The 144,179-nt window shown below is 35.7% G+C and overlaps 1 protein-coding gene across 1 annotated transcript; it reads left to right on the plus strand.

The window, feature by feature from the left end:
• Nucleotides 1–8,464: 8,464 nt before the first annotated feature.
• On the plus strand, nucleotides 8,465–79,116 carry LOC149560968 (NADH dehydrogenase [ubiquinone] 1 alpha subcomplex subunit 8-A-like). Its single transcript, XM_089824908.1, has 2 exons — nucleotides 8,465–8,969; nucleotides 78,598–79,116. The coding sequence occupies exons 1-2, from the start codon at nucleotides 8,779–8,781 to the stop codon at nucleotides 78,731–78,733; spliced, it is 327 nt and encodes a 108-aa protein (XP_089681034.1). The 5' UTR covers nucleotides 8,465–8,778; the 3' UTR covers nucleotides 78,734–79,116.
• Nucleotides 79,117–144,179: the final 65,063 nt, after the last annotated feature.

Consider the following 144,179-nt stretch of genomic DNA (forward strand, 5'->3'; position numbering starts at 1 on the left):
CCTCAAAATGCACTTGTTTCCATTCCAAAAAAATCTGTTCTTGGTTCTTAATCTGACTTTCTCAGATTCTATTAACCGTTTGTTTGCTGGAATTAACCTGGAATAAGGAAACGGGAATAGGAAAATTGGAATAAATCTATTCCAATTTTGGCCCAAAATGAGAATAAATCGAATTCGAGGGTTTTTTAGGAATTAGATTTATTCTTGCATTGGACCAAAATTGGAATAGATTTATTCCAATTTTTCTATACCCGTTTCTATATTCCAGATTAATTCCAGCAAACAAACGGGCTTATATTTTCGGGTCCGTGGTTGTGCGGGAAGATGCATGGATAAGCTGCTGTATATAAGTGAAGGCAACATATGACAGTGTAGTCATGTTGCCCTGATCATTTGCAATGATCTCAACATGATCATGTCGCCATGCTGCAACGCAATTGTATGTTGTCCCTGGTTCGATTCCCATAGTCTTTCCTCTGCCCTTTGCCATATTACACGGCTTCTCTCAAAATCTTGGATTAAAATGATAAATATCACTTCTCCGATCTCGACTGGGAATACCCACAAACCATGGCGGACATGGAAAATTGTGGGAAATATGGCGAACTGGGAATCACCAGCCCAAATCAGATTAACAAAACAGGGGAACATGCTATTTTGTACGATCCCAACTCGAAATTTAGCACCAGTTATGGCACTGAATCTTGGTTGAATGTGGGCCTTTCCAGGCAGAAAATTGTTGCGGGGATGGCCATTTATGGATATTCGTGCACTCAATAGTGCGGATAATGTGGGAACTGGAGCCGAGGCTTATGATAGTGCTACGCTGTTGGCTTATTGCTATTCTGGGCTTGTATGGATTGGATATGATAACGAACCGTCTGTTGCAGTTAAGGTGGATTATGTGAAGCATAATGTATTGTTGGGGTATTTCATCTGGAACGTTGTCTTTGGATAAATGGAGTTGTTGTTAATTGGCTTTCCTTAATGTAGTTGTTTTGATTGTGGGAGTTGTTGTGTCCATGCAACATCGAATGAAATGGATCACTGGTCGGTTTTTCAATTAATTGGACAGGGCAATTATGCTGCGACGTTACAATATTTACCATATTGGGCAGCAGTCATCCCTCTGCCCTTTGCCACATTTACGGTGGTATTTAATAATGGATTCAAATTTTCTTACAACGAACTAGAAATATGAAGCAATATTCAAAGTAACGTGAAAAATATTTCTTTGTAGGGGTCCCAAAATAATTTCCTTTCATATTTTTTATATTTCAAGTAGTTCATCATAATATATAAACTTAACTTTATTCTAATTTTAGTTTTGTATAACCAAATAAAGGATTAACATATTCATATTCAAATTTTAGGTGAACCGAACGAGACTAGAATTGTCATTTTACATTGTCATTCCCCATTTCCATTCTCACTCCTATTTTCAATTTCTATGTTTGCAACCAAACGAGCCAAAGTTTCATGTTTTGGATATATATGCATGAGTTGGAGATTGTTCTTAGTCATTCTTGATTAAATTTTTGACCAAAAAAATATAAGAGTCGAAGCTTTGATACAGAAGGGAAAACGATATATTGTCTTATATTACCTATAATGCAACCCAAATGCTTGAAAAGGAAGGGCAAGTTTAGGAATCTATATAAAATGCTTTACCAAATAATTAAAGGGCTAAGAAGAGGGAAAATATGTAGATGAAAAAATAAGTGACACAAATGGTGATGAATAAGAGAAGGTTATATTGATAAAGAATGGTCACATAGCATCCCCATGATTATGAGAGGAAAAATACATATACGATCATGAAAATAATATAATAACTCAACATGTCAATTGTCATGAATCAACAAGTCAATCATCATAGACCAATAGGGAATTAGAGAGAGCACTATAACAATCCACGACAAAAAAGAAGAAGTAATGGCTATTCATGGAAACTATACTTACCATAAAAAGGAATAGAATCAAATGGATGCAATGTGACTTGATAAAAGATAGGATCTAGACCTATTATTAACCTAAGAAATAACCACAATATTAACTATAAATAGTTAAGAATTTGGTCTTGGTGTTGTAATGACTTGTGATTGTCACGTGATTTGACTTCTTTTCATGTTTTGAGTATAGAGTATAAAACATGTGAATGATGATATGATATGTACCTAGGGATATGATATTATAATGTATTTATGTGTATGGAGTTGCTAACATGTGATACACACCTCTAAGTTAGTTAGACAAGGTCAAAATGGTAAACTTATGTAGTTAATTATGTTAACAACATGTAGCCCCTCATTAATATTATTGTATCCCTCCATTATATTATTAAGAGAAGGTTCATAAAAAAAGGGATATTAAATTGTAAGGATATGTGATGAGCATGATATTATGCTGGGATCTCTTTAAGATATAATATGGAGTAGCTTATTCCATAAATTGCAATATGAATGCCAATAGTAGCATGTTGTGATGGTTAAGTTGTTGTGTTGTTATCCTTGCCATCAAGGTTCAAATCTCATGGGGATGAGGTCCCCCTTTTGTGGCCTCACTGGTTCATAGCTCCAAGTCAAAGCATTTACCCCTCTTTAAAAAAAAAAAAAAAAAAAGTGCAATATGAATCATTATGCTAGACCTTAAGATTTTATTCTATTTCTACATATATTGGGCATTAGAGATTCTTTTTTGACAAACATCTTATGTATGTTATGTATTCACTATTTACAATATATTGATTTTATTAGTACATATTGGATTAAGTATCAAAATTTATTATACACATTCTAGAGGGTGAATTATATTATAAAGTTCACTTTACTTCATGACCATGTTCTTAGTACACCCCTGAAATATTATGCAATGAAACTCAATGCATGGTCTTAAGTTCATCGTTATCATATTCTCAAGTCTACAATTCTAAGATGGTGCTCATAGGAGCTTGACATGTTGAAATCTTTCATCAAGTTTTATTGGTCCTTAGGATAAAACATAAATTTCTAATTGAATGATTTAGGGTCTACTATGGTCCCTAAGCTCATGTATTTAATAGCTTTGATATATACATAATATTAAGTTTGGCCTAAGATGCTTTTGAATCTATCCAACAATCTTCTTGGCCACTCGAGCTTGCCAATAATAATTGTATGATACCAATTTATTGAATTTTCATTATACTGTTGTTGAACAAAATAATAAATTCCAATCTAATGGGAAGTAGTTGTTGTAAAAGGACTTCATAAACATAAAAACTTTAAATCCTTAGATTTTGTGAAAGGAGAGATTTATGACTAATGGTCCTTTACTTTCATTAAATAAATTTTGTAAGACTTTTTAGGCTCTTGCTTCTTGTTGAATCGAGTTTATCCCTACATAGAGGAAAATGGTGAGAAATGTGAAGAGTTAGATCAATCACAAAATTCTAGCAATATATAAATATATACTTCTTGCTGCAAGATTTTTAGTCAAATGGTGTAGGGACAAGTCAAGTATTTGAATTGATCTTGGTAGTGCCTATTTGGGGGGAAAGGGAGACACTTTAATAGGACTGCAGGTCTCCCTATTTTAGGGGCCACTAAGCCATTCAAATATGTCTGAAAGGGAAAGAGGGGAGTTTCCAAATATGATCCCACTTCCAATCCAAATTAGATTAGCTAGGACCCAAAGGAAGAAGGGTCTCAGTACTAAATTTAGCTATAAAGAGGAATGCAATATAAGGAAATGTGCTCTTTGGCCCTTAATAGGATAATATGAACGTGAAATTGAACTAATTTCTTAGATAATGTAAATCTAGATGCTATGTGAATACAATTAGTCCAATAAAGATATAGATCTAGGGTAAAGATATATAAGGAGGTAAAATACAAAAGACTCACCTGAAATGCATAGAGGACGATGTATTGTAGCTTCAAAAGTCATGGATATGAACTCTTTTTTTTGAATATTCGTCTTCAAATCTTGGAATGAAATGATGAAAGGAACAAAACCCATAAATCTCCCTAGAAAAGGGCACTGAAGGTATAGGTCGACTTAGAAGGCACCCTACAACTAGGTTGACACAGTCTAACGACTTGCAACCAATTTCTCTAGAAAGCTCCCAAAGAGTAGGTTCTAGATTTGTAAACTTCGATTGCTATCCTACAAATCAACACAAAAAATAAGGCTTTTGGAAGTTTTGTTGGGGGGGACTTTCCTTGGTCAAGCTCTAGGTCAAGGAATCAATTGTAAATGTAAACAAAACAAGATAAATGTAAATATTCAAATTTATTGTAGAAGCCCTTGTCAATACGAATTTATCGTGATGTATGTTGTAGATCTTGAATTTGGTATGAAGGATAGGCAAGCCTTAGAAAGGCTAAGAAGGGGTTGGAGTTGAAACTAGAAGATAACATTCTAACTAGGAGATATGGCCAAAAAGGTGACAAAAAAACACCTAGAAGACCAGGTCAAAAGATAAGAGATGACAAAGAAGCATGAAATGGAAGGGGAGAGGAGAAAAAGAGACATCAAACACAAGTCCATCCATGGTCTGAGAAATGAATTATGGAAAGGGTGTTAAAAGGTCTTAAAAGGCATTTGTGTCCATTTTACAACAATAAAATGCCAAATCTTATAAACTTTCTCAAATCTTATAATTTTACTTTGTAACTTATACTTCTTAGATCCAAAGCTTGAATTTTGTAACCTATTCCTACACACAAAATAATGAGGAATATGGTTGAGGAGAGGGGATTGTTGGAGTCAAAGTCTTGTGTACAAATCAACCTTGATATAAAATGAAATAAATGGAAAGTGTGTTGTCATGTAACAGAGGCTAGATCTAGATATATAAAGTATACCATACCATGCAGATGCAATTACTTCTTTAAAAGTGACCAATTATGTTGTGAATGACTTTGACTCACCCTTGAATAAACAAAAAAATCCAAAAGGAAATCATATAAGACAAAACCTTATGCAACAGATGCTGTAATTGGTGATAATGTTTGAGCGAAGAGGAGAGAGAAAATAAAGCTTGATGAATGAATGCAGACCTCCTTCCTTGATAACAAACACCTTTGCTTGGTCTTTAGTGGGGGAAAAATGCTAGATCGATTGAAGAAAACACCATGATTACATGATAGTAATGAAGACTTGATGGCTCTTGATGACTCACTTGCACTTGAATTCTTGATTGCTTAATTATGGATGCAAAATAATGATTGTACTTCTTAAATATGTGATGCAGGAGCATCTTGGTTTTGCTCGGTGGCTACTTTGGAGTTCATGGGAGGAGGCTCGGTAGTTTCTTTGGTGGGTGCTTGGAATGGTACTCGGTTGAAGAAGGAATTTGGTGCTCGGCATACACTGGGAGCTCGGCATGGTCTGTGGAGCTCAGCATGGTCTTGGGAGCTCGGCATGGTCTATGGTTGCTCGACATGGTCTTGGGACTCGGCATGGTCTTTGGTCACTCGGCATGGTCTTTGGTTACTCAACATGGTCTGAGAGGAGCTCGGCTTTGCTTAGGAATTTGGTTCCTGTTGTAGGATGTGTATCTAATTTTTAAAAATGAGTTAGAGGATGAAAATTTCAGGGATGGAAGAGGGCCTAGATTTCTAACTATAGTTCGAAGCTCGAGTTCTAATTCATCCGGAGCTAGGAGATATCACAATTTTACTAAGACATCAATTTTGGGAATTTAATTGTTGTAGGAGGCCGACTTTGGCATTTAATTTATGTATTTGTATTTAATTTGTGTTCTGAGCTGACTTGTGGCTTAGATTGGTATAAGTAGGGGTTGTGGGGATGTCTTTAGGCATTATTCATCCATGGCGGAGAAGTAGAGGAGCTTGGAAGAGCGAATTTTGAGAAGGGCTAGTAGCTGCGGCTTGGAAAACAAGGAGATTGCTTGGTGGGCTTGCGAGCACAAGTTGAGATCTTCCTTGGAGGTTTCTACCAGAGTGTGGATCCAGACTAGCTAGGGTTTGGGATTGGATCTTGATGGATCTTGCAGAACTATTACTTGCTTTGTATTTGGCTGTAACCAGGAAGGCCTTACAGCTTGGCACATTGCATGTTTATTGCATTGCACCAATATGGGTGTTGATAGATTTCTTGATTGTAGATGATAATGGATTAATTTTATAGTAGTGGACGGATAAAATGAGAGGATAGGATTTTTTTATACTCATTTTGGGGCTCAAATCAAATAAAGGTTGTCCATAAATATAAACCTTGGAGAAAAACTTTTCCATCAAGCCCTAGAAAAAATATAGACTATTAAACCAGGGGACAAGTTGATCACTCAAATTTTCCTATGTGAAACAAGCTCAAAATCAAACAGGATGCTAGGGAAAGTAAGAAGGAGTAGAATGAAAAAATACAGGTTGTTGTGAGGTCAAGATAAATCTTGAAATCCACAAATAAATGCAAGGGTAGGTAAGGGAATGTATTGTGGGATTGGATGGAAAATGAGAAATCATGCTTAGAAGTGAGAGCCAACCTTGAATTAAAGCAATATTAAAGGAGGAGGAAGACCTATATTTTAATTAAGTATGCAATAAGTACAATATGAGGTCCCATCATAGGAAACACACAAAATGGTCCTAAAATGAGAACAAATCAAGTGCTTACTTTTAGGATGATAGTCTCCCATATTGTTAAGTTTGACAAACATATGGGTCTAGAACATCGACTTTATTTTTATGGTGTTTACATTTACCATTGTCAATGCCTCTCCCTAAGCTTCAACTCCTAATAGAATTTTTAGATGTAAGATAATACACATCTCCCTTAGAAAGAGAAGAAGATCATATAAGAAGAAACATAACTTATTATTAATTTAACTTTTAAAACAACCAAAACTTTTAAACCCTTGTTAACCATACTTAGTATCATACTTTTTATTACCAAACTCTAATAAACATCACATTTCTTTCATATTTCACATCTATTTACATAATGCACTCATCACCTTAAATGTGAAATAGATAGATGGAGTACCTCGAAAGAAAAATGGGAGGAAAAAACTTATGTCTCTTATAGCAAAGATGTAGTTAAAAGTAAGTGGCACTTCATCGTAGAGCATGCATCATACGATAATCCTTGTAAGTAGTTTTAAAATACTTTGAAGGTAAATAGTCTAAATAATCTCTTTGAGTTGATAAGGCTTCATAAGTCAGTAAAATTCTCAGTCAATATTCATGATAGAAGAGCTGAATAGAAAGTAATATAAAAATGTGTTAATGTTGTGACCTTTGGTCCCTTAGATCATTTAATCTTGTGAACATCATTGAAATTGTGTATTGTTATCAAAATTCAACTATTTAGTTTCAATGATCATTTAATCTCGTGAATATCATTAAAATTGTATATTGCTATCAAAATTCAACTATTTAGTTTCATGAGTAACAATTTATTGAACCCAGCTCTTATGTTTCATCTTTGTGAACATCATCCAAATGTAATGAGTGCTATATGTTCTTTTTATTGTCATGAGAAATATATTCTTATGAACCACTACTCAATAAAAATTGTCAATAGATTTAATTGAAATATTATAGAATTGAAACCTAATAAACCCATCACAATTTGACTTATAAAAATAGCACATCTTTAAAATTCTTTCATTTCATGATATTGCTATCAAGATTTAACTGTGTGATTTGAGTCAAACTCATTGACCCATGTTTCATGAGTAGTGATTCAACATGAATCCATCTCTCATGAGAATAAATGGAACACTTAGCACTCATTGGATCTAGGTGATGCTCACAAGGGTGAAGCATCGGGACTTTTCGGGAGGTCACCCATCCCAGTACTACTCCAGCCTGAGCGCACTTAACTACAAAGTTTCCTCCATAGTTAAACCCAAAGCTTGCAACCCCATTTGCAAAACCTTCACCAAGTGTTGTGCCTTATGAACCATTCATTAGAAAGCCCCTTAAGCTCATTAGTTGATAAGTAGGAGATAACTTCCATAGTAAGTCAAATTGTGATATTGCTATAAGGATTTAATTGTGTGATTATGAGTCAAATTCATTGACCCATGTTTCACGAGTAGTGATTCAACATGAATCCATCTCTCATGAGAATAATTGGAACGCTTAGCACTCAGTGGATCTAGGTGATGCTCACAGGGGTGAAGCACCGAAACTTCCCGGGAGGTCCCCCATCCCAGTACTACTCCAGCCTGAGTGCGCTTAACTACAAATTTTCCTCCATAGTTAAACCCAAAGCTTGCAACCCCATTTGCAAAACCTTCACCAAGTGTTGTGCCTTATGAACCATTCATTAGAAAGCCCCTTAAGCTCATCAGTTGATAAGTAGGAGATAATTTCCACAATAAGTGAAATTGTGATATTGCTATCAAGATTTAAGTGTGTGATATTGTCATTTCACAAGCATATTATAGAGTAATTGCGATTAATGGTAATATTTGTTTTCCATAAGTCGTGTATGGTAGAGATATTCGAATATTCTCAACTTTGCTCCCATCCATTCTCACGCTAGGGAACTTACAACTAATGCGATGTTCAACCCCGCTACCTAGATGCAACGTCTCTCTCCCGAGAAATCCGTCGAATTGAGGTGCTGAGAAGTCGTTGGCACATTTGGGCACGAGGACAATTTTGGGGCGAAGAAGAACAACGGTGGGAAATATCTCTGATAGGTTGATCCGCGGTTCTCACACAGTTAAAGCAATAGAGACGGATTCAACAAGCAGACTTTCAGTTTATAACTGGTCGGATTTCCGAGAGCGATTTGGGTTATCGAAAGAGATAATTTTCAATGGCAACTGAAGTCAAGAATGCCGACGGAGAACCCATTCCAACTTCTGCGCTTCTAATGGCGGCTTCAAAGCACATTGCCTCGAGCTGCAGGGCACAGAACAAAGCATTTTTAGATTGCAAGAAAACTGACCCCAATCCCGAGAAGTGTTTGGATAAAGGCCGGGATGTTACGAAATGCGTGTTCAGCCTGTGAGTCTCTTCAGGCATCATGGTTCTTTTTTTAATTACTTGAATTATTGCAAATCTGATTATAGATTATGCGTTGTCTTTCTAGTTAGAACCCAGATATATATTTTAGATTCAGTGAAAAGCAAGTTCCAGTTATGAATACTTCATTTTATTTGATGTAAACCCATTTGAAACTTGTTTCCTTTTCCTTTGTTGTCTCCAGTGTTGGTTTTGCTGATTTGGAACTACGATTCTAGACGCAAGCCTTTGAAGAAAGTTTGCGTAGGAAAATTTAAGAGAGGGTATAAATCGTGTATAAAGTAATGTAGAGGAAACTTGTATCGCATTATGAAGGTTTGTAAATATAGGCTCACCTTATAATCCTTGCCCGACGGCTTATTATATGCCGGCGAAGTTATTAGACCATTTATTGCTTTGAACTGGCCATGCTTTTATAAATTTCTGCTGGCCATCGCTCCCCAATTCATTCATTCCTACATAAAAGTTAATTGAAGTGCGTTTGAGCAATATATATCCGGTGGCACATTTTATGCTATTAATGAATTTAACGAATCCTAGAGAAGCGTGGCCATCAGCATTTTGAAATCTCTGGGATTTTAAGCTGTATTATCTTGATTTGGTCAATCTTGTAATTCACATTTTTATCAACTAAATAGTGGGGAATGCAATATCAAGCTTAAAACATCTTGTTTGGGGGGGTTAATGTCTGTCCAGTTTTGTTTAGATGTTTCACGATAACTTTGTTTAACGAAACTGAGGAACCCATTAGAGTAGAGTTTCACGATAACATGGTTTGATGCCCAAAGAGAGCCGTTTATTTACAATGTAAGAGTATGGACTAAAAAAATCCGACGTAATCAAAGTCATTGGGATTTTATTCCCACCTTAATATGGTTCAGATGTTATAACATTGGGATCATGCTCATTTGGGCTTGGAATTGGGCCATCGTAATGACCTTTTGCTTCTCTTTACTGCTAGATCTTGACCTGTGAGATTGGTTTTTGAGTTCAAATTGACATTCTCAGAAAATCATCCTTTTCTCCACTGAGATTATCAGTCTATACCAACATCCTGCATTTAAGGAACTATTGATATAAGTGTCTAGGTTAAAAGAAATGTTGGTTGCATGGCATTGGGGTATAATGTAATTGATACCTTGAATTTTTTAAGCTGTTTATAATTACCGCTCATTAAGGAGTAAGCTGTAGGATGCCAACAGTTAGTACATCTAAACTTTTAGAAGAAATTCTGGTGATTCTTGTGTTTTGGTAAACTGCGACACTCTTATGCTGTCTTTGTACTGTATGGGGAACAAACCATAAAGTTTACACTACTTTTTGTTTCAAATTGCAGATATTAGGGATTTTGATACCATCATTTGTCAGGGACTTACCATTTTGATCTGAGTGTTGACCATATTAATACCATGGCTTTGACATGTTAGAACCATGCTTTGCATGTATTTAATCTGAGTCATTACTAGGTATAATATGATTGATACCTTGAATTTTTTGAGCTGTTTGTAACTCGTGCTCATAAAGGAATAAGCTGTAGGATACCTACAGTTAGTACATTTAAACTTTTAGAAGAAATTCTGGCGATTCTTGTGTTTTGGTAATCTGCAACACTCTTATGCTGTCTTTGTACTGTATGGGGAACAAACCATAAAGGTTACACTACTTTTTATTTCAGATTGCAGATATTAGGGATTTTGATACTATCATTTGTCAAGTACTTAGCCATTTTCATCTGAGTGTTGACCATATTAATACCATGGCTTTGAAAAGTTAGGACCATGCTCTGTGTGGATTTATTCTGAGTCATCATCAAGGCAATCACACTGCATTTTCACTAGGTCATTGCCCTTTGATTCTAGTAAATCTGATTTTTGTTTCTAGTAGGAAATTCTATTGATTATGGGATTCTGAGGGCATTCTTGCAATTTGTAATTTTTCAATGGGGGCTGAGTAGTTTGGCTTTTGTTTCCCTGGTATATAGTTTAATTGGTTTTGATTTTAGTTTAGCATTAGAATTGATTGTTACACATGCTTTTCTCACATAGTGCATCTCTTTCTAGCATGGCTTGGACAAGTGAATTGGTTGGGCCCATGCTAGCATTTCTTTTACTTGACACCATATTAGTGTAAATGGAATAAGTTACCCAGGTTTAGAATAGGGCAAACCTGTTTAAACTCAGGAAACAAATAACATTGTACTTGTAATAAAAACAAAGAAAAACTAATTTTGTTATTTTATTTCAAACATGTTGTGTATAGATAAAAAAGTTGTTATACCTTTGTTCCACGAAGTCTCAAGAGAGGTGGAGTGGTTGGTTGGGTTTTGATACACACGCACACTTAAAAAAATAGACAAGGAATAAAATACGAGACTTTGAAATGCGATAATGGTTTGAATGAACAATGATAATGCTGAATATCTTTTTAATTTTGTGTTCAAAATAATGAATATATTCAAAACTACAATTGGCCAATGATCTAATATCTCAATTCATTGCTCATTTCCAAACTTTGTGGCAAATTTCACTTGAATGCACACTCAAAAAAAAAGTTAAAAAAAAAAATAGACAAGGAATAAAATATGAGACTTTGAAATGCTCAAATATTTTTGATAATGGTTTAAATGAACAATGATAATTTTGAATATCTATTTGTATTTTTATGTTCAAAATAATGAATATTTTTAAAACTACAATTGGCCAATGATCTAATATCTCAATTCATTGCCCATTTCCAAAGTTTGTGGCAAATTCCTTATCACTTGAATTGCATACAACTTGACAAGAGAGATACAATATACTCAGACAATGTTGGCCCAAAAAAGGAAGGATGTTATCATTGTCACTGTGATAGCTTATACTTTCTTTGGTGCTCATGACTACTCTGCATTGTCAAGACTCCATAATATGTTGATTAGGCCAAGTGGTACAACTTGGAGCAATTCTGTGTGCATTTTCGGACACTTGTATTTCACAAAATGGAGATTGTTGCTTTTTAAAAAGGGGTGAAGGATCTTAGGCATAGTCACACCCGCAGCCTTGTACAATTGTGGAATTTGTACACTTGTCTCCATCCACTCAATTTGCACCATGCAGTCTTAGCACAACTTTGCACATCATTGTATTGTGTAATGCAACATTGTGTACTACTTTGCCCTTACACAGCTTTGCGCAACACTGCTTGCTCACATTATGTAGCCCTGCACATATGTTTACTTAGCTATTAATTTGACACTACATTTCCGATTCATGGCAACACTTGTGCCACATGATCATGCCAACCAATTGGCACCATACATGTTTGACACCTTTTACCACCTTATATTGAATTACAATTGGTACAATACACCTATCACACTCTAGTCCAAATTGAAAGTGCACCATATGTGTATGGCACTTGTTAACATATTGTTGAGGGCTTAGTTGACAACGACCTGTAATAAATACCTCCCCTATAAAAGTTACATATAGAATTCCTACAAAACAATTGGTATGTACATAACACTAATAAATCTTCTTTCATGCAATAAAATTGCATTGCAAAGGCTTCTGCATATCTGAAATGTGTATCAGCATGCTAATGTAGAATTATTTATGCATATTCTACAATTTTTTTAGGTTAAACATTAATTTAAATGTTTGTCCTTTAATCAACTTGGGAACTAAATCAAGGGTGGTCATTTTGTTTCATCACTCATTGCATTTTTTTGAAGAAAGTTTCCTGAGGAATATGACCTCTCTACTTCATGAAAATCTTCATTCAAACCTTTTATAGCTGTCTTCCCATTCTGGCAATAAGTCCTGACTATGCTAGAAACTGCCTTTTGTATCTTCACAAAATTTTGTCAAGATGTTGTGTTGGAGGCAAATTAGGTCTCAACAAACCTATTTGAAAAATAAGTACATAAAAAAAACAACAAAGAGATATATGTAAGATTTAACAAATAAATAATGAAAGTTGAGCATAAAATTGTATCATTTCACTTACCTCTAGCAGTTCCAGTTTTAAGAATGATTTGAATGTGCACTACAACATGTGGCGTTGGCTCATAAACATTTCAATCTCTTCAACTCTACATACACCTGTTTGATTCAATCAATTTTGTTGCCCATCTTTTGTAGGCTAAGGTTGAGTAAGACATTACCAAGCCCCACTTCCTTCATGGCTTCTATGAGGATGTTAAGAATAATTATGCTTCCTTATCTACTCATAAGGCACAACTTTCAAAGATGTTGCCCCTCTAATAGATATTGCAATCACATAAATTAAAGGCTGATTTTTGGCATCCTTCCATCCATTGGAAACAATGGACACCCATGTTTTAATTGATAAGTCTGTGATGGGCCTCTGTAATGTCCCCACTTCCGAATTAGGTTTAAATGCTGTAACCTGCAACCATTTGCCAGTACAATATCGACAATTGTATGTAAGACATATTAGCAATATTGGATTTAAGTAAATACTACTCTAAATACTACCCAAGCTACCCTTCCTAATCCTTCACCTAACCCTCTGGTGAGAATTTTATCTTGATTAGGTAATTGTCATAGAAAGAGCTTCTCTCTTAGGCCTCTTTGGGATCTTTGGTAACACTACTTGATAGAGATCCCACCTTTACCAAGTCTCTTATCTCTGACATATGCATATGCTTGACCACTACAATATATATATATATATATAGTCTCTAAGAGATCCTCTAAAAATCTCTCTCTGGGTTCCAGTTTGGAATCCCGACATTTGATCAAGAATGCCCTCTGGTCTCTGAGTTATCTTAAGAGAAACTCGACATTCGTAATGAATGCCCTCTATCCAGATCTTATTTGCTCTCTATAAGAACTGTATAGTTCTTATCTCATATATGGTTATCAAATTTGGTTGATAATTTTCCATATTACATAATTCATATTTGTCACTGGAAAGTAAATAAATTAAACATACTTCTAGCTCTCTGGTCTGGTATTACCCTTAATAGCATCACTCTATTTATGGCCTCTTCTTATTAAGAATTTTATAAGTCTGCACTATATCTCTGTTATAATCTTCACTGATTTAGTATGCATAAGTTATTCAAGACATAACTATTTCTTTAGGGATCACTGATTTATAAACTCAAGCCTCTTATACTGCTAGGTAACTTGTTATTTCTTCAGATTAATCAGCCGATGTCTCACTATTATCTCAGTACTAAATTGTTATAGATGTCCTATTAATGCCCTCTTTTACTCTGTCCTCTTTTGCTATGTGCTCTCAACATGTCGTATGCAAAGTTTAACATGTAAAAACATACTCCCTACCATATCTGATCTGATATTCTTCCCTTCACTTTAGTGATTATCTTCTTCTTATACGCTTATTTATTCACTTGTCATTTTCTTCACATCAGCCTTGACTGGTCAACATTCATGTAACTACAGATGACAGTTTTGATTACCAAATTTATAATATGTGGTTCGATGTTCTTTGAGTTTCATAGGATTCAATGGTGTAGAATCAATGAAGTCCCAACAACTCTCTGTGGCTATACCAATTAATGTTGAGACTACTGTATTTGCCTTGTTGCTTCCTCCAACCACTCACAATGCTATTTTGATGATTATGTTGGCAGATTAGATACGTCTATTATATCTCTCCTCCATTGCCCTAGGTGCCTTTGTGGAATTCTATATTCCCCATTTGCCTCTTGGTAATAGATTGTGTTTACTTAGTGGCTTTTGCATGGGTTGTCTTTCCTCGTCACAGAATCCCTTTCCTTTCTCATCACACTGTTGGCATTTAATACAATTTATCTATTGGTCCAGCTACGATTAGTTTCCTCTTACTGTCGATACCAAACATGTTTCTTTCAAAGGTGATCATATTCATTTTCCTTATCTTTGGTTATTTCCGCTATGTTTGATGCTGTGCTTCTTATGTTCGAGTGTTTATCTCATGCTCGATTTGGTAGTTGTGTTTGTGTGTTGGTTTGGCTTGCTATGGGGTAAATCTCCTGTCCACGTTGGTAAGAGATAAGAAAATATATTGACTCTCCCGAAATTACTCTCTCTGCTATAGAATGGATGTTTCGTTATTCAATCGGTTTCTGCTTCCTCCCGTCCCCTTCCTTGGTTCCAAACTTATGTATATATATACGTGTGTATTGCCCAATCACGTCCTTTGGAATAGGTGACTATTAGTTTATGTCAGAGGATAGAATAATATCTGCAATGATTATAATTGGATAGTAATATGTTATTAGATAGATTTAGTTATTTGTATAGGTTTATTATTATTATTTTTATCATAATTTCATTTATTATTACTTTTCATTAATATTGATAACTTTCTAAGATAAGATTTCAATGATATATGGATTCTTTTCATTTATAATTGTATAAAAAATAAAATAGCAAATTTGCAAATGCCAAATATTGAATACTTTAACATTGAACAATGAACAATGAACAGTGGAACTTTCAATATTGAATTACTAATTAGAAATTAGAACACAAAATAAAATTGTTAAATCGACAATGGAATATTTATATTATATCAAAATATCGTAAAGATGATCACAGTGAGTAGCATGATATCTAAGCAACTACAAATTGTCAAAATGCAGGGAAGGGGGAGGCCTCTAATCTTCACTCAAGACAAGCTCTTCATCAGTGGAACTCAGTATAATGGGTATACCATACATATAGTACTTGAAATTGTTAGTTATGTCAAGATGTTAACAAGAAATAAAATAGCAAAATTGCAAATGCCAAATACTAAATACGTGAACATTGAACAATGAACAATGTAACATTGAATATCAAATTACTAATTAGAAATAAGAGTACTAAATAAAATTGTCAAATCGGCAATGTAAGGTTTATAATTTAATAATATAAAAAATATCATAAAGATGATTACAATGAGTAGCATGATATCAAAACAAGTACAAATTGTCAAAATGTAGTGAAGAGGGAGGCCTTCAATCATCACTCAAGATGAACTCTTCATTGCTTGAACACAATTTAGTGGGTATAAAAATGTCAACTTGATTTGAACCGGGCAACAACCTCCTAGTGGGGTCAAGGGACAGTGCCCAAAGCACACTCTTGATCGCGATATGGGCGAAGTTGAAAGGTAGTGCCTCCGTCACCAAGCACATTTGCCCTCTTGTGTGGTGTTTGGATTCTTCCTTTTTGAAGCATTTTTCTCCCAAAGTTGATGTGTTTGAACAAAATTTAAAAACATGCAATTTTTCTAAAAAAGTCATATATATGGCTGTCAGTCAATGAGGGACGCACAAACATCCCCAAGATGGTTGAGGTATGCCTGGCCGTCCCCGCGTTAGTCTAGGGACACTGTGCCATTCCTGTGATAGAATGGTGGCAAAAGGGCGATGGTGGGGGGGGGGGGGGGATGCGGGCACTTTGTCCATGTCCCCCTGTCTTGGGTGTCTCTGTCCCTAGAATGCAGGGGTCCAGTGGGGTGGATGTGTCCCCGTGTTACACTGGAAATGACTTATTCGATGGTGCTTGAATTCTCATTTGTGAAGCAGGTTCTTTTTAATATGTAGCGAAAAATATTTGGCTTTCTACCACTTCTTAAGAAACAGATTTGAAGGAGGGGGGTGGCATTTCTTGACATCTTTTCCTTGTGATATTGCTATTAGGATTTAACTGTGTAGTTTTTGAGTCAAACACATTGACCCATGTATCACGAGTAGTGATTCACATATGAATCCATCTCTCATGAGAATAAATGGAACACTTAGCACTTATTGGATCTAAGTGATGCTCACAAAGGTGAAGCACCGGGAGCTCATCCATCCCAGTACTACTCCAGCTCAAGCGCGCTTAACTACGGAGTTCCCTCCATGGTTAAACCCACTCTGCTTGCAACCCCATTTGCAAAACCTTCACCAAGTGTTGTGCCTTATGAACCATTCATTAAAAAGCCCCTTAAGCTCATCAATCGATAAGTAGGAGATATTTTCCACAGAAAGTCAAATTGTGATATTGCTATTAGGATTTAACTTTGTAGTTTTTGAGTCAAACTCATTGACCCATGTATCATGAGTAGTGATTCACATATGAATCCATCTCTCACGAGAATAAATGGAACACTTAGCACTCATTGGATCTAGGTGATGTTCACAGAGGTGAAGCACTGGGACTTCCCAGGAGGTCACCCATCCCAGTACTACTCCAGCTCAAGTGCGCTTAACTATGGAGTTCCCTCCATGGAAAAACCCACTCTGCTTGCAACCCCATTTGCAAAACCTTCACCAAGTGTTGTGCCTTATGAACCATTCATTAGGAACCCCCTTAAGCTCATCTTTTCCTTGCCATAGGATGACTTGTTCAATAGGAAATTACATATTCTGCTTGCTCTTACTTTTTTATATATTCCACCAATTAAGATGTTGCCCCTAGTGCACCCTTCTTGTCTAGACAGTATTTTTTATGCGCATTCCAGGGACACCTCACTGATTGGATTTCACCTAGCTGTATGAGCTTGTATATTTTCACGTCACACCAACTACAAACTCAAACATATCTCTACTACTTATAACCTATTGTATCAAGTGAATGTACTTCCACAACAGTAAATTTAAGTATGCTTTGAACCAAGGTTGACATATAAACTGGCTACCATTATAATTGCAATGGCAACAACTTTGGAAAACAACACAGTTCAAACAATTAAAAGCAAAAGATGGATACACTCTAACTCATTGATATAATAAACATATAAGAATGAAAACGAAAGAAGAGAGTTCATTTGGTAAAGTGAAAAATAAAGGAAAAAACTTTGAATCCAAAATTTGACTTGTACAATCTGCTTGGCAGTGAATGGACTTTTGCACACCTATAGAAATAGCTATCCAATGGCTATGGAACCTTCAACAATCAATCTTCAACTCTATTAGTGCAATAACAAGCAGGAATGAAAGTTTATCAGGTGTATTTGGTTTGTGTCATTTGCATTTGAACCGAGGTAAATTGATTTTTTTGTGCCTCGATGTCACCTTTAGGATTAGAAATCATGTTTTGAAGTTGAACAAGCAAGGCAAAAAAATGAGAAAACAAAAACAGTAGAAAATAAAAAAAAGAAAACATTATTTTTAGCTGGATTAACTCTAGGTTCTTTAAAACATTATTTCAGTGTATTCTATTTCAATGAAATTCTATGCTTTCGGAGACTCTTTTGAATTCATTTGGTGAGCAGCTTTTTTGTAATTATCATGGTACACTGTTGGGGATATTTTAGTGAAGCTCTAAGACTGATTTTCTTTCATCCATCTGAATTCTGAATCATGAAGTTTTCAGGCACTTTTTTGCATTTATCTGAAACATACAACCTGAAATATTTGAAATTGCTGTCTCTTTTGTATACACTGAAAAGCTTCAAAGTTTGGAGCTCCATCAATATCATGTACAAAACATTGTCGATAGATGTGTAGCAGGCCAATAACTGCTTGTTTTATAAGTAATAGGCCATTATAGGTATAAGCAATCTAAACAGCCTTAAAAATGAAGCAAGCTAACTGTATAACTTTAGTATAAGCATTCAAAACAGCCTTCAAAATGAAGTTACCTAAAAGGCTAAATGTATAACAGGTCAACCGCTGCTTCCTCTGTAAGCAACAGATCAAAATGGTTGGAAACGAAGTAGGCTGAATGCATAGCAATCCAACTTTGTTTTTTAACAGCCCTTCTTCAAATTCCTTAACAACACTTTGAAGGAATGCGTCTATTTGGTCTGTGAAATTATGGAGGCTGCTCAACCATTCCTTCAAGAGTGTCACTTATGATGTGCTCTATTAAATGCCAGGAAAAATCTATGTTACTCGGGGACACATTTCCACCCTTAAACCCGAAGTTTCGGAAACGGGGAAGGTTTCAGGGATGGGGAGACGTTTCCCAGATGTCCCCGCCTAGAGAAGAAAATAGGAAATGTGTCCCTGAAACTTCGGAAACGGTCAACGAGTTTCCGAACCATGTTGACCATTTTGTGGACTGTTTTTCCGTTTCCTAACTTCCCGGGGACTGCATAAGAAGTTTCCTATTAAAAATTTATTGAACTCAACAAACCACTAAAAAAATGATTTTTCAGTCATCTGTGGGCCCAGACTTGTGGAAGTCAATTTTTTCATAAAATATATTATAAAATGAATGATTAGGGACAGCTGTCATAGTATTTTTGTTTTCATTTTGAGGCTCGGGATGTTAGTGAGAGTGACTCTAGTATGGATGATTAGGGGCAGCTGCCATAGTATCTTTTTTTTCATTTTGACTTTAATGTTTCAGACTTTGAAGTGTTTTGTCTTGACATTATATGATCATTGATAGTTGATACATTGATGGAATGATTATATATCAATATGATCACTGACAGACTATAGTTGATACTTTTAAAGTTTAAAGTTTGAGTCTTAATCTTTTCAATGTTTCCATTCTATTGAGAGTTGATGTTTTTCATTCTCATATTTGATTCATTTCATTATGTACTAATGGTATTTTAAGTACTTAGATGATGATTGAAAATGATACTATTTAGAATTTTCTATGATGATTCGATTAGATGCTGATTGCTATGCCCTATGATCATTAATGAATCATTATTTGATGAGTGGAATTGTTAATTTTAAACTATGTTGCTATGATGAATGTAAAATTATATATATATATATATATATATATATATATATATATATATATATATATATATATATATATATATATATATATACACACACACACAGCCGTCCCCTGTCGCCCCCTGTTTCGGCAAACAAAAAAAAAAGTCCCAGAAACCCTTTATCCCGTCCCCTTGTCCCGGAAAGTTGGGGTAATATAGGGAAAAATTGACAATAAAAAGCAATTGAGTGCATGGCTATAACATTATTGCCAGGAAACAATTGATAATAAAAAGCAATCGAGTGCATGGTTGTCACTGTATAGGACACAGACAATTTGCTTTCCAATTCAATTGTTAAACTCTGAATGGGCATGTAAGCTTGTTAAAGATTTAAACAAATGCTGTGTAGAGATTTTACCATGTAATTCTAACATTTCAATTCCAAGCTCTCCAACTGTTCTGCAGGAAAAATGTTTTGCCATTTCAAGGTATTTGTCTTTCATTTATCATATGAATTCCACTGTTTTGTGGAAGTTTTGAAGAGCTATATAGAATTTCTCCCTCTCAAAATATAAGACTCTGTTAATGCATGTATCTAAATACAAACATTGCAAATTTCTTGCTAAAAAGAATGGAGGAGAAAGGATAAATTGTAAGATAGTCGATACAAATGGAGGAGAAAGGCCTATTTATTTTCCGATCTTGGAACCTCTCTTTTCAACATAAGTCATGCACCTTGAGCTAACTGGCTGAAATAATTGTTGGATTCCTATAAAATGGAAGAAATAAAGATACCCTTAATTGGCGATAATCTAGAAGAGGCCATTATTCAATAAAGGAAAGCTGGAAACAATGGGGATTGACGAGCCCTGAAAATTTGTTCGGGACAAAAATCGTCGAAGGATGGAGTCCTTCTGTCTAACTCTTTAGAATCATAACCTTTCCCAGGATCAACTCTGTAAAAAAAGATTTATATCCTGTCAGTATTCCTTGTAGTGGCAATATGATATACTGCTTTTATCACTGAATAATCAAGTGATAACAGAGATGTCTGTAGATTTTGATGAAGACTTATAAGCTCAGTAGAAACATGGAACTTCATTGTCATTTTAATGCTTATCAAAATGCAGGATCTTAATTAAGAGGTGACCTCATTGTTATTTGTATGCTTTTCAAACTGCAGAATCTTAATTAAGAGGTGACCAAAGGACAAACATTTAGCATATGTCACTATCGGCATTACCATTGCACCTCATCTGGCGCAAGCGTTAGTATAGTTTCTAACGAGTGAATGTTTGACTGAAGTCAACGTTTCTCTGAGTCAGATTTGTAAATACTGGCTAGGGGTATGTTTAAAACAAATACTGGATAGGGATATTAATTTTTTTTCAAGCTTGTGGTAGAGAGACATGATGATAATTTAAAAAAACTGAAAGTGAAAGAATTATTGGTATTTCATGTCCTATTCTACATGAATGGTACAAATGTACTTGTTAAGATTGCGGTGAAGATGAATAAGTTTTAGCCAGTGTTACCTGAAAATGAGTCTCCACCTTAAATGCACCCGTTTCAGAAATGAAAATGGTTTGGGGATGGGGGAATGGCCCAAAACGTTTCTAAGCTATCCCTGATGAAGCAATTAAGTTGTTCACCATCCCTGGGATGGCTGGGGACAGTCAGGCTGTCCCCTAACCGTTCCAGGGGCTGATGGGCATTTCTGGCAGTGGGATGCATAAGGTAAGATATATTTATAAGATATTTGCAAATTATTTTACTCCTGTGCGTCCCACACCTCAAGGCAGCCTAAATATTAGAATATATTGATATTAATATCAATTCTGAAGCATATGATTGGAAATATCAAATCGTGTATTCCTTGCAATTTGCGTATGGATTGACCTGAAGGAATAATCATTTGTTCTTGCTGCTGTTAGAATGTAAACAAAGTTATCTATGAATGCTGGAAGTCTTTGGCGAAAATCTGCAGATTGAGAATGTAAATCTGAGCAATATTTAGTATTATCAGACCAAATCTTAGGGGCAACAACATAGTATTTTTGTTTTCATTTTGATTTTGAAGTTTGAGACTTGGAGTCTTCTAACATTGCATGATACATTAATTCAATGATAATTGAATCTTGATATGTGATATGATATTTTATGTCTTTAACTTCTTGTGTTGGTGAAACTTGCAGCCTTTACACATTTTGATAAATGATAAATGATATGACATGATACTTTTCAAATTATATCTATGAATAAATGAAATTTGAAATCTGAACTCCCATTTAATGCATTTGATGCTATCCTATGTTCTTATTCTATGATGATTCAAAGAGTGATCATTGATTTTAGATTTATAAATGTTATAATGTTGCTATGATGAATGTTACAATGTTATATAATTCATTAATATATTTGAAAATTCAGATTTTCAATGAATTATATCTAATGATTGTATGAAATTGAAATTTGAACTTTCATTTGATGCTATTCTCTGTTCTTATTCTATGATGATTTGATTTGATTCATTTGATGCTATGTTCTATGATTTGATGAATGATCATTGATTTTAGATTTATAAATGTTATATGTTGCTATGATGAAGGTTACAATGTTATATAATTCATAAATATTTTTGAAATTTTAGATTTCCCTACACACACACACACACACACACACACACACACACACACACATATATATATGTATTCCGTCCTTTGCCATCCCTTGCTTTGGGATAACAAAAATGTCCTGGAAACCTGCTGCCCCATTCCCTGTCCCTAAAACTTGGAGTAATATGGGTTTTAACAAGTGAAAGGGTCATTGATTACTCAATATGCTATTCAATATGCTGTATACATACTTGGTGGATCTTTGTATGTGTTCAGTACAGTTATTCATTATTCAAGGAAAAAACAAAATAGCAATGAAATTATGAGAGAATCAGAAGCTTTTGAGATTTTGTGAACTTATTAGGTCCTCTTCTTATGTTGTTGAGCCTGGAACTTAGTTTTCTGTGAAAATTTCTTTGGCAGTATTCTGTTTCAATATGCAAGTGCATTATATAGGATGATTATTTTTGCTTGATCTGAGTCTTTTTGGATATTTATGTCACTTATATTTATCTATTTGCACATTGAGTATTGGTAGTGTGTTTGTATGTTCCTTATATTACGACGTAATTGGAAAATATTTGCTTGTTATTAACAGTGCTCAAGAGATCAATTTATAAAAAAGATTGAACGATGTCTCCTTAAGAAACAATTGTAAAGAATAGAAACATTCTATTCTAGAAACAAAAAACTAAATATTAAAAACTTTCTAATATTTACAGAAGATTACAATAGATAATCATTAGATACTAAACAAAGACAATAGAAATTATCTATTATTGTAATACCCTCCCTTAATGGTTAACCTATCCAAAACATGAAGCCGTCAAAAAGCATAAAAGACAAATTTTGTCCGCTCAAGGGGCTCCGCACTGTTTGTTGTGCGCTGCAAACCATATTGCTTAGATAGGGCAGCTAAGTGCTCTCGACATTCAACCTTCATGTGCCCAAACTTGTGGCAATAATTGCATTGAATGTTTTTCTTCCAGGAGCCTTCTGAATTTGGAGCAGAGGATGTTTGCTGAGAAGATTGCTGATGGTACTTTGGATAATGCTCCAAAACTTTGCAGAGGAGCATAATGCTCCAAAACAAACTGCAAAAAGCCATGATTTTGGAGGTGAAAAATCAATCAAAACCCATCATGATTTTTGGGGTGAAAAATCAATCAAAACCCAACATGACTTTTGAGGTGAAAAAGCAATTAAAACCCGACATGATTTTTGAGGTGAAAAATCAATCAAAACCCAACATAATTTTTGTGGTGAAAAATCAATCAAAATCCAACATTACAAAACTTGGTTTTTTATAGGAAAATGGTAAAACCCAACAGATAATTTTTGAGGAAAAAATTACAAACCCACAAACGAATCCCACAGAACTTTGCGAATTACAAAATCATAAATTTTTAAGAGAATTTATAGAAACCCATAAAATTTTTTTTAGGGAACAACTATGAAAACCCATTAGAATTTTAATTTTTGAGGAAAAAAATTATGAAAACCCACTAGAATTTTAAGGGAAGCAAAACACGAGACTTTGCATGGTAAAGCGACACGTGCAAGTACATGCAACTAACATGCAACCCTCAAAAAGTAGAGACCCAGAAAATTTGAAGGGTGACCTGGAAGAGAGCTCGAAAAACCCAGAAAGAATATGTTGTCGGTTTTTGGATTGGCTGGCTCAAAAGTTGAGGCAGAAAAATCGAGCCACCTAGAAAAATTTGACAATAACCCAATTGAGCTCTCGAAAAAGCCCACCGAGAATTAGATGTTGGTAGATTCAAATCTCTTAGAACAGAAACCCTAGTCGGATTATAGAGAGAGTTGGAAGCAAATATGCATGTAAATAATTTCGAAAATAAAAGGTAGATAATTTCAACCAAGAAATTATAATTATTTTCGAAAAATTCTGGAGTATTGGCTCTGATACCATATTACGAAGTAATTGGAAAATATTTGTTTGTTATCAACAATGATCAAGAGATCAATTTATACAAGAGATTGAATGATGTTTCTTTAAGAAACAATCGTAAAGAATAGAAACTTTCTATTCTAGAAACAAGAAACTAAATATTAGAAATATTCTAATATTTACAGATGATTAAAATAGATAACCATTAGATACTAAAAAAAGATAATAGAAACTATCTATTATTGTAATACCTTGCACGTACACATATTCAAGAGTCTTCCCAATTTGTTACTTGCTCTTTTCATTCTCTGGCATTACAAAAGCCTGAAAAGCTCTCAATCCTTGACTTTTTTCCAAATCTGCTCTTTGAAACACTAATCTGATTTTTTATGAAGTTGTCCTTTGTGAAGCAAATTGTGTCAGTTTTCATCAATTGATTAGAAAACGGTTCTGGAAAAAGTTGACACAAATGTTTCGAAATGGACTATTTGATCCAAATGTATGTAGTTGAGGCAGCAGTTAGAAGATGAAATCCGTACAGGTAAGGGTTCTAGACTGCAACAACAACAAGCATACTTGGTTTGATGTAGGGTTCTAACAGTTCTGATCTTCTATCCTATTTAATCTTTTCTTTACATTCTATTCAATCCCCACATCCATTAAACCCATGTTCTCATTTATCATATGGTACAAGCCTACAACATGACAATGCTTCAATAGATTTTTGTAAAAATGAATTACTACGCAAGTCTGTATAAAAGATAAAATGCTGTCCAGGCCTTTAATTTGGTGGAAGTACCAGTTCATGCATGCTATAATGTTCCCTTTTGGGGGATCACCTTATTATTTGCCCTAAATTTACAAATCCAAAATGAAATAGGAGGAAACATGTTGTTATAGATGTAATTCTTACTTGAATAAGATAAGTTGTATGAATATCTGAAGTCTGATTCATCATATCAGGTTTGTCTCTTAGATCGATCTCCAAACAGAATTTTTATGCTCAGTTTGCTTTCAAAATCTAAATAATACTCTTATTGTTGCTCCTTTTGTTGCTTGGAATGAAATCTAATTATTGTTGGAAGGGTCACCACTTTTCATTGTTTCCATTGAGAATAATATAGTATTCTCCGAATCACTCTTCCTTTGATGTCCTCCTCAATGGAACATTCACCCCTTTATAGCTTCCAATGTAGGGGAGAGTCCCACCTCTTCATCATGGCTGCGTTTTACAAAGGTCACAACCTTTAACAATTACCCATTGAGAATAATACGGTCTTCTCCGAATTGCTCTTCTTTTGATGTCCTCCTCAATGGAACATTCTCCCCTTTATAGCTTCCAATGTAGGGGAGAGTCCCACCTCTTCATCATGGCTGTGTTTTACAAAGGTCACAACCTTTTACAATTACTAAACTTTCTAAAGAGTTGGAACTCTTCATCTTTTATGCCTTTTAAGTTTTAAATGAGGCAAAACCTTTCAGAATTACCACCCTTTGAAAGAGTCACAACCATAGTAACACAAGGACGACATCCCCCCTCCCCCATTTTCGCCCCATGCACTGGGGACGGGGACGCATCGGGGACTTGGGGACTCCGTTCCCTCGTCCCAACAGCACTACCAGATTCCACCACCTCTGCCAAGGATGGGAGGACTCTTGATGTTAACTATTTGCTAATTTGACTATTTATGTTCAATGTTTGATGTTCCAATTCAATGCAATGTTCAAGTATTTAGTCTTTTACATCTTTATATCTTATATTGCAATACATCTTTTGATAACTAGCATTTTAAATACCATATTTATGGTATATTCAACCCCCCTGGTCCACCTGCCGCCGCCCCTCAACCGTCCCCTTGTCGTCTCCAAATTAAGACTCCTTTGTCCTTGTTCCGGAAACTTGTCCCCCGGTTCCCCCATCCCCTCATCCCCTAGGGCTGAGTAACTATGGTCACAACCCTTCATCATCACTGCTCCTTTGAAAGATTCTCAACCTTTCAGAATTACCACCTATTGTGTGGTTTAGGTAGTAGAGTTAATTTGGTAACACTCAGGGTTTTAGAAGGCCTTTTTGGGTAGAACTTGAAATTTGAAAAAATCAGCCAAGTCTAGAAATAAAGAATTTAAAAGAAGGATTTTGGCTAAGTGGAGAGGAGATGAGACACCTCTTCATCCCAAGTGAAGAGGACACGAGACTTCGTCCCAAGTGGAGAGGACATTAGACACCTCTTTGTACCAAAGAAGGGGAGACGTAGCACCTTCTCATCCCAAGTATGCAAGTTGGACGGAGCCTCTTCCCATCTCAAGCGAGGGAGACAAAGCCCCTTCTCATCTCAATTTAAAGAGGGAGGAAGCACCACCTCATCTCATGAATAATAAAGGAAGAAGAGGATGAAACATGAGTTTGATTCTGGCAGGAGGGGGGCAAATTTTGGCTCTAAATGGTCTAAAACTTTAGATAAAAAGGCTCTTTAGCTGGAAATGCAACTTATGCCCATAAGAAACATTTAATGTTAAATGCAATATAAACAACCCTTGGGTGTAACACGCCTTTTCTAATTAGATCAGACTTTAATTCGATGAGAATTGGGCTTAAAATTGGATCCCATGGCTAGAGTATGGGCCTGGGAAGGCCTAAAACATGCTAATTGAGGATTCCTGATAAAACGTGTTGGCCTTAGAAGTCTTCCCAGGCCTAGATTCGAATCTGATAAGCTTCAAATGACCTTACTTTATAGCATGTGACTTTGAACTTTACAATCTGGACCTAAATACAACTCCAATCTGTGCTTAATTGCATGAGACCAGGCCTAAATCTGAAAGTGATCGGATTTAAGCTAGGCCCTATTTGAGGCGTGTGGTATGGAGGCTTTAAATTAAGGCCTATATACAAAATGTAAGGCCTCATATGGGTCCAAATTATGATCAGATCTGGGTTTTGATTGGGTTCAAACCTGGCCTAAAGTGAAATGCGTGGCATTGGGGTTGGGTCAGACTTAAACAAAAATAATTGGGCCCCAATTTATGAGATGCGTAGCCTCATAAGGATTGTAAATTAAATTACCCAGGCCCTAATCCAATTAAACAACTAGATGTTGGGTGCCAAACTTGAGGTGAGTTTATAGATTGAAATTTAAATGCTAAATTAGGCACAAAACTCAATGTCATTAAGGAGACAAAGGGATTAAATGCAGATCTGGGCACATAGTTGATTTAGGCCCTTGTTATTTGAGCAATCTTTCTAGCTTAACAAATAAAAGCCTTAAAATAAATATCCATTATCAACTTTGATCTAATGCAAGATCTTGAAATTCAAACTTCAAAAGGAAACAAATAAAATGCTAAACCCACTAGACTCAAAATTCGATGCAATTTACATTTACTGAATATTTCAGGCATTTAAAACTTAATTGCAATACTAACTGCCCCACATCAAAATTTACTGTATAAGGAGGGCGCTGGGCCTTCATTTTGAAGCTCATTTTCATTGCAGATATAAAAAACAAAGGCATAAAAAAGTTGAATTTCCAGGGGCAGACTGAAGAAATGTTGTTCCATTTACTGTGATTGCTGAAAATAACAGAGACAGATCCATCACTTTTGGCCTACATCTGCAAATCAAGACAATACTGGCATTTACATCAGTCATTCAAAACCCAACTTCAGACAGCCATTGTCAAGGAAGTTCCATTTCCAATCATTAAATTCTGAGTTTTGGGATTTTCGGAAGCATTCACCAGCAAGATGAACTTGGTTGCAGGCTTTAGATCCAAGGAGCAGAGCTTGATTTCAGCTTTCCATAATATTTTTAACGTCATTCTCTGAGGTTTATTATTATTTTCAGAACTTACATCAGACCACATTTTGAATTTTAATTGTTTCTTTTTGGTCAAACATGAGATGAAATCAAGTTGACATAAGTAGTAGGACACTTATAAATGTAATTAAGCCAATTCTTTGAATATTTTAAGGTGTAATGCATCCAAATCGATCTATTTTGTAAGTCTGATATGAGCATCAAAGGGTCTGGTTTAATCTTTTTAGCCCCTAATGAGGAGGTGTAAGTCTACAGGGTCCTAAATTTGCTCATTTGTTAAATAAATGTCTGATTCCAATGGGCCCATTTCGTGCCAAAGGGCATAGGCCCACATGACCTTTTTTCTAATTGGCTCTTGGAAGCATTTGGATTTTCTCATTGGTCTGCTAGGTAGTGACTTCTTTTATAAGTACTCTCCTCTCATTGGTTCATATATTATTGCACCTTATCTGATTGTTATCGATTTGAATTTACTCATTAGACCATGAAATCAATGTAATTTTTCTATTGACCCACATGGTGGTGCTTAATTGCAATTGGACGCACATTTAATATTTGTCAATGTGGTTATGGAAATCCTAATTTGAGCTTATGTAGACTAATCTTGGCCATTCATTATAATTGATCCTTCTATATAATGGCTTGGTCACATCATTTGTAAAAGGGAGTTTTGTTGGAGAGTTGTTGCTAAGTACTACCAAAATTGTTCTTTATTCGTTGTTGGTCTTCATGGTGGATATATATGATCATTTTTGGAGTATCTCATGGTTCTTTGCATCTCTCACTTGGATTAGGATTTTATTTCATGTCAAGTAAGAGTGGAAGATATTGTTGAACGGTTATTAATGGTGAAGCTAGTGTCCATATCTTTTGTTACTTGCTCAGTGTAAGGTCAGTCTAGGCCTAAATTGCAAATGCTTAACTTCTGTTGGAGATGTTCATTTAGATTGTGCCTTCATAGGGTTTTCTGTATTTGGATGAATATTGCCAGTGTGAGTCATTCTCGCATTCGTAGAAGATAACACCCTCTTATGCCTAGTTGATTTGGCAAAGCAAGGATTGGTTAGAGGCTCACCCCATCATCAACTTTATCCTACATTCTTATAGTTAGGCAACTTGTGCTTCCTTTGCAAGTTGATTTAATTGGAAGTGTTTGAAGTTGTTATAGAAGTTGATATCCATTAAATGAATAACGTAAGTCTCTTTGTGATAACCAACATATCACATCATTAAAACTAAGTGAAATTCCACAATAAAGAAGGAACCTTAAGGTTTTTCCATTTGATCACACAATCCAGATACATTGTTTAGCATATGAACAATCCACAATCAAGAGAGGATTGAGTTTTTAGTCTTTTATTACAAAACGTTGAGTGCTTCATCTTGTATGTTGTAGTGGAGCAAAACTCACATCAACAAAAAATGGCGCTAGGAGGGCATGAACAAAGTTCATTCATGGTATTGTCAACAATAATAGGCTTTCAAGTTATACCTTAGATGAGAACATCTCTCTCAAAGTGAAAAAAAAAAATTCAAATAAAGTGAAAAAGTTGAAAAATCCAAAAATAAATCAAAAAATCAAAAAATCCAAAAAAAGGGGGTTTCTCAATATGGATTTGGTTTGTTTTGAACAAACGATTGCTTATATGAGGATTTTCTAAACTTGCAGTGTTAGGGCAGTGTAAGATCCATGGTACCACACAACATGAAGAGACACATTCTTGATATTCCTTTTGAGGGTGAACTTGGCATTACGAGGGATAATTTCATTTTCAAAAGTATATGAGCCTGTAGTAGTTTCTTGAGTTCAAACAGGATATCAATAGGAACCCAAGAAGTGGATATTAAGGAAATACGTGGTGTAGTGTTCATAGCGTTTCACATTCAGAATCTACTTGCCCATCTTGTCAAGACACTATTGACTTATTCAAGTTTCAAATGGGTTGGTATGTTGAAATATTAGTGAGAGGTGGCAAAGATTCCTTTCAGCTTCCAAGTTAGATATCAAATGAAGAAGGCACTCATCACTCGAGTTGGGAACCGAAGGATTAAGAAGAAGATAAGTTACATCAAGGAAACATAGTCGAGTTGAAGAGGAAGCATTGAAGGCAAAGATCTACATCTTGGAAGGGATAATCACAAATTTGTAGAAAAGGAAATCTTTGATTAGATTTCATTCATGATTCAAGGAGAGATTCTTGAGGCTGATTTGTAAGCGATTTCGAACAACCTTGGAGAGGAAGGCAATCGACTCTATGATAGAAACAAGGAATTGCGAGATACCACAAATGAATTGAAATATGAAGAACAATTTGACAAGGCATTAAAAAGAATCATTGCCACCATGGTCTTGGGGGGGTGCTAAAGGATATCATGAAGTTGATTTATTTCCAATGGTATTTCAAGATAATCAAATTATTGCAAGTGGCTTGGTTCATCACCAACTTCGACCTCTAGAGTCTTTGCTACTTGAGATTAAATTCAATCAACTCGTAATGATGTTTGGTGATATTCTTCCTTTGGATTTTGAGGATTCTAGAACTTACGAGGTTCTACATGAAGAATTGCAAGGTGTTCGTAAAGAAAAATCTGCATGTAACCCCATGGGAGAAGAAGAGAAAGAGTATTTTGGTTAGTGCTAGAATGGGATATTGGATTTGAACAATTCGAGGAGATATTTGAAGGAGACATCATCAAGGACTCTTTGATTTTTAAGGATGCTTTTAACAATGTTCACAAGGATGTGTGGTTGATATTGGACAAGGATGGGCCTTCGAAAGTTGTATTCTAGGGGCTTAAATTTAACATTGATCTTGCCTTGATCCCCTATGAATTTGATTCTGATGCTAGAGGCATAATCCATCATCATTTGCGACCTCCTGAAGCTATTGATGATCGTCAATGGTTTGAACATGACTCACCATTTGAGGCACACAAGGTTGTTACTTTCCGTGCTTTTAATCTTGAAAGTTTTGAAGGCTTTTATTTTGATTATGGAGATCTAGGAAGGACAACATGTTTGTGGACTGATCATGGACCAAATGAGCCTCTCCAGTTGTTGATTTTACATGATAATTCTCTCGAGTTTGAATGTAAGGTGACAATTTTTTTGAGTATAAAGATGAATTTACCATATTGAGAACCATCACACAAGCCTTGTTGCTCCTGAACATATTGAGAAACTATGCTAGATCAAGTGTATATATTAGTCTACTCAATGTCATCCCTTTAGGAGTCTTGTACATGGTTAGAGTAGGTTCATCTTGAACCACTAGGTGCAAGAGGGTTAGAGTAGGTTTCTTTTTGCTGGTTGAAATAGTTGTTTTGTTGAGCTTGGATTAATTTGCCTTGAGTCAGTTGACTTGAGATCCATTTAGTGGTTGGGGCAGTTGTAGGGTTGTCTTGGACGTTATGATCCAAGTGGTTGTTTTCTTTATCTATTTGGTCTGCTTTAGTTTAGCAGTTTGCTTGGTTAGCTTAGTTGGAGGGGTTCAGATTCACGAGAAAGGTGGGGTGTCAAACAACACACTTCGGTATTTCTCCTTTGTAGATTTGTTTGGGCTCATTTCATGGATATCTCATTGTGAGGTTCTCAAGAATTGGTGATTGCATTCCTTATAACATTATCTTGCCAAAAGTTTGTCCTAAATTTGGATTGGATCATAGTTGTGTTTTGAGTATAAGAGTCTTTCAGTGATAGTATTTTACTCACACTTAATTACTTGAGTTCTTTAGGAGTTTTCAAGGTGAATTTGGAATTAGTGAAAATCATAGACCACCTTCAAAGTCATTGTGTATCTTTTAAACCGTTTACAAGCTTCACTTGCATGTAAGCTAAACAAAAGATTGAAAGAAAAGAAAAGAAAAGAAAGAAAAAGGAAAAAATGAGAAAAGTAAGGAAAAACAAAGCTATTTGGCTCTGGGTGTGCGAATATCTTTGCTATTGCTACTCAATAAAAATAACTAAAGGTAGAGCAACATTCGTGGTGGACCACAATGATAACCTTGTGGAGGCTGTGGACTCATGCATGTCGGCAAGGCTCTGTTCAAGATGCTTTTGGAGTAAGGATATTAAAATAGCCAAGTTCAATGGATCTAGGAGGCTTTCTACGTTCTTGTCAAGCAAGGAATGAATCACTTGCAGACATGTGAGTAATTGGGGATGAGGACTCTTAGCTCAACTTGTGGTTTGTTCCATTTTGAGTGCATTTTCTAGTTATTTGATAGGTGAAAGTGGAGTTGATTGAAAATCCTTGGTTCCAAGCGAGGATTATATTGGACTAACCGCCAGCGTTCCCCTTCGAGATTCGTGACATGGCTTAACCACCTCTTGTGTTCTATAAGTCTAGTGATTGTATCGAGCATTAACAGGTCGATCTTTTGGTGCAACGACAACTCTAGCTTGTAATAAGTGGTATCAAAGCTTGGTCACGGGTTCGAATCTCTTTGGGTAATGCTGAGGGGGGAATTGTTGGACTAACCGCCAACCTTCCCTACGGGATTCATGACATGGCTTAACCGCCTCCTATGTTCTATAAGTCTAGTGGTTGTATTGAGCATTAACAAGTTGATCTTTTGGTGCAATGACAACTCTAGCTTGTAACAGATTATCCTTGAGATTTTCAAGAACATTTCTTTGGGCAGGTGATAGATGTTGTGTGCTTTTCACACCATCACCCCATTGCAAATAGGGACCCCCTTTTGCTGGTGGGTTTTGGTATTAGAGTTAATTTGGCAAAAAGTAGCGATTGAGAAGGCTTTTTTGGGTAGAATTTTGTATTTACAAAAATACTGGCAAAGTTGCTAAACTAGAAATTTAAAAGAACAAATTTGAACTATTTTTGGCTAAGTGGAGAGGAGATGAGACACCTCTTTGTTCCAAAGGAAGAAGAAGATGGGACATCTCTTTGTACCTAAGAAGGAGAGATGAAGCACCTTCTCATCTCAAGTAAGCAAGGTGGATGAAGCCTCTTCCCATCTCAAGTAAGGGAGACAAAGTCTCTTACCATCTCTAGTAAGCTGAACGAGCCCCTTCTCATCTCAATTTAAAGAGGATTAATAAAGGAAGAAGAGGATGAGACATGAGTTCAATCCTAGCAAGAGGGGGCCCAAAATTCGGTTCTAAATGGCTCAAAACTCTAGGTAAAAAGGCCTGATAGCTGGAAATGCAACCTTAGGCCCATGGGCAACACTTAATGCAATAGAAACAGCCCTTGGGACTGGTCTCCATAATTTGATGAGAATTGGGCTTAAAATTGGACTCCATGGCTAGCATATGGGCTTGGGAAGGCCTAAAACTTGCTAATTGAGGCCTTTTGATAAAACGTATAGGCTTTAGAATTCTGCCAAGGCCTGGATTCGAATTTAATAAGTTTGAAATGACCCTACTTTATAGCATGTGATTTCGAACTTCAATTTGGACCTAAACATAACTCAAATCTGCCCTTAATTGCATCAGACCAGGCCTAAATCGATTGGACTTAAAGTAGGTCCTATTTGAGGCGTGTGGTATTGAGTCTCCAAATTAAGGGCCTATATACAAATCACGTGGCTTTCATATGGGCCCAAATAATGATCAGATCTGGGTTTTAAATGGGTTCAAACCTGGCCTGAAGTGAAACACGTGGCATTGAGGATTGGATTAGAGTTAAACAAAATTAATTGGCCCCCAATTTATGAGACGTTTGGCCTCGTAAGGTTTTCCAATTTAAATCGCCCAGGCCCTAATCTGTTTCAAAAATCTAGATATTGGGTGCCAAACTCAAGGCAAGATCACAAATTGAAACTTGAATGCTAAATCAGGCACAAAACTCGATGCCATTACAGAGATAAATGGGATTAATTGCAGATCTGGGCACAACACTCGATGCAGGCCCTTGTTATTTGAGTAATGCCTCAAGCTTAACAAATGAAGGCTTTAAATTAAATATCAATTATGAAGTTCGATTGAATGCAAGATCTTGAAATTCAAACTTCACGAGGAAACAAATTAAATGCTAAATCTCCTAGACTCAAAACCTGATGCAATTTCCAATTATGAAAATTGCAGGCATTTAGAACTTAATTGCACTAATAATTGCCCCATCTCCAAACGTTTTACTATATAAACAGGGCAGTTAGCCTTCATTTTGAAGATAATTTTCGTATAAAATAAAGGCAGAAAAATCGAACTTCTTCAGGTAGACTGGAGAAAAATTGTTTCATTTAATGTGATTGCTGAAAATAACAGAGATTGGATCCATCATTTTTGGCCTACACGTGCAAATCAAAACAATAAAACACTTATATCTGTCATTCAAAACCCAACTTCAGGCAGCCATTGTCAAGGAAGTTCCATTTCCAATTATTAATTTCTGATTTTTTTGGATTTTTGGAAGCATTCACCAGCAAGATGAGCTTGGTTGCAGGCTTCAGATCCAAGGAGCATATTTTGATTTCAGCTTTACATCATAGTTTCAACATCATCCACTGAGGTTTATTTTTATTTTCAAAACTTATGCCAGACCTCATTTTGAATTTTAATTGTATATTTTTGGTCTAACATGGGATGAAATCAGGTTGGCATAAGTAGTAGGACACTTAGAAATGTAATTAAGCCAATTCTTTGAATGTTTTAAGGTGTAATGCGATCTATTTTGTAAGTCTGGTATAAGCATCAAAGGGTATCTGTCAACCTCTCCAAATCTTTGATTTTTCAGTCCAGATTTAGTTAAGTGAAGCAAAATTTTAATTTGCAGGCCTAGATATGGATAGAGGAGCTGGAAACACCCTAGGGCCGAGACCTCAAGCCAAGTAGATTAAGGTTACACCAGCACATGATAGAAAGGGAGATGGGCAAGCAGCCAAATGAAAGGAAGCTGGGACCAATGAAAATGTTAAAAGCAAGAAGGGCACAATCAAAAGTCCAAGAGGGATTTATGCAAGGGATAATGATGAAGAAAGAGAGAGAGATTTAGCAACAATGAGATGAAAAGGGATCAACACATCCAAGAAGGCTGACCGTCCCCGATTTTTGCAACACAAAAACAAATAAAAAATAAACACAAGAACATGATGAAATTTTATGGCAGTCCTCTAGCCTTTGGGCATATTTAGATTATCAGATTTTTATGATATTGTTCACAGCTGAACTTATATTTAAATATTTTCGTTCACATATTGATATGCATATTGACAATTGAGTATTGAAATCAGTTATTATTTCCTAGATGGTATTCAAATGGTGTATGTTAAGATTCTATAATGTTTAAATGGCATGCTTTGTGCTTAGCTTCATATGAATGACATGTATATTTGCAAGTTTTAGTGTCTATTTTAAAATTTCCTTATATATATATATGTATATAAGACCGTCCTTGTTTGCCGTCCCCCCCATCCTTGTCCCCAAAATCCCCAGAAATTTTTTCCATCCCACAAACCCGTCCCGTTGCCCCCCTCTTGCAAACTTGGGGGAACATAGATGTAATGACTCTCGAAGACCCCATTTTTGCACTCCCAAGCAAAAAACGCCCAAATGCAAATATGTAATGGTTCCTTGAGAGTGCGATTTGCACTTCCACCCATCACGTGCATACATTTTTTACACGTAAATGCATCTATAGGGTCTGAGTTTATCATTCCAACTCATGCAAATACATTGGAGGAATACGTTTTTGCTAAAAATGCCCAGAAATCTGGATTTATAACTACGTTTTTGCATTAGAGAGCCATGTTTTTGAATTTGGATCCATGTTTTAGCTTTTGGGGAAGCTGTCTTTGCATTCCCAAGTAAAAAACGACCAATATATATGCATTTTAGAGCCACGTTTTTAACAAAAACGCCCAGAAATATTCAATTCTAAGCCATCAAATCCATCAACAAGGGCATATTTTTGACAGGATGCAATCACATGCATTTGGAATCAACATCTTTGCTCTATTTCTCCAAAAATGGCTCATTTACATGCATTTGGAGGGTATGTTTTTGCCCAAAAATGTCCCAATAGGTGCATTTCATCAAAAACGTTTTGCATTTTGGGGTTTGAAGATTACGTTTTTGGCATTTGCAAACAAAAATGCCTCATGCACAGACCAACGGAGATCGCATTTGCAAGCATTGAAATAGTCAAGGAGTTGTTTGGAAATTTGAATTTGGAGGAAAGTCATTTATTCAAATCTCTCAAATTTCCACATTTGGCTCCTTGAGCTCCAAGTACGTTGAAGTTTTCAAACCTTTGCTATTTTGTTGCATATTTTGGCTTATTATTATACACTTGTTCAAAGACATGCCATGTATTTTGCAAATTTCCTTTAAATAGGATGAAAGCTTCTACTTTCAAATGCTTGAAATTTTCCAAATTCCAAATTCAAAATTGAGAGCAACTTGATATTTTGTTATGTTTGAGTCAAAAGCCAAAAGTATGTTTTTTGCTTTGTGCATATTTTTGCTTGTTGTTTGGATTTCTTTTTTTCAGAAAGGTTAAGGATTCTTTTCCAAGAATGCAAGAGCATATCACACCTTTTCACTTTTCACCTTTCCATGCAAATGCATCCCATGTTTCCATATTTCACCAACACATGTCAAAGCATATTACGTCCATTTCCCAATATATGCAATTACATTCCAAGAGCATTTACATGTATTTCCATCATACATCAACATTTACATCCGCATTTACATGTAATTCTATCCTTCAAACGCAATTACATATAATTACATCCTTCGAACCCATTTACATATAATTACATCCTCAGAACCCAATTTACATGTAACTACATCCAGAGAACCCGATTTTGGTAAAAGGTCACACTTTTAACACCAAGTTGCCATTTGCACACATCCATATGCATTCCAACTTGCATTCTTGGCCATACCCACAAAAGCCCATCATTGCTCACATGCAATCCATCCTCGAGAGTCTGATTTTGGCCCTTTTTGCCCAAATAGATATGCTTTCCGGTTCATGTCCAGCTATCATGTGTTTAAGTATCTAATCCATACTTCAAATACTCATCCCTCATGGATTCGTCATTGTAACTGGAATCCTAAAGTTTTCATGGATCCCATCTCATTGGAAGATGTTTTCATCTTTATGTTACGGTGCACTCTTCAAGATGTCAGAACTTTTTCAAAGAACAAAGACATCCTTTTAAGAAGGCATGCTTTAAATCAAAGGAAGTAGTAATTCATTTGATCTCCACTTTTCCAGTGGCTGTCCAAGAACCTGAGTTCATTTAGGAATGCACCAAACACTTTGCTTCAAAAAAAAAAAAAAGAGAGTTAAAGGTGCTGATGAAAAGTTGTTCCAAGTTTACATCTGGACACTATTGAGAAGGTTTTAAAAATATCAAACTCTAGAATGTGCCAATCTACAAAGGAGAGTTCCCGACAACTCGAACAAGAAAAAGCTTGGTCAAATCAAGTTTTCAAATGACAACGGGCAATTCATCAAATAGAGTCAGAGGTTATCAAAAGACACAACGCCATGATTATCAAGGTAAATGCAGTGGCATGAAGTATAGGAATTTCTAATCCTATGATCATTCGAGATTGCATTATCAAGTACAAGGCCTTTGCCGACAATCTATAGGATTGATTCATTCAGAATCAACAACCTCAACTTTTTCTTTGAGTGTTTTTTATGTTTATAGTTGGAGAGGATGAATTGCATATGTAATTGCATGTAATTCGATTGCATATCCTTATGGCATGCAATCAAATAATTTCTCTCACCCTGTTTCATTGGGTCAAAGTTGGTTGAGTTGCTCCCACTTTTTCCTCAACTCCTTTGCCTATATAAACGAGTGCCCTCTCATTGTAAAAATCATCTTTTGTTGTATGTGAGAAAGCTCTGCAAAACTTGTTTAGCATAACTTTGATTGTGTAGAACAAATTTGGGAGAAAAGCGAATAAAAGATGCAATTGGATTCAAAGCTTTGATTGGAAGCAATTGTGATAGAGCAAGTTAGAAGTTTTGATTGTGGTTTTTGCCTATTGTCTTTGATTCATGTTATTATTGTGTGTTCAATAATAGAGCATAGTGAGTTAAGAAGCAATCGGAGCCAAAACTTTGATTGGGAGTGGTTGTGGTAATATATAAACTAGAAGCTTAGACTGTAGCTTGTTTTACCATCTCAAATTCACGAAAAATAGTTAGAATTCCCTACTTGTGGAAGTCTTTACGCCCCAATTGTAGAGGTTTTTCTTATAGAATAGATCAAGACTAAAAATAGGTTATAGAATAAAGATCATCTACTTCTGGAAGTCTTTGTGCTCCAATGGTAGTGATTTCTTATAAATTAGACAAACAGGACTTAGAGCCAAACCGGCACACTTTCAATCAGCTTTTGAGTTGGTGTTGGTTTATTGGTATCACTGTTTCCAGCTACTAGATATAAGTGTCATTAGATATTTCATCTTGCCCATTACTTGCTTCGTGGGTAACTGGATTCTTTCCTGAAAAGTAAGAAGAAAGAATATTGGCAACACGCCTTACGAATCTCTCAACTTCTTGCTTATCTTGAGTTGATTCAAAGAACGGTGAGAAGGGGGAGCCTTCCCTTTAAGGTAGGAGAGACTTTGTCTTATACGTTGTGGCTGGTCATCCTATTTTGCAATTGGATTTTCACAAAATTGTCGGTTGCAAAATATCCACTCAACAATATCTATTTGTGACTATTTTTGAAGACATGAGCAGGAAAGTCTGCAAATGCCACAACATTAATTAAAAGAATATAAACTTAAGAAATATCAATTTATAAGAATAAATAATAAAGTTGGATGGTCTATATGAAGCTGCAATAATATCTATGATGGGCTATATGAAGCAGTGATGAGAAACATGGAGCAATCTCAATTTAGAATAGCCATATGACATTGGACAACGTTGAATGAATGGTTGAGGGGAAACAAGAGTTTGAATGGAGACTTGAGTGTGATAATATCTGAAGCCCGATTCAAAGGTTATAGTCAATATACATCTATAGGAAACAAAGAACTTCTGAAGTCATTGAGCTGGAAGTTTTCAATGTGAGTTTATGGTGAAGATGTCAATAAAGACAGAATGGGGTTTGAAAGTGGATGATTGATGGAAGATTGACAAGAATAATATATGGGCAGCAAAAATATATGAACGGACACTGAATAATTATATCTACATTATTATTTACGACAGTAGTTGTCAACATAGGAAATGGAAGATAACAAAGATGGTGATATAACTGGGACAGCATCGACTCCTGAAAGAATTGCTCATTGACAACAGTTTGCATAAGCATCACTGAAATGAACATCCATTAAAATAAAAGGAATATGTATAGAGTTGTTTTTACATAGCGGTGGCCTGTATAGCCCTGTTATTCAGAGATGGAAAACAGAGATAATAATATTCATCATATCCCATAAAAGGTTAAGTAGTAGTCCCAGTCACCAGTCAATCTATAGCACTACAGTCAACAAATTAAAATATTCAGGCATTGATAAAAAAGTTCTTTGTGTGCAGCACATAAAGACAAAAATTCAATAGCACATGAAGACAAAAGTTGAATAAGAAAAAGCTTGTCTTATATACAAAAATAATAAAAAACGCATGGAACAATAGCCAGTATAATATAAAAACAGAGGTATCGGGTCCTTAAAATTGTTTGAATAGGATGATGGTCAGAGAGTGAGTAAAGGCAGAACCTGGACAGGATTGTTATCAGAAGGTTTGAAACAGCTGAAGAAATTTTTATCATAATAAAATCTATCAAGTCTGGAATATATTGTCTTATCCCCTCTCTGGAAGTTTGACCAAGTGTACCGGATTCTATAATGGCCTTCTATTAGGAGCATATTTAATTTACTTGATAATTCTCGATTAGAATATGTATTCCACTTTGTTTGGTTTCAATAAGTTCTTTGTTCATATATTTTACATATTATTCCATGCTTCATCTTTGGTATTCCTTTCTCTATCTTTTTAGTTCTTATTGTTTTCTTCCTTTCAAAAAGGTCATTTAATTGAATTATACATTAAAAAAAAAAATCTCCGATTGACTAAGTTCCTGATGTGATATTTTTAACTAATTCCTCCTCCACATCCAATGTAAGTAACTATTTTATTCATAACTCTCATAAAAGTGTACACACACTTCTTACACATTTCCTCTATGTATTTACTAAATCGTTGGTGCTAGTTATTATCTGAGTTTATGAGACTCCTTTCTTATAATGACTTCTTATAATTAACAATGGTTTTCATATCATTTATACTTCATGGCCAACACCTCTTCTAATAGCTCTCTATAATAGTTGATCTGTAGCCCATAAATTGAATTGTTCCTATGAATGCCCAGAGGATTTTAGACTAATAATCATGTATACCAAACTTCTATATTTATTGTTTCAACACCAATTTGCTGACTGGCATTGATTTTAACTTTTGTTTGGATGCTAAATTGATTATGAGTCTTTTGTCCAATGGTCTTTTTTTCCTTTTATATGGTTATCACTGACTTGGAGTTCAACCGCTAAATGTCTAAGATGTTGATCAGATTCCTTTCCATCACATCTCTGATTTGTTCCTCTTCAATAAATATGAGACCCTTGCTAGGAACGAGTTCATCTACCATTGTGTTGCTTCTTTTTATTATTTTCTATTCAATGGTGCAACTAATATTACTGATTGAAGTTCCTTATGACCCGTTCAAGTATTTCTCCTCCAAGTTAATGAGGCTGTGATGATTCTATCAATGAGACGATATTTACTAGCATAGTTCAACTTGTTGCCGATATATCGACAATAAATCAACTTCTCGCGAGAAGTTCCAGGCGGCGAGAAAACTTGAGATTTTATTGCCAATTTCGGGGGCCGAGATTTTGCACTTCTCGTGGCGAGAAGTTGGCAATATATCGCCAATTTCTTGTGATAACTTGCACTCTTATCGTGGGCGGTGTCTAGTAAATATCTGTGCACAAAAATGTTATTTCATTGTTTTGTTTGCTGCGTTCAACGTCTTGGGTGGAGGAGAAGGGTTTTGGAGCAGCACCTAAGTGTTTGGCATTGATTTGTAGTGATTTCTAGTGGATTAGGAGCGAAACTTTACTAGAACTACTGGGATGGGGAAGAGGAAGATGTAGACTAGTTTCATATTGAACTTGACATTTGTATTTGCTTATATTTTGACAAAGACAATTCGGTATTTACTATTTGTAGCTTGTTTCAGAGTTCAGAGTTTGTGACTAAATCGGCATTCCACATGAGGATGCGATTTTGTTACTTATTGCATTTATATATATCTAAATCAGCTTGTTTGGTTTGTTTACTCATTTACTGACTCAATACATGCATCTACTTATTGAATTTTGTGAAAAAAAATGCATTTTTAATTAAATTAAAGTCATTTTTAAAATTCCCGATATTTTCCTGAGAAGTTGCCGATTTCTCTCTGATATTTTCGGAGAATTTTTTTTGGCCTCGTCGATAAGTGGCAGAAAACAAGAAGTTGAACTATGTTTACTAGTATATACGGTTTTGATATCTTCTAGAGTTGATGCCTAAACATATCGATTGACCAAATTATGATTCATTCCTAATCATTGTCATTGACAGATGGCTAGTTGGTATTGGTCTTCAGAATAATCCCAAATTTTCTTAACTTCTATATCTCAACGCCTCCCATTCTATTGTCCTCTTCTTTGTATATCAGATTTTCCTAAGATATATGATTTGAAGATACTGCTTTTTTTATATTAATTCCTGATTGAACTGCATCATGGAGTGCTCTTCTTTAGTTTGTTGATTCGTTGTATTGAATCTATATATGTATTGCTGGTTTGAATAGTTAATCGCTGGCATTGTTTTTTTTGGCTGCTCACCGGATGTGTGGTTCTCTCTGTGATAATTGTGTGTCGATCACCTTCCAAACTGTTGTTGGTCTTCAGTGTTGCTTCCCTCTATTTTGTATGTAATATTCGTCTCTTTCTGTATATTCATAAATCTCCACATAGCTTTTATTTTATTTGTCTGTTTTTTGAGAATGAAATATTTATTCTTCTAACATATAATGTTCCTGTCAAGGCCTTATTTATGATTTAGGAAGAATCCCTGAAACATTTTTATATTATATAAAATTCTGATCTGCATCATATATAATAAGTCGACAGGTATGCTTTTTATTCCTTCAAATAGGCAGTCCCCTCATTTTCTCTCTAATCTCTCCCCATCTTGTCTTCTATTCCCTGACTCCTCTTCAGTCAAATCTTTTCTCTGTATTTCTGAATTCTACATCCTGTATATGATTATTTGTTGTCCGCGTAATTATACTTTGCCGATGTGGATAACTAATGACTTCCACCCCTCCTCCGATGTGATGCTCCTGCATGTCGCCTTTTGCAATTGCTCTATTTTAATTTAAATTGCCCCATATAGCCGCTGATAGGATATTCTGATGGTCTTTTTTTTTCATGTTTCTATATTTGAATCATTCCTTAATATCTTCCTTAAATGCCTTAGGGGTCATGACCCTTAGGGTAGAGTAATCTTATTATTATAATTAGATATACTATTATAATATAATATAATATGTAATATCTGATATTTGAAATTTTGTCAAAAATATTAGATATTATAAAGTATATTTGTTTTACCTTATTTTATTATATTTCATGATATTTCATATTATCATTATATTAAATTAATCATTAATCTATTTATTTATATTACCGATATTATTATTAACTATTATATAATATTATCATTTATCTATATTATGTCATTATATTATCATTCTTTGATTAAATCTTCTGTAAGAGAGGGGGCATTACAGATTCCTAGGGATTGATGTTTCAAATCAGCAAGGGGATCAATGAGATTGAGCTTGCTCAACATTCTAGACCAATAGAAGTGTTAATTTCCTTTCCAATCAAACTTTAAGCCGCTAGATTTATCTTGCGGTCTCTCTATCATGTTAAAGTCTCTTGCCACAATCCAAGGGATATTGGGTAAATCGGCCAACCGCTGCCATAATTTGATTCTATCCAAATGATCATTAGGAGTATAAACAGAGCATATACTAAACTCAAAATTATCAGCTTTGAGAGAAACCCATGAGGCTCTGTTGCAAGGTGAGTTGCTCCATTTGGTGATTTTCTTTCTCCAACTAGGATTGATCAGAATGGCTGTTCCCCCCTTCCCCTTAGGATGTTTGGTAGAGAAGGCAGCCGCGTTCTTCCATATGCATTTCAAGGCAATTTCAAGGGTAAAGCCTACTGCCTTGACTTCTTGAACTAAAAAAATATCAATATTTTTGGCCCACTTTAAGAATCTTTTGACAATGTACTTTCTATCTGAACTTTCTAGGCCTCTAACATTCCAGGAAGCTAGTTTCAACTTATCCATAGAAGTATTTATTTATCAGTGTCTATTTGGGTCTGAAACCCCTTAAAGTACTTAGGCATTTTGGTTCTGGCCCTCTTGAAAGCCTTGGTATTTCCACTTGTATTAGGGGGTCTTCCCCTTTTCTTTTTAACAACTACTCCATTCTCCAAAGCAAGTCGGTTATTATTCCTCCTATCTTTACTTTTTTCTGCACAAAAGACATAGAAGTCCTCCTTTGTCATGTTGTCCATCTTGGAGTACTCCCCAACTCCAACCTTAGGAGCAGCGCCAGGCTGCACCTCCTTTGTAATGTAATTATCATCTTGTTGAATTGAAATGGAGTCTGGCACATTATTCTCCAGACTAGCTGAAAGATCTCCTTTCATATCAATAATTGGATTATCAGAATTTGCTGGGATAACAATGAGAGAATAATCACAAAGTCTTTCCTCTTCATTAAAGCAATCTAATTTGTGTATGATAGGGGTCTCTCCAACAAGGCTATTTGTATTTTCTGGGCCAACTTCAAAACAAGGGGTAATTGTCAGAGGAGGGGCAACCTCATCTTTGCTCCTGGTCAAAGTGGGGAAGAGCTTAACAACTGAGGAGGACTTGTTTTTGACATCCTTTTTCACCTTATCCTTCAAGAGATCTCAATGCCAACTGCTGGGCATTCAATAGATTAGAACTACCACCGGAGAGCTTAGGATCAAGCCCAAAATCTAGAGTTTGGACTTCTGGAAGGGTTTTAAGCTCTACCAATGAGGCCTGAACTTCTTGAACATTAGGGTCCCTTGAGGGCTGAATAAATTGGTCTTTCAGGACATCTAGAGAAGCCATAAGTTTATCAGTCTTTCATCCATTGGGAGGGCTGCAGGTCAAGGGAAATTTGGGTGGATCCTTTTCAGGTAGAGGAAATAACTAATTTGAGTTTAGGTGGTGGTGCTAGGGGAGGCAAGGAGACGCGATTATGAGTATTTTTACCAGCCAAAAGAGGGCAGTCCTTTCTCTTATGACCTTCTCGTTTGCAAAGGTAGCATGTGTTTAGTCCTCCCATGTAGACAATAGGACACCACATGGGTGAGGAACCCACGTCTAGGCAAATTTTCTTAGGGGCATTGACATGAGGGAAGATGGAGATAAGAATTCTAATATCAACATTGGGGATTAGGTAGTTAGAACGATCAATTTTAAGAACCTTTCTAATAGGCTCAAGTAGTTGAGGAATGTAATTTCAATCATATGGGGGAAGGTTGCTTACCGTTATCCATCTTGGACCAGCTAGGGCCAAGACTTTATCATTAACTGATTCTAGGGACCATGCCAGAGCCCTAAACTCTGCATTGTTTGCTTTCTAGAATCCACGACGGATTTTTGGGAATCAGGGTTACAAAAAATCACAATGAATAACCCTCTTTAAACCATTCGATAGAAAGAAAAATGGTAACTTAATTTGTGACCCCAAACCCTATGAAACGAGTCATTGAGGTAATTTCTTGAAGGCAACTTAATGGGATCTATAGCAACAAAGAAAATAGCAGTGTTCTTTAACCTACTCTTCTCTTTATCTAACTCTACTACCATTTGGTCATTAGGCTTAACAACGATACAGGGTCAAGAATTTTCCTTACCTCCATCTCCTTGATCAGCGGGTTGAGCAGTTTAGGAAGAGAATCCTTTAATAAATTTGGCATCATCTGGGATAGGGGGGATTCCTTGAAGTGCTTGCTTGAACGACGCTCTGCCTCCTCCATCGACAGAGTTCTCTGCACCTTTCCTTTGTTCTCTATAACAATCCAAGGCACGAGGTCGGGGAATTGGCTGGTTTTGATTCTCCTTCACATTGTGATTTTTGAAAGTGGCCAGAATTAATAGCCTCAGGTGATTAGATTTCTTGACCCCTGGCGAGGTTGAGGCCATCAATGCCTATACGAGGTAGAGTAATGAGGGCTCTACGGATCTTTAATTGCAGAGCTCTCTTCTGTCTTTGCCCTAACCCAACTATTCTACTTTACGAAGAAGCAATGGTGGAAATTCTCTTGAAAGATGCTAATGCATCAATAGAGGTAAATGGTATCAGATTAGAATGCTTTGAAATTTCAAGGTCCATCAAGTAGGAATGCCCCCTTGCCCCAACACTCTTTGTAATAGCTGCAAAAGCCTTACACTAGTTACTAAGGGATAATTCTCTGTCTCCTAAGGTTTTAGGCCCCTCCTACCAAATGGGATTGAGATATCAAAAATCCAATTTGTAGATGACAACAATTTTATTCAAACTTGATGAGGCTAATATGAAATACCTGATGATTAAAATGGATCTATTTTGTATAGCCTCTGGAAGCAAAATATCAGTTTCTAAGTCCATCCTTTTGGGTTGGGACCCAATTCCGCCTTCGTGGTGCATTAAATATTTTATAAGCTGGGGAGGCCCTAACTAGGTAGTGAAATATCTTGGAATTCCCTTTGCCATCAACCCCAATATTAATGACATGTGGAATTGGGCCAGAGAGAAAATTGGTGGCAAACTTCACAAATGGAACACTATTTTTCTATCCTTGGAAGGAAGAGTGCAAGTTTGTCAGAAGATTCTCTCCTATTCTATTTACTTCTCGTAAGCAGGGCTCCTTAATGTTAATCAATTTAAACTTCTACAAAAACTCATCCAAGACTTTCTTTGGTCTGATGGGAAGGGTATTGTTAAGACACATGTTGTCAAGTGGGACTGGTGTACAAAAAGTAAGGAATTAGGGGGTCTTGGACTGAAAGACTTGAGAGCTCAAGGCATAGCCTTAATTGTGAAATGGATTGCTAAAGCTACACAAGGGGATGAACCTTGGAAAATTCTTATCAGACATAATTTGAATAGAGGTTATCTGTATGGAGTAAAGTTCTGGAATAATTTGAATGTATTAGACTTTTAGCTTTGGAATGTAAAACAACGGTTGGGGGATCCAATGTTTTCAAAGCAATCTGGAAAAGATGGGCTAAAGTGAGACCCCTGCTGGGTACTATTCAGAGAACAGAGGATGGTAACATCTGGTGTGGCAACAATTCAATTTGGTGGAACCTAAAAAGAAATACTAAGCCTCTAGCCCTGGTATAGGGTTGCTCAACGGAGAAATGGGCCAAAGCTGGTATAAAGACCTTTAAAGACATTTTGTGCAATGGTAATCTTATAGATTGGATGGAGCTTAAGTCTAGATACTTCTTGCACGAATCCCAAAGGAAAACTTTTTCTATGATTATAAATGCTCTTGATGCTTTATGGGTCAAAAGGGGCTGTTACTCTAGTGAGGAAGGGGCTGTTACTCTAGTGACTCCTGCTTGTTCCTATTGAAATGGCCCAACTCCTCTCCCTTACACCTTGTTAAGTCCAAGTATGTCTATTCCGTCTTTACCTCCAACACTACTATCCTTGATCATCTTAATTCCAGATGGAATCTTTCCCTTGCCTATAGTGATTGAAAAAAAAATCCTTATCCATCTTTGGGCTAGACTTATTGAGCTTAAAATTGTTTGCTTTCTTTGGAGATTATTTCTGCATAAGTTGCCCTTCACTAAGCCAGGAGGGGAACCCAATATTTGTGTTGTTTGTGCTCATCCTAAATCTGTTGCTCATGTATTCTTCCAATGCCCTTTTGCCCAGGATATCTGGTATATGTTTGGTTTTGTATTTGATGCCAATTTAAATATTGAGAACATTATATATGGTAAAATCTGTTGTGGCAGCAATAATCTATGTGTTCTAGTCTATTCTCTCTTCATTTATACTCTGGTGTCTATGGAATTTAGGAATAATAACGTATTTCAGGGTAAAGAAAGAATTCTTGTTGAGTCTCTGAGGAGACTCACAAGGGCTGACATTGTTGTGCAGGTAACAACCATCTTAAAATTGAAGGAGGAACAATTCCAGAAATTCATGTTGAAGGTAAAGGACTGCTGACTAAGAATGATCTCTAGTATGGGTTTACTACCATGAAGGAGAAAGAAAGCAACACCCTTGAGGACGACTTCAATGTGCCTTTGATGCAACTGTTGCAGAAGATCCGAAGGGAAGGTAACTAGAGGACACAAGCAGCGGAAACAGAGGATACACCTATGTCATTTATGCCTTCTCTTGTGAGTTTACTACCTCAGAGTCAAGTGAAGAGGAGGAAGAGTAATCCCTATGTTTTATTGTATAAGCAACATGCTAGTCCTTTAAACTCTCCGTGTCAGCCCAAGGGCTGAGTTTTATTATCTTTTTTGGTTGGTTGGCTAGTGCTGACAACTAGGACATACCGTGTAAAACTCTTTTTGTTTTCTTGATATGCAATAGTAGAATTATTTGAATAAACCCCAAAAAGTTTGGTGCCACTAATAAATAATCATAATAAGCCTCTAACTAATAATGTTCTAAGTAACTCATTAAAATGGAAAGGCAATGTCATTGGAAGGATATGACCATTCAAGTAAAGAGGTATGCTTGTTGATATATATATATATATATATATATATATATATATATATATATAGAAGAGTGTAGGGCAGATCTGCAAAGTAAATGAATCTATTTAAGGGTGAAGAAATATGTAAAAGTATATATATATTTATATACACATATATGTATATATATCTATATATATATATACATATATATGTATATATATACACACACACACATATACACATATATGTACATATTCATATATATACATATATATACATATATATACATATATATACATATATTCATATACATATATAATACATATATATACATATATTCATATACATATATACATACATATATGTAATGTAGATACATATCTCTATATATACATATACATATATATATACATACATATACATATACACATATACATACATATACATATACACATATATATACATATACATATACATACATACATATACATATACACATATATATACATATACATATACACATATACATACATATACATACATATACATATATGCATACATATATATACACATACATATGCACGCACACACACACACACACACACACACACACACACACACACACACACACACACATATGGAAAGCATGAGATAAGAGGGTAAAATGTATAGCCTTAAAGAAAATAATATAGCAGACTAAAAGAAGTAAACACAAGCAGAGTTATGGAACAAATGTTTGAAGAGGCTAAGAATGTATCTATCATTAGTTGAAGCAAGCAACTTAGTTAAGGTGGAAAAACAATTTTTGTGCAGTGGGTTGGTGCTCATGAAGAACGTAGGGGGGGTTGGTGCTTCCAATAGATCGGAGTCTATGGAGTGTGGGAGTTGGAGTTTTCAGTGAGTTGGTGCTCATAAACATAGGGGTTGGAGCCTACAAATCATTGTAAAAGAACAAGTTAATATAAAACATTTATTTTTTTGTTTTCTCCTGCATTGGGTTTCGACGTAAATCTTTGTCTTTGTCTTCATGTGCATAATTTTTTATTTCAGCATTTAAAGTTATTAAAACAATTCTTCATGGTGCTCACGGAGAACGTAGTGGGGGTTGGTGCTTCCAGTAGGTCGGAGTCTGCAAAGTGTGGGAGTTGGAGCTTCTAGTGAGTTGGTGCTCATAAACATAGGGTTGGAGTCTCTACTAGGTTGGAGCCTACAAAACATTGTAAAAGAACAAGTTAATATAAAACATTTATTTCTCATGGTATATATATATATATCTTTCTTTAAGGTTGTACATTTTACCCTCTTATCTCATGCTTTGGAAAGCATGAGATAAGAGGGTAAAATGTACAACCTTAAAGAAAAGAATATAGCAGACTAAAACAAGTATGCACAAGTAGAGTTATGGAACAAATGTTTGAAGAGGCTAAGAATTTATCCAACATAAGCAAGCAACTTAGTTAAGGTGGAAAAACAATGTGTGCAGTGGGTTGGTGCTTCGAAGAACGTAGTGGGTGTTGGTGCTTTTATTAGGTCAGAGTCTACGAAGTGTGTGAGTTGGAACTTCTAGTGAGTTGGTGCTCATAAATATAAGGGTTGGAGCTTACAAATCATTGTAAAAGAACAAGTTAATATAAAACATTTATTTGCCGTGGTTTTCTCCTGCATTGGCTTTTGATGTAAATTTTTGTGTCTTTGTGTTCATGTGCGTAATTTTTGATTTCAGCATTTAAAGTTATTAAAGCAATTGTTTGGATAAAATTTTAAATTGGAAAAGTTGTTATTATACCGATTTACCCCCCCTCTAGTATAATTGTGTGCTCTTAAGGTTCCACCTAGGATAAATTATGTTCCATATGGGTCTATATTTGGTCTCATTTGACTTATACAAGTGTTGAATGACCTCTTTGGCCCTATCAATGGCCTCATATAGAAACCCCATGGAATTTTTATCCCCATCCACTATTCGTACAACCTTCACCAATGGTTTTGACATCTGGACATAAAAAATTATATAAAAATTAGTGAATGGAAATATTTAAAAATTAAATACTAAATCATCAATTAAGATTTGAAAACTTAGTTTGAGGATCTCCTCCATTAGCTTTTCGAAGCTAGCATTAAATATAATCTTCACAACCTTCTCCGCTTCAAGTTTCTTGGCATAAGGACTTTCTAACCATTTCTTATCTAGAAACATGCGGCTTAGGTCTAACAATGTCTCAGATATGCTTTGTATGTTTAGAAAAGTAGTAGCAAATCGTATGACCCTTACTCTTACAAGATCCTTATAAGACTCAAGACCCATGTATGATTGCATATGTCCTTCGCAATATTCCTTCCATCTTCAACCACCTTCTCCACCCAGCTCAGTTTCCCTAGGTCCTCAAGGAGCAAGTCAAGATAATGGGCAACACAAGGACTCCAAAATAATGTGGGATGCCTCTCCATCAAAAGTCTACCGGCTGCCACCTACGCAGTTGCATTATCAGTCACAATTTGGATGACATTAGCCACTCCCACTTCCATTACCACCTCATCCAACATTTTGTAGAGATTTTATGCATTTTTTACTTGATCAGAGGCATCCACTGATTTAAGAAATACCAACTCTCCCCTAAGCAACTATAATGTTGATGAGCGTCCTATTCCTGCCATTTGTCCACCTATCGGATATAATAGTGTAGCCTTTCTGTTCCCAAACTTTCCTTTGCTCTTCCACAAGATAATGAATGTTTCTTACCTCACCGCCTACCAACGACCCACTCACCTCATAAGGAGTTGGGGGCTTGAACCCCTTATCAGATAAAAAAATCAAAGTTACCACTTGATCCCAATACGAATTACATAAAGCATTGAAGTAAATATCATTGCGGATCCAAAATCTTGTAATTGCCACCTTTGTCTTCTCATGTATTTCTTTATTCCATGCAGTGCTTAGCAAGCTGGGTTGAACATCGGGAGTGTTATGTGGAACCTAAAGGTTTGCTAAAGACCCACCCCCCCACTTCCCAATCCTTGTATCCGAGGCTCAATAGAAGAAGTCTCTCCACCTGTTTATGATCCTGTAGAACTAAAAGTCCCTATTTGGGCTGCCATGGCTTCAAATGTCCTCTTTTTTGCTTCTTTAATATGTGCATATTTTTTAAGGCTTGTCAAAGCCTCTCTTGTAGCCTCTTCCGAACATGTTTCACATGGGGTAATATTATTGCATGGAATCTTTGCAAGATGGTATTTCAATCGGCTTACACTTGAAGTCATATGCTTTTGGCAAAAGAAACATTGGACGTGCCCTTTGACTTCTCCTCGGATCCCATATTTCCATAATGCATCCTTCTCTCTGTCACCATCTTGTGAAGAAATAGGTAGACTTTGAGAACCTAACAAAAAAACAAGGAATTATACTTAGAAAAAGTCCAAATTTACAATAAATCAAATTTAATATTTTATAAATTTACTAAAATACTATTATAAATCTATTAATATATCTTATAAATCTATTAAAAAATGTGTTATAATTATATTAATTATAAATTTGTTAAAAAATAGTAAATTACAGTATTTACTATTAACAATTAGAAAAATAAATAAAATAGTACCAATAATTTTGTAATTTAGTATCAATAATTATACTTAATTTAAAATACTAAATTTGATTTATAGTAAAATCTAAATAGTAATTGTTAAATTGTATATATAAATAATAATATATTAGATAAACAAAAAAAACAAAATATATTAAATTAAAAAAAATATTAAGTTTTAAACAATTTTTTTTAACAAAATATATTAATTAAAAAAAAAAAAACTACAAAAAAAAAAAATACTTTGGAGTCTATAACATACCTCTTGAAGCTACCAAAAAGCTCTATGAAGTCTCACTGTTGTCCAATGCTAGTGCCGTCCAAGTTTGAATGTAAAGATAAATGCAGAGGTGGATGCAGAGATGCAAGGTTGAATACAGACTCTAGACAATGTCGTCGAGCAATGTAGAGATGAATGTAGACTCCAGACAATGTCATCAAGAGATGCCGACTTGAATGCAAAGTGTAGAGAATGCTATCAAGCCGTCAAGACTAGGTTTAGAATGCAAACAAATGGGACTTGTCTAGGTCACAAAGGAGACAAATGAGTGGAAGACTTTTCAATGAATACTTTTTTAACATAATAACAAACCTAAAATGTACTGCCCAAGACTTTTCAATGATATTTGCCTGCGAGTTTTGGCGTATACTGCAATATTTTCCGAAATATACATCACGATTTTTTGTGATATGTTGCCAGTTTTTGGTGCAATTTAATCACCTAGGTCTGTGCTCTGTGAAATAACCTGAGATTGGTGATATTTTGCCAAATTTTTAAACTATGATCAAGGAGGCAAATGAGATGACAATTTGTGTGGACTTAAGATGCCTCAACACAATAACAATTAAAGACTCCTCACTCTTGTTCACCAATAATAGATACTATACTCGAGGAGGTGGCAGGCAACAAAATATGTTTCTTTATGGTTGGATTCTTCAAACCTACTCAAATAAGTATTTTAAATGAAGACAAATAGAAGATGACCTTCGTGGTGGAGATGGGGTGTTTGCCTATGACAAGATGTTCTTCAACATGTGCAATGTCCAAGCTATTTTCCAATGCCTCATACTACATATTTTGGATAGATGTTGGTGGGAGATTTTAAGGCATTCCTAAATAACTAGTTGATATACAACAGGTAAGAAGCTTACCTCATGACACTTTGTGAATGCACAAAGAGGTGTGAGAGGGCATGGTTGGCACTAAACCCCCAAAAGTGCATATTTATGGTATAACAAGGAAAATTTCTTGGCAAATAATCTGCCGTAGAGGATGTAATAAGAGTTAGATAATTCGTTAGCCATGTTGGCTATCATCAAAGGTTCATTAAAAACTTTACCCAAATTTCCTATCCTCTTGATATGCTAAGAAGGAAACGACAATTGTTCATGTGGCGAAATGAGCAAAACAAGGCATTTGAGGAATAAAAGTCAAAGATTAGTGAGTGCATGTATCATTGCATACCCATATTGCAACAATGAATTTCATGTGCATGTAGATGCCCTTTAATTATGTTGTGCTACATTGGCGCAAGTGGGTGTATAAGGATTGAACAACCTAGTATTTTTCGTCAACTGCCTACTCTCAAAAGCCGAAGGGAACTATAAAACGACTGGCAGAGAGGCATTGGGAACAATGCACTCAGTTTTTAATTTTGCCACTACCTTTTGGTGACACCCCCTCACATATAAGGACCACTAGGCCTTGATGCGCCTTGGGAACAAGATCACTCAAGGGTAGGTGAACTGATGGTTACTCCTACTGTAAGAGTTCATGCTCACAATCATCGTGAGACTAGGAAGAATTCATGCTGTCACTGATAAATTATCCTGGATCAAGTTGGGGGAGCTGCCTAAAGGGGTCAAAATCAAACAATTAAATAAAAGAGAAAATAGTTCAATGTGGTTGTACAAATTTCAAGAGGGCAAACTTTATTCTAAATTGCTTGTGTGGGTGCAAGATCAATTAAAATACACTATAAAAGAGAAGCTACAACCATTAAGAAAACAAGGAATTGGCTGAGTAATCGAAGTTGTAGGAAGGAAAAGTGAAGGACACTGATTTTGGCAACCTATTTCAGAAGTTTTTACAAACATCAAATTTGTCTGTGTTTGATTGTGGATCATTGAAGGGGGCAAAATCTGAGTTTTGTGACTGATACAAAGCCAAGGAAGGGCTGCAAATAAGGTATCTTCAGACCAAAATCTGAACATTACCCTATATGGTGTGATTCTTTGCAAAATTATTGGAAAATCCCAAGCAAGCAAGCAAGCAAACTCACCTAGGTTTCACTGTAGGCGGAATTCGGAGGTGAAAATTTGAGATTTTATAACCAATTTGGAGGAGTCAAGGGGCTGATAGGTAAGTGTATTCAGATTTAATTCTGAAAAATGGGTGGTTTTTTGGGAAATTCATGTAAAATCTGCAAATTCCCAAAGCACTCTAAATTTAATTCTGGATTAATGACAACGTAAATACCCATCTTTTTTGACTGATTGCAAGCGTAAAACGGGTTGAATATGTGAGTTTTTAGACTAAGACCGAGAACTCCCCCATAAATTTGATTTTCTTGGAAAATTTCTGAGTTTTAAATGATTCTCAAGGCTAATCAATACTCATTGTAGACCTTTCAGTGCCATTTCAAGGCTATTGGAGGGTCTCAAACTTAAGTGTGCAGACCGAAGCCAGAATACTCAGCCAGGGTATTTAGAGAAGTAAATCTGAAGTTTGTGGCCAATTTAGAAGCATTTAAGAGGCAGTAAATGTAGTGTTTTCAGGCTTAAGTCTGATTTTTTTTCCATAGGGTTCAATTTTGTCAAACCCTTTTAAGTTTATTCGTTGCTTTTGAGGATAATGAAATTTCTTTGCAGACTTATAGAGGCTATTCTAAGTCCATCCCAAAGCCTAAATTTTGTCTTCAGACTAAAGTATGAAAGTGCCAAAAGCAGGGGTGATTTTAAAGAAATATAGGCCAACTATAAAGGAAATTGTTGCTGGATGCTTAGAAGGCTCTTCTGTGCATAAATATTTAGGTTTGAGGGCTAAAATAGTCCGGAAGAAGGTATTTGGAGGTTTGTCCTCATAAAATCTGAGTTGGTCTTTATGGTGAAAATTGGATTTTGAGTATGGTTTTGTTCATAATATAGACATAATTTAAAGAAAACCATGAATCATGATGTGTGATGAACTTAGTGAGTTGTTAGACTTGGGACTAATTTTAGCTTGTTTTCAGACTTATCATGAATTGTTCTCAGAAAATTAGAATTCTCTTTCTTGATAGAAGTCTCACTTTATGGCTAAGTTTTGATCATTTTGTTGTCCTAAGATACTAATTCAAATGTCTATTCTATTTACATCCTCCTATGGATAGAATTACGAAGTGACTGCATTGAATTCATAGATTAAATCAAGGATGTAGAAGTCTGATTTATCATTTTGTTTAAGTCCTTTAAAGATTATACTAACTTTGTGCTTCAAGCAGGGACAATGGTGAAAAGAAAAGGGATAGCAACAAGGACAATGCTGATAAGAAAATTATCCGAATGATTCTATCCTATGTCGTCAATGGCTTCCAAGTGGAGAAAAGTTGTAGATATCAATATAGAGCACCTCAATGTGAAGAGAGCAAAGAGAAGAACATTGTGAACTAGAGATCCATTTGCCTTCAAGCATAGTAGTTAGCACAATGAAGAGTTACGTTTATCATGCAACTATGTTTTCTTTAGCTATTTAGTGCAATGAATATTTAGTAGTGTGCAAAGAACTATGATTGGGACACTAAAATGATCAGAGCCAAAGGGAAGGTGTTTGCATTTTAAAGTGAGGAGGTCGTGAGAGATACTTTTGTGATTACTGTTGGCAAGGGTGATTGTTATGCATTGTAGGTTGTCATTGATGGCAACTACTTTAGCCAATTTGAAGATTTGATACTTTACTGGAAGCAGAGTTATAGGATAGTCGAAAAGAAAAGATCAAATAAGAGTCATTTTGCAGAGATATTAGATGCGATTTCAAACATAGATAATAGACATGCTTATGTTTTCTCTGATCATCACAGTTATTTAAGTGATTGTGTGTAGGAGATATTCATTTTTGAATATAGGGTTGACAAAGTTCTTATTATGAGAACAATAGTTTGGTAAATATTTACCAGTATGATTGATTAATCAAAGTTAATTTACAAGTAAATGATATATTTTGGTTGAGCTGACATAAGAGTTAATTACTCTTTGTTAGCAAGCTTTGTTTTGATGATTTGGTTGCACCGTAGCAAAGGTTTCTACATGTTTCATTTGGAAAGTTGAGAAAGTTATACTTTTGAGTTGTGATCATATAAGAGCGATTTTTACCTTGCAAAGGAGGACATGTAAGACATGATTGATGATATGATATGCAATGTGATTTATGCAAAGCATAAAGTAGAGTTTGTCATGCGAAGGACTATATACAAAGCGGAGCTAGATTGGAATTGATCAAGCATAGGTAATGCTACTCTATAGGTCATGATTGAGTTGTTGTCCACATTTTGTTGTATCAGATTGGTTTATAGCCCTAACATTGTAGTAGAGCAGTGTACTATAGGCAAGTGCCTAATGCCTTGTGCATTTCTATAAACCTTTAATAGGGTTCATTATTGTACTAAATCTTTTAGTTAGTATAATTACTTTTGTAGAGTAATTTTGTGGGCCACAACTCCCACTACGGTTTTCCGCTTAACTGGGTTTGCACGCAAAAATATGGTGTTATAAATTCTTCGGTTGTTTTTGTATTGTGTTCCAGTTTACTCTCTATTTACTTTATATGGTATTCTTCAATCCTAACAATTCCTTATTTTCCAAAGATGCAAATTAGAACTAAGAAAGAAGCTGAGGCATTTTTTGGCAAGATGCCTAACACTTGTATGGATATCATCAATAAAAATTGGAGTAATGAGCGGAGGAAACATCACTCTAAGTTGCCTAAGAAGCTTGTAAGTATGGACTTCAAAGATGATTATAGTGATTTGATCTTTATGTTGAATAGGATCAGAGAGTGCCCCATGGAGCTTTCTTCGGGACTTGGACGTATTAGTTCATTGAGAAGATAACGAGTTTAAGGATTAGGTAGGCTAGGATTATTGGTGAAAACTTAGACAGTCAACTAAAGAACTTGGGGAAAACAAAGCAATTTTATATGAGGTCATGTCTGATTTATTTGCTTTCAAGAAATATTGAGTATCCAATCCTCATAGGTAAGAGAATGATTGGAAATGAAAGAGAGCAATTCAAGGTATATGATTGCTATCCCAAGTTGCAACTACATGAGGGAAAAATTTATAGGAAGGTCAATGACATCTTCATCATGAATAGTGCAAGCACACTTAAGTAAGGATTACGTAGTAGACTATCCAAGGTGTTCATAATATTTATTGAGTAATATGGATATTGTTCAATTCCCCACTTCTACTTATGTTGTGATCCAAGGTTTTTCTTCAAATCCTCTCAAACTTTGTAAGTATCCTACAAATAAGATGGTTTTTCTAAAAGTGGTTAGACAATTATCATAGTTCCTTTTAATGTAAATGGAAAAGCACAAACAAGTAATGCCTTCCCCTATCACATTGGGGAAGATGCTTGAGTTGTGTCCTTCATTGCAGGCACCAGAAACAAGAAGTGTGGGGTTATAGTATTATCAACTTGGAACATACAAGGGAAGAAGGGAATTTGATCTATTTCAAAGAATCTACACTCAGGGGTAAGAGATATAGGCACAAGATTGAGATTGAGGACTAGGGTAGGAGATATAGGCACACGATTGAGATAGAGGACTAGGGTAGGAGATATATGCACAAGATTGAGATTGAGGACTATTGGGAAAATCTAATGGACGACCATGCTATAAAGAGAAAGATGTGGTCCATGATGTCAGTTGATTTCCTGAGGAAATTTATTGTTTTCCCTATTTGTGATTAGGTTGAGGATGATGAAAATCCTATTCATCTTGATTATAAATATTATAAGAGCAAGTCAATCAAACCACCCGATTAGTTGCAAAAGGAAGAGCTTACTAATTGGGGATCTTGATGAGAGTAGTGATGGATAGGTCAAGAGCATGGAGTGATAAGCAAGTTAATAGGTGAAGGAAATAAAGTGTTACCTTTATTCATGCAAGGATGTAGAGTGAGGACTCTTCTTCAAAAGGAGATGATAGGACCATCACCACTTCAAAATTATGCATTGAGGATGAAGGACAAACTCCAAAGGGAGCAGACAATGTGGTAGAAATATAACAAGTTGTAAGTGGTAGGACTGTTGTTCTGCATTTTGTCACCACAAAATGAAGGTAACAGTGTGAAAAATTTTCAACTTAGTTTTGTTTTTCTTTGAGTTAGTTCATTATTTAATTGGTCAACATTGATCAACCAATTGACCCCAATTGATATAATGATTCCTTTTACTGAAGGCTTTTGTCAAGTCCTTTTAGTTTTTCCTATGCTTGATTTTTCAAGCCTTTGTCGTCCTTTTTCTTGTTTTTGAGTGTGTTTGTCTGCTTTTGGTCTTTTTCTTTTTCTCAAATCATTGTTATCGGTTTTCTCTTTGATTTGGTATATCTTAGCGCTTAATCAGACTTGGCAATCAAAATATATGACCATTTAAGTGCCTAAAAGGTGGACTCTCCAGATGCAATTGCATGGTTTAAAATATTTGCTAGGAATTCTCTCAGAGGAACCCTAGCAGAATTTAGACCACTTTTGGTAGACTTTGATAAGAAGCCGGATAGAATTTCGAAGAATTTGGTTGAAAATTTTAAAACACCCTTTTCTTTAATTTTTTAAAAAGTTTTTAATGCCAAATTAGACCCACAATTAGACTCAAACACATGATTAGACTCAAATTACTAATCATATTTAATTTGAATTAAATGCTACTTGAGAAAAATCAGGATGTATAAAAGTGCCACACATCTATTATGGAATGTATGTAATATGCCATAATTCGTGCATAAAGGCTACATGTATAGAAAACTATGGATTGAAGAAAATCTAAAGAGATCTTTGCTATGGTTAAATCAGGATCCAATCCCTGTTTTGTTGACTTCATTCAATGTGATCCAAAGTTGTTTTCGTTGAATCATCCAGTATGATAATTAATGTGTGAAGCTTAGAATATGGCAACAATCACAACCTTGGCCTTAAACGGGCCCATAACATCACTTTTTGTGCTTCTAATTTGCAACAGCAGGGTGATGATGATTTGCTTGATTGTTTTTGATGATATTTGATTTTGATGGCTGATTATTAATGTTGACATTATTATTTTTGAACTGGAACATTAATATGGTGATGTATTTTGCTACGTTGCTCTAATATTAGCATAGTGGTGTATAACTTCTTTGCTGCTGCATCTATATATACATATAAACATATATTCTTGGACAAACAAACCCAAAACGAATCCGAACCCAACCCCCAAAAAATTTGAATGAAACTTGAAGCCAAATCTCGAACCAGAATCTGTACTCGAATTAGAACCGGCAACTTAGTTTTTAAGTTACTTTATCACTTACGTGACTATAGATAAGTTTATGAATATTTCCATGTTGAGTTGCTTTTTGAATTTTTCATTTAAGTGGCTTGATTAACTATATAGTTTGATTATTTTTGAGTTACTTTATGTTTTATTTAAAACATCTAAGTTAAATATTACTTTTTGAAATGATATTCAAGTACAGTGTAAATGTTATTTTTGACCCAATTAAGTGATATTTCCTAAAAAATCAATTACACATGTGCTTAATTGATCACTTAAGTTGTGCATATACATGTTTTCCAACCCATTGCCTCTAGTGAATGCGATCTTGCAATAGAGAGTCATTTTGAAATACTTAAACATGTAAATTCATGTAATATAAAATATGTAATGGGGTCTTCTAGAATGCGATTTGCATCTAAAGGCTCAAAGACATGAAAATGCATTATTTTTAAAATGGGCAATGACCTTTGGAGAGTGCAATTTTGCACTATATGCTTGGTTTTGACAAGTTTTAAAACATTTAATGCCCCTTCTGGAATGCGATTTGCATCTAGAGTCTAAATGCATGTATTTTAAAACACGCAAATGCACTCCAAGAATGCTATTTGCATATGAGACTAATTCCTATGCATTCTAAAACATGTAAGGATCCTATAGAGTGTGATTTGCCTTTGAAACACATGCAAACACATCTTAAGACCACGATTTGCAAAAGAGGGCTAAAAACGTCCATGTCCACCATGTCCATGCATATGGAGACCACATTTTTGCTAGAAAATTTCAGTTTTGTCCATTCCATTACTTGAAATCTATGAAACTAAGTTCATTTTTGCCCCTTTATGCATTCTCATGCACTAGATGTTAAATCTTATCAAAAAACATTACATTTCATGGTGTTTTAAAGACATGTTTTTGCAAAAAAGGTTCATACTTGGGCATTTTTGATCACGTTTTTGTCAAAGATGGACACGTTTTTGCCTTTCAATGCCAAACCAACTCATGTAATGGCAGCTTGAGACCACATTTTTGCAAAAAACATTTAAGAGTTAGGTATTTTGCAAAAAACGCTTTGTGTATTAGAGATTGGAGGGCATGTTTTTGGCATATCCATGCAAGAACGCCCATTGATTACTCATTAATGTCCATCACTTGCAAAGTTTAAGAAGTCAATATAGTTGTGTGTGGATTCGAATTTGCAAGAGAATTTTTCTTCAAGCCTATCAATCCTCCACATTTGGGTTTTTGATCACATAGTAAGTTGAAGTTTTCAATTTCTTGCTATTTCATTGCATCATTTCATTCATTGTACATTTGTCCCAAGATGTGCCATGTAAAGTGCAATTTTTCTTTAAATAAGATGAGAACTTCCATTTTTGAGTGTTTAGAATTTCCCCAAATTTTAAATATGAATTTGCATAAGAGGGCAACCTTGCTCTTGTCATTTTCGAGTCAAAGACCAAAGGTATGTTTTTGTTTTGTGTTTAGTTTTGCTGGTTGTTTGCTTGTTTTGTTTTTCTTCTTTTCGAAGAAGTTGCAAGTTCTTTCCCAAGAAGTTGCAAGTTATTTGAGATCATTTTCCATCATTCCATTTTCCACCTTTTCATGCAAGTGCATCTTTTCACTTCACATCCATCATCACATGCCAAAGCACATTGCATCTCACTTTTTGTATGCGTTTACATGTAATCTCATTCTCCATTCCCATTTACATGCATTTGCATCCTCTGAACCTAATTGCATGTTCACATAAAAAACAACTATTACATGTAATTACATATCTAGAGCTCGATTTTTGTTTAAAGGTCACTCTTTAAAAGCTAAAAGTTATTATTTGCACGTATTCCCATGTGCTTAGCCTACACCTTTCAAATCATTTATATAAGAACCTGTCCTTTACCCACATGTATTCCATCTCTCTGAATCTCACTTCAGCCCTTTGCTTATGCTTACCATTTCCATTCAAAGCCATTGCATAAGACCTTTTGAATCCATACTCTGATCATATTGCCCTCATAGATCCATTGTTGGTAGTCAAGAATCAACATCTTTATGGAATCAATATCCTTTGATGATGTGTTCGCATTTTGGAATTTTTGATGTTGCAGCACAAGATATGCCTTGATCCACAAAATCCAAAGGAAAGATGAAGTACCAATTTGACAAAGAGGTAGCCCATGTGACTACATGTCAGGTTTCATGACATTTGGATCAAGTTTCTGACACAAAAATTGGGCACATTGATATGGCTGATTTCTTACGAAGGGTCGAAGCTCCTTCAAGCCAAGAAATGAAACACATCAAGAAAAGTAGCATTCATTTGGCGTCTACTTCCCTATGGCTGCCTTGGAAACATAATTCGTCTTAGGATGTGCATGACATTTCAGTCCGAAGATCAAGACAATCAAGGATGTAGATGGTAAGGTCATCATTAGCCTTGACCCAGAGGTTATTGAACAGATCTTTAAAGTTCCTCAAAATGCAGAGTGTGTGGATCTGTCAAAAGAGATGTCTTTGGAGTTATAGAATGAGAAGGCAACTTCTCAGAAGTATATAAATACATATTGGCTGGAAATTAGAAGAAATAATTTTCAAGATGGCACAAAACCATTCATAGATCCAACTTCAAGCCAAAATGTAAGGACTTAATTACTCTCCTTAGTAGGGTATGCGGTCTCAAAGATTCCAATGACTTCGAGCCATAGATGTACAAATTCATTTTTTAGATCTTTAATAATGAAGAACCTATCTTCTAGGGAGAGCTTATCAGTACCGTACACTTTGTGAACAGTTGCTCAATGTGGGAACCTCAACACTATTTTGTAAGAACTCCTACTTGGTCTACATAGCTGCATCCATGGGATCTTTCTCAGTGCTTTCAACCAAAGGAGATCAGCTTCAAGTTCCTATTTGGGAATATTATGATCAAGTCACCTTGGTGCATAGCAAATACCACTATAGGAGAGTCCAAGATGCATTTTTTGGACATTTTAGTTGTTGGCTTAATAAATAGCTGGTAATCAAAAAAGTATCAGATGGAGCTTGGAATCAGCTAAATCAATTTGGTGCTATCTTTTTGCAATTTCCAACTTTCATTTATTTCAGAGTTGGCTATTTCAAAGGAGAACCATATACTTTGCTGAGATATGTTATTGATAAAATCATATTGATGGATTCATGGAAGTGCAGTTGTATTATAATACTCAACATAGGCCAAGGTTTGGTATCACTATAGCCAAGCCCTTGGTGGTTGGTCAATATATGATCAATTCAATCTACAAGGCAAAAAATATGGAGGCAAAACTTAAGCTTATCACATTGGAGAAGTTTAAAGCTAGGTATGATTTTGATTATCGAGAAATTCACTCAATGATCACTTCATCGCATAGAGGACATATGGATTGATTGGCACTCGGAGCTAGACATCACGAGGATGGACTGCTGCAGGCTCACATTGCAGCAAATCATCGATCTTAACATGCTCGAAATCCCATCCAATCTCCAGATTGAGGATGATGGCAATATTATTGATCCAAAATACTATCGCACTAGTTTTGACAAGCAGTGCCCTTTTCTCATACATTGGTAGCAGAAGGAAGGCGTATCTATCTTTGATAGATTTCAGCCTAGCTTGGCAAATACCACCAAATGGTTAAAGATCAAAGGCCTAAAGAGAGTGAATCCTAAGCTCGGGGTAGATTGTGGTAGTTTTTGGACCACCTGGAAGGAAATCTTAACTAGAAATTTCAAGCAAAGATGGTGCATCTTCCTCCATTTCATTGAAAGGCAGAAAGGGGTTTAAATCACCTCTAGAACTCTCACAAGCACCTATGCAAGGTCAAGAGTCTGAGGAGGATTCTGGAGAAGAACTTGATGAGGAGGAAGAAGAGGAAGGAGAGGTTACATCATTTCTCCTCCATGAGAAATAAACCATCAAGTTCCATCCATTTAGGAAACACCTTTTTCGGGTGTCATAGATGATGATTTGGATTCATTCTCCACTATTTTCACACCTACCATTCCTGCCTTGGAAGTAAACATGTTAGCACTTCCTATCTCTTCAACAACTCCTATTCTCACAGCTGAGTAGTGTGAGAATTTGGGAAATGTGTTGCAAGATTTCCCAACACTCACAGAAGGTCAAGTTTCCCAACTTGATACTTAGATGACTGTTTTGAAGTATTCATGACAAAATCTTCTCATCAGGCACCTCTTGGTACAACCGTGCAAACTGTATCATACTCAATTGCAATGGAAATACAACTAGGATCAATGTCAATGGTTGCCACTATCCTTGATTCGATAGGAGAAGGTTTTAGTTTGCTTGCATGGTTGGGCAAGATCACTATGAAGAGAAGGAAGGTTGTGTTGCCCCCAGAGAATCTTCCTATGAAGAAAACTAAGTCTAAATCTTTGAAAGCCAGTTTGTAGAGGTTGCTGAACCATTTGTGGATAAACCGGTAGAAGAACTTAATCGTTTGGATTACAAGTTCACCAAAATTGAACTTGGTAAGTAGTCACAGTTGGGTTGTGTAGATGATGCTCAAGATGCACTTGCTAATGTATCAAAGAGCAATCATGAGTTATGGGAGAAGAAGAATTAGCTCAAGCTAGAGATTGCTCGCCTAACTGAGGCCATTCAACAACAATCTTCACAATATACAGTTACTACATCTTAGACACCTCAGGAGAAACGGATAATGGAAGTAGCAAAGACCTTGTTTGGAGAAGTTGTCTTTGAAGGAGTTTAGGCCATTAAAGATGCGGTCAAGATTCTTGAACGTATCAAAGGTATTCAAGAGATTCTGCTTGACCTAATTGCATCTTTGAATCAAGATGCTAATACCTTCAAGGAAATTCTTTGTGATTGGGATGAAATTGCCAATTTTGATTTGGATGGCATGGTTGTGTGTGATGTTGTCCCTTTTGAAATGTTCTACAGATGCCACAGACTCATGGGTTACAAGGATGAGGCGCTAAGGAAACTCTCATAACAAAATTGTAGGTGGCCTTAGAAGACTGTCAGTCAATTGAAATTGAGACCATGTGCAACTTGGAACAAATGGGATGTCAAGTTGTCACTAAACATCACAACTTGTACACAATGGAGGAGATGACTTCAGAATATACAGTCAAAGTTAATGCTGCTCTAGATTCTGAAGAATTTGGTTCCCACACAATGAATAGGTTCGCTTTGTACAAATCATTAGCAAAACAGCTACAAAATTTTCTTGCGGCAAATTGCAAAGTTGTAAAATCAGCATATGCTAATACAGTTGAAATAGAAGCTATATCAAAGACAATGGAAATCTCAGATCTTCGTACAGTGCGTGATGTTATCATTAAGTTCAAGGCACTTAAGAACAATCCTTAGGGTTGTTACAACCTCTTCCGTTTTTTGCTTTCTTTCCTTTTTCATGTTTGCAGATTGGAGAGGATGTATTACATGAAATTGTGTCATTACATGTAATTCGATTTACATGTCCTTATGACATGTAATCCAATAATTTCTCTCGTTTAGTTAGGAAAAGGTCAAAGTTGGTTGAGTTGCTCCCACTTTTTCCTCCTTTTTCACATCTCCTTTGCCTATATAAAGGAGTGCCCCCTCATTGTAAAAAACATCTTTTATTGTATGCAACAAAGCTTTGGAGAAATTTTGGAAGCATAACTTTGTGTAGTACCAATTTGGAAGATAAGTGTATAAAAGAAGCAATTGGATTCAAAGCTTTGACTGGAAGCGATTGTGATAGTGCAAATTAGAGGCTTTGACTGTAATTTGTGCCTATTGTCTTCGATTCATTTTATTATTGTGTGTTCACTCATAGATCACAGTGAGTTAAGAAGCAGTGGGAGCCAAAGCTTTGACTAGGAGCAGTTGTGGTAATACATAGACTAGAAGCTTTGACTATAGCTTGTATTACTGTCTCAATTCACAAAAATAGTTAGAATTCGCTACTTCTGGAAGTCTTTGTGCTACAATCATGGAGGTTAGTCTTATAGAGTAGATTAAAATAGAACCTAGAGCCAAATCGGTACACTTTCAATTAGCCTTTGAGTTGGTGTTGGTTTATCGGTATTATCGTTTCCAGCGATTAGATAGAAGTGTAGTTAGAGATTTCATGCTGGCCATTACTCACCTTGTGGGTAAGTGGATTCTTTCCTGAAAGCTAAGACGAAAGAATATTAGTAACACTCTTTACAAATCTCTCAACTTCTTGCTTACCTTGAGTTGATCCAAGGAATGGTGAGAAGGGGGAGCCTTCCCTTTAAGTTAGGAGAGACTTTGTCTCATACGCTGTGGTTGGTCATCTTATTTTGCGACCGAATTTTCAAAAAAATGTCAGTTGCAAAATATCCACCCAATAAGGACTATTATAAGGAATCTAGAAGCAAAAGGCATAAGTCTACGACACCTCCTATTGCTAATTCTATGTCAACTAGGGAAATAGAGGCACTAGGTGTGGATCATAATTCAGGATGGGCTATAGATACAAATATTCTACCACAGGATAGTTGGGAGGCAACTTCATCCACATAGTCAGTACAACAAGAAATAGAGAAATAATTGTCCTTCTGTGGCTCTATGGCTGGCTGCTCCTCAATGCTAGGTAATCCCTCCTCCATTGCGCCTGTATGGCATCCTCCTTCCGATGCATCAACTCCTACGACTGGTGCACTACTTCTCCTTCGTCGGTACTAACTCCATCACCTTTGTAGGTGTCTTCCTAACAGGTGACTGAATAGAAGAACCTCGCGTGACTGGTGTGAACTTGAATCGCTCCATCAAGTAGGTATTGGCACACCCTGAATCAAAGTGTCTCTGCCTAGGTACCGTTCCAACAGAGTTGTCCCTCACTGGCTTCGTCATACCCATGACACCACCATAACATCTGACCTACCACCTCTAGTCTAACCTACAACTTATGTGGTACGTTGCCTTTCGTTTAAGGGATCTCCATAACCTCGACCTCTTCAACTCTGGGTGGTGAAGACTGTGACTCCATGACTCCCTCTCCCACAAGAACCCCAACAACTACCATCTGGGTTGTCTCAGGTATCACAACCAAGGCTCTCTGTCTCGGTTACCACCACAGGTGCTGTCTTTGTAGTCACTACAGTCGAGGTCATATCAATGGGTGTCTTGACTTGTGCAAAATCAGGGATAGGAATGGTGCTGGTGGTGGGTGCCAAATGTGTAGTAGCATAAAGGATAGGTCGTGCAAATAATATTAGGGGCTCAGTAACTATTTCACCACATCCTCTCCGCTGATAGGAGTGCTATCCTAGTCTTTTGTGACACTTTCACTATCGAATGTGGCCTGGCGTCCATAGTCTTTGTCTCCATGATTGAATCCAGAGTCAATTTCTTGCTTGGATTGCTTCTGGCCTGTGGTCACTTGTCCTCCATGTGTGGCTAAGTAGCTCCATCGCATGATGAGAGGTTCTCTTGGCAATATAGGTCCTAGCTTGACCTCAAGTATGCCCTTGAGAATCTATCTAAGTGTTACATCCAAGAACATCCTATAGCATAATGTGGCATGTATAAGGTTTTGTGCTGCAAGGTCATAAGTTCGTGCATGCGTTCAGATAATAATCATGTCCTGTTAGACACCCTACCACTCGTCAAATTGGTCATGAGTGATATCTGGGGGAAGGAGATATCCGAGGCACGACTTGATCTTGTGAGTTTGCTCTTGACCACATCTATAAGGCATCACTAGTGCCCTCTAATGGACTTCTTCACTCTTTTTTTGGAAGACTTCCTAGTAAAATGTTTCTTTGCCTGGGAGAGGTTGTCCCAACATACGAGTCATATTTAAAAATCTTTTGCCTCCAGACTCATTTTCTTAATCTTCAAATCAATCTTGTGCCCCTTTTCGGGTATGCTGAATACCCTTGTAAATTCTGCGGTTGTAAATGAAATCTAGACATCACAACCAAAGTAGGGTACTATGTTGATTTTCGATTCCCTGTCATATGTCTTGATCATTGCACGCAGGGGGCCTTGAAATCCTTAATACAAAAAATGGACATTTGAATGGCCCATTGTACCTAAGCCCCCTTAGTCTTTCTTTTATCAGATCACTCTCCCGTGTGTCCTGCCACCACTTCCTGCATTCTAACCCATTTAGGGCTTCAAAGGTTATGGTTTGGGTGTTACATGACCCTTGGAAGACATGGTAGGCGCCATTGCTACTTCTTGTTTGACCTTCTTTTTGGAATCAATGCATTTTGCAACTTGAGCACCAGAAGATATAACTTGCACATTCGTTGTCATGTTGCTTCTTAAACTTGAGGCACTAGTTTGCAACTAAGTCCTCCAAGTGTGTTTACCTGCTAAGTTCATAGTAACAGTTTTAGTTTGTCTTTTTGTGCAAAGAATGAAAAGCCGTTAGGGCTATTGTATTTCAGCTGTTTGACTGCTATGCTTTAACTTGACTTTCCCAACTGTTTCTCTATGGTTAGTATGGTGTTCTCTGTGCCTCCTATCAGCGGTATGTGTTTCCTTCTTTTCTATTTCCCTTGACAACACAAATGGGCCCTTCCCCTAGGTTTCATACAACCCTTCATATGCTGGGCGCCGAGCTTCAAAGTTTTGCGATGTCTTTTGAAACTCACACATATGGTGTTTTTGATGCAATTGAGACGTTCCAGTCTTCCCTTCATGCTTCTTGTAGCTGAATTGACCTCGAAAGAAATTATCTTCTCTTATTTTCTTAGTCTTTGTCTGCAAGGCTGTACGGTAGGATTTACCTCTCCTATTCTGCATAGTAAAATTATCTTCTATTAATTACTTCTCCTTATAATGTCCCCACGATGTTGTTTCTTTCCTAAGTCTATACAATATACAATTGACCATACAGTGCATACTTATCCCATGGGCCGTACGATTGTGTTTGCTTTTAGTTTTGGCTGAAGGTAAAGGTCGTGTATTGTGTTTGGTTGAAGGCCAAACCGTACGGTGTCTTTATTTTTCTCTTTTGACCACACATTATGGTAGTGTACAATGTCCTCATTCCTCCTGACTGTATATGACCGTGCGCCTTTATTGTGCTCATGTGATCTTTTTGTGCCATTGTAGGGTGGTCTTTGAGGTCCATACAAAATCAAGACTGTACAGTCTTTTTTACTTTTCTTCCCTTCACATGGTCCATACGATGGATTTGTATGTTGGACTCTTTGTTTTCCTTGATCTTTTCAAACTTGCCTTCATCTATGGTTTTTGGATTTACTTGTGGGCCCATTCTCGTCTTCAAGGTACTTTTATTGCCTTCCTTTAGGAGCCTTTCAGCGATTTCTAAGTTTCCTTGTTCAATATATTATTTTATTTATTTTTTAAATTTCTTGCGTAAGTCTAAACTATTTCGCCCTTCCAATCGTGAGCGACTACCTCTTAAACTATCAATTCTCTCATGATAAAAATCTCAAGCTTCGATCCATTACAGGGTTTGCAATCTCTTTCTCGTCCAACATCCATAATTTGATTACTCCATTGGCTCCAACTCCCCGTGCGCAAAATGAACGCAACCCCTTCCACTTCACCTTGAACTTCCTAGGTTTGATCTCATTTTTGCCATTGTATTTCAATACCATTTGACCTGGGTAAACCGAACACGTTTAAGATGTTTTTCGTGCCATGCCTTGTGTCCCTTTTGTGCTACCTTTGTGGCCCATTGCGGCATTAGTCTCTGTTCGTCCAGTTTATTTAATTTTATAATCTTTTCCGAAGGCTTTCCATATCTCCAAGCTTGTTTCAATCGCTATTTGGAGGCTGGGGACCATAAATTTTGCTGTAACTACAACTTCTTGACTGAATATCAATTGGAAGGGGGTCTGTCTCATTACTTTGTAAGTTGTGCGGTATGCCCATAGTGCAGATGGTAGCTTTTCCTCTCGGTCAGCTTGCTCTACTCTGCATGATTTGTATATTACTGTCACGAGGATCTTTTTCGTTGCCTCTGCTTGGCCATTGATGTGTAGGTAGTATGAACTTGACAAGGAATGGAAAATTTTAAATTATGTTAGAGTTGTTGAATGACATTATTGACAAAGTGACCTCCCCGGTAATTGGTCAACTGAATAGGAATACCATATCGTGTAATGATTTGTTCATAAATAAACTTTGCTAGTCTTACCACCAAATTATCCGGCAGTGCCTGTGCTTCTATGCACTTTGTTAGATACTTGGTTGCTACCACAATATACTAGCATCTTTGAGCCCTACTTGTCTTTAGAGGTCCCACGAAGTCTAAGCCCCAACATTCTAACAATTCTTGAGCTTGTGATGGATTTAGTGGCGTAAAATCTATTGTAATGGTTTCCTTGCTCGTTGACAAGTATCATAATTGACCACCCACTCCCTAGCATCATTGTACAAGGTAGGCCACCAGAGCCTTGCTAAGAGTGCTTTCCGTGTTGTCGTATCTGATCCCATATGTCATAGCGAGCCTTAGCGAACTTCCCTTAGGATACTTTGCACTTCTTCCTCCATAACACACCACCATAACACTTGGTCCGAGTCCATTTTATACAGGAGTCCATTGATCAATTGAACTATTCTATTCCTCAATACTAGCTTCCGTCACTCCCCTGGCGACATCTCTCTTGGAAAGTATGAAGTTGAAAGATATTCTCCAATGCTTTTGTACCACTTTGGAAGAATAGTAATATGAAATAGGTGTTCGTCTGGGTAATCGTCGTTAATCCCTTTTGGCGGCTCTCCCAACTTGATCCAAGAGAGTTGATCTGCGATGACGTGGATTTCCCAGGTAGCACAATAATGGTGAAGGTGAATTCTTGAAGTAGCGGCAACCATCTGCTTACCTTCCCTTGTATGATTGGTTTGTTCACCAAGTACATCAGTGCCTGGTGGTCCAAGTAAAACGTGAATGATGTTGCCAATAGATAGTGCTTGAACTTTTGCACACCATAGACCATTCCAAGGGTCTTTTGCTCTGACGTGCTACAGTTCTTGGTTCTCGACAATAGTCTGTTGGCGAAATAGATGGGATGGTCCAGGCTGTGATCCCCTGTCTATGCCAGAGTTGCACCGATTGCAAAGGTGAAAGCATCTGCATGCACGTGGAATCTTTATCCCAGTTGGGATATGCTAGGATTGGTGCTCCGAGAAGTTTGGTTTTCAATTCGTGAAAGGACATCTCTTGCGTTGTACCCCAAGTATAGGGTTCCCCTTTCTGTGTCAGCTTGTCGATGGGGTGGGATATTTTGGCAAAATTATCTATAAACTGCGTGTAATAGCTGATGTGCCCTAGGTAAGATTTTACCCTGGTCACATTTGTTGGGGCCTCCATCTCAACTATCACCCTTACCTTGTTAGGGTCGGTCTTTAATCCCGTTTTACATGCAATGTGACCTAAGAGCTCACCTTGTGGGACCATAAATCTGCATTTCTTCAGATTGAGTGCTAACCTTGCCCGTTGACACCTTTCCATGCATTCTCCTAGCGCTGCCAAGTTTGTGTCTTGTCCATTGAGGATAGACCAATCGTCAAGGAAAGCTTGGAAGTTCCCCACTGACATTTTATAAAAAACGTGAAGAATTATTCTCTAAAACATTGTGGGTGTGTTGCATAGACCAAAGGGCATCCAGTTATATGTGTACACCCCGTCCTCAACCACGAAAGTGGTTTTCAACTTATCTATCTCTACAATCGATATCTGGTTATATCTAGAGAATCCGTCCATAAACAAATACATCTCATGTTCGACAACTTCTCCGAGTATTGTGTCTGTAAATGGGATAGGGAAGGGATCCTTTATGGTAATGATGTTTAAGCATGTGAAGTTGATATAAATTCTGATTTGGTTTGCCTCCTTTAACGATATCACTATGGGTGATACCCATTCAATTGTCTCTACCTTGAAGATAAACCTTGCCTCTAGTATGCTTTGAATTTCTTCATCTACCTTGGCTGCTTATTTTTGTTCATCCTGTGTGGTCTTCTCCATATAGGTACAATTCTAGGTACCAAAGTTATGCAATGCACCCACAACTCTGGTGGTACACCCTTAAGGTCCTTGTAAGTCCAAGCAAATATGCTCTTATATTCCATGAATATTTTGAATGCTGTAGCCTTAGTGATGGATTCCATTCGTTCCCAACCAATATGTTAAGCAAGTTTTCTTCACCACCGCAATTGTTAATTTGTAGGGATGGTTCTTCATACTTGATAAGTCCTTCCATGTCAAATTTGTGGGCTGGGCTCTCATTCACATGGGCATCTCCTTCTCTATATTCCCTATACTCTGGCGGAAACACTTTCTTCTCCAACCCTTCTTCTATATCTTCCACCCCCAACATATAATTGTGAAAAAGCTCATAGTCTTCTATCCGCCAATGGAAGAGTTTGTTCATTTGACTTTTGTCATCTTCCTCGAGCTCTAGTACACCTTCCTCATTGGGTTCCATTTGGTTCCTACCCTCATCCATTTCAGCATGCTTTACGTTGGACTTAAGACTCTGAAGATGATGCAATTTCTTTGCTTACCATCTGTGTACGAAGGTCAATTACAAACTTTCTTTTGCCACTTTCCATGGAAAGGGTATTCTTCTTCCAATTATGATTTACCCTTGCCATCACAAGTGATCCCCTACCCAAAATGACATGTTTTCCTTTCTTTTTGAGTGGGATCACAACAAAGTCCAACATGAATGGTTACATTTTGATGGTAACTTGTTGGGCCATTAGCCTTCCAAGGGGTTTTATTCCGTGTTGGTTTGCACCCAATAAATTGAAGGTTGGGGGCCATAGGTAGGCTTCCCTAGTTTCTTCCCTGCCTCTTCTAGAAGGACATTTACTTCTAACTTGTTGTCAACTATGGTGTCTGTAAGAATTGCTCCCAAAATGCCCATTTTGATGACTGTCAGGCGCCTGTCATTATTCACCACCAATAGCACAAGGTCCATTGCTGACCCCCTCGGGATGTATGTTTGTTGACAGTGCTAGATTGAAAAGTGGTGCTAGGCTGTAAGGGACAAGTATTTAATAATGACATCTTCAATTGAGGCATGGTATGGAGGTCTTGAATTTTGACCGGTACCTCCATTTGTAACATCTACCGTATTATATTGTTTTCTGCTTCTGTCCGCTCGAAAGTGCTTGCTCTCTTGTGTGTATTCTTCCTTACTTTTAATGCTTTCTCAATTTCTTCCTTTGCCTCTTGTACCCTCTGTTTATCGGTATGGGGATTAGGATATACCACATGTTTCACTTGGTTCCAGGTGATGACAAATACCTTTTCTTCTTCGATGTTAAGGAGTTTCATGTACCACTTCAGATAGTTAGTGTCTTCGTGATCTCCTGGGCCACATCATCGACACAACTTTTGTGGTGTGTTGCCTTTTTGGTAGTCTCAGGCGAAGTGGCCCTATTGACTACACGCTTGACATTGGATCATTAGTGATCCTTTCGAATCGTATTGTATTCAGTTCTTGTTCTTGTTACCTCCTCTTTGTCTATGTCGGTTGTTTCAAAACTTTCTTGATGATGCATTATTTGTTTGTTGGTTAGGGCTGGTCACCCTGGAGGTAGACGGTTGCTTCTGTGGAAAGAGCACCCATTGTCTCCTTGTCTTCATATTGAATGGGCATTCCTTAATGGAATGACCCATCACTGGCAGATGTCATAGAATGATTTCTTTGGGCATGACCCCTTTGTGTGGCCACTCTCCTTGCACTCCTCTATCAGTTCGTCCTACGCTTCCCATCATTTTGAATTCTCGCATCATCCTTTCCAGGTCTTTCTAGAGAGCTTGCACCTTCTTATTGGGTTCGTCATCACTCCTACTCTCTTCAAATGAATCATCACTTCCAGATGAAGAGTTGATTCTTTTCTTCTTTGATGTCTTATTTTCACTCTCAAGGTTCATGATCGTCGTGTGTGTCTGCGTACGACATAGGCGACACTATTTTCATCTTCTTCCTAAGGGAGGCATTTAATCTCTCAATAAACCATCTCTTCCTTAGTTTGTCAGTCGACTGAGTTGTTGCCATCCTTCCTAGTAATTCCTTAAGCCATCTATTATAGGCTCTTATAGACTCTTTCTTCCCTTGTTTCAAATTCCGCTCAGAATTCCTTCATCAAATCGTCCCATGAACTTATTTTTTCGTTATCCATGTCAAAGTACCAATCAATGGCCACTTCTCGTAGGGTCGCTGGGAACTGTTGGACCCACTCATCTTTGTTTGTAATGTCGTTTGTCATCTCGATAGTTTTGCATGTCTAGTAGTGTCTCACAGGATCCTCTTTCCTGTTGCCAGCGAACTTTGGTAGTTTTTATTTTTGAGACATGTTTCTGTTCCCTTCGATTGTTTGGTGTGAACAAGTGTGATTAGATTCTGATAGATTGTTTTGACTACTATTGGCTCCCGATGGTTATGTTCCCAAACTGGTTGGATTGGATCTCGTTGGGTTGCTTTGACCACCATGCGGTGTCCCTCTGACACTCCTTGCCCCAGTGTCCTTGACTTCCCTCGCTTCCCCCCTTTCCTTCGTGCTTCACTTACCTCACTCCTGCCTTGGGTTTCCTCTTTCTGTGGTGTGTGAGATAGGTTTATAAACTATTATCGTGTCCCCCCAATCAAGTTTAGCCTTTGTCGTGTTTCCTTGAGTAATTCCTTGCTACTTATCCGCTGGTTTCTGGCAAACTGTGGTGTTCCCCTTTAGTTGTTGCACCTCCCATAACACCTCCCTGGTCACCTTCCGTGGCACCTCTGTGGTCCTCGTAGGGAAGTCCTTCGGCTGATTGTCCTTCAGCAAGCTGCCTTAACCTCCAACAATGTTCTACTTGTTGTGCGAGGATTAGAGCTTCTTGTTTGGCTTCCAAGGAATCCAATTTTTCCTTCTTATTCCTATCTTTATTCAATAAATTGGGCATACATTCTCTAATAAAACGTCATGTTTAAATGGAATGCTTTTATCAATTAATGTTTCCATACATGGTGATGGAGCCCTACTTTTTTGCAAAATTCAGGGACTCCATTTATGATGTTGGAAGCTTGAAAAGATAATCATTGATGTCAAATGGCCTCATAAACATTCTGGTGAGCAAAGATTCAGAGACACATCAACTCTCTATAGAGACTAATATTCTCTTAGTGGGAAGAAGCTTAAATAAGTTTGGATAAACTTTGGAATTAATGTTGTTGCTGATCAAAAAGTAAAACATATGAATTCTTAAAGAATTGTTGCAGGGGTCATTACTTGGAATTAATAGAATTGTATAAGTATAATGAAAGGCACAGAGAAATTCATAAGCTTCTAAATCAGCCAGTCGGTGGTTTAGATTCTCTTCCTTTACCTCCTACAGATGCACAAAAGTCTGGGCCTGAATCCATTACAGAGTACCTGAAGTCACTCAAAGGTCTTGATTATGCTCTTGTACTAAATTGAATTCAACGTAGATTCTTGAAGCTAGTCACCAACATCAATCAAATTATTTCACATCTGTAGACTCCATCATCAATTAAAGCCCGGTAAAACGAAAATGCATAGCCAATAACAACATGCTTGAATCAAGGTCCACGTCACAATTGAACACATCAGAATATATGCTGGAATAGAACAAAGCACTGCTAATCACCACATGAATGTCGAGAACGAAATCCATTATCACTTAGGAAGTATCGATAAGGATGGAAGAGAATGTTTTTCGAAGCCAAACTTGGAGACAAAAGCATAAATTATTCTGGCACTTCATATACTTGTTGTAGGTCCATTTGGATGACACACATCATCGAGCATAAATTATTTTGGCACTTAATATACTTGTTGTAGGTCCATTTGGATGACACACATCATCGGGAGATATAGCTTCAAATATATACATATTTCAAGAATAGTCCCAATACGATGAAGGTGTCTTGCCATTCAAGGAAATATATTTGCCTCCATCTGTTGTGTTCCACAAATATGCCCAAAATTTGGTCAGCTACGCTAGGCATGTTGTTGGTTGTGGAGTTAATGGTCTACGCCAAATGGGATTTGCAGTATCATCAGAGTTGCATAATATCAGAGATTTGAATAAGATTGTGTATGGTAAAGGCTCTGTAATAAAAATCTTCAAAACTCGATACACGTCATTAGCAATGGAAGACCAATAGTGGTTTTACGGGCGTTCAAATAAAAGGACACAAATTTGTGTTAGATTCCAAGGTGGAGCGTCCGCATCCAAGTCACAGGCAAAATATATCATGTGCAAAGCAACTATGATACCTATGCATATGCTTTTGAATTTTATGGCAGTAACAATAGGGTTCAAATAGAGATATGTGAGAGGCATGATATGCATCATTCACATATGATTTAGAGTAAAAACTTTACGAGAAGGAGCATGTGTAGAAATGGAGTGTGCGATGTCCTCATACCCAGTCAGTTAAATCTTGAAGTCATGCCTTCGCAATCCGCCAATTAGTTATCATTGTGAATTGGTCATTTGCGGGCGTCAAAGCATGATCCTCTCGAATGGTTTCCAAGCTTTAGAAAATCCCCAAGAAATGAATTTTATATCAATTGCTAGAAAAGTCTATTGTCTTGTCGTATTTGTTGCAGGTTTGGAGAACATATGCGGGAGGAGGACGAGCTTCACCAAGAGGATTCAATTGTCCATTAAAGGAACAACGTCCTAGGGAGTTAAATTAATTGATTGACACATCCGATAGAGATGGTGCCTAGCAGAGGATGTGTCCATGGATGTGGAGGATGTGTATGTATGCTTCCCAGTTTTGAGATGCTCACGGAGGACATGTGCCTATGTTGAGCGAATTTTACTACCGCTCAAGAAACATAAAATACAAAATTATGAGGTTATCATCAAAATTATATTAAAGCCTCATGTTTATTATGGTTAGTTTTTTTTTTTTGTTATGAAGAGAGGTGATGCCTAGAGAGGCAACTGATACCCTTCAGCCTCCTATAAATATAGATGTAAAATCAAACAACAATACATGTTTCGGTAAATTTTTACATACCCGCATTATATATTTATGTACTTTGATATATTATATTCCTTCATTGGTAAAAGGGATGAAATTTTGAACTAAGCTCCTGGGTTCTGGATTATTGAGCAAATTTTTAGGCGATTTTGGAATTGAAACGCATTGGACGGATCATCCGTAAGGAGTGTCCCTACTTGTAATTTTTATTTCCAACACAATTTGTAAGTGTATCTATTTTTATTTGCATTGGAGTTTTAAATTATTATTAAGTTGTGTCCTTTATAAATATTTTTATTTATTTTCTATAAACATTTTAAAATTCGGATAAGTGGATTGTTTCATCATTGCTTTTTAAATTTGATATACATAGATATTGTGAAATATTTAATTATTTCCGTATTTATGTCTAGTTTGTCTCCACATCACAGGAGTTAAAGCGCATTCTAGACTAGTTAAAAATTGCATTCATATAATTGATCCGTCACGTTTGAATTGTTAAAATTGTTTATAGTTTAAATATATTGAATTTTATAAAGTTAGTACATTCCAACTTATAATATTGACTCTGATTGCCCATTGAATTAAACATCTCTCTTTATATTACTCTTGATTCATAATCCATATGCTGGCAACTGTTTCATTTCTTTCCATTAAGGAATTAATATATTCATTTGTTGCATTTATTCTTTATTTAAAACATTATCACATTTATACAATCATTCACTTTTATTCTTAACTCATAATTTGCAAATTTGAAGTTTTTTATAATTCTTGCCATTTGGAAAACTTTCGTTGTATTTGTGTTCTAACCAATTTGCTATAAGCATTCTGGGCTCAAGTGTTTTTTTTAGGATTAGGTACACCCGCTTTGGTTTTGTAGAGCCAAAAGCGTAGGGGATTTGGATCGCATCGAGCAATACCATCAAGTTGGCCTTAACTGGTTGGATATCCTAGTATCGAGCAAGCAAGGCTCGTAGGATTTCAATCTGCAGTTTTGGGAACCAACACGTGGGTTAACTATGTGACCTTGTCATTATAGATTTACAGTGTCCTTTTTATTCTCCCTTCTCTTCTCAAGGGTTTATAGTTCATGGGTTGGTCCTTCGTTGAGTTTCATTGCGTTCTTCTTCCTCTTGACGGTTATTCTCATGAAAATTTTGTAGGATCTATTGTGGGTGTTGTTCCCACTCATTTTCCTCCCATCTGTTTGTTTGAGCAAGGGATGATTTTGCTAACAGACGGGGAAGGAGGTGATGCAACACCTTGTTCACGATAGGGCTTACATTCAACACGTCCCACATAGTATCTTTGACAACTTCTGCCCTTGCAGGCTCCCTTCGTACAAAAGTTTTGATGACCGCCTGAAACAAAATGTGGAAGTTAGTGGTTAGGGCATGTTTCTCTTCAAAGAGCTCTGTAACTCCTCTGTCGTTGGTGATGATATTTTCATTAACAAGAAGTCATGTTTATTCACCGTATTCATGACCTTTATTACTTCCCAAATTCGGTCGGCAATTGGGCCAAAGGTTTACTGTCATGGGTAAACTAATTTCAATACATGCTACAAAAGTAATGGAAAAGCATAACACATAAGTAAATGTAACATAATGTTTCAGGAAACCAGATTGTTATTCCATTGATATCTTCTCAAGTACATAATATGACAGTATATCCAACTGCAACACCAAACAAGAGATTGATAATGATGATATCTTTCTCATTCATGACAAGCATACAAGTAGTACTCGAGGGGTTGCGACTCAATGGTCACGACATAATGCCTTTGGTAACTAACACTTCCTGACACAATTAACTATTCCTGAAACATAATTTACCTGACAACACTAGGGGAACATTTTAACAAGAGGGTTGACAGAGTTAACTCTTGTCTGTATAGTATTGATGACAATAATTTTTTTACAAAGAGGTACTGGTGCGCACTGCACCAGAGGAAAGGCAGGTATTGCCCGAGCATGGATGAGCAGGTATTGCCTGAGTTTGGAGGATGGGAAAATCAAGGAGAGTGCACGTACATGACTGGCCAAATATGGGGATTTTATATCATCCCAATCTACAAATTTATTGTCTCGCGTGTAAGAAATTAGCAGTTCTAGTTGAAAGGACACAGATAAAGTTGTAATAGAAAGTCAACTGGAGGAGCTTGAATACCAGCTGGGTAAGCTTGCGGTTGCAACACTGGCCTGACATATGGCAACAGTTTCTACCTTAATAGTTTCGCCTTCACTGGTTATCTACAAATTTTTAAACTATATTAAAAATATTTCTGGAAGATTCTCATTTTTCTAATGTAATTGAAGGATGCTATGTGGTCTTGTTTAATAGAGCTGTCTTATATTATTAGGATGTTAATTTAGTAGGTTTCCATGTGGAGTGTGGTCTCTTTGTTGCATATTTATAGTTAGAGCTTTTTTATATTATTTTATAGTGGACTTTTGCCCTGAGAGACTAATTTTATTGTGATCAATAGAGTTGATTTTATCTAGGGCCACTACTTTCCGAATGATGAAACTACTGGGTGATATAATCCTCTCTTCCCGTCCAAAAATAATGACCTCTTGCTATTGTGCCTTGCAAGTTAGTTACTGTTATCACGAGTGTTACCTTTGCACCATGCTTTTGACTTTATTTACATAATTTCTTTGCCGTATTATAATACTTCTATTTTCAGGTGTATTTAAGTCATGCTTTATAATCCAAATTTTAATTAAAGATAAAAGTTGGCTCATTCTGTACTAGTGGACCAGGATTCAGTATTTGCGACTGTAATATGGCCTATGTATTTGACAAACATTTAACTGTAGAAGAATTTTTCATTGCAGGTTGAAAGATCTTTATGAGAAATGCCCAAAGGAGATAAATGCTTACTCAGGTTGCATGTACTATTATACTAATGAGTTTGAGTTATGCCGGAAAGAGCAGGAGCAATTTGAGCGAGCTTGCCCTCTGCACAAATGATTGAAGGTTTCCTTCAAGCGTTAATTCCACTGGGTCAAGCCACAACAAACCATGGACTGATTTTGATTATTGACCAAAGAGGAGAATCTCTCTTGGTGCACTCCAAAATTTTCCCCAATAAATTGATACAAGATGAATTTGAGGTTTGACAAAGACATTCTATTTGTTGTTTCTTCTGCTTATTCTTTGCATGTGCGTGATAAATTGGACCCATGCTTTAATTAGTTTTGACCTTTCACTTTTTAGATGTTTTTCATCCAGCCTAGTGTAGGGCAAGATCCTCTTTTTGCAGACTTTTTCTTCAATTTGAAGATTGCTTCATCACAATGCTACACTCAAGCTGACACCATATAATAGTTTAAATTCTATTTTCTACAAGCTAATTGGAAGCATATAGTTGTGCTCATGTTATTTAGTTCATCAGTTAAACTCAGAATGTGATATAAATTCTCATCATGATTTCTTCTCTTACATTACAATTTCTACTGTTAAATTAATTTCAGTCAAACAAATAATAGTTATATTTAGGAATTATTTAACTTGATCAAGCATAAATGTATGTATTTCTTCTTAATGCTTTCCCCCATATACCATTTTGTTCTCTAGGTGTCTTTTTCTTCTGAATGTGATGTGGGTGCAAGAATGCGAAGCCATTTATATTGAAAGTACAGGTTTTAAACCATACAATCCTTTGATTTTATATTTTTGATGGCACAACCATTCATCCTCCAAAAAAAGGTTATAAAGGGTGTTGGTATTACTTGTCATGTCCAAGATTTACAGAGGATAAATTACAGAGTAAATACACGTGAGAGACATACCAGAAGGCTAAGTTGTCCTAAAATGTCTTGCATATTCACACTGGCTCATTATATATTTGGATAATTTTGTAGGATCTATGGCTTACTATCAGTTCCCTTGGGTACTACTTATGATTTTTGACCCAGAACATTTTTTAAATGTATCTTCATGAATTGCTCAATTCATTTTCTTCAATTTCATCATTTTTACAATCTTTAGTGGTTGGGCTAACTAGTTATTCTCTGTTATGGGCCTACTTATCTTCATTAAAGTGTTTTTTGCCATAATCTGAAGACAACTTGTCACTTTGGAGTGAAAGGAGATAAAAGTTCTATCACATGATCTTGTGATAAATTAAGCAAATATAGCAATAATCGAGAAACACCCTGGATTATGTAGTTGAGACAATTACACTAAATACTTTGATCAAAATGATGAAGGCTGGAACAAGGGCTTAGCTTTAAATGCACTGGAGTAATTTGCTGAAGATTGTACTTTAGGTGTTACAGATCGGCATGCTGTTCTAGACTGATAAATGATCTACTTTTATATTTTTGTCACTTTCATGCGAAAATGTCATGGAATATAAGCACCATCGACATATTTGACCTTTGATTGCACAAATTACTGGCCCCAACTACACTCCAAACAAACTGCAGCAAAACTCAAAAAAAGAAATCTTTAGATTTCGGCATACACAATGATTTTTTCTCAAATGTTTTGTTGTGTTTGCCGAAATCTAAAGATTTCTTTTTTTGACTTTTGGTGCATTTTGTTTGGAGTGTAGTTGGGGCCTTATTGAGCTGCCTCTTTATATTCCTTTGTTATATTCCAAATGATTATTAAATGGTATTGTTTGATTCATATTTTTTGAGTTTGGATGTTGGATAGAAACGACCTTCCACAGATCATCGTTCCTACCTGTTTGATCCATATTTGTTGTCGGTTTCATATTTGATCATACTAGAACTATCCATATATAGCCACCATTGACGTCTCATTCTATAGTTTATTAGTTTTGGTTCCTAGTGTTCTTTGTGAATTGTGGGGTGATAGCGGTATTTTCCTAAATGCACAATGTCTATATTTCATACTGATTTTAGTGATTGTTCAAACCAATTTCTTTGAACCATTTTACTGTTGTCTCCTGTCATGTCTTGAACATCCATCGTCAACATACCTCCAATCTTTCTTATTTTGAGCATGTCAAGCTATTTGAACTAACAATGATTTTTCTTTCTTGTGCTAAACCTTCTTGTTAGGATGATCTTCTTTCTTTGCTAGGTTCGTAGGGAAAATTGTTCTACATTGGTGGGCAACATGTCCAATGTTGTTTCAATTTGAATACATAATACCAAGATCATCCAACAAAACAAAAGGATTTTGAGTTTTGAGTTTTGAGTTTTTAAGTGCTCTCTTTTTTTCTGCAGTGTATTGCTTTATGATTGAACTTGTTACAAGAGTAACAATATCCATTCAAAGTGTTAGAGAAATGCGTTTAAAAACTTTTATCCACGCAATACGTTAAACCACATAAATAAACAATTATGAACACAAGGACACAATTTTATGTGGAAACCAATATGGGAGAAAGCAATGACAAATAAATGCTTTTAATATAAACTTTTCTTTTACAATATTTTGTAGGTTCCAACCTACTAGAAGCTCCAATGTCTAATTTTATGAGCACCGACTCATTCGGAGCTGCAACACCCACTATTAGAGGGCAACCTTGAAGAAAAGTGAAAGGAAGCCAAAGTGTGGAAACACTTCCAAATGCCAAATCTATCACGACTGATGATGCTGGAAAAATTCTTACAAACCCTTAAGACATTGCAAACTAGATAAACACTTTTGAAATCAGATTTAAGAAAACAAACTCAGAACACAAGTTATATGTGGGAAAAAACTCACCCTCCAAAAGCCAAAACTAATTGTATTATCAACAACAACAATTACAATACAATCCTTGAGCCAATGCTTGTCAAGAGAAATTACAACACCAAAGAGTTCTATAAACATTTGGCACATAAACACTCCTTAGATGATATCCAAAACAACCATACAAAATGCACTAAAGGGATACATATTTATAGAGCTCAATACAAGTTGAAAGAGCCCATGGTTTTCAAAACCATCTTTAACACCAAAGAGGTATGTGGTGTTAACTTGTTAAACCAATGCCATTTGCACATAGAAACTTCCAAAATATCTCAACCATAACAATCACTATTCCATATGCAACACTTACCTTACACCACTTGTCAATAATGAACTCCAATGTATATATATAAACTGCCAAATATTAACTCTACATGACTCGTCCACCAAACTGGCAACTCTCATAATCATTACATAGATTCAACATAGAATCTTATGACACTAGCTCCTCAACTTTAGGTCTTCTAAAATGGGCTAAAAGAAAGAAAGAAATAGAGTGTTTGGACTCAAAGGTTGTGACACCCTTATCCTAAGATTCTCCCACTTGTCGAAGACCTGTTAATAGTGAAAACTCTGTCACCTGCTCAATGCCCTAAGGCCCATAGAACCAACACACTATATGAACTTCTGAGTGCTCATTGGCTTCATTAATGCATCTACAACATTCTCCAAAGTACCAATTTTTTGTAACTTCACCTATCCATCTTCCACCATATCACAAACAAAATGATACAATACATCGATATGCTTTGTTCTGACATGGAAAATAGCATTCTTTGCTAAAACATATAGCACTTTGACTCTCACAATAGATAGTAATTTGTCTTGCATCAAAACCTGTATCATGTTGGTCCCAATCATTATTGAGAGGGAAGCTAAATCAATACTGTCCAAAAGTGGTTGTTCCTCTAACTGTTTCAAACAATCTTTATGTAACCCACTTTATAGCTAAAACCAAGATCAAGTAAGCTCACACTCAAAAGCATTCATTAAGATGACACATTGTTTTTGTATGTGGAAACTCTTGGTTAGAGGGTCAAAATGATAGTGGGAATAATATACCCACTAGCCCTTCTAATGCATGTAAAGGGGTGCTCTGTTAAGAACTACAAGTGCTTCTTTTGGAAGCGCATCCTGTAAGGAATGCTTGCAATGTGTTAGGGTTACAGAAGCTTGTAAAAGCTACTTTGTTAGAGGATTTGCAAATCTCATTTTGAGAGACACCTCGTTAGAGGATTTTACAATAAGCTTCCCAGTGAAGCTTTCTTTGTTAGGAGCTTATAGGATAGATTCAATGGTAAGAAAGCATACTAAGTGTTTTGACCTCAAGTGTGGCATTGGCTTTTTGTATAGATCTTAGCTTCATATCCTCGAAGATGCACTTATCTTCCTGCTTGCTTGGTGAGTGCTCTATTCTCACCTCTCCCTTGGTTGTCTACAACAACTTGTCATTGTTCCTTCTCCGTCTACAACTGCTACACCTACTGGTTTTCTTCTTTTTGAGTTTTTTATTCTTAGTTCTTTCCTTCTCTTCTCATAGTGCTAGAAACCAACAACAACAACAACTATGATTGATTTAGTTGTATATACCCTTTCTTCGTTGTTAGGGCACAATTACCCATGACTAGATTATCTTGCTCATTCTTGAATTCAAAATTTGAATTCCATGCATGCTTTGTTCACAGGAGACTTGTGATCCATACGCTTCGGTTGTAGATTGGTAGTGCTGCCAGTCCTACCGTGAACCAATGGTGGCCTTTCATTCTTGCTTGCTTTCATGTTTTTTCCTTTACCTCATGTCACATCATTGGTGACTCATTGTGTTGATGACTAAGATCAATTGTTATCCATTTCTGATTGCCTAGTGTGCTAATGTGGCTGCGCTAGTGTAACTCGTGATTGGTAACTATCAACTTCCTTCATCTTCTTCTTCTTCCTTTGACCAGTTGTCACACTTTATGCCAATCAAATACTTTTAGCAATTAATGGCAACACTACATACTCATTTCGACCTTTGTGCCAAAGATATTTAGAGGATCAACAATCTCCCCCATTGGCATTGATAGCAAAACATTGTTTACCGACATTCTTCCTTTCTGCTTTGTGAGGTTAGTTTGATAGAAAAATTTGGTACCATTCCTTGGCCTGTAGTAGTAGATGTTGCTGATAGATGGACTTGGCCAAGTTTTTTCTTTTGTCTCAGTGTCCTGCTTCTTTTCCTGTTCTCCTTTTGTGTTCGAGTTTTCTCTTGTGCCGCTGTAGATGTTCTTGTGCTTCATTCTTTTTGTATTTTTCCCTTTTCTAAATTCTACCTTTATTCTTTCCTTCTTTTGTTTCTTCTCCTCTTGATACATTCTCCCCCTGCTGCTGAACCTTTTTCTTTGTACATTCTCCTCCTTTTTGTCATTAATGACTTATGCTTGCTTGAGTCTAGTTGATTCGACCGGTTATAAGCTCTATAACATTCCTTGTGTTGTTAAATCTTCCTCTGTATACTTCTGTTAAGATCATCTTTTGAGACTCGTTCATCCTTGGTCTCATCTTGATTAAAGAATCTTCCACCATTTTCTCATAATCATTTGTTCCAGTGCTCCATTTGTCATTTACTATTTTTCTCAAATGTTTGGATAATGACAACCCAATATCATATTGCCTTCTTTCTATTATTCTCAAGCTAGTTAATACAAACCCTATAGCTTTTGTCCTGTTTTCCTTAGAAAATCTTGTAAATCTATTCTTACGAATAGTATAATCACACTTCTTTACAATTGTATTTACAATTTCAGTTATGAGAACTAGTTTGTATTTCTTCTTACCTTTCTTGGGTGCCAATGACACTTCCGCTTCTTCCTGGGTGGCCTTAGTGATCATAGCTACTCCAAAAGAATTATCTTTAGATTGGGTTTCCTTAGCCTCAGGTTGATCCGATGATGATTCTCTTCTTTCTAGTGCTTGAGTTGTGCGAGGGGGATTCGTTTCTAATTCTTCTTCCATTTCCTCAGTGCTTAACAATTTGAATGAGATTTCTTTGAATGGTTTAGGTGCATGATTCCTCGTTACTCTCTATGGAGTTGTCTTTTGAGCTTTCATTTGTTCCAAGAGAAGCTTGTTTCTTATCTTTGTGTAGGTGCCAAACCTTGACATAATGGGGCTTTCTTTTGATGCTATTAACTTTGTATTAAAACGATGTCAACCATAGAGTTCTTGGTTGAGCCAAGCACAATGCACTTGTCTGTGCTTGCTAGAAAATAGGCTTTGTCTTTGTAGCTTTCCACTAGATTTGTGGGTATCCACTCTCTTTGATTCATTTCCTTTTGGATTCTTTGAAATACTCCCACAACATGGAATTCTCCTTGCCTTCCAGTTTCCTATAAAGTTCTCCTTTTTGAGTCATGATCGATTGGACTTCACTCTAGTTGATGTTTGGGGATCCATGGAATTCTCCCCTTTGGTAGATTAAAATATATACAAGTATGGATTTGTACCATAGGGTTTGATCTAATTATCATTCATTATCTTTCCCATGCTCTCCGTTATCTTCCTGTGTAGACATATGCATAGATCAACCTTTGACTTGTTGTGGATGATTTTACCACTCCATATGCTATGTTTTTAGGAACACTGTTTGCTCTCTTGGCATGGCATAACTTTTATCCCAACACCATGACCACAAACCTCAGATTAGGGTTTGGAATTTGCTTTACTGTGCAACCCATTTTGTCCTATGCCATCTTTCCTCTAGTCAACAAAGCTTCTTGCCTTGCCAATATGACATTCATTGATAGGTCAATGCAAGATGCATTGAACTTAGTTACCCTTTCAATTAGGGCCTAAGTGATACTGTGTGGTTTGTCCAACCATATGCACTATTCATGAATTTTGCATAGAACAAATCTTACCCATTCTTTGTGAAAGAAATTAGGTAAGTCCACCTCTCTACTTAGCATGGAAGACACTAGATCTTTGTGTTCCTCTTTTAGGGCTCCTTCATACCAAAATATGCCATACAACTCTCTTGTCTCCTTGTCGCTAATATCTTGGATCTCAATTTCCAAATATGTACTCACATCTTCTATGATAAATATATCATCATGTAATGTGATGAAAGTGCAGTTTCATCTTCAACATCCTTCCCCCTTGCTATGATTTCCTTGTACTTGGGGTGATTGCTTTGCCTGCTGTCAATTAGATTTACTTAGTTGATCTCTTCTGCCTTTTTTTTTTTTCTAGGCTTAGGATTATTCACCAAGCAAAAATGTAGGAGATTCTTCTTGCGAGTGATAACTTTCGTAACTTCTCTTTTGAGCTCTTAGGGTTTTGTAATATGAAAGCACAAATGATTTGAATAATGAAAAGTATCAATTGACTCTGAATCCTTGTATTTATGTCATAAAATTGTAACATTGGGGTTTGGAAAAAGACTTTACGCACCAGAGGACATATGCCATTAATGCTTCAAATCATTCTGCAATGATTACTTTTCAACATCTTGATATTCCACCAACATGTTATGCTTTCTTTTAGCGTCAACATCTTTTCTCTATAACTACTAGTTTAGACTAGGGGACCGATTTATGATTATTTCCTTTATCATCTAACCCCTCTAAGCTTTTTGAGCTTAGTAAGTTTTTGAGGTCTCACCACTGACCATTGACTTTTCAACCTCATCTGGCTTTGTTTCAACCACTTTACTCTTCTTCGTCCACTTAGTGGTGATGTCCTCTAGCTATTCTTGAAGAGCACATGATTATATTGAGGGGTGAGGTAGGGTGGGGGTGAATCAGCATATTAAGAAATTTGCTAATTAAAACTTTTTATCCAAACAATTAACTTTAGATGACAAAATGAACAATTATGCAAAACACAATAACACAAGATTTACATGGAAACCCAATGCGGGAGAAAACCACGACAATGAATGCTTTTATAAAAACTTTGTTCTTTTACAATGTATTGTAGGCTATGACCTACTAGAGGCTCTAACCCCTATGTTTATGAGCATTGACTCACTAGAAGCTCCAACTCCCACTGTTTGCTATCTCTGACCTATTGGAAGCACCAACCCCCACTATTGTCTTTGTGAGCACGAACCCACTATACACAAACATCTTTTCCACCTTTGCAATATTGCTAACTCAACTGATGATGGACAATTAATTCATCTTCTTTGATTTGATATTTATATCTATATAACTTTCATTTATCTCTACACAAATTCTTCTTTTATATTTTCAATAAAATTGCAACTTTTTCTCCTTGATTCAAATAGTCATTTTCATGTTTTATTTACTTACTTTTCTTCCACAATCTTCTCTGATATGTGTGATCTTCTTTCTTCACACCGCTTTATTATATATATATATATATATATACACACACACACACACACACTTTAACTTTTATTTCCTGCTCCAACAATCTTCACATATACATCATATTCCAATTCTTTACACTATCTTATTTCAGTTATATCTGTCTCATCTATTTCTTTTTCTCACCACACACTATATTTCTTTCCGTAATACATTTCTACATACTCCACTATTATTCCATAAATACTAATCACACTCTTCTTTTATATACTCTTATCTGCACTTACCTATTCAAGCGCTAACTTTTGTTCTCTTAGATGAGTTTCTATTTATATTATATTATTTCAAGTAAGAGTTATGCCTCTTGAAAAGAGACATCTCTTATAAGCAATATATCTGTATATCTTAATGGCACCATTTCATAAAATGATTTATGTTATAATTTTATTCTTTCTTTTAATGATCTCTCTGCTCTTAATTCCTCCAAAGATATTATAACATGAAACTTTTGATGATTCTATAAAACTGTTGGCTAACAGTTTGTCTTCCTTAATAATTTGGTTTATTCCTTGACTCTTAGACAACCCAATGGCTTGTGGAAAACAAAGAAGTTAGCAACATAATGAGTTAGTGTAGTAATCTATCAAAGGCCCCTACATTGAAAGGTACAACTCCCTTATGAATACAAGATTTATAGTGAATTTTGTTTTTCAGGTTTTGGGGGTATGCTCTTAATTGAAGAGTAGAAAAGGAAAATACTAGATTGTTCAACACTCCAAACAACCTAGGCAACAGTAAATGGGGACTAACTCACTAAATGCAATCTATTCAGTCTATAATGCAAGAAAGGGAGACATGCATAACCAATTACGACAGTAAGTGAGAAAGGAAAAGATGGCAGAATGGGTAATTCCCAAATTATAAAGTTAGCTAATGTTTTGACAATACTCGGATTGTCTATTTCTCATCCACTCCATCGACCAATTTTTGGCTTTCTTACACAGCAAACTACACTTCACACATGAACTACAATGTATAGCAAAAAGAACAAAGAAAACTCATGTTGAAGAAAGTAAGGCATACAATCTATTGAATGAAAGATGTAAAACCAAGATCATTAGCATTCATTCAATTATCAACAAAAGCCAGTTCGTTCATAACACTACACTATAACTAAGTGAACAACATAATTAAAATTGGACTCAGAGTCACACACAATAGTCCTAGCTACAGGGTTTTGCCCATCTTATTAACTTCACAAAAGGTTACATATATAAGCATTCTCAAAATGGTTGGTTACAATAGATGATTACATCATAGAGCATCTCTAAATAGAATAAGCTAAAAATAGGACAAACTTTAATCATTGTCCGTTACAGAGATTGACAAAAATGCCATAAATGGCTACAAAAAGTAGGAGATAAAGGAAGATGCCTGGAAGAATGACAAAACATCATGTTTTCTTAGGAGTAATTGCTTTAGCTCTGTAAGCTTTAATAACATCAGTTACTTTGTCCAGCTCTTTGACACCTGGGATGATTATGTTGTTAGCTCAAACCATCCAGTTGCCGTGCATCTTTGTTAATTCATCTATTTTGGCAACCTTCGATTGGAACTTTTCCAATGCTCTCTTTATGATTGCATCTTCTGATGAGAGGTCTTCAATCTTTGACATTTGGAAGTTGAGTGGATCAACTTCATGAGTGAATGCCACGAACTTTGACTTCATCCTCTCAACATCCACAAGTTGCCATTAGCAGACACGAAGGACTGTGTATGCAATATCTTTAGATATTCAAATAATTTCTCGACGACCTTTTGCACCAGGTCATGCACATCTTTGGGCTTATTCATAGACCTTATAGAGCTCTCTATAGTAAACTGCATAGATTGTTTCTAGTGAAACAATCGCTCTTTCCCTATTTTTTAGGATCCCATGAATGATGACAACATTTGTTTTCATGTCGATGACCTCCTGCAATAGGGCCAATTGCTCAGTGAGTCCATCTGCTACCTTTTGTATGGTGGATTGATGATTGGAAGCTGCCTCCCTTAGCTTGTGAGCATCTAATACCAGATTTCTCAAGTTTTCAATTAATGGGGGACCTTGAGCCTTCCTCTGGTCTACCCAAGCTTGGGCTATTTGCCCAAATTGCTTTTCTTGTTGCAGCTTTAGGAGTAGGTTCTTGTTCTCCTCTGAATTTGGGTCAAATTGGCTCGATGAGGTACTCCCAAATACAAATTTGATGTACTCCATCAATTCTTTGTTTGAGGCCTTGAGGACCTCCTTTTCCACTATTAGCTCTTCCAACATATCTTCAATTTTCTCATTAGTGGACTTTCATATGTTCACCATGGAGTCATGAATAGCGATACCAATATCCACCATTCTAATTTGGAAGTCATATGTGGAAAGCTCATGAAATTTACCCTCCTTTTGTGGGTCTGCAATCTCTACTAGTGTGTGGCTAGTAGAAGGATCAATGGCCAATGCAGCAATGGATTTTTGGTTCTTCTTGGAGGGTGGCTGAGAAGATGTGGCTTGTGTGATCAAGTCCTTTGATGAAGGTGCATCTTCGTATCTTCTCTTCTTCCTATCAATGGTCTCCTTGAGCCATGATTCAATAGAGAGCACATTTATAGCTGATTGTAAGGCAACTTCCTAGCAATTGGTGGATTTTGTTTTCTTTGGAAAGCAATAGGAAAGACAACAACCTTAGTCACTAAGATGGCCAATGTATCTCATTTTTGTGATGTATCCTTCTCTTGGCTATCCATAGGATTGGTGTCACCATCTAAATTGATTATTTGAATAAGGGAGGCCAAAATAATAGCAATTGATTTATCTTGCTCTTTCTCCTTCTCTTTGTCCTTTTCCCTATCCTTCTCTCCAACCTTTCCAGTATCAGGAAGAGGGCTACCTTTGCAAGTAGGAGTGATCGACACATTCTTTCCAAGAGGCTAGTCTCCTCCTTGCCCAATAGACTGAGCTGGGCCTGCAGATGTTGAAGTGGTAGCCGTGGTAGTTGTTGCTGCAATGGACTGAGCAACTCCAGATGATACTCCACCCGTTGAACTAGTGCTCCCCGTCCTTTTCTTCTTTTCTTGGGTCCACTCTACCCACTTGTCTGTCCTCTTGATGATTCCATGCATGAGGACCTCCATGGTGTCAATAATAGGATGTGTGGGCGAGGTAGACACAATAGGAGTGCCTTTGATCTTCTCATAAGATGTGGCATGCATGTAGGCTCCATCATCTGCAAGATCAGAAACATCAACAAAATTATTATGTGACTTAATTTCATCAATCGTTAGCCATGACCAAAATTTCTCCTGAGTTTGGTATTCATTGAGACACCTAGCCCAGTAGTCCTCAATATCTAGAACATGCTTGTAGGAATATCCAAACTTCAAGTGATCTCTTACAAAATTGACTTGATCATATTGGGGCCTGAGTATCTCATAGTCTACTAGTTCAATTTTTCTCTCAAAAATCTTCATCAGATTCCGAGCATCAGATATGGAAGCACAAGAATAGAGTCCAACCACTATGGGAAAGGAAATCCCAACAATTTTCTTTTACATTAGAATACAAAGTGTTCACTTCAAGAATTTGTCAATAGAGTTCAACTAGAACCACCTTATCCTCTGGATATCTTGGTAGCCTTTTGGGAAAACCATTGAAGGCACCTAACCGCAGGTATGAGAAGCTCGAGAATTGGATGAATGAGCACCCAAACTGACTGATGGCCAAAATTGTCTCTGGTGAGAATCTCCTTTTAGGGCATCCTTGCAATTCCCGACATAGCCTCATTGTGAAGGCATCATTTACTATTATGCATTCCTCGTAACTTCTTTACAACTGGAGGTGTGGGTAAAATTTATACACCCTTGTATTCTCATCGTAATTCTGGATGTTGGGAAGGCTAGGCCATAAGTGATCCATAGCCAAGGCATAGATAAGGTATGATGACATGTAGAACTTCTTGAATGCCTTAGCCGAGTTCATCCATGAGGTGAGTTTGTCAGAAATGATTTGCACCTAGTCAATCTGCATACCTTCAACACATATAGCTTGCACTAAAATGAAGTGGTGCTTAGTGAAATCTAGGATCTCCTCTTTTCCTTTTAGTCTAAGTAATAGAGCAAGAATATCTACTATGCTCTCTTCAGATTTGTATCGAATAGAGTCTTAGGCATTTTGCTCTTCTTTGAGTGAGGAGTCTGAAACCATGTCCTTTGCATGTATTCCCATCTGGGTCTTCTTTTCATTAAACATTGATGCTGAAGAGCCGAAGTCAACATCGCAATACTGCTCCTTCATGGGCACACTGAATGCATACTGCATCAAAGCCTTGCTAAGTGAGATAAGAATGGATTGGTTCGAGAAAAGAATCTACTTTGTTTTAGGGTTGTATCTCTTGATACATTCCCCTCTCGATACATTCCCTCACAAGCTCTGTTGCATGCACTGCCATTGGGAAATCGATTGCCTCTACCAATCTGCTCTCTTTCAGCTTCTGAGTGATTAGGTGAATGGGTTGAGAATTTAGTCTTCTATGGAGATCACCAAATCATAAAATTTGAATGATGTGTCTAAAGATTCTTTAATTCAATCTCCAGGCCTTCTAATTTATCATAACCCGCAACTCTGTTTGCCATTTTCTATGATTGCACACGATATAGTTCTCAATAAATAGCTATTGTAATATACTTGAAGAAATGTATTTCAGGCAAATCTGATGAAATAGGTGTAGGAATTCGAATGTTGGCAACACATGAATGAAATTAAGTTCTGCCAATGATTATAATGACATGATTTGCATTTAATTCCATGATCAATGACTATTTAAACTTTTCGTTCATTTGCATGTAAAATAATAAATTCCCGAAAGCTTTATCACTTTACTTAGAATAAAGCCAAATAATCACTTAACAAAACAAGTACTTTAGCTTTACGAGAAGTGCCTTACTTCACTTTAGAATCCAAAATGTAGATATACTTGATAACATTGACATATGTGGGAGAGAGAGAAACTTAGCTTTTCTGCAAACCCATTTTCCTTCCATTCAGAATTGCAACACGGGGAGTTATTCTCAAATGGCTTGCGCACTTCATCCTTGCACTTTCCACACTAAGCATATAACATTTATTTTCCTTAGTCGAGGTGACATCTTCACCATTAACCTTTTCGGAAGTATCTTTTGAGCATCTCCAAATAATATTTGCACTTTAGAGTTACTTGACTTTCTATTTTTAAAGCCTTCAGAGAAGTGGTCTTCTGCATCACCTCGAGACGAGAAACCCTTCTTTGAGCAAGATTTCTCGGAAAGAAGTGAATCAATGTCACTTAAACTTTTGATCTCAATTTGATGGCTATGAGGTTAGATTTTGAGCCCAAAATGATTCATTCAACGTCATGCTGACACTATTTGATCATTGTGACTGAGATTTGACTCAAGTTATTGCAGTTTCAAAAGTAGAACAAAAAACCTTTGTTTCCATGAGTGCACAACGAAAAACCCATAGACCCGTATTTGTTCATAAAAAATGAGTTTAGCTCAGCAATATGATTAGAATTCTCCCTGGCTTTGATTCTTGGCTTTGTGGGTCTTTTCATCATGACACAATTATATACACAACTTGTTAATCACTGTCATGGCCTCATCCTTTGGATACCCACTTGATGCAATTCAAAAATTAGTTGAATTGCTCATAATTCCTAAGGAAAATGATGCTGGGTCAAGATAGTAGATAGCTTTCCATGGATAACTTACTTCTCATCAGGAGGATGCCTAAACACATCCCAACCCTACCTAAAACACCTAGACCCCTTGTACACCGAAGAAATAGAAAACCCACAAAGAATGATGGGTAAAGACAATGCAAGGATACCCAAAAAATGAAGAAAGTGAGGTACTCGGGAAAGATGAGAAGTAGGCAACCTACAAGATACTTAGACATCACACTTTGGACACAAACTCGATTAAATACCAATGACTTTATGTCTAAAAATGGCAGGACTACAATTTGGCAACAAAACCCTCATTTTATACTTTCATATATATCTCCTCAATACTTTTGTTTGGGATGATACTATTAACTTGACTGTCATTTTGTATATTCTGAAGGAGCCATTTGAATCCATGCTGATAGGATTATTACAGCTTACAATTTGATACCCTTGTATTTGAGTTGCGTATGACCTAACGATGATGTCTCCCTTGTTTTTCTATGACATGTACTCCTTCATGTATATACTTAATACCAAAACTCATTGCTTGTCACATGATGGAGTTTGTATCTATCAAATATGATATTAAATGTTCTTGTTAATTGAATGCTGCATCTTTCTCATGTCCCTGATGGTATATCTATCTTAGCTACATTTCTATGTTTGAATGTTTCTTCATACTAGTGGCATTGATATGGGTAACCTTTACATCCTTATCGCTGCTAGGACCATGACTTTTGTTTCATATTGAATATGTACATCCTTGTTCCATCACCGCTTCATCAACAAAATTTATAAACAATGATTTAGAGGATATTATCATAACTTTTGACATCAATTTCTTTATTTAGTTCGATGAAGGTGACGTGGCTACTACTAATACGTGAATTGATATCTTTGCCATTAATTCTGTAATGTGATTATCACAGTATGTCTTCCAGATGTATCTAGTGTATATGCTATTGTATATCTTCTAGAATTCTCGTCGCTTCATGACATTACCATCTATTGCATTTGCATGGGTTCATTCGCTTCATCCACATTTTGCCAATATTCTTCCAAAGTAATGACATGGTAGGATATATTAAACACCATTCATCCCTTATGCTACACACTCTATTCACTCAACATGTTGTAATGATATTTTCCTTTGAAAGTTAATCCCAAGTAGTCGTTCATATTTTTTGCCCTCTCTATTTTGGGATTTTTTGACTTAGACTAATCCCAACCCTCCACTACTCATACTTCACCATCGCTTCTTTCTTAATGTGTGGAACTGGTTTTGGTCTTTTATCAATGTCTATTCACCAACTTTATGCACCATGTTTATTTGATGCAAATATTTGTATTCATCTTTGGTCGCCTTTCAGATGGTTTCTCTGTCGAGACTTTCATACAAATTATTTCTTATTCTATCGATGCCTTATTTCATACTAGTACTCACTTCAAAACTGATGTTTGAATTTAAGTAGTATACATATCGTTGTACATTATTGAATCATATTAATAATTATTTCAACATTATTCTTCAAGGCTATAGATCATTACTTTGTTGCCTCTGCTGCTCTCTGGTTAAGAGCATACCCGTAAAACTCGAAAAACAAAAGTTATTGCAAATCTTGCATTCATAATGGAATTGTACCTTTCAATTCAGGGGTCTTTGATAGATTAACATACTGACCCATTATATTGCTAACTTCTTTGTTTCCCACAAGCCATTGGGTTGTCTAAGAGTCAAGGTATAAACTGAATTATTAAGGAAGACAAACTATAACCCAACAGTTTTTGGTGACTCCATTGGGGAATGTACTCACATGTCCTAAGTTTTCTTAGTAACTTTGTACGTGGCTTTACTGGATAACGTAGAGCTTATCTTTGCAATACTCAATTCTTTGGGTCATGCATAACAACTCATAAGGAGAGATGGTGTTTCCTCACAAAGGACAAATCCCCATAGTGCAACCTAACCTTGGCTTCCAGGTTAAGCAAGAAGACATAATAAATCAATTGAATACTCTTGCCTAGAAAAGCTGAAAGTTTCTTGACCAATACAGAAGAGTAAGCTTCACCCTCGAAAGAGAAGAGGCCAATGTTGAACATTGGGAAGGAGTCTTGCGGGAAAGATGATTAAGAGAAGTGTGGCCACTGTGAACTAAGAAATTTCACCCTGGATCCTAAATACACCAGAAGTGTTCATGGAAAATGGCAAGTTGACCTGGTGTTTGAAGAACTATGGAAAATCGAATTTCCAATATTGGAGGACCCTCTCAAAAGAGGAAGAGCCTACTCTTGGGATCTATTATATCAAGGTATCTGTGGTGCCCTTTTTCCACTACATTGCCCTATTTCTTGGATACGCAGTCATTCATCTTCGCCTCCTGTCTTCCACACTCATATCCCATCTTTGTGTAATGCCCTCACTCTCCACAGAGTAGCTACCCCTACTATTGTCACTTTTCAAGCAATGCATGTTATCCTTCTTGCCTCAATGGTTGTTCCATGGGGTAATGCTATTGGCCCGCTTCAACTAGTAGCTAACAATGATCTACCTAGAGCTTCCCATAAGAACTTTCCCAAGTTCAATGGTGATGGGAAAGTCTATGCTGATGAGCACATTGCAGCCTTCTTCGCTGCATGGAGCATTTTATTTCTCAACATGAGGATGTAGCAGTAAGAATGTTTGTGGGAACCTTAGTTGAGAACACAACTGACTAGTTTTAGCACCTTCCTGTGGGATGTATCACAACCTAGAATGATATGCGGATTCAATTTGAAGCACGCTACACGAGTACTAAAGATGAACACACTTTGTTGACACAACTCACTAAGATAAAGGAGCCTAGTGTTCCTATGAGAGACTTCATTGCAAAGTTTAACAAGTTGGTCAATAGGATCCTTACTACGAGTAGACCTATAGCAAAAAAATGAAAAAATATTCTTTATTAGCTCCATGCCCCTGACATCAGTTTTCAAATTAGATGAGCGCATGTGGTTAACCTCCAAGCTGCTCAAACCCTGGCAATCGAATTGGAGGATGATCTAATAGCAGCCGAGAAATGGAAAAGAGAGATTCAAAATGGAGCCTCAACAAGCTTTGCTACTAGTACAGTTAACAATGTTGAAGCAATGCTTTAGAAGCTATCTAATGAAATGATTTCCATGAAAAGGAAAATGGGGAAAACGAGTCCTTCCTTCCAGCAACCTTATCAAGATATTCATTGGAGGAAACACGAAGGCAAACCATTGCAATTGTCATCTTCTCAGCAAAATCTTGCCACTGAAGCACCTCCTAAGAAGCAAAATATGTATATATTTCATCTAAGAGTGGATCATGATGGTGTTTCCTTCCTAGAAATGAATAGATACAAGCAACTCGCTACTAGTAATGAGCTAACAATTGAGTAGCCCGAAAGTGAAGATGATTCTGCTCCCATGGCGAATCTGGAACATTCTTTTTGGAGTATGAATTGAATTCAGAAGTTGGAGGTGATTGCTTTGCCACCCTGGATGAAATTCAGATGACCATGGCAATAAGAAGTCAAAGAGAAAAGAACTCGATGAACTTTATTCCCATCCAGAACACAACCACTGGCCCTTCATCAGCTGCAGTTGGGGCATTCGCTTCCTCATCTTGGAGGAAAGAATAGAAAAAGTTTGAACCAATTGGTAAGCCTTAATCCTCATTTGATATGGTACAATATTGTAAAGATGCTCGTATCTAGGTACAAAACCTAGCCTGCTGAATTACAAAAGTTGGTAAACTATTGTAAGGTGATGCCAATGCTAAAACTCAACCTAATGTCAATTCTACCATTAGTAGTGACCAACCTCAATTAAGTAGTGGTCCACTAGCTGAAGAAGAGTCTATCTAGCCTTTTCTCTTCAAAGAAGAAGAAGTTTCAGTCATGGCTACCTCCCTTGGGCAGAAGCCAGATCCATTTTATGTCTCCTTATGCATAAATGGTCATAAGCTTAGTAACTACATAATTGATTTTGGAGCCCCTAATAATGCTATGCCCTCTTCTATTGCTCGTGCCCTTGGCTTGACCCTGACCAAGACATTTGGACGCTACTACTCCATGGATGAAAAATAAGTCCCCCTGTTATGACAAGTAAAAGATGCACAAGTAGCATTAGTCGCTTACCTTGGAAAGAGAATAAAGTTGACTATCGTGGTAGTAGATATTTCGACTAGTTATGACATGCTTTTGAGTAGAAGCTTCTGTAGGGACATGAGAGGGGAAATCAAGATGGATTGGTCTCACGCCATTATTCTTGTGGGTAATAAGAAAATCAAGTTGGAACCCAAGGAAAAGGCCAAATTAATAGTCTTGAAGTCTGATGATCCTAAGGCACAGATCCTATATCAAGAGATGCGGAAAATTACATGATGTTCTTTGACTTTAATTATTCAGAAGAACAATTAGATCCTCCTAGTGATCTAGGTATTTGGACCCTGGAGTTTGATGGCAGTTGTGCTACTGCTGGGTTTGGAGCTGGCATGGTGCTTGTTTTCCCAGATGGAGAGATACCACAACTCACATACAAGCTGCAATTCAAAAACACCAAAAATACAATAGAGTACAAAGCCTTGTTGTTAGATATAACTGCTGCAAAGTAAGAGATGAGTGAAAGTCTTGAGAGCTCAAGGAGATGTGGAGCTTGTAGTAAAGCAAATTCAAGCTCTATATACTGTGAAGAATGTGAGGCTTAGGAACTACAAAAATAGGGTCTAGGATGAGATTGAAGACTTGAATGCCCTCTCAATACAACTTATTCCAAGGGAGCAGAATGCAAGGACATATCTATTAGCTACATCATCCTCGCTTCTACTTCCATACTCAGATTTCATAGATAATCAGTTCAAGGTTGAAGTCTTATTTAGGCCTAATGTCCCTGAGAACATTGAGACATGACAAGTCTTCAACAATGATAATAAGATCCATTCTTTCCTAGAAGGATCTGAACCTTTCAATGATCAATATTTCGAAGGAAGCAAAAGTGCCTGCAAAGATTTCTCCCTTGACAGCAAGAAGGAGTTGGAGCTTTGAGCTAAACAACTCAAAGGTAATAAGATTACTAGACATCTCATTTCCTTTGAAAAACTGTTTGATAGGCACAATGCATTTATCAGAAGGGAAAGAGGTAGGAAAGGTGGCACTTCTGGAGAATATGAAGGAATGAAAATTGGCATCGATTATAAACCTAAAATGGTTAATATTGGTAGCAACTACTTAACGAAGAAAGGCCTAAGGCTAAGGGACTACTAACAGAATACCAAGATGTGTTTTCTTGGGGATATGAGGACCCAAAAATCTTTAGAAATGGTGAATTCAAGCACAAAATTCCCCTCAAGCCTAAAGTCACTCATTTTAGATAGAAGCAATGTAATTACAATCCCATGGTCTCAGATTCCATCATTAGAGAAGTTCACAAGATGCTAGAAGCAAGAATCATCTACCCTATATACCATTCAACATGGATAGCCAATATTGTTCCTATTCGAAAAAAGAATGGGGAGATTAGAATTTGTGTGGATTATAGGAATTTGAATCAGGCATCTTTGAAGGACAACTACACCTTGCCCAACATGGGTCATTTATTGCAAATAGTCACAAGATTTGAAATGATGTCCATGTTAGATGGATTTTTGGGTTTTAACCAAATTGAGGTGGACCCGGAAGATTAGTTTAAGACAACATTCAACACCCCTTTGGGAACATTTGTGTATATAATAGAATGCCCTTTGGGCTCATTAATGTTGTAGCCACTTTTCAAAGGGCCATGAATTCCTCTTTTTCTGATCTCAAGGATAAGATCATCATTATATATTTGGATGATTTGATCGTCTTCTCCAAGAAAAGAAAAGATCACTTGAGGGATCTGGAGAAAGTGCTAAGAAGATGTAAAGAACATGGGATTTCACTCAATCCTAAGAAGTTTGTTTTCTTTGTTACCGAAGGAAAATTGCTAGGTCATATAGTCTCCTAAGAAGGCATTAGGATTGATCCTGAGTGTGTTAGAGCCATCCAACAATTGAATCTGTCAGCAAGTAAAACTGGAGTCAAGTCATTCTTTGGACAGGTGAACTTTTTGAGATGCTTCATCGTAATTTTTCTAAAATTACTAAATGCATAGTTGACATGATGAAGGGTAGCTAAAGTTTCAAATGGAATGATTCTGGGAGAAAGGATTTCGATCAAATCAAGGACGCCATAGCTAAGGCACCTGTTATGGTTCACCCAGATTATACTAAAGATTTCATGTTGTACAGATATGCCTTGGCCCATATGTTTTCTACAATACTCATGCAAGAGAATAGGGAAGGTATCCAAGCACCAATCACTTTAATGAGTACTCCCCTTAAGGAACATGAGTTCAGATACTCTTAGATGGAAAAGCATGCCTATGCAGTGGTAAGAGCACTCAAGAATTTCAGGTTCTATTTCTTACACTCTCATTCTATTGTATTTATACTTGATTCACTTGTCAAGAACATATTGACCTAACAAGAGATAGGATGTAACACTAGAGGTGTATGGATAGAAAATGTACAAGAATATGACATAGAGCTAAAGCCAACCAAGCTGGTGCGAGGAAATGGCTTGTGCAAGACAATTGCAGAAAATCAAGGCCCAAGTCAAGAAGAGGAATCTTCAAGAGCTCTAATGGTCAGTCTCCAAGACCCTTGGTTTTGAAACATTGCCTATTTTCTCACTTATCGAGATTGTCCTAATGGATTGACATACAAGAAGAAGTGAGAGCTCAGGGTTAGATCAACTAAGTATGTCATATATGATGTATGGATAAGTTTTGATAGAGTACTAAGGCAAGAAGGGTGACAAAATCAAAGATGACATTTGACCAAACTCAATATAGAGCAGAATTATCACAAGTTTGAAGAACAAGTTCCAATGGTTAATATATGCAAATGTAAATATGTATTTATGAACCTAAATTGATGGGGAACCTGTGTTGCAATATAATAGTGGATAGATAATGAAAGGTTGAGGTGGTCAACACATCTGTATACAAGAGACATTTATAGGAATGATATATACATGACAACATTCAGAGATACAAATAACTATGAATGGAAGTTAAAAACATTGACAATAGACTATAGATATTGGCGACCTTGTTTGTGAATAGACTTTAATAAAAGGCCAAAACCAATTTCTCACATTAAGAAAGAAGCGAGGGTGAAGTATGAGTCATGGAGTGTTGGGATTAGTCTAAGTCAAAGAATCCCAAAATAGAGAGGACAAAAAATATGAATGACGACTGCTTGGGGTTTAAGTTCCAAAGGCAAATATCGTCCCAGCATGTGGAGCGAATAGATTGTATGCAACATATGGACTATGGAAAGGGATAAATGGTGTTGAATATATCCTACCATGCCACTACTTTGGAAGAAGATTGGAAAAGTGTGGATGAAGTGAATGAACCCATGCAAATTCAATAGACTCTAATGTCATGAAGCGACAAGAATTCTGGAAGATATACAACAAAATATACATTAGATGCATCTGGAAGACATACGACAATAATCACATTACAGATATGAATTCAAGCATTAGTAGCAGCCACGTCACCAAGTTTATAAACTTTGGAATGGAGCAACCATGTCAGCAATTTGAGAATTACGACATCTATAAACATTGAGAGCCTTCATTAAACTGAATAAATAAATTGATGTCAAAAGATATGATAAAGTCCTCTACATCACATTTTATAAAGTTTGTAGATGAAGTGGTGTTGGAACAAGGATGTACAGATTCAATCACAAACAAAAGTCATGGTCCCAACAATGCTAAGGGTGTAAAGGTTGTCCATATCAATGTGGCTAATATGTGAAGAAACATCTAAACATAGAAATGTCGATAAGATAGATAAACCATCAACGACATAAGAAAGATGCAGCGTTCAATTAACAAGAACATTCAATATTAGTTTTGATAGCTACAAGCTCCATCACTTGACAAGTGATGAGTTTTGGTATTAAGCATATACACGAAGGAGTACATGTCAGAGAAAAATGGGGGAAACATCACCGTTAGGTCATATGCAAATCAAATACAAGGTTATCAAATTGTAATTAGTAATAATCCTTTTAGCATGGATTCAAATAGCTCCTTCAGAATATATGAAATGATTGTCAAGTTAATAGTATTGTCCGAAACAAAAGTATTGAGGAGATATAAAGGAAAGTATGAAAGAAGCTAGTTTTATAGAATCATCAAAAGTTTCATGTTATAATATCTTTGGAGGAACTAAGAGCAGAGATAATTAAAAGAAAGAATAAAATTATAAAACAAGTCATTTTATGAAATGGTGCCATTAAGATCTGATTGTAATGAAAAGATATTTTGTTTATAAGAGACGTCTATTTTCAAGAGGCATAACTCTTACTTGAAATAATATAATATAAATAGAGACTCGTCTAAGAGTAAAAAAGTTAGTGGTTGAATAAGTAAGTGCAAATAAGAGTATATAAAAGAAGTGTGATTAGTATTTCTGGAATAACAGTGAAGTATGTAGCAATGTATTAAGGAAAGAAATGTAGCGTGTGGTGAGAAAAAGAAATAGACAGGATAGATATAACTAAAATAAGGTAGTGTAAAGAATTGGAATAAGATGTATATGTGAAGAGAGAGGAGATCGTTGGAGTAGGAAATAAAAAGTACAAATTATATATATAAAAGAAGTCTGAGTAGTTAGAAGTTAGATATTGAGAAGTAAGAGTGCAAGGAAAGGAATATATATATATATATATATAAAACCAGATTTCCAATCTGAGATATATATTTATTAGAATATAAAATGATGTGGAGAAAGAAGATCAAACATATCAAAGAAGATTGTGGAAGAAAAGTGAGTGAATAAAACATGAAAATGACTATTTAAATCAAGGAGGAAAAGTTGCAGTTTTATTGAAAATATAAAAGAATTTGTGCAGAAATAAATGAGAAGTTATACATATATAAATATTAGATCAAAGAAGATGAATTAATGGCCCATCATGAGTTGAGTTAGCAACATTGCAAAGGTGGAAAAGAAGTTTGTGTATAGTGGGTTGGTGTTCACGAAGACAATAGTGGGGGTTGGTGCTTTTAATAAGTTGGAGCCTGCGAGCTGTGGGGGTTGGAGCTTCCAGTGAGTTGGTGCTCATAAACATAGGGGTTGGAGCCTCTATAGGTCGTAGCCTACACTACATTGTAAAAGAACAAAGTTTAAATAAAAGCATTCATTGTCGTGGTTTTCTCCTGCATTGGGTTTCCACATAAATCTTGTGTTATTGTGTTCTGCATAATTGTTCATTTCATCATCTAAAGTTAATTGTTTGGATAAAAAGTTTTGATTGGTAAATTTCTTATTATATTGAGCACCTCCTCTCTTAGTATATTCGTGTGCTCTTCAATTGGTATCAGATCTGGTTCCTTCTATAAAGCCTAACTGCTTAAAGGTAGATCTATTGAGCACACATGGGAAAAAGGAAAGCAAATAAGAGAAAAGAAAATACAAAAAAGAATATTGTACACTGCTAGAGTTTAAGTTATTGACAATAAATTCTTGAAAAAAGGATTTGATTTTATATGCACTGATGATTGTATCGACATTATTGAATCAAATACATGTGAGAATATAGAGGCTAACATTTGTGATCAAGTGGCACTTGGGATATGCACGACAACATAAATGATGGCATGACAAACCAATGTGACCTTGTGAATGATGAGAAAGAAGAATCTACTACATATAATAAAGATGAAGAAGATAACTATGACGAGGAAGACGTCATTGACATTATGGAAGAACTTCATTGTGCCCACAAAGTAAATAGAAAGCTGAAGAAAAAGAATGAAAAATAGAAATCTTAAATCCAAGAATTGTATGATTCCCAATATGAATCAAACAAAGTAATTGAAATTGTGAAAGAACTTGAAGAAGCCAATGGAGATCAGGATGAGATGAAGAGAAAGCTAGATATAAAAGAAGTAGACTATGAATAATTAAAGGAAGAAGTCATCATATTGAAATGTGATTTGGAGAAAACCAATACCAAATTGAATACCAGTCTCAAGTTTGAAAATAGTTTTGAAATTTTCACTAATATCATTGATAGTCAAAGGCCATCTTCTAACAAGACAGGAGTAGGTTATGAAAGAGGTTCAAAGCATCGTGGTTATACCTTCAAACACTTAATTAAAGAAGGAAGTAGCATGATAGATTTGTCTCTAAAAGAGGAAGACCTTGAAAGAGATGTTTAAGTATTGATAAATCCCATCAGAGATGCAAATAGAAAGGAAGATCAAGTTTAGCTAAAGACAAACACATCTTCAAGATATATGGACAAAATAGGAAATTTTTTTTCTACTAGACAAGAGAATACATCTAAATTTTGACATGAATTCTATGGATATTGTTACTCATGCAATTATTTTGGTCACAAAGTGAGAGAATGTGGAATGCAAAATGAAAACTTTCATGGATGGAGAAGTAGAAACTAGTATGGGCACTTAGGGCAGTATTGCAGATTTGGAAACATGAAATCACATTAAGAATATAAGATAAAGAAAAAACAAAAAGGGCCTATGTTTGTATGGAGAAAGAAACTTGACAAAGGCTGATGAAAATGCATCCTTGTGGACTTCAAAGAAAAATAATCACAAAAAGAGAACTAGAAAAGTTTGGAGAAAGAAGATAACTAACGTAGAAGAAGAAACAAATGCATGTGCTACTTGTAGTTCATATATCTCCTAGCTAAAAGGGGAAGCATAAACTAAGGGGAAGACATAAATGAATCTATTCTTGAAACCCATGGAGTAGAGTGAAAGATGATTTAGATAAGCTAACTTGAAGCTTAAGAGAACTAAAAGTTGATTGCATTGATGTCAAAGTTTGTTGTGTAACCTTCAAAGGAGCAAATGCATTATAGGAGCATTAAAGAATCCTTCTAAGGGGAGTATGAGTGAACTTTTAAAGAGGGAGAATTTTTTGACTGGTATGTAGATGAAAACATGATGGTCATCCCTTTTCCATTGATCTCAAAGGGGGAGAGATAAATAAAGGATGAGATCCAAATGAAATGAGGAAATTTTGTCATCAATTAAAAAAGGGGGAGATTGATGGAAATATTTTCATTGATGTCAAAAGTATTTGGGTGATCATAAGAAGTCATCATTGATGTTAAAGGTATGAGAAGTCAAATCCATGTCAAGAAGAATCTTTGATGTATGGATACGTTTTGATAGAGTACTAAGGCAAGAAGGATGATGAAATAAAAGATGTCATTTGACCAAACTCAATACAAAGAAAAATTAATCACAAGTTTGAAGAACATGTTCCAATGGATAATATATGAAAATGTAAATTTGTATTTACAAACCTAAATTGATGGGGAACCTGTGTTGCAATATAATAATGGATAGATAATGAAAGGTTGAGGTGGTCAATACATTTGTATACAAGAGACATTTCATAAATGACATATACATGGAAACATTCAAAGTTATATAAATAACTGTGAATGGAAGTTAAAAACATTGATAACAGACTATAGATATTAACGACCTTGTTTGAGCATGAAACAAGTAGTATATTCAAAAGTCAACAAGTGATTGAAAACTACAGAGCAACAGAGGCAAATACCAGATTGCTCAACACGCTAAACAACCTAGGCAAGAGTAAATGGTGAATAACTCACTAAATGCAATCCCATTGTGTCTATAATATAAGGAACAAAAACATGCATAACCAACCACAATAATAAGTGAGAAAGGAAAAGATGGCAGAATGGGTAATTCATAGATTACAAAGTTAGGTAATATTTTGACAATACCCAGATTGTCTATTTCTCAGCCATTCCATCGGCCAATTTTTGGCCTTCTTACACAACGAGCTACACTTCACACATGAACTACAATGTATAGCAAAAAGAACAAAGAAAACTCATGTTGAAGAAAGTAAGACATACAATCTATTGAATGAAAGATATACAACCAAGTTCATTAGCATTCATTCAATTATCAACAAAAGTCAGTTCATTCATAACACTACACTATAACTAAGTGAACAACATAATTAAAATTGGACTTAGAGTCACACACAGTAGTCCTAGCTATAGGGGTTTTCCCAAAAGTAATTTTGCCCATCTTATTAACTTCACAAAAGATTACATATATAGGCCTTATCAAAATGGTCATTTACAATAGATGATTGCATCACAGAGCATCTCTGAACATAATAAACTAAAAATAGGACAAGCTTTAATCATTGTCCATTACATAGACGGACCAAAATGCCATATAAATGGCTACAAAAAGTAGGAGAAGGAGAGAGAGGCAGATGCCTGGAAGAATGACAAAACATCATGTTTTCTTAGGAGTGACTGCTTTAGCTTTGTAAGCTTTCATAGTATCAATTACTTTGTCCAACTCTTCGACACTTAGGATGATTATGTTGTCAGCTCAAACTATCTAGTATTCATGCATCTCTGTTAATTCATCTATTACGACAACCTTCAACTAAATTTTTTTCGATGCCTTGTTTATTATTGCATTTTCTGATGAGAGGTCATCAATCTTTGACACTTGGAAGTTGAGTGGATTAACAACTTCATGAATGAATGCCAAGAACTTTGACTTCATCCTTTCAACATCGACAGGCTTGCTATTAGGAGACACAGAGTACTCTATATGCAGTATCTTCAGATATTCAAATAATTTCTCAACAACCTTTTGCACTAGGTCATGCACATTTTTGAGGTCATTCGTAGACCTTATAGATCTCTCTATACTATATAGATTGTTTCCAATGAAACAATGGCTCTTTTTCCATTTTTAGTATCCCATGAGTGATTGAAACATTTATTTTCATGTTGATAACCTCCTGCAATAGGGCCAATTGCTCAATGAGTCCATCTGCTGCCTTTTGTATGATGGACTAATGATGACCTATCTTATGGTAGATATAATAGGTCATTTTGGTACTTTTCCATGGTTTGGTGTAGTTTCTTGGGTTCATCCTCAACTTGCATTGAGTTGTTGGATGATCTCCATTTCTATAGGTCATGCAAGTTGGTGTGGGGAACCTATCCCTTCCAACAAAACTCATTTCCTTGGAAGACCTTTGATTCTCTCTGGTTCTTATTTTGCATTCTTTTTCTTTAAGCCCATCCTTTTTGTAAATAGTAGCAATGCCCATCTATTTGTTTCTCATTGAAATGGGAAATACATTGTTGTGTGGTATGGATGTCAGTACTACATTTGGGCCCGAATTGTGATGGCAGGCCGTTGAAATTACGACTCCACTCATCACCCAATTGACAACAAGAGGAATTGAAACTCGTCAGATGGGTGTCAGACTTTTGCTATCGCAATTTGCGGTGGCAATGACAATCATCACAATTGTGACAAACACATGTGGTGTTAATTGAGCTAACATACTAGTAAACAATTCATTTTCATAGTCACAATTGCGAAGGAAATCTATCGAAGACACTATCACAATTATGATGTCTTTGCGATAGAAATGCCATGGGCCCCACGACAAGCCATCAGAAACATCTGTTGCAATACTGACGAACATGTGATAGGAATGCTACAGGATCAATAGCTAGCCATCGCAATTGCGATTACATACTGTATTAATAAAAAAATTGGTGGCAAACATTTAATAGTTATGATGCAATCATAGGTTAATATTGAGCTTCACTTGGTTTTAAGATTAGTTTAATATTCTCTACTAATTAGGGAAAACCAAGTGAAGGTGGAAGCTCATTTGCCCCCACCAACATCTTAAATCTTCAAGAAAGGATCAAGGTTTAAAGTACAAAAGAAGGTTCTAGACCTGCAAAAGTGACATCATTTTTCGATCTTTTGGTGCATGTCATTTTTCCGTCACATCCAAAATAAGATTTTGCCTCTCTTAATCAAGAATGCACTAGCAACTGCTTTCAAATGCATGGAGAATGGTTGGAGCTGATAAAACACAACACGATTACATTTATATAATAGGTCTATAGGGAATTAAAAATTATAGACCATCATGAACAATGCTCATGATAATTTACAACTTAAAATACCTAATTAAAGACCTCTAACAAAAATGCAAAGTTGTGGTGTTTTTCAGCTTTGTCTATTTTCATATGCATATGAATTGACATTGCATATTGAACTATGACGTCCTTTTGCATTGCTTGAAAATGAAAATTTTACACAATTAGTTTTCATAAAATCATAGGTTAATGTTGAGCTTCACCTAGTTTTGAGAATAGTTTAATATTCTTACTAATTAGGGTGAACCACGTAAAGGTGGAAGCTCATTTAGCCCCACCCATCCCCCCCAACATCTAAATTCCCCATTAACATATAAAATCTTTAAGAAAGGATCAATCTTTAAAGTGCCTAGAATGTCCTCATTGTCTGTTGCTACTCTCAAGGGAAGTCCATCTTTAGTGCTCATGAGCAATTCAACACATGGGTACATCTAGGAATGTCTTCATCACCTGCTACATAAAATGAATCCAATATTACAAAATTACCCCTATGAAATAATAGTTCAAGTGAAATAAACACATGAAAAATGAGAGAGAAAAAGAGGATGTTGAAATTTGATTGAAAAAGAGGGAGATTATTGAAGAAGACTGTGTTTCAATCATTGTTTTGTCACTGATGTCAAGCCTTTTATTTGCTGGTAAGACAATTGTTTATAAGATTCAAATACTATCACTTAGTTGATTAATGAGGAGGATTTGATCAATAAAGATGTAACAAAAGAACCTAGAGGAAAGGTTGAGCTATGATTATGTAATGAAGTACAAGGATCAGTTAAGATAGTGATGACATGATGAATTGATGATCTACTTAGGTTTCAAAATGGCTGGCTACACTTAGAAATTTTAGAAGAATAAGTTAAATAATGTTTGTCTACCAAGCTTGACCAAGTGAATAGTAGGTTTAGAGAAAAGTTAGTGCAAGCTGTGTAGAAAGTCAATTAGAGCTGAGTAAAAGCAAAGTCTAGTGGATGCCGAGCAAAACAGTTGATTCCGAGTAAATTTTAGTTGATGCCAAGTATCAGTAAACTTTAGTTGATGCCGAGTGATTTTACAGTTGATGCCAAATGACACAATATGTATCGAGCATCAAAAGGTTGATAATGTCGAGCTACTGCATTATAATAAAGATCAAAGATTCATTGAATCTAAGCTGACAAGTTTGTTTTCTTGGAACTTGTGAACCAGGAAGAAGATAAGATTGATGAGTTGGTGGCACATAATTTATTGTAAACTATTTTTATGTGAATTCAAATGGATTATAGAAGTTTCTAGAAAAGAAAAGATATGGGATAGAGATACCTTGTATCTTGCCTAATCCATCCAAAGCCCTAATTTGGATTATGGATAATGAGTGGAAAAAATTCTAATTTCTTATTTATAGGAATGTCTGGTCATGAAGCAAGAGAGGCTGGTGTCATGTGCAAGAACCTAAGGAAGAGAAGGAATTAAGGGTTTTGCTTCATCAAGTGACCCAAGAGAAAAGTCCTCAATGGCATATTAAGCAAGAAGGCTTAAGGAGATGAATGCTTGAAGGGTGAACAAGCTATTAGAACTGCAAAGTATGAAAGCCAAGCAAAATTGAGGATTGAATAGAGATCTGTAATCAGCAAGTGAAGTTGTAAGTTGTATCAGATGAAAGCTCTATTATTACTCTCTAACAATTGTATTAGCCTAGGGTAAATCCTTTGGAGTAAGGTTGACCTAATAGTCATTGGAAAATCCTTTTATAGTATGGAATTCTAAGTGAATGGCCTAAAGTCCTCTAACAAGGCTCACTTTTAACAAGGTGATTGAAATCCCTTAATTGGGTCACATTTAGCAGTGTGTATTGTAACCTTTAACATGGTTGACCTTTCATAGGACATCACTTCAGAAGAGTGAAAAGGAGTAGCATGTTACTTGTGGTTTTTTCTAAATTTGGTTTTCACATAAATCATTGTGTCAAGTGTGCTGATGAATGTGTTGAGTTTCATGCTTTACATTTCTACAAATTGACTTGACAGTAACATTCAAGTTTTAGTAAATACACAATGGATGCATGCATGAATATGAATGTTTTAAGGGTTTATTGAATTGTGAAAAGTTTTATTTATACATCTGGACCTTGAATAATTGATTCACCCCCCACTCTTAGTTATTCTAAAGTAATTCCAACAATTGGTATTAGAGCCATCTGCTTAAGAGGACTAGTTTTAAGGTATTAGAAGCACAAAGATTGAGATGTCTAAAAGAGAAGTACTCAAGCTCAACAGAGATGACTTTCCTACATGACAAAGTTTGATGAAGCTACACCTTGGAGGACTTGGAGGTTATGCACAATCTACCATTATAGTGGAACATGTTGATTCGTTAGGAGCCCTAATTGCTGAAGATATGAAGAAGAAAAAGGAACACAATTAGGGGATGTAGGAGATTGCCTCTGCCCTAAGCTATGTCAAATTTGATGTTATCAAAGGCTATGACACTATAAAAAAAATGTGGGATACCCTGAACACCATCTATGGAGGAAACAAAAATGTTCAAAGAGCTAAATTTGAGAGTCTCAAAAGTAAGTTTGATGATATAAAAATGGAAGAAGGTAAAAATATTGCTCAATATGTTGCTAGGATAAAAGAATTTGTTAGTGCAATAAGAGGAGCTACTGGCCATATAAATGATGATATTGTGTTAAGTAAAGTCTTGAGAACATTACTACCTGTTTATGCTATTAGAATTTCTATAATCCAAGAATTGAGATATATTCTAAGAAATAATCTAACTCTTGAAGGTATGGTAGGTAGACTCACTTCTTTTAAGCTATCTAACTTTGATAATTACAAACCAGAGAGTCCTGATTCTACTTTCAAGGTTAAGTTATTATTGAAGGATTTTGATGAGGTAAAGCAGAAGAAGAAGAAAAGAAAGATAAAGCATGCATCTAGTGATAGTGATACAGATAAGGAATATATTGAACAATTGGAAGCACTATTGGTAAGAAGATTTCAAAAAGGTAAAGACAAGTTCAAAGGTAAGTTACTTATCATTTGTTTCAATTGCAATGAAGTTGGTCATATTACTGGAAGATGTACACAGAAGAAGAACTATAGAGAAGAAAACAAGTACAAAAACAAAAGAGAAGATGACAAGGGAGATTACAAAGACAAAGGAAAGAAGTCATGCTACATAGTTGATGAACATGATTTTGATGAACATGATGATGAAGTGGTAAGTTGTAAGTAAAGTTGTAAGTTGTATCAGATCAAAGCTCTACTGTTACTCTCTAACAATTGTATCAGTCTAGGGTAAATCTTTTGGAGTAAGGCTGACCTAACAGTCATTGGAAAATCCTTTAATAGGGTGGCATTCCAAATGAATGGCTTAAAGTCCTCTAACAAGGGTCACTTTTAATAGGGTGATTGAAATTCATTACATTTAATAGTGTGTATTGTAATCTTTAATAGGGTTGGCCTTTCACAGGGTATCACTTCAAAAGAGTGAAAAGTAGTAGCATGTTACTAGTTTTTCTTTTTCCAAATCGAGTTTTTACGAAAATCATTGTGTCAAGTGTGCTGATGAATGTGTTGTGTTTCATGCTTTACATTTCTACAAATTAACTTGACAGTAACATTCAAGTTTTAGTAAATACACAATGGATGCATGCATGGATATGAATGTTTTAAGAGTTCACTGAATTGTGAAAAGTTTTATTTATACATTTGGACCTTGAATAATTGATTCATCCCCCCTCTTAATTATTCTAAAGTAATTCCAATAGAGGAATCTACTTACCAAAAGGCGTTGCCATTGCATCTGTGGCCATGCTACTTGTTGAGTGAGTTTTTTTTTGTTTTGTTGTGCCAACATCTCTCTGTTTACATACATACATACATATACACACATATATACATATAAATATGTATATATATGTATAGACATACATACTTACATGCATACATATATAGAGATCAAAAGGGCATGACAACGAGATGCATAGATCACAAGGGCATGCCAACTAAATGCAACAATTACAAGGGAATGACAAGGAAATTTTAGATCTTGATTGATCTCCACAATCCACAAGATCTCTCTCCACACACACACACACACACACACACACACACACACACACACACACAACAACATATTCTGAACAAAAAGCCTCAACTTCCATGGGCAGTGGCATTCAACTTCCATTGTTGGGCCAACTTATGGAGCCTTTTTATCGAATAGTTGATTGTTTATTTTATCGTACCTAATCTGATCATGACCATGAAGTGGTCAAAAATGTCTACTTAAGAATGTATGTGAGCCTGCAATGCACTGCTATGTGGTGAAATATGTAGAAAATCATATAATCCTTCATCACGCAAGGTCTTTCGCTTGGTTTCTCATTCATGAAGTGAAGCACCCAAGTTTGTATCTCAAATCATGATTTATCTATTTTGGTCTTAAGAATTGGTACAATAGCCTAGAAAGAGTACCTAAGAAGAGGTGGATCTCACATTCATTCATTAATAAAATATAACATTCATTTATTATCACATAAAGTAAAAAACAATTATGAGCATCCATAAAACAATCTCATAATATCCAAAGCTAACATCTAACATTAGTTCATCCTTTAACATTCATTAACAGTAGCACATAAACAAATAACATGTGAAATAAGGTATTTAAATATGTGTCAACCAATTATGATTTGATTTTGAATCACCTACTTGATTAGTTTGGAATTTTGTTCTCACCAAAAATCATAAAATGTAAGAACAATTGTGCCAAAAATAGTGTAAAAAGATGATTATTTTTCATCAATATTTTTTAGCTCTTTTGGCATAATCATTCTTACAATTTTTTGGCTCAATCTCCAATGGGTTAGTATATGTTTTAAAAAATTATTTTTGAATTGTGAGCTAGGAAAAAGAGAAATATCAAACTTGAAAAAGATGTATATAAATGCAATTAATTTTTAAACTTCAATTTTATAAACTTGCAAAGAGAACCATATAATTATAAGAAACTATTGTGGTTTGTACTATTTAAAAATTATAGTTACAAGTGATAAAATTATATAGCTTTGATTCAGAGAGCAAAAAGAATGGAAATGAAGTATTACAAAAGGTGCAAGCTCAACTGCTTGTTCCCCTGCCTCCCCCATGTGAATGACACTTTTAAGTAGAGAATAATTACATCGTTGGATAGAATAGGAGGTGCTCAACCAGATATTCTAGTCATCTTGGGTGATTTTGTGAGAGGTTTCTACAAAGGAATGAGCCTCGTGAGTTAACATATAATATCTGAAATAGTTAAGTGCTACCTAACTATGTCCAAGGTGTCTGCACACTGGAGGCATACTCCACCTACTATGCTTCCTACATACCCGTATCCATAGGATCAAGACCCTTGAACTACTCACTCTAATGAATATGTAGTTTTGGTTTCTATTTGTTTTGATGTAGCTGTATTTCCTATAACCACTGGTGAGATTTACTCACCTAATACAACTCTTTGCCATCATACACCCACTCGAGAAAATCAGACCATTTTCTATAATTACAATACTGTAATACCCTGGTCCAACCTTTGTGTTGTAGTTCAAAGTTAACATAAGGTTAACCTATATACATCCTAACTCACTCCTTATATAGTTATATTTAAGAGCATGTGACAATAATAAATGGGTCTAAATAGACTAGTCAAGTTAATGATGAAACACAGAGTTTAGTCTTCTATTTTCAAAAGCCAAGTACACTAGGTACATCCAAGAATGTCCTCATCACGTCTTGCATAAAATGTATCCAATATTACAAGATGCCCCCTAATTTAGGAAATAATAGTTCAAGTGAAATAAGGACATGTAAAATGAGAGAGAGAAAGACGAATCTACTTACCAATAGGCGTTGCCATCACATCTATGGCCATGCTACCTGCTGATTGAGTTTTCTTATTTTTATGTTGTGTCAAGTGTTGAAATCTAATTGAAAAGATCACTATTAAAGAGAGAGATTGTTGAGAAGAAGAGAGACTTTGATAAAGAATGTTTTCAATCATTGTTTTGTCACTGATGTCAAACCTGCTATTTTCTGGAATGACAATTCCTTATAAGATCCAAGTGCTATCACTCAGTTGATTGATGAAGATGATTTAATCAATAAGATATAACAAAATCACTTAAGAGAAAGTTTGAGTTATGATTTTATAATGAAGTACAAGGATCAGTTAAGACAATGGTAAAATGATGTATTGATAATACACTTGAAGATACAGAGGTTGGCTACACTTTGAAACTCTAGAAGAATAAGTTGTAACAAAGATGTCTGCAATGCTTGACTAAATTCATTAGTGGGTGTTGAGCAAGTTAGTTCATGCCTAGTAGATTATCAGTAACCGTCGAGAAAATGCAAAATCTAGCGTGTGTCGAGTGAAATAGAAGGTGCCAAGTAAGTTTAGGTGCCGACCTAGGCAAAAATGTAATAGGTGCCGAGCATCAATAAAACTTAGTTGATGCCGATTGAATCCATAGTGCATCAGAAAGTCAATAATGCTAAGCTATTGCATTATTTGAAAAGTCAAAGATTTTCCAGATTTGAGCTAACAAGTTTGTTACCTTGAATTTTGTGAACCAGATGGAAGATAAGAATGTTGAGTTGGTGGCACCAAATTTTAGGTTAACTACTTTTAGGTGAATATAGGTGGATTCTTCATGATGCTTCTAGAAGAAACAAGATAAGGGGTAGACACATCATATCTTACCTAATCCATTTGAACCAAAAATAAGAGCGGGAAGATTAGAGTGGAAAAAGTATTCTAGACATCTATTTAAGGAGTTACAGGTCAAGAAGCAAAGGGGTTTTGGTTGGAGAGAGTGTGTGGTGTCAAGGAGAGGCATCAAGAGGGAGGAACATAGTACAAAGACTCTTCTTTGATAGGTGACCACAAAGGTGATTGCATTGGCACACCGAGTGTGAAGACTCAAGGAGACAAAGCTTGAAAGGTGGACAAGCTGTCAGAGTTACAGAGACTGAAAGCTAGGAAACTTTGTGAGCTGAATTGAGATCTGAAACCTGCAAGTTAAGTTGTAAGTTATATCAGATCAAAAGCCCTTATTATTAATCTCTAGCAATTATATCAGTTAGGAAAAAATCCTATGGATTTAGGTTGGTTTAACAACCATTTTGTAACTCCTTTAATAGGGTGACATTCCAAGTGAATGTTCTAAAGTCCTTTAACTAGGCCTACTTCTAACAGGGTGCTTGGAATCCCTTAACTGGGTCACATTTAACAATGTATTTTTTAGTCTTTAACAGGGTAGGCCTTTCACAAGGCATCACTTCAGAAGAATGAGAAATGAGTAGCATGTTACTGGTGATTTTTTCCAAATTGGGTTTCCACAAAATCACTATGTTATGTGTTGATCTTTCATGTCTTATACTTGCATGTTGATTTATCAGTAACTTGCAAAGAAGAATGTTTAGCTTGGATGCTTGGTTAGTTTAATAGGCCCACTATACTTAGTGAAAATTTTTTATCAGGACATTTGGACCATGAATAAATGATTCACCCCCCCTCTCAGTTATTCTAACACATTTCTAACAATTGGTATCAGAGCCATCTGTTGATTTGGTTTAAAGGTACTAGAAGCAAAAAGATCAAGATGTCTAAGAGAGAAGTTCCCAAGCTCAACAGAGATAACTTCGCTACATGACAAAGTTTAATGAAGTTGCACCTTGGATCAATAGGTGATCATACAAAAACCTCAATCAAAGTGGAACATGTTAATCCAGTTGGTGTCCCTACTGTAGAAGATGTGAAGAAAAAGAAGAAGCATAATCAAGCAATGCTGGAGATTGCCTCTGCTCTCAACTATGCTAAATTTGATGACATCAAGGGATGTACCTCTGCATTCAAGATGTTGAAAGCCTTGTTAGATATTTATGGAGGAGATTAGAATGTCCAAAGCGCAAAAAGAAAAAGTCTTAGAGGAAAGTATGATGACATGAGAATGGAGGAAGCTGAGAACATTGCTCAATATGTCTCTAGAATAAATGAAGTAGTAAGTGCAATAAGAAGTTTGGGTGGTCATTTAGATGAAAAAAATGTCATTAGCAAAGTCTTAAAACCTTGCTCCCCATCTATACTATTAGAGTATCAACCATCCAAGAATTGAGATGCAGAATTGAGATGCAGACCAGGAAACAAGCTAACTCTTGAAGGTATAGTGGGAAGACTTACTGCATTTGAGTTATCCAACTTTGATAACTACAGACCTAAGAATCTTGAATCTACTTTCAAGGCCAAGTTGTTAATAAAAGACACTGAAGAGGTGAAACCAAAGAAGAAGAAAGGAAAGATAAAATATGCATCTAGTGATAGTAGCACAAATGAAGAAGATGTGGAACAATTGAAAGCATTGCTAGTTAGAAGATTTCACAGAGGCAAAGGTAAATTCAAAGGTAAGCTGCCTATCATTTGTTTTAATTGCAATGAAGTAGGACATATTGCTACAAGGTGCACATGGAAAAAGAACTACAGAGAAGGCAACAAGTACAAGAACAAAAGAGAAGATGATAGCAGAGATTACAAAGACAAAGGCAAAAAGTGCTACATTGTTGAAAGAGAGGATTCTGATGAAAATGATGATGAGGTAGTCTATGTAGCCATGACGGATGAGTTAGATGAAGATGAGGCAACATCACTTATAACTTGTGTAAACATGAATGACAGGTGGATAATAGATAGTGGGTATTCACATCACATGATAGGAGACAAAAGTAAGTTTGTTATTTTAACTCAGTATGATGGAAATATTGTTAGATTTAGAAATGATGCTCCATGTCTAATCAAAGGAAAAGGTTCTATTAAGCTTATAGAGAAAATTTCATGTGATAATGCATACTATGTTGAAGGATTAAATTACAGTATATTGAGTGTGTCACATTTAAGCAATGTAGGATGCAAAGTAGAATTTGGAAACAAAATTGCCAAAATCTATGACACTGATGAAAATCTGATAGGAAAAGGAGACCAAACTAGGATTAATCTGTTTTACCTAGATATGGAAGATGTTGCCTATCTCATTGTAAGATTTGATGATGTGTGGCTATGGCATAAAAGGCTATGTCATATTAACTTTGATAATCTAATTAGTATCATCAAAATAAAGAGAGTCAAAGGTTTGCCCAAACTAAAAAGACCTGACAATACAATGTGCAAACAATGTCAACTAGGAAAGATGACCAAGTCAAGTTTCAAAAGCAAAACCTATACTTCCAAAGAAGTACTAGAGTTAGTCCATACTGATTTATGTGGCCCAATAGAAGTGCAAAGCTACAAAGGAGACATATATATATATATATATATATATATATATAATGTTGTTTGTTGATGACTACTTTAGGATGATGACTGTCCTATTTTTAAATAAAAAATCTGATGCATTTCAAATGTTTAAGTGGTATTTGGCTAGGGTAGAGAGGGAAACAAGGAAGAGTCTAAAGTGCTTAAGATCAGATAGAGGAGGAGAATTCACATCAAAAGAATTTGAGATATTTTGCAATGACAAAGGAATTAAAAGAAAAACATCAGCACTTAGAACTCCCCCACAGAATGGCATTTTTAGAAAGGAGGAATAGATCAGTGATAGATTGTGCTAGAACATTAATGATGGAGAAGAACATTTCTCTAAAGTACTGGAGAGAAGCTATAAGTACAACTATCGACACCCTGAATTCAGTACAAATCAAGAGAGAACTTCAAGTTCATGAATCCAAGAAACCAGAAGAGTATAGACCCTTTGTATACTTTTATGAAGGAATACCTATTGAAGAAGAAGCTGCCAATCAAGTTGGGAATCAACAACAAGTTTCAGTATCAGCCAAGTCACAACCAGTGAATGCCAAGTTGCATTCAGAAGTCGAGTTGTAGAATGAAGATAATGAATATTCTGATTTTGAAATTAGTACACATGAAAGAGATGCTGAGCTACCTGAAAGAGATGTGCATAGTGACTTTGAAGATAAAAGACCAGACATGAAAATAAGGAAAGAACCAAGGCTATCCAAGTATGTGAAGAGACATCACCCTGTAGAACAAATCATTAGTGACAAGGAAGCTAGATCAATTATAAATAAAAAACTAAGGAATGATTCATGTTTGCTAAGCAAGATTGAACCCAAAATAGTGAAAGATGCACTACAAGATGATAATTAGTGTAAAGCTATGGAAGAGGAGATTTAACAGATAGAAAAGAACAAAACTTGGAACTTAGTTCCAAGACCAACTGATAAGAATGTGATTGGTACCAAGTGGGTATTTAGAAACAAGCTAGATAAGAATGGTGAGATCACAAGAAATAAGGTCAGATTAGTCCACAAAGGTTATGCTCAAGAAGAAGGATAGGACTATGGGGAAACATTTTCCCTTGTTGCAAGGATTGAAGGAGTAAGAACCCTACTTGCATATGTTGCCTACAAAGGTTTTGAAGTCTACCAAATGGATCTAAAGTCTTGTTTTTTGAATTGTATACTGGAAGAGGAAGTCTACATAGAACAACTAGAGGGATTTATTGATAACAACAACAAGGATATGGTTTTCAAACTACATAAATCACTCTATGATTTGAAACAAATGCTTAGAGCATGTTATGAGAGACTTCACAAATACCTTGTGAAGATAAGATTTGAGAGAACATATGACAACAACCTGTATATCAAGGAAGAAAAAGGTAAAGACATTTTGATAGCTGAAATCTTTGTTGATGATATAATATTTGGAGGAAAAGATGCCCTATGCAAAAATTTTGCTGATAAGATGAAACATGAGTTTCAGATTTCAATGTTTGGGGAAATCAAATTATTTGTCGGATTGCAAGTACATCAACTGAAACTTGGCATATTTGCGACTCAATCAAAATATATCAAGGAGATACTCAAAACATTTGGTTTAGGGATTCAAAACTAGTCGGTACACCAATGGTAATAGGACATAAGATATCCAAGAATGATGAGTTAGCTGAAGTAAATTAGACAATGTATAGATCAATGATTGAAAAGTTACAGTATGTTGTACACAGTAGACCAGACATTGTATTATCTATTGAAATAGTGGCAAGATTTTTTGCAAATCTAAGAGAAAATCATCTTATGATAGTAAAAATAATAATGAGGTACCTAAAAGGAATAGGTGACTTTGGCTTATACTACAATAAGACTAAAAAATTTGAGGTGAATGCCTACATTGATGTAAATTGGGAGGTAATATTGATGACAGAAAAAACACTAGTGGAGGAGCACTTTTCTTAGTCAAAATATTAGTCACTTGGACTAACAAAAAATAAAGTTGTACCTCACAATCCACAAGTAAAGTTGAATATATTGCTACTGCCATCAACTATAGCAATATTGTATGTATCAATCAAACATCTATTGAAAGGCATGAAGGAAGAGATAACTGAACTTGTGATACTTTATTGTGATAACACAAGTGCCATCAACATATCTAAGAATCCTATGATGCATGTCAAAACAAAATACATTGTAATTAAGTATCACTATATTAGAGAACTGATGGAAGACAAACAAGTGAAGATGGAATATGTCAACTCAAAGGAACAAACTACTGACATCTTCACAAAACCATTACCTAAAGATGCATTTGAATATCTTAGTTGTAAGTTAGGGGTGATACCCCTATCTAAGGCTACTTAAGTAACAACAAGACTGCTCTGCATCAAATAAGTTGATTGCTGAAATGATATAAATTGATGTAGAGGATCCTTACTTTAGGTTTTTTCTGAAGTAATTAAAATATTGAAATTCCAAATAAGTCACAAGCAAGGTGACAAAGGGAGAAATTGGAGTTCCCACAAATGATATACTTGCATGATAAGATGCTGAACTAATATGTCTTTTCCATTGTTTTCAAAGAGGGAGAAATAGTAAAAACTAATCAAATCTATAAGATCAAATGTGTAAAAGGAAAAATAAGTAGAAAGGAAGAAGAAAGGAAATAGCAACTAAGAGGGAGAAATCAGCACAACAATCAATCAATTAGGATGACAAGATCAGAGAGGGAGTAGAACAAAAAGAAGAAGATAGTATATCAACAAAAGAGATATCCGTAATACTTTGAAAGAGGGAGTTACTTACAAAATTTAGAGGGTGTCATAAGAAATTCAAAGTTTCTTATAGAATGAACAATTTTGGATACAAAGTTTTTTTTTTGGCATTTGACTTACTGTTTTAACCTAGTTAGCATTTTGATAACTGGTTGATTAGTTTGGTTTTCCATCAATGCCATAGAGGGAGATTGTTGAAATCTTATTGAAAAGATCACTATTAAAGAGAGACTACTGAGAAGAAGGAAAATTGTTGATAAAGAATGCTTTCAATCATTTTTTTTGTCACTGATGTCAAACTTGCTATTTGTTGGAATGACAATTGCTTATAAGATCTAAGTACTATCACTTAGTTGATTGATAAAGAGGATTTAATCAATAAGATGTAACAAAAGCACCTAAATGAAATGTTGAGTTATGGTTTTGTAATGAAGTACAAGGATTAGTTAAGGCATTGGTAAAATGATGTATTAATAATACACTTAAAGATACAGAGGTTGGCTACATTTAGAAACTCTAGAAGAATAAGTTGTAACAAAGTTGTTTGCAAAGCTTGATTAAATTTATTAGTGGGTGTTGAGAAAGTTAGTTCATGCTGAGAAAATTATCAGTAAGTGTCAAGAAAATGCAAAATCTAGTATATTCTAAGTGAAACAGAAGGTGTCAAGAAAGTTCAAGTGCCGAGCTAGAAAAAAATGTAATAGGTGCTGAGCATCAACAAAACTTAGTTGATGCCAAGTGAATCCACAATAGGTGCCGAGTAACATAGTATGTGCCAAGCATCAAAAAGTCAATAGTGTCAAGCTATTGCACTATTTGAAAAGTCAAAGATTCACTAGATTTGACCTGACAATTTTGTTACCTTGAATTTTGTGAACCAGATGACAGATAAGAATGTTGAGCTGGTGGCATAGAATTTTAGGTTAACCATTTTTAAGGCAAATACAGGTGGATTCTTCATGATGTTTCTAGAAGAAACATGATAAGGGGTAGATACATCATATCTTACCTAATCCATTTGAACCAAAAATAAGAGCAGGAAGATTAGAGTAGAAAAAGTATTCTAGACTTCTTTTTAAAGAGTTATAGGTCAAAAAGAAAAGGGGTTTTGGTTGGAGAGAGTGTGTGGTGTCAAGGAGAAGGCATTGAGAGTGAGGAACAAAGTACAAAGACTCTGCTTTGATAGGTGACCACAAAGGTGATTGCATTGGCACAATGAACATAAAGACTCAAGGAGACAAAGCTTGAAAGGTAGACAAGCTGTCAGAGCTATAGAGATTGAAAGCTAGACAAATTTTTTAATTGAATTGAGATCTGAAATCTGCAAGTTAAGTTGTGAGTTATATCAGATCAAAAGCCCTTATTATTACTCTCTAGCAATTGTATCACTTAGGAAAAAATCCTATGAACTTAGGTTGGTTTAACAACCATTTTGTAAATCCTTTAACAGAGTGACATTCCAAGTGAATGTTTTAAAGTCCTTTAACCAAACCCACTCCTAATAGGGTGGTTGAAATCCCTTAACCAGGTCACATTTAACAGTGTGTTTTGTAGCCTTTAACAGGGTAGGCCTTTCACAGGACATCACTTTAGAAGATTGAGAAAGAGGTAGCATGTTATTGGTGGTTTTTCTCATATTATGTTTCCATGTAAATCAATGTGTTATGTGTTGATCTTTCATATCTTATACTTGCATGTTGATTTATCAGTAACTTGCTAAGAAGAATGTTTAGCTTGGGTGCATGGTTAGTTTAATAGGCTCACTATACTTAGTGAAAATTTTTTATCAAGACATTTGGACCTTGAATAACTGATTCACCCCTCCTCTCAGTTACTATAAAGCATTTCTAACACCAAGATCTCTCTATTTATATAGATACAAATGGGGAATGATTGATGTCGTATTTTCTTTTCTTTTCTTTTTTATAATTATCCACAATCCACAAGATCTCTTTGTATATATACATACATAAATACATAGACACAGACATGTGTGTGTGTATGTATGTATGTATATATAAATATACATATATATGTATATACATACATACATACATATATACATACATATACATACATACATACATCTAGATATGCAATTTTAACACCTTGGAAAATTGTATTTTATCATGCTAGCTGGGAACAACTAATTGTTTGTTTTATTGTACCTAATCTGATGACACTTCTACAAGAATTTGTAATCAACCCAACTAATCAGCAACTGGATCAATTTAACTAGGTTATGGCTTGTTATTTAGCATGGGTTGAGTGAGTTTTATTGTTTTATTATTTGGATTCTAGAATATGCGTGCAACTAAAATAATTTTGTTGTTGTGCTAATATGTAATAAGCACCTTAAAAAAAATCTCTTTGTATATATAAACACTACAAGTTGTGCAACTTGTCATGTATTGCATCTACATTTGCTTTGCCATTTCTTAAGTTATAAGAGTTTTTCAAGGTTGGGAACCACTTTAACATCCTTTGCATGGTTGAGAGGTAATGTCATTGTCGCAACGAGAATAACTTTAATGAAGAGTTGAGTGTAAGGAGTTACTACCCTGAAACTATGCTATGAATTCATGGGATCCAAGGGACCCTAAACCTATGCTACATTTTTTGGAGACATGAGAGAAGTTACTACTAGCTTCATTACTTCATAACATTCTGGATCATATAGTATTCGAATTGGAGGAAATCATTGATAAACCAAACATATAATGAAGAGGAAACCTAAAAACTTGAATGCTGAAATGCTGAAATGAAAGCTATCAAGGATCAAATACATATGCCAGAGTTACAACACAATGTGAAGTTGATTTTAGATACAAAAATAAAATAAAAAAATGACATAAATCATTCCCAAATTTATGTTTACAACTCAAATGCTCTCCCATGGCCTGAGCTAAACCCTCATTACTGCATCCAAAATTAAGGAACAAAATATGATTAATGCCCCCAACAAAGAATTGAAATGCAATTTTTTAAGATTCCACTTAGTACTGTGTCAATAAATTCAAGAAATTCTACTACCATGCAAGTTAACTTACGTTGATTTTGAAGCTTAGGCCCTAACAACAGTCAAAAGATAAATTGTATCAAAGAATGTGCTAAAACAAGAAAGAGTGCATATTTAGAATGAACATAGGCAACAACAAAGAAACATATAATCCTCTTATAAATTATCAAAATTAGGTTAGAGATGAACTTAAGAAATTGAGCAATATAGGAGGTGCTTAGCCAGATATTCTAACCATCTTGGATGATTTTGCGAGAGGCTTCTACAAGGGAATGGGCCTCATGATTTAACATATAATGTCTTAAAATAGTTAAGTGCTACCTAACTATGTCCAAGGCATCTACACATTAGAGGCATACTCCTCCTAACAGGCTACCTACATACCTATATCCATGGTATCAAGACCCTTGAACTACTCACTCTAACATATATGTAGTTCTAGTTTCTAATTAATCTGATGTAGGTATATTCCTATAAGCATTGGTGAGATTTACTCACCTAATATAGTTCTTCATCATCATACACCCACTCAGGTGAATCATGCGGTTTTCTATTATTACTATACTATAATACCTTAGTGCAACCTTCGTGTTTTAGTTTATAGTTAATGTAAGGTTAACCTATATATTTCCTAATTCACTCCTTATATAGTTATGTTTAAAAGTTTGTGACAATACCCATGGTCATGCTACTTGTTGAGTGAGTTTTATTATTTTTTTGATTTGCCAAGATCTCTCTGTTTATATAAATACATACATACACACACACACACACACACATGCATATTTATATACATACATAGATATCACAAGGGCATGACAACGAGATGCAGGCATAAAAGGGCACAACAACAAAATGCAACAATTATAAGGGCATGCCAACAAAATACTAGATCTCAACTAATCTCCATAATCCACAAGTTCTCTCTCTCTATATACATACACACATATACATACATACCTACATATATACATACATACATATATACACACATACATACACACATACATATATACATATGCATATGCAATTTATCACCTTGGAAAATTGTATTAATTGATCCTGCTAGATAGGAACAACTGATTGTTTGTGTTATTGTACCTAATATGATGATAGTTCTATAGGATTTTGGAATCAACCAAACTAAGCAACAAATAGACCAATTTAACTAGGTTATGGCTTGTTTCTTTCTAAAAATATCTACTATGATATGTTTTTCTAAAATTTCATGTGAACTTTGCCCATTTTTCCTGGTTTGCATTATTTTTGTGCAGGATCTTTAGCTAAGTCACTTATCACATGTTGAGTTAGTTTTATTGTTTTATTATTTGTATTCTAAAATATGAGCTTTGTTTAATCATTGTCTTTGTTTAAGTCCTATTTTAAATGAAGTAACAAAGTGGTTTTTAGGGTGGAAAGGACTATATATTGAAGATGAAACTTGAAAACTTGAATGTTGAAATGAAATCTATCAAGGATCAAACACCTATGGTAGAGTTACAACACAATGTGAAGTTTATTTTAGATATAAACAAAAAAAAAATCATAGAGCAAGGGCACAGATATCACAAGTGAACGACAACAAAATCCTAGATCTCCACTAATCTCCACCAAAGTTTAGAGCTCTCCACTCTTGTTCAGAGCTTTCAACTCTCTTTTGCACATAGCTCTCCACAATCAATAAAAAAAAGGGGAATGATTAACATCATGTCTTTATTATTATTATAATAATCCACAATCCACAATCTACAATCCACAATCCACAATCCACAATCTACAAGGTATCTCTGTATACATACATACATACATATATACATACATATATATACATACATGCATATATACATATATAAATGAAAACAACAATGCACTTTCTAAGAGTTTATAATTGTTCAACAAAATTGATGATTTACAAGAAAATACATCTAAAGAATTGTTAGCTCAGAGGAAAGAACATGGAGTTGAAATAGTGCAAAAAGTGCTTGACATGAGAGGTTCACAAGTGAGGGTGTTAACCAATCTTGAAAATTTGAATGCTGAAATGAAAGCTATCGATGATCAAACACCTATTGCAGAGTTACAACACATTGTGAAGTTGATTTTAGATAAGGTAGAGGTAGATATTTAGAAGTTTGATAATAAAAAATTTAAGCACAAGAGCAAAGGAGAAGGAGTGACTTTAGAAAGAGAAGGAGAAGGAGCGACTTTAGAAAGAGACTACATAATAGAAACAACAACTAGACAACATGGAGGATATTATGGGAGCCATTGGATATAATTCAAGAAAGTGTTGTAGTAGGTACTATGACATTGGAAACAACAGTTAAATTGGTGTAGTTGCTGATTAATTGGGTTGATTACTTCATTATTATATGGTCCAATTGTGATGTTAATTATTATTTTGACATACATGAAAACAATAATATTATTCATTATTATATGTACATACATACATGAAAACAACAATGCACTTTCTAAGAGTTTACAATTGTTCAAAAAAATTAATGTTTTACAAGAAAATGCACCTAAAGAACTGTTAGCTTAGAAGCAAGAACATGGTGTTGAAACAATATAGAAAGTGCTTGACATGAGAGGTCTACAAGTGAGGGTGTTGACCAATCTTGAAAAATTGAATGCTAAAATGAAAGCTATCAATAATCAAACACCTATGCCAGAGTTACAACACAATGTGAAGTTGATTTTAGATAAGGTAGAGGCAAATATTCAGAAGTTTGACAATCAAAATTTAAGGCAAAAGAGTGAAGGAGAAGGAATAGATTTAGAAAGAGAAGGAGAAGGAGCAGCTTTAGAAAGAGATTGCATGACATAAACAACATCTAGACAAAATAGATAATATTATGGGAGCCACTAGATAGAATCTAGGAAAATGTTGCGATAGGTAATATGACATTAGAATCACTTGCAAGTGTCTTTGAGAATTTATAGTCCAAATATCAAATACTTATAATAGTGTTTCAAGTATTGGCACAGTCTCCCTATGATGATCCCAAGTATCAAATGCTTATAAGAGTGTTTCAAGGTTGGGAACCACTTCAACATCCTTTGCATGGTTTAGAGGTAATGTCATTATGACAGAGGTTTCTGCAAGGGAATAAGCCTTGTGATTATGGCATTTACACAAAAGAAGAACTTGGTTCTTTAACTCCTTACACTCAACTCTTCATTGAAGTTATTCTTCAATTCCTTGCATATGCAATTTTATCACATTGGAAAATTGTATTTGATCCTACTAGCTGGGAACAACTGATTGTTCATTTTATTGTACCTAATCTGATGACAGTTCTACAAGAATTTGTAATCAACCCATCTAATCAACAACTAGATCTATTTAAATGGTTATAGCTAGCTTCTTTCTAAAATATCTGCTATCATATGTTTTTATAAAAATTTTTGCGAATTCCACCCATTTTTCCTAGTCTACATTATTTTTGTGGAGGATCTTGAGGTAAGTAACTAAGCATGGGTTAAATGAGTTTTATTTTATTATTATTTGGGTTCTGGAATATGTATGCAACTACATCATTTTTTTTGTTCTGCTAGTAAGCACCTTAAAAAAAAATCTAAATATACATGTTCAGAAGGATAGACAAAGAGATACCTGTTTAGAAGGAAAAAAAAACCAACATTTACATAGCCCTTGAAGAAAATTATTAGAGCTAGGGTATGGAAACAAAATCACAAAGAAATAGCACAACATGATAATAAAATCACAGAGCAAGGGCATGACATTGAAATCATAGAGTAAGGACATGGCAATGAAAGATAGAGATGATAAGGGCATGCCAATCAAATTGCAAAGAAAAATCGTAGAGAAAGGGAATGAAAATGAAACATAGATTTCACAAGGAGGCAAAAACCAAATCATAGAGAAAAAGATACGACAACGAAATGTAGAGATCAAAACAATAAAATCATAGAGCAAGGGCATGACAAAGAAATGTAGAGATATATCATAGGAATGAAATACACCAAGCACAAGGGCATGACAACATTCAGAGCTCTCCACCCTCATTCAAATCTCTCCACCTTCTTTTGCATGCAACTCTCCACAATCAAAACAAATGAGAATGATTTATGTCATGTTCTCTTTTTTCTGTTTATACTTATGTGGGTGTTGCAATTATGATGCTTACATTAGTATTGCAATGATGTCGGGGAAAATTACAAAAAATAAAGAAAATCACCACAAATTAAACCATCGACCATCATTGCAAATTGCTATCACAATTTGACCCCAGATGTTGTAGTGTGTAGATATGAAAACTATTCTGGTATCCTTCATAGGTACACTACTAAAAAAACATAATCTTCTTAAACCAGCACACACTAGATGCGTGCCCTTTCTTACCACAGAAACTACATGTAGGTTTAGAAGCACTCTTACCTTTTGGAGACTTTCTTTCAATTATGCAGCTATTTAGGTTTTTGGCTCTAGAGGTCTCTCCCTCTTTAGTATTGCTATCACCTTGGTAACCAAGACTACCTGTGCTCTTGTTTTTAATTTTAGCATTTAGTTTCTCATTAATCTTCTTGGAGCTCACATTGTATCTCCCTAGGTTTTCATTTCATTCATTTGTGCTTCTTAGCTCTTTAGTGAGCTTGAACAGTTTCTTTGTCAGCTCCATGAACTGTTGGATATTGGGATGACTTCTCTCCTCAATCTTCAATTCACCTTCTCTTCTTATTGCTTCTATATCTTCATCTCTTTTTAGGATGCCAACCTCTTATTTAGCTCAGGCTTTAGCAACCTCTCTAGTTAGCTCTTCTTTCTCCTCTCTTAGCTGACCAGAAGTTTCCTTTAGCTTTTCTATCTCAACCATCAAGTTAGAGATGGCCTCCTTTGACTCCTCATATCCATTATATTGATGTTCAATAAATTCTTGGCTTTCACTAAGTTTTTTCATTAAATTATTTCTCTTTGCTAAGGACTTTCTTAGATTGTCCTTTAAGTCCTCAATGTGTCCAAGGATTCCCCTAGCTGTCTTCTTAGTAACACCATTAAATCTTCCTTGATGTTGTTAGACTTGATGGAGTAGGGATCCTAGCTTTGATGCCAATTTTTGGTTGCAACCAGTACTGAGGGGTGGGGGGGGGGGGGGGGGGGTGAGTCACCACTATCCACAAAATAGTTTGTTCCTCTAATTGTTTGAACTGATCTTAATGTAACCCGCTTTACAACTAAAATAAAGATAAATGCTATAAGATAAAAGCAAGTAAACTCATGCACAAAGACATTCATCAAGATGACACATGCAATTTTTGTATGTGGAAACCCTTGGTTAGAGGGTGAAAACCAGAATAGGAATAATATACCCAGCAACCCTTATAATGCATGTAAAAGAGTGCCTTGTTAAGAGCTAATATTGCTTCTTCTAGAAGTGCATCCTGTTAGGAAGGCCTACAATCTATAAGGGTTATGAAAGCTTGTAAAAGCTACCTTGTTAGAGGATTTAAAAATCTTCTTTTGAGAGACACCTTGTTAGGGGATTTTACAATAACCTTCCTAGTGAAGCTTGCCTTATTAGGAGCTTACAGGTAGATGCAATGGCTGCAAGAAATCATACTAAGTGCTTTGACCTCAAGTGTGACACTATCTTGTTGTATAAATATCATCTTCATATCATCACAGATGCATTGATCTTCTTGCTTTCTTAGTGAGTTCTCTGTTCTTACCTCTCCCTTGATTGTTTGCAACAACTTGTCAGTGTTCATTGTCCCTCTACAACTACTACACCTGCTAGTTTCATTGTCCTTCTACAACTACTACACCTGCTAGTTTTCTTCTTTCCAAGTTCTTCATTCTTAGTTCTTTCATTCTCTTTTCATAGTGCCAACAAACTTAAACAAAAAAAAACAACTATGATTGATTTAGTTGCATATAACCTTTCTTCATTGTCAGGGAACAATTAACCATGACTAGATTATCATGCTCATTCTTGAGTTCAAAATTTGAATTTCATGCTTGCCTTATTCACATGAGATTCATGATCCATAAGCCTAAGGTCTATATTGCTAGCTCTATTAGTCTTATTATGAACCAATGGTGGCCTTTCGTCCTTTGCTACTTCCACCATTTCACTTTTACATTTTGTCACATCATTGGTGACTCATTGTGTTGATGACTCAAATCAACTGTTATCAATTTTTGATTACTATGCCAACATGGGTGTATTAGTGTATATGCTAGTGTAACTCATGACCAATAACTATCAACTTCCTTCTTCTTTTTCTTCCTTTGATTGATTGTCACACATTGTTCCAATAAAATACTTTTGGCCATTAATGAAAACACTTCATACTCCTTTCAACCTTTTTTCCAAAGATACTTAGGGGATCAACATAAAAGAGCACAATCTCTTAAGCTAAATTGCCTCTTTAGAAGCATTAGTAGCTACCATGTACTCTTCTTTTGTAGTGGATAAAACAACTACAACCAGTCGCTTACTTATCCAACTAATTGTACCACCAAACATCATGAAAACATATCCTAGTAGACTTCTACTATTAATATCACATGTCTAATCTAAACCTGCATATCCATGAATACAAATGGAGTATCAATATATAGTAGGATTATCATGAAAACATAATCAATACTCAGATGTGCCCCTTAGATACCTAAACACTCTCTTAATTGTATCCCAATGCACCCTTCCACTATTATCCATATATTGACTAAAGACTCTCAATACTTGGGAAATGTCTAGCCTTGTACAAACCATAACATACATCAAGATGCACACAACACTCACATAAGGTACTCTAGACATGTCCTCCATCTTAGTAGGATATTTTGGACAATCCTCCATAGAAATCTTTGCTCTGTATAATACTGGAACCCCTAATTGCCTACAAGCTTTCATTCTAAATTTCTATAACACAGAGTTAATATACTTCCTCTAGCTTAGCCAAAGCTTTCTGCTGGTTCTATCTCTATTGATCGTAATCCCAAGAATATATCTAGTTGCACTTAGATCTTTTATTTCAAATTGTGATGCTAACTAAGACTTCAAATATAAAATCATTCATTTACCATTCCTAATAAGAATGTGACCATTTTTAGATTTATAATATAAACAATGGTCATATTTAGATCTCAAAAATCCTAAGGACAAGACATAGGTGTCAAAATTTTGATACCACATTCTAGGATACCAATTCAAACCATACAAATATTTCTTCAAATTACAATCAAGATTTTCTTTATCTTTTTCAATGAAATGCTTTGGTCATGACATATAAATTTCCTCCTCCAAATCACCATGAAGGAAGGCTATCTTAGCATCCATTTTCTCAAATTAAAATGGATGTTCAAGCCCAAAACCACTCAGTATACTCCCAACCCTTTCAATCAACATTCTATTCATCTTCTCTGCAACTCCACTCTGCTGTGAGGTGCATTGAGTTGTCTTATGTCACTCAATTCTAGGTTTTCCATAGTTGCAACAATTATCCTTGGAATTTTACCAAGAGATTTAGATCTCCCATGAGACTTTGATTTACCCTTCTTGTCCTTCTTTCCTTTCTCTATTGTTCTTCCATGAGAAACTAGGGTCTCCTTAGCCATTTCACAATATTTTCTTTGCATCTCTTTGGATAACAACAAACCAATCAAATCTTTGAATTTGAAAGTTCTTTTTATCCTTCCAATATCCAAAACCATGTGATCCCATGAGTCTAACAAAGAACACAAAAAATAATGCATTTATTTTGATCACCAATCTTATCACCAATATAATTCATTTGGGAAACTAGCATATTAAATGAACTCAAGTGATCCACAATAGAACCTCCATCCTTAGAGAATATAACTTATTTCTTAGGATTAAATTATTTACCAAGGATTTATCCTAATAAATATCACCAAGCTTATTCTAAAGATCAACTATAATCTTCTTTTTGTGGACATTTAGGAGTAGTGAATTAGCCAGATAGAGTCTTATCAAGCCCTTATCTTTTCAATCCATCTTATCCCAATCATCTTGGAATATATTTTGAGGTTTCATTTAAGAAAACACATCCCATAGATCTCTATCTATGAACATGTCGTCCATTTTGAGATTCGACTCTACTCTATTGGATGTGCTTTACATATCTAACATGCACAAAGATTGTGAAAAACTCCTCTAGAAAACTCCCACAAAAACTAGATTAGCATAAAAAAGCTTGTCTACCTGACAACAATAACAAAGCTAGCCATGCTCTGATACCAATTGAAAGGAAGAAAAAATGCTTCCATATGCTAAATGTATCAAGAGAGATGACATTGGAGAAATTCTTTCAAACTCTTAAGCTATTGCAAAATAGATAAACATTTATAAAATTAGACTTTAGAATATTGACTCATGACACAAGATCTATGTGGGAAAATAATTGAGGGAAAAAACCCACCCTCCAAAAGCCAGACTCAATTGTATTATCAATAATAACAACAAAAATTATAATACAATCCTCAAGCCAATGCTCATCAAGAGAAATTACAATAGTAGAGAATTCTAGAGAATATTTTGCACATAAATGCTCCTTAGAAGATATCCAAAACAACCATACAAAATACACTAAGGGGCTACATATTTATAGAGCTCAACACAAGTGGAAAGATCCCATGGTTTGTAAAACCATTTCGAACACCAAAGTGATGTGTGGTGTCAAATTGTTAAACCAATGCCACATTGCACATAGAATTTTTTTGAATATCTCAACCATAACAATCACCATTCCATATGCAACACCTACCTCACACCACATGTGACTAGTGAACTCCACCATAAATATAAATTGCCGAATATTAACTCTCCATGACTCTTCCCCTAAACTAGTAACTTCCATAATCATTACATAGATTCAACACAACAACTTATGAAATAACCCTTTAGCTTAAGGACTTCTAAAATGGGCTAAAAGAAAGAAAGAAATAACATGTTTGGACCTAGAGGTTGAGACACCTTTATGCTAACATAAAGCACCTACTTTACTTCTGAATATAAATATGAATTTATAAGTTTGTCTGTATTCCTCTTATCATTGGTCCAAATTGATAATGAGAGGTAGGTTGAATCAATATAAATTTTCTTCATAGTTGATCTTGTTCCTATCTAAGTAGGTTCTACTACAAGTGTTCTAAACAACAAGGAAATTTATTCAACACTATGAAAATAAGTAAACTCACACACAAAAGCATACATTAATGAAAAATTTTGTACATGGAAACTCTTGATGAGATGATGAAAACCATGATGGGAATAATATACCCACTAGCCCTTATAATTAATGTAAAGGGTTTCCCTCTACATCTATTCCTTCTAGGAACACATTCTGTTGGGAATGTTTATAACTTTTTAGGATTATAAAGAGCCTTTTAAACATACCTAATTAGAGGATTTATAATTCTCTTGTTATAATATATAGTCCACTAATATAATTAAGAGGGGGGGGGGGGGGGGGGGGTGTGGGGCGTGGTGGAGGTGAATTAGTTATCCAACTATTGTCACAAATAATAACTTTAAAGAATCCCTAACCATATGAGTAAAGTAAACTGAAACCACAACAAGATACTCATACACAATAACACTAGATATGTTAACTAGGGAAACTCTTGATTAGAGGGAAAACCCCAGTGGGGATGGTATCCACAAGATGATGTACTAATATAAATATTCTTTGTTAGAGGATAGACCGTATTAGGAGTTTGTTACAACATTCAGTACATATGAGTCCCTATTAGGAGACTTTAAATCTCTGTTAGGAGATTCTAACCCTGTTATGAGTTATGGAAGATAACTAGACCCACTGCCCAAACAACTTCAAGGGCAAGACCAATGAACCCACTATCTAAATGATCTTTGTATTATTTCTTACAAAATAATAGAACTGAATTGTATTTCCTTCCTTTGTCTCTGTCTTGTCAATCTAACTTATGCTCCTTTAGATCTTGTAACTAGATCTTGAACTGTGCATCCAATAATCCCTTGGATCACTCACACACATTCAGTAAGCACTTTGCTCCTTTTTGCAATTTATGCTTGAACAACAATCACAATAGTTGAACACTTATTGCAATCAAGGAAAGCATCTTTCCTTTATACCATATCTTCATAATAATTCCTTGAGTCGGCCTTGAGGCTTCCCCAATTAATTAAAATAAGATAATTAATTAAATTACAATTTCAATGGCACTTTCAGCTCACAGCCTATAAAAAATTTCACACATGCGAAACTAAGACTTGCACACTCGTTGACATCATCAACTGTCTATCCTTTATCACTACATGACTATGCATCACTTCATTACATATCAGATGTAAGATAGACAACAAACATCAGTAACTTCTTGCCCAATACACTATCTCTAAACTTCTCTCTGTAAATTAGGTACAATTTGTACACCATCGACTTAGACTCTGTGCACTAAACCATGTCATCAGGACACTGTGTTGTACATGTCCATAACTATGAATGACTACATAATCAAAACATTGTTTGTACCATCCAAATTTCTATCTACTACTCTACCAATCTTTTATAGAAACAATGCTATGTTGACATCAATGACAGACATAGTCATGAATGCAACATATAAATACTCTCTAATGCACAAGATAATCCCCCAATGCAGTATCATCAACATTCATGCTAACATCTCTTTCTGAGAGACACCTTGTAAGAGGATTTCCTATAGCTTTCCCTATAAGAGCTTATAAATAGATGCAATGGTAATAAAGAAATCTAAGTAAATGATCTATGAATAAAATTTTCTTGCCTTGTAGATAGTTGTTGCATTCCCTTGAAGATGCACTATTCTTCCTCCTTTCTTTGCTTGCCACATGAACTCCTCTATCTAATTTCTTGCTTGTTGTTTAGAACAACCTATCTAATGTTCAACTCACTTCTTTGCAATTATGTTCTTCTTCACTAGCCTGCAGTCTCTTCCTTGAATAAAAACTTCAATAGTGAATTCTAAGTGTCCTTATATACAATGTATGATACAATTACCTAAAAGGATTCTACTCAATTTCAAACTTGAAATTCATACTCAAGCTATACATAGAAAACCCATGAAACCTACTGGTAGGGGTCTAAACTTGTAGTCCTATCAATCCTTCTGTGAGTCTAGATGTAGCCTCTATCCTTGCATCCTTTTATTGCTTTGACCTTAATGCCTATCACATCACTTCTAATTGTGCTTATGTCCTGTAACATCATTGATGACCTTTCTGTGCTTGATTCTCGATTCACTATATGCTTAACCTATTGCCTAACATGACTTTGACTATGTCACCATACACATATCAAATGGTGCATTCTTCTATTGGTGGTTGAACTAGCTTACAACATCTCCATCTTCTATTGACTGATTGCAAATAAATGACAATAGATTTGTGTGTTAAGTGTTAGCCCTACCATTCTACAAAGTTCATGCCAATGAGACTTATAAGTCCAACAATCTCGCCCTTTGACATTGATGGAGAAACCTTTAAATTTACTTATACCTTCTTGGCTAAATTATAGTTGATGATTTTTCTATTTGCAATCATTTGACTATAGTAGCAGAAAGTTCTATTCTAGTCTGTGTACTTAGTTGAATTATGCATTCGAAATCCCTTTAACATGATATCCTCTTCCTAGTTACATTGTTCTTTTATCTACCCCTATTGGTATGGCACTTTGATCATTCTCCATCATTCTCATCTCTTTGTAATGCCCCTCCAAGAAACCTAAAAGGAAAAGTCTAATTGTTACTAAGCTTGGTGAGTAAATTTTTTTTTTAACATCTTTTTCTTGCTAAGTTCACTTAATCATAGATATAAAGTCCTATTAAGTTCCCTTAAACAATATTAAACAATCTCCTTTCTAAGATTTATTCCTTACCTCTTAAGTTAATCCATCTATTAGTGTTATGTTTACTTAAGATTTGATACATTATCTATCCCGATACCCATTTACAAATTAGGAACTAATGTCCTAGTCCTTAGCATATGATATAGATAAAGGACATAGATTTAAACCATCAATCATAAATGTAAACAAAATTATCTTTTATTTGCTAATTACATTATGAAGAGTACATGACGCAGGAGCATCCCGGGGGTAAGGGAAATCTTGCATCACCCAAAAATATTTCTATTTCTAAATTTTGTATTTTTATAAGGGATATTCCTATATAGATTTTCTATTTGAGAGATCTTTCTATTTTTAATAGGTTGGTATTATGTTTTTATATTGTTCTAATCCCATATATGGATGTTCATCTTTGACATATCAACCTGTTGGATGAGTTTTATTGATATGTAATATGTATTGGTGTAGTTATTGCAGATTTTTGGTATGAATTTTGGCTATCTAGACTTTCAATTCCAACGATGAAGGCCTAAATGTCTCTGAAATGAGGTAAAACCTATATAGACACTTGCATAATGAACCCTTGTAGATCACTAGCCAAGGATTTTGGAATGGGGTTATAATAGCCCATTGGATCAATGATTTCATAGTTATGCTCTCCAGAAGAGGACCCATTAAAAAATGTAATTTTTAAATTGTCTTGAGTTGATGTTTTATAATAAAGTGTACTAAAATGATATAATATTAGGTTGGTCGGTCTTAAGGTTTAGGGATTAGTGTCTAGAACCTTCTCCAGAAGTTAAAAGTGGCTATATAGACATGTAGGTTGTCTAGGATAGTAACGGTTGGTAGTCACAAATTTGTATTATAAACTGTTGTAAGAAAGACACCCATGTGGTAATTCTACAATTCCACATTTGCGGCAATAATGAGAAGCCCAGGGGAGAACCCTTCATCAAGTGCTATCAGAGAAAGAGTTCATGAGTGTGTTAATAGATCAATGATTGATTGGCAATTTTCACTAGGACCATGGTTTGGGCTAAGCATGTGAACAAATTGCTGATTGTGAGGTGGAAGAGTCATAGGCATTACACCTGAGGGTTTTAGAGCCCTCCAAAGATAGATACAAACATTGGAAGAACAAATGCACAAATGAATTAATGTTGTCATATGAGATGAAAGTGAAGATGATGAAGAAGAAGAAAATGTTTAAGAAGAGGCAATTTTGAACCCATAAGAATATAAGTTTTTAGGGCCATTTCCAAGATTAGGAAAAGACCTAAGTTTGAGGTTCTCACTGTATGCACCCTAAAATGGTTGCTTAGACTATGGACCCACATTCTTCAATTTATCAATTTCCTGAATCAATGCATTGTAATATTTTATTGAATCAATTCAAATTATTTTCCTTGATCAAATTGCAATTAATTTAATTATTTAAATATTTGCTAAGGTTTGATCATCTTATTCTAGATCTTATTTAATTAAAATAAAACTTCTCTTTTAATTAAATAAAATAACTCCTATTTAATTAAAAGAACTTGCTTCCTTTTAATTAAATAAATAAAATCCTCACTTAAATATCTCTTTATGATAAAAAAAAGGAAATAAATTAAATAAAAATAAGTAAATAAATATTTTTTCTCTATACTTGAATGCACACATTTCTAAGTGGGATTCCTTAATTTTCTCTTTCCACTTTCTTCTCAAACACTCCTCTTTTCTCATTGGTGGAATTTTGTCTCACATGGATCAAACTCTATTATCCCATATTGTGTGAGAAGCCTCCCACCTCCACATTTGACTATATAAGAAGCCCTCTCATTCTCATTTCATAGGAAGAAGAATAGGAATAATAGATGTTTGTTTCTAGAGTATTGTTATGCTATACATTTGGAGAGCTATTTTGGAGGAGTTTGAGCCTTATGATTTGGACATTGGAGTTTCATTGAAACTTTTCTTTTCTTGTCTTCTTCTCTCATGCATCCGTGGCTTCCATAATCAAGTTTCATCCTTGTATTTTCATATTATTTTAGAGTCATATTGTTTTCATAGATTAATATTGTATTGATATTTCCTTTCATAGATTAGATTTCTTTTTTTGCATTTCTTTTCATTGTTATCATTTAGATTAGATTTCATCTTTATTTGCATGCATATTTGATGATCATGGAGACTAGAACTCTTTCTTTTCCTCTTTGAATCTCTCATTTTATGGTGTACTTACATGGGAATAAACTAGGTCAAACTAAGTGCCTCCATTAGAAACCCTTTCACTCCATGAATAGAGAGCTATGGATCGACATTTGAGATCTCATTCTTGAAAATCTTGGATATAATGATTCATAGAAGTGTGTCAACATTTTAGAACATATTTTTTGACACCCACTGTGGGGCAACTCACATTTACATACTGGTTTTGGCTATTTTTGGAGCTAGCCCCCTTGTGCGGATTTGTTTGGGGATGGAAAACCTTAGATCTTAAAGATTCGATCATATCTCCCAAATGACTTGGTATTTTAGTCTGAATTTTTTTTTGTATGGTGGCAACATATCAGAAAAGTTTCAATTAAAATTTCAAAGTTTTTTGAGGTAATTCATATTTTCTATAATATTTTCTTTATTTTTCTTGAAAAATCATTTTTGGACGCAAATCAAATTTTTTTTCTTCAGAAAAGTCTATATTTTTGGAAAGGTCTTTGAATTCTAAATAGGACTGTTTCTTTGTGTTTTGAGTTTAGAGCTCATATGAGGGCTCAAACATTTGATTTACAAAAACTAGTATGTCTTGACAAAATGGGTCCCCAGGGCACAAATAAAAATATTTTTCTAAAATCCTAACATTTTTGGAAAGGTGTTTGTCTTTTAATAGGGGTCTCTTTTCTATATTTATGGTTTTGGGTTTGAATTCATGGCATATATGTCCAATCTAGTTGACTAGGTCTAAAACAAAAGCACTTAATGATTAACTTGCATTTAATTTTCACACGGTTCAATGCATGATGCAAGTTTTCATTTGGGTTATTTTATTGTTATTATTTCTCCTAAAAATCATATTTTGAGATCTAGCCCTAGGGTTTGCATAAGACATATCTATCTTATATTGGTTTGCTTTGAGTGCTTGCTTGGTTTGTTAGATCGATGAAGTGATACATGTGCGTTGCTTTATATCTAAGGTATTCTTATACATCTGTATAACATTTGGACTTTGGATCTGAGGTATTCTTACTCATTTCAATATGCTTGAAGTAGTAAAAGAGAATACCAACATGATGAGAAATAAAGATCCTTATGGTTATAATCTAGACATGGACTATCCTCCTATCCTTGATGAAAAACCCATATTGGTGCTAAGGGGTCCTCATTCAGAGTGTCATCTCGAAGTATCAATGTTGAAAAAGTCAAGGTCCCTTTGTCATTAAAGGACCCATTTAACACACACTCACATTTTTGGAAAATCTTAACCTGGAGAAATTGATCGATTGGATCAATGAATTGGAGGAATACTTTGAGTAAGAAGATATTGAAGATCTAGATAGGGTCAATTTTTTAAATGCCAAATTGAAAGTGTTAGAGTAAATAATTAATTAATTATTAATTATTTATTCTATTTACTTAAGCTTACTTAAGTTAATGCATTTATTTAATATTTAGTAGTTATTAGTTATAGTGATGAGTTGTTGACAATATGGGAGTTTGTTCCTTTCTAACATGTTCCACTTTTTTGTGGCAGAGTGCTTAGTTGTCAACCTTATCTTCTACCTCCTTCCAGCTTGTTCTACAAGCTTCCTTGAGGCCTTTATAAGTGGTCTCTCTCTCATTGTAAAATCATCCATTCCCATAGCAATTTCATTTTTCCTATTGTGAAATATTTTCTCTTGCTTTCTTTCTTTCAAGCTCTTGCTCCTTAGGTTTCTTTTCAACAAGCTATTTGCACTGTAGGTGATCTTGGCAACTAGAGAGTTGAATTTCATCAAATCCTACATGGTATTAGAGCCTCCTTGTTGCTTCTTGTTCAAAGGATTTTTTTGAAGCTGCGATTCAGAGTCACAAATTCTAGTTTGTTTGTGATTTTTTCTTCAATCGGGAGGAAGAGCAATTTTTTTAGTGTTTAGAGAAAAAGGAGAAAGAGGGTTTGGCATAACAGATCTAATATTTTTAAAGCTTTTTTCTTTATTTTTTGGAGCTGCGATGGTGGTGATTTAGAAAAATAACTACAGAGGTGATTTTCAAACAACGATATCTCCCTCATACGAACTCATTTTTTCAAGCAATTTATTTTGTTTTCGAGTAGGATTTCGTGATCTACACATTGGTGTAGGTGGTTTGAGATCTCTATTCTTGAATTTTTCTACAACTCACAATTTTCTATTTTTGCCACTTTAAATGCTTAGTACGAGCTCATCTGGACACATAATCAGGTTCTATTTTTTTTGAAAGTGTATATATTTTTTGTCTGCTTTCCATATCTACAATTAGATTAGAAGTTCTATAGATAGAAATACTACTTTGAAAAATAGGCTCCAAATTGGCTATTGTAATTGCACTAAGTAAAGAGTGCTCAATTTATACATTGTGGGGAGCATTTTCTTTTCTATAATTTACTTCAGAATAAGACCCTTCTACTTCCGTCTTTTTCTCTCTCAATGGCAGATCCATTTGTGACCCATCTCACACCACATAACTACCACACCTAGAAGGCACAAATGAAATGACTTCTCATGTCAAGAGGCTTATGGTCATGTCTGGATGAAAATTAGCCTATTCTTACATGAGCTTTTGAGGTTCTTTAGCATAGGAACAAAATGGATGAGGCCATGAGATTGATTGCACTGAACATTTCAAACAATCTGCTATTTCATTTGGATGGTTTGACTACTCCACGAGCTTATTGGCTCAAATTGTAGACTTTGTTTGGCCAAGTGAATGAGTTCTGGGCACTTCAAATAGATGTAGAGTTGACTTCGTTGACACTTGATAGCTTTCCCACCATTGAGGACTTCTTGATGAAGTTCAAATCTCTATGTACACTTTTGCAAGGATGTGGGAAAACCAAGACATATGATGAGTGTATCTTTTTGATACTCTCAAAGTTGAGGGGACAATATCAGATCTTCTCTTCCACTTTCTACTCCACTATGGATGCCTTGGGTGATAGACACAAGATGCCTTCATTTCAGATATTTTGTGATTGGTTAACCCATGAACAGTCCAAGATCACTCAAATGGATTCACTTTCAGGTTCACAGTCACAGGCATTTCTTGGCAAGGATACATAGGAGCAAAAGTTGAAGTAGATATCAAATCCCTCTTCTACTGGTTCATCATCTTCTAAGAAGAAGGAGAAAAAGAAGACTGAGACTCCTACCTATTCCTATTGTGGGAAACGATCTCATGATGAGGTACATTGTTCTTAGAAGAGATTTGATGGCTATGAGAAACAAATTGCAAATTTGTAAGCTCTTCTTCAGAAGAACACTATTTCTTCTCCATCCTCTTCTACCTCACAGGGGTCTACCTTGCAGTCTTCTTCCACATCTTTTCCATCTACATCAGATATTGGAAAGGTACATGCATTGTAGGCTACCATTACATCTCCTTCACAGGTTCCTTGGATACTGGATTTAGGTGCTTCTCACCTTATGCCATCTTCTTAAGGTGTCTTCTCTACTCTTGAGGCTTCTCCTATTTGTCATATTCTCATGGGGAATAACAATGCACTATTAGTTTGCAGGAAAGGTTCAGTTCACATCTAGGATGGTATATTCAATGATGTATTGTATGTTCCATCTTTTTTCTGCCAACCTTCTCTTGATTTTTCAGATTACACGAAGTGGATTAGGGAAGATAGTTGAGTTCACTACTGATTTAGTCTTCATTTGAGATTGTGTAACAAGAGGTCTTATTTCTATAGGGGCAGTTGATCTTTCCACTTGTCTGTACACCTTCTTGCACTTTGGTCCACCATCTCCATTGTTGGAGCATGGATCTTCTCTTTCGCTGGAGCATCATGTGGTGCAGTCAGGATACTTAAACCTTTGTATTGTTCTAGAGATCCCTATTTTGACTACCACACCACATCTAGTTTAGGGCTTTTCTCCTTTGCAAGATTTTCCTTTTTCTCTACCTGATCCTCCAACTTCATTCATTGAGACTCCAAGATCACTTGTTGTAGATACTACAATTGACATTCAAGACAGTGTCATCAAATCATCCTTGGGGATTCCCTTTCTGGTTCCTCATACATTCTCCTATGGGCATCAATTTGGCTTTCCAATTTTGCCTCTCATTCAAGGATTCCCTTGTTATGTACCCTTGTTTCTTCCACATTGGAGTTGCATTGGTTCAATCCCTCCTTCAGGGGCTCCTTTATTCTGGGGAGGCTTTAGTATCTCTCATGGGGGGCCTGGTTTCACTTATGGTTTTGAGTGGGTCTCTTGACTCTTTTCCAACGAAAGTTGTCCTTGGGGGATTGGTTGAGGCCTCCCTTCCTTCACTTCATTTTTTTTTTGCATGTTGTTTTTACCTCTTTTTGGGGGAGGGTTTTCCCACGTGGTTTTCTCTCTTTCCCCATTTACAGAGTTTGCATTTTTTTACATTGTACATGGGTACCTAACATGGCCTCATTGTTAGGACCCATTTTGGATTTTCATCTTAGTTTTAGGAGCTTAAGGCATTCCCCTAAGTTGCACTTACGGGGGGGTGTTAGAGTAAATAATTAATTAATTATTAATTATTTATTCTATTTACTTAAGCGTACTTAGGTTAATGCATTTATTTAATATTTAGTAGTTATTAGTTGTAGTGATGAGTTGTTGACAACACGGGACTTTGTTCCTTTCTAGCATGTTCCACTTTTTTATGGAAGAGTGCTTAGTTGTCAACCTTATCTTCTACCTCCTTCTAGCTTGTTCTACAAGCTTCCTTGAGGCCTTTATAAGTGGTCTCTCTCTCATTGTAAAATCATCCATTCACATAGCAATTTCATTTTTCCTATTGTGAAATATTTTCTCTTGCTTTGTTTCCTTCTAGCTCTTGCTCCTTAGGTTTCTCTTCAAAAAAGCTATTTGCACTGTAGGTGATCTTGGTGACTGCAGAGTTGGATTTCATCAACTCCTACAGGAGCGAAATAGAAGAGGGAAGGAAAAAATCACCAGATGGGATTGAATGATAGCTAAATTGAAGAGATAATTCATTCCCAAGAATTTTGAGCTTGATTTTCTAAACAAAATGCAAGGATTGAAGAAAGTGGGAAGAGCTGTTCAGGAGTATACCAAAGAATTCTACCAAGTTCTCATTAGAACTAGCCATGTAGAAGCTGATAAAGAGAAAGTCATCCATTATGTTAATGTGTTGAGGCCAAGAATTCAAGAGGAGGTGAGTATGGTTTGAATGAATGATGTAGGAGCATCCAAAGGTATAAGGGGCAATCCTGTGTCACCCAAAAAAAATGTACTTAGACTTAGTTTCTGTTTTATGTGTTTTCATTTTTGGATACCCATTTGGGTCAAATAAAGGTTCTAACTCTCATAGTTTCATTATTAGTGTTCTAGGTTAGAGTATTTGAACACCTTGGGATATGTGTAAATGCCAAAAAAATAGGAGTATGTAATTGAGCCATCATTTTGGTGAACTAAAAGGTGTAAATTGGTCAGATGATTGTCATTGTAATTTAGAGCATTTCAAAAAAAGAATCAGGTCAAAAGGCCCCATAGTTTGAAAGTTATCGCAGTTTTGCAATTTTTGGAGACCTCTTAAGAATACTTCAAAGTCAGGTTAAGGGCATTAAATGACCTCGAATAGGGCCAAAAAATGAGAGACAAGAAAATTTTGTCCATAGGGCTATAGAGTGCTTCGAGAGCTTTCCAAAAATGTAGACGATTATTTAATCAGAGCTACGGTTCAAAAGTTATGCCTCTTGAAAGTTCGATTGCAGTTTCTGGATTCTTCTAGTTTTGTGCTGATTTCTAACGCAGCTTCTAGAGCTTTCTACTTGGTGGATGGATGCCAACTAACACTTTCTAGAATGTATTCCTAATCCTTAACCCTTTGGGGTCTATTTAAGGACATTTCTGGAATTGTAAAAGGAGTTCGGAGTGGAGTTTGAGAGAAGGTACTGGGAGAAAAAATTATCTCCTAATTTATACTGTTGTAAGCCCATAGGGCATGTTTTGAAGTCTATTTTCTCTGTACTAAATGTATTAGCATATTTACACAGTTAATAAAATTTTCCCTTTCCTATTGTGTCCATTCTGTGCTTGGGTTGTGTCCCCATCAAGTGGTATCAGAGCGGATTTTCCTGAGTGTGTAGACAAAGCACCGACTATGACGTAATTTGCACTAGGACTATGTGGTTGTGGGTTCAAGTTAAGAAGATGCCTCCATGAAGAGAGCGTAGCAGAAGGGCCAAAGCTATTAATCCTAAGGAGGTTAGAGCCCTCCAAAGGTAGGTTCAACCATTGCAGGAGGAGCTCCATAGAGGAACAAATGTTGCTGCAGACGAAGAAAGTGAAGATGATAATGAAGAAGAAGAAATTGGACCAGAAGGGGAAGTTGACGGGGAAGTTCTGAATTAGGTAGAGGAAAGGCTTTTCAGGGCCATTACTAAGTTTGGAAAAAAACCTACAATTGATGTGGGTGTATTTTTAGGAAATTTGAAACTAGATGAGTTGATCGACTCAATCAATGAACTGGAAGAGTACTTTGAGTATGAGGATATCAGGGATCTAGATAGGGTTAAGTTTTCAAAGGCCAAACTGAAAGGCCATGCCAAAATTTGGTGGCAAGAAGTTCAATTGGAAAGAAATAGAAGAGGAAAGGATAAGATCACAAGGTGGGATCGTATGGTGGACAAATTGAAGAAGCAGTTCATTCCTATTGACTATGAGCTTGATCTGTTTAAGAAGATGCATGGGTTAAAGCAAGCAGGAAAATTAGTCCAGGAATATATGGAGGAGTTTTACCAATTTTTGATTAGAGTAGGTCATGCAGAACCAAATAAGGAGAAGGTTGCTCGTTATATTAGTGGGTTGCGACCTAGCATCCAAGAGGAATTAAGTCTGGTAAGAATGACCAGTGTTGAAGAAGCATACCAGTTTGCACTATGATTTGAAGAAAATCTAAATAAAAGGTTTGAAGGGAGACAAAGAGGGTGCAGTCAAGGAGGAAGGGGCAGTGGTAGGTCATCAGGAGGTTGAAATGAGACCCAAAAGAAAAATGAAGATGTGGGTACTAGCAGGAACCAGAGGAACGAGAGTTTTAATCGCTCCCATGATTAAGACTTTGGAAATCAGAGAGGAAGAGGTAGAGGATGTGGACAAGGAAGAGGAGGCTTTCGTGGAACCTATTTCCATTGCAATGAAGAAGGACATCGTGCCTTTGAATGCCCTCAATGTCAAGGAAGGATAGATAGGAGAGCTGAAGGCCAAGCTAGGGTTGTTCATGTGGATGAGAATGCACAATCATCACATTCAGAGGATGCAAAAAGAGGAGAGACTTTAGTAAATGAAAGGGTCCTACTAAGTGGTGAGATTGAACCAGGAAAAAAGAGGAGTCTATTTCATACCAGGTGCAAGTGTGAGGATAAATGTTGTGATGTGATCATTGATGGTGGTAGCACTGATAACTTGGTATCAAAGGAGATGGTCTCTAAGCTAAAGCTCAAGAGGGAGAGACACCCCCAGCCCTATCAGATCACTTGGGTAAAGGATGATCATAAGGTCCTGGTAAGTGAACAATGTTTAGTGAAGTTCAAAATTGGGACTTACCATGATGAAGTCCTTTGCGATGTTATTCCAATGGATGTTTTCCATCTATTGTTGGGAAGACCATGATAGTTTGACAAGCATGCAGTACACGATGGTCATGCAAACACATACTCTCTAACAAAGGATGGAGTTTGCCACAAACTAAAGCCTATGAAAAAGGAAGGTGAAAAGGTATGTAACAGTGCTAGGATTTTTCTTGTTGATGGAAGGAAGATTTTAGATGGCATGAAACATGAACATATGTGTTATGCTTTGATTCTTAGGATAGATAAAGAAGGTAGTAGTGAAATACCACTTGAGGTTTTAGATTTACTAGGTGAGTTTGGAGATATCATCTCTGATAATATTCTAGAAGGATTTCCACTAGTAAGGTAAATCAGTCATCAGATAGATTTAATCCTAGGAGCTAGTTTGCTTAACAAGGCTACTCACAGGATGACTCCTACTGAAACTGAGAAGCTAAATAGACAGGTTCATGAGCTATTGAGGAAGGGGTTGATTTGGGAGAGCCTGAGTCCATGTGTAGTACCTGTAGTATTGGAACCAAATAAGGATGGAGAGTGGAGGATGGGTATAGACTCTCGAGCTATAAAAAGGATAACCATCAAGTATCAGTTTCCTTTTCCAAGAATGGATGATCTTATGGATTGTTTGAGTGGAGCTCAATACTTCACAAAGATAGATCTCAAGAGTGGCTATCACCAAATATGGATACGAGAGGGAGATGAGTGGAAAACTTCCTTCAAGACCAAGGACGGTCTTTATGAGTGGTTAGTCATGCCCTTTGGATTGACGAATGCCCCAAGCACCTTCATGCAGCTTATGAATGAGGTACTTAAGAAGTTCTTGAAAAAATTTGTTA

The sequence above is a fragment of the Cupressus sempervirens genome, chromosome 4 (genome assembly GCF_028749045.1).
Source record: "Cupressus sempervirens isolate cs-2001-9-10 chromosome 4, ASM2874904v1, whole genome shotgun sequence".
NCBI lineage: Eukaryota > Viridiplantae > Streptophyta > Pinopsida > Cupressales > Cupressaceae > Cupressus > Cupressus sempervirens.

What these genes read in the sequence shown, in the direction of transcription:
- LOC149560968 (XM_089824908.1), top strand. Translation starts at nt 8,779, where the DNA reads ATGGCAACTGAAGTCAAGAATGCCGACGGAGAACCCATTCCAACTTCT. An exon ending in ACGAAATGCGTGTTCAGCCT is followed by an intron (nt 8,970 to 78,597) that starts GTGAGTCTCTTC and finishes TTTTCATTGCAG; the next exon opens with GTTGAAAGATCTTTATGAGA.